Source organism: Cupressus sempervirens, chromosome 11 (assembly GCF_028749045.1).
Source record: "Cupressus sempervirens isolate cs-2001-9-10 chromosome 11, ASM2874904v1, whole genome shotgun sequence".
NCBI classification, from domain to species: Eukaryota; Viridiplantae; Streptophyta; class Pinopsida; order Cupressales; family Cupressaceae; genus Cupressus; species Cupressus sempervirens.
The window spans coordinates 453,518,609-453,662,787 of record NC_143128.1 but is presented as its reverse complement, the minus strand read 5'-3'; positions in this window follow the sequence as shown (position 1 = coordinate 453,662,787).

Here is a 144,179-nt window from a genome sequence, read left to right as displayed (position 1 = left end):
ACCCATTTTTTAGGAGGCTAAGAACTAGTGTTCCCCTTCATTTCTGTATGCAAGCTCTACCCAATTAGGTGGGTATGAGAATATCCCTATTTTTTGGGATGAGGGTTTTGGGTTTTGCAGAATTATGTTGATCATTTTTGCATACAAACTCCATACCTAGATTTTATTTGATATTTTTGGCTTTTGTGTCCTAAGACCAAATGGGTTTTAATTTCAAAGTTTTTGAGTTTTGAGGTTTTTACCTTGATTTGTGATCGACCCAATTTTATTAGCTTTTCTTGGCATGATGTTGGTCATGGACTTGGATTATCGATAGGATGTCAATGAAACCTTTGTTGCATATTTATGTTTGCATTGGGATGTGTGTCACAACCATACTCCTGATCTTGTATTCGGTTGAGTGATTTTACACCTGGTATTATTATTTCTTTTGGACCATTGTTATTATTTCATGAACACTAGGATTCATATAGAATCCATACTCCTAGATTAAGGTCGGCTGAGTGAGATCATGATGTTTGGTCTTGTTGCACAATTTGGATTCATGTAGAATCTATACTCCTAGATTGAGGCCGGTTGAGTGAGTTTATGGTGCATGATTTTATTGTTTCTTGGAATTCATGTAGAATCTTTCCTCCTAAGTTTATTTTAGTTGAGTCATATTTTTCTTGTGTTCCCATCTATTCATTGTGGTATGATCTTTGTGATGGGGTGCACCACACACAATCACATATGTGTGCATTTGTTAGGTGACTTGCGAAGCCTGATCTTCTATGGGTTTTCCTAAAGTTTTGATCATTTCAGGTTGGGTTAGGAATATGCATGTCTATGAGAACTCATCATTTAATGAGAATGGGTAGGGTAGGAAAGCACATGGAGGGGGTTCTAACTCTATAGCCTATTGACTATTTCAAAGGCTTGGAATGTAGAAGCTTTAGTCAAGTGATAACTAAATAAAATATTGGGTTAGAAATGAAATTTAAGATAATAAAAATGTTATGGATTTTCTCCTTCCGTTGGGAAGTGAGAGCTATTGAATATCATGTAACTCTCCATGTTGTTAGCACCTACATAGTTATCCATAGAGTTTCTAACTAGGACTTGTTGTACTTGCATTATCTCATGATCTTGGTTGTAGTCCTCTTACTATTTGGCATGAGTGTTAGCCATTGATGTTTTCTTTATGTGAGTGTGGTTGGATCATTATCTCCATCAACATGATGGGAGTGGACCTATGGGTTTCACATGGTTGGTAGGCATAGCTAGCTTCACCACTATTGGGGATCAGTGTAAAAAGATGGTCTATTGTCCTAGTATGACCATTGCTGAATGTTTTCACTTGGTACTTTGGGTTCTAAAGTATGTTATCTTGTGATTTATGCTTTCATTGGAATGCTTGGATATCATGTTTAGATTATGTTAGTTTATTTAATGCATTCATGTATTATGATTTTTAGTGTATGATTATATAATGAGTTTGATTAGTTGGAATATCTAATACTTTACTTTTCAGCATGTTAGATTTCATTGTTCTTATGATGTTATTACATTTTAGTAGTGACATCCTCATAAGATAGCTCTTATGATCTAGTTAGTAGTTTGGGATGTTATGCATGGGGGATGGCTAGGAACTTCAAAGTTTCATGATGTTATTATGGTTGGGAGGAACCACACACAAGTTTTGGTTGTGTTGGTGCTTTATTGTTTATGTTATCCTTCTTATGATGTTTGGTTTATGAACCATGTTTGTACATTGTGATGTTGCTTTCCACATGTTCCTTCATATGTTGGTATGGATTATATGGATAGTTTTATTCTACTCCCTATTGCATGGTGTTGTGTATTTCTTGTATTTAAGTGTCCAAGCCTTGATTTGTGGATCTAGTACTCCCTAATATCGAAGAATTATCTTTTCTAGCTTTTTATCATTTTTTTATGGTATGTTGTTGTGGTTCCTTGCACGAGATTTTGGAAGTGTCACATAGGGCCTTGCATTTCCTCACATGGATCCTGGCACTTCCTCATGTGAACCTTGGCACTGGTGTAGTGCATTTATCCAATTATCTTCGATGGCATCTTCATGCACAAACTGCTTCCCTGCCAATTGCTGAACTCTACTAATATTGTCAAAATATGGATGAGGGGAGTTGTAATCTTCCAAGGGATATTGATCCCACTTTGAATCAAAATTTATGATATCCTATTTTTTCTTTACCTCAAATGTACCTATAGTAATAGGCCATAACCATTTCTTCTTATGTTTTTTTCTCACTTTATGATATGCAGATGTGAGTTGTCTTAGAATCTCTAATAAAATGAGCTTATCTAATAGATATCTCAAGATTTTCTTTGGATTCACCATTATACCAACTACCCTTAGGTAAGTAAATTTTTTAAATTGGATGTAATAGTTGTCAATCTCTATGATCCTTATTATCACCTCTATTGACATCCTCTTAGCATTATCACCCTCTATGAATCAGATGATTACAAATATGAAAGCATCATTCACTATCCAAAATTCTTTCCTCTAATCTAAGAGCTTCTTTTTTACCAACTAATGATATACCACATAGAGCCAAGCATTGACATCTTGCATACTTCCCTTCTTGAATAGTCTTGGATATTTAATTGTCCTTGCTACCAATATTTACATCAAATATGAAGTCATGTAAAACTTGGGGTCAAATTTAACTCCTACCAATTGTTCATCTAAGTTTTCATTTAGTATTGTGGCCCAATCAATTTGAATTTTCACTTTTCTAATGGTCTCTATGAAATGGACCATCCAAATGTGAAGATTCCTAACTACTGGTAAACCCTTCTTCTCAAAAGTACAATGGCATATTAGATGTCATCTTTCATATATCCCCTAGTCATGTCTACCTTTCCAACTCTTTGTTCCACCAGCATTCTATCAATCAAAAATGATGATTGTATGATCTATGTGGCCTTCTTATCATTCTCCCTATACCATATTTTTGTTTGATGATAGGTTAACTTCACATATTGTTCAGCTCTAGGGAGATAGAAAAATTTCTTAATGTTCCTCAGTCTTAGGTCTAGGACTATCTCCCCTTTGATACTTTTGACAACTCTTTCTTCAAACACATAGTTCTTAGCCAAAGTCATATTGAGCTCAGAAGATTGCACTGATGTGGGATTTGATGCAATATTCATCAACCCTAATTTGATAAGTGTCAACACCATCAAGGACCTCTCTCTAGGTTTACTTTAGAGTATAAGGAATGTGTTCTGGCTTATGCATCCCAAATCCTTTGATCTTCAAATGATTGTCTTGAAAACATGATTTATTTGGTGCACCTTAAAACTTGAAGACAATGAATTTTAGAGAAATCTTTTTAACAAGTAAGGATTATGAGGAAACCATTTTATCTCCACAAAATAGAAAATCATTAGTCTGAAGAGGTGAAATTTAAACCCTACACAAAGCTTGATTGCCAAAAAATCAAAGCCAAAATATCAAAACCTATTAAAACCACTTAAATTCCCCTTAATAGCCCTAATATGAAATTTAGCACACCTCATGCACCTTGATAGTTGCACTAGGTGTGCTTCATAACCTTTAAAAGGTCATTTTGTGTGCAGGTGTGTACCCTGATGGGGTGTGCGCATGTGCATGTGCACTACTGCACACATTGTAGGAGGCATACATAATAAAGGGCTAAGTAGTTTACTTCTTCACTAAGGGGGTGCACATGTGCACCTTGATGGTGTGTGCACCCTTACTTGATCTTAGTGCTAAGGGTAGAACAAATGGTGTACAAATGCACACTTTGACAAGGTGCACATCTATGTACCATTACCTAAGAGTTTTTAGTTAATGGTTTGAAAGGTGTGCACATGCACACCTTGGATAGGTGTACATTTGTACACCATTTTCTTAGTTGTTTTAAAATCTATTTAGGTTTTCAGTTAGGTTTATTAGCACAAAAAACTAAACAAGTGTGCATGTGCAAACCTTTAATGACTTAGTTGTTTGTGTGTGTCTATATAGGTTGGAATAGTGTCACACCTTTGGAGGTGTGGAGGTGTGGTTATCAATAGTGATGGGAATAATGGAGAGAAGAGGATAGGGTCCTAGCTTTTTATAGGCTTGGGATAGTTTTCACCCATTGGAGGTGTGTATATACACATGTGCATAGGTGTGCATCTCCAAAGAGAGATGGAAGGGAACTTGCACATCTAGCACACTTGTTCACCAAGAATAGGTGTGCATGTGTGCTAGGTTCTCTAGTGGGTACTTTACATAAAAACCATGCTTCAATTCAAAATTCTTCAATTCTAACTATTGGGTTTCTAATATAGAGAACTAAGCAAAACCTAGCCTCTAGGGAGATTCCAAAAAAAGACTCAAGCCTTGAACTAGGGGTTTGGGAAAACAAAAAAATTACTAGGGGGTCCCCATTTCTAAGAGAAATAGGGTGTGCATTATGAAATCACAACAAATAGCCCCCAAAAAGAGGGAAGAAATAATAAAGGGATTGCTTCATCAGCAAGCATTCTTCTAACATGTATCAAATACCAATCAAATCTCCAATATTTCAAGCATATTTCAATTTTCTTAATAATCAAACCTTTAGAATCTCAAATCTTTGAGCTCAGTATGTACTAAGTGTATTCATTTTCCTTTGACGTCTTAGATGTAGTCGATCATGAGCTTCTAGCAACTTGGAGAAAATCTTTCATCCCACCAGTCCATTCATCAAGAATCCTCGCAAAATATATTTATCAATCACTTATTTGACCATATGAGAGAATCCATTCTGAGGGCTCTTTACAAGTTATTCATTTTTTAAATTTGAGGTCCTAAATAATCTTCTAAATTTTGCTTCATAGAGTTGCATGTTTTCATTTGATTCTTCAATGAATAAATTTGTATAGATATTAGATAGCCATTTTGGAGTGCATATCCCCACTATCAAATTACCTTTCTTAGACCATTTGGAATCCTTCATTCTTAACAACACCTTTCCTTTTTTATTTTCTTTATGTACCTTGACCATGCTTAGATTGTGTGACCAAGGCATCGATGTCATTTCTCATATTCTTTCTTTAGTTGATAACCTTTGTGTTCCTCTTTTAAGAACTTAATGGAAACTATCATGCCAAATAGTGACCTTAGAAATTCCTTGAAAAATATCTTTTCTTTGAACTGGTAGGGTTTTTTCATGTCCCTTTTCAAATAATTAAAAATAATAATCTTTTCTAAGGCAGGCAGGCCCAAAAAGGTGAAGTTTCAGAAAAAGGAGATAATCTTTGGAAGCTAATGGACTAATAAATGAAAATTATTATTAAAATATATTTTATTAACCCCTCTTGGATGTGAGTTAGGGTTATGCCCTCTTTTAAGGGGTTTGGAGGCATTTTGGGCTCATTTCAGAACTTGATTTTTGGCTCATTTCTTTGTTATTCTTCAGAGGCTGCCAAACCTGTGGAGAAGGAGACCCAAGAACGGGAGTTTGTAGGTTTCCAGGGAGACCCAAGAATGGGAGTTTGTAGGTTTCTAGGAAGGCTAAGGATGGGAGTTTGAATCCATTCCATGTGCATGCTCATGCAGATTTTGCCTTTGTGTTGAACAGTGCAGATTTGTGAGTTTTCGGGTGTATATTTTGTAAGAGTTTGGTGTTTCCAGTTGAGTATTTCATATCAGTTTGGTTTTCTGCTGTATATCAGACTTTTAAATATTAAAATAGAGCTGAATATATTTATTTGGATATGATTATACTTCTTTGATAGATTATTAAGTTTTTGTGGTGATTCTGGGCTATTTTGTGCTATTTTCGAGAGCTCGATGAGCATTGTTTTTGTCCTCTGTTTGGGAGCTATTGTGTTCATGTTATACAGATCTAGAAATATCATTTTATAGGCTTTTATGCTGTTGAAATTTCTATAAAAAATTTCACTTTCAAATTTATTAATAATAGGTGAAGTTGTGAAGCTTTTGGCACTATTTCTGGGATACCCGATTTGGGGTTTCTTGAAAAATTTGGTGGATCTTTGTGATATTAGTTGTTTGATCTTGAAAATCTGATTAGAGGCACGAAATATCATATAAAATCAGTAAAGGGACATTTCAGTGGTATCAAAGTCAGGATATTGCTAGCCTGAGGGTTTGTAGAAGTTTGCATGTCAGTTTTGACAACTACCCAGATCTTGCATGTTAGTTTTGACAACTACCCAGATCTTGCATGTCAGTTTTGACAACTACCCAGACCTCGCATGTCAGTTTTGACAACTACCTAGATCTTGCATGTTAGTTTTGACAACTACCTAGATCTTGCATGTCAGTTTTGACAACTACCTAGACCTCGCATGTCAGTTTTGACAACTACCCAGATCTTGCATGTCATAATTTATGGTTGCATGTTGCTTCCAGTCAGCTGGATGTCAAAATTTATGGTTGCATTCTACTTCTAATCATTTGCATGTTAGTTCTTGGTGAATTTGGTCATTTCATGTTGCTTCTAATCAGCTGCATGTCAAAATTTATGGTTGCATGAAACTAAGTGAAAGAGAAAAGAGATATTTACAGCGAGAAAAGAATAAAAAATATTTGATCAAACCTCCAGTTGAAAGTAAAAGTATAAAATCCAAGGAAGGAAAAAGTATGGCTAATCTAGATGAGATGGCAAAGAAATTCTTCCAAGACATCCAAAATACTCAGAAGCAAACAGTGGATAGTTTGGCAGAAACTAGAGAGGCTTTGCGAATATTGATAGAAAAATTGCAAGAAGTTGCATCTATTAATGAGAAAGGGAGCACTTCAGAGGAGTCAAGAAATCTGAAACTCACACCTTCTCAATCAACAAAAACTATTTTTCTGCATGCAGATGAGCCACCAATGCCAAATCCAGCCCTTAATCCCATGGAAGAGGTTATAGGTAACTTGATTGCATTAAGAGCTACTTACAATGGTTTAGATGATGACTTTCACAGTTTATTTCCTTTTAGAGAATATGTGGATATGATAAACACTTTGATGCCCAAGAAAGAGTACAGAAGGGAGCATGACATAAGTGGAAGAGAGCTCAAAAATAAAATAAGCAAGTTTATAGAACCTACTTTTGATGGAACAAATAAAATTTCAGCTAGAGCATGGCTACAAAAATTATGAACCTTCTTCACACTTAACCCCATGAAGGAGAGTGATGTTGTTCAAATTGCAAGTCTACACTTGGAAGATGCAGCCTATGATTGGTGGTATCATGGAATGACTACTCAAGGTCATGATCAAATAACTACATTTGATGATTTTAGTCAAAGAGTGATAGATAGATTTGACCTCAAGGATGATGATTATGAGGATGTTGTTGTGCATGATGGTGAGATACCTGATAGAGATGAGCAGACATTGAGCATTCATGACTTTTCTAAGAGAGAGTATTAGGCACAGTTAGATGCTTCGTCACATGAGGTTGAGGCTAGTAGTACTTCACATGATTTATCCCGCCAGCTGAAGGTGAGTGAAGACAGTATTGTGACTACATTATCTCATCATGACAGGTATGTGGATTTAGTTGGTATTGGTCATATTACTTAGGTGAGGAGTTTCCTTGAGTTACTAGCTGATTCTAGTTTACGGATATGGACTCGAGATTGTTATATTGGCATTTGGGATTCAGTTGACTGGAAATCTTTAACACTTTTTGGTAGTAGTGATTGTTTGGGTGCTATAATGGATTTGATTAGCAGATTGCATGGTGTTATCTTTTCTTGTGCTAGCAGCTTGACCGATGTTGGTATTAGTTTTTATACACCGGTGTTGGGCTTTGTTCATATATCTAGTCAACCATACTTGTTAGAATGTGTTGATGATATTTCATATTTGGCAGTGTGTATAGATGAGTCCCAGGATCATATTGGCATTAATGACATCCAGGAGGATGTAGTGGGCAATCTTGAAGACTTAGTTTCCTTGGGTACAAAGGAGTTGGATAGCAGTCAAGCCAGTACCATCATGTGTCTAATCAATTGAGAGTTAGTGAATGAGACATTGCTATCGCTTGCCAACATTTTGATGTTGCTTGTCAATTGTTAGCAGTTTATGGATGGGGTTATCCTACTAGTGGTGAGCAAGGAGGCAGTTATCTTTCCTTGATAGAGTTCCACTCTTTATGGGAGGCTATCCAGATTCTGAGACAAGATTATATGTAGTTGGTAGCTGACAGAGATTATCTTATGGAGTGGGGCAGTACAACATATGATGCATTGTTGGCCAAGGAAGATGAGGTGAGTGAGCTTACTGAGAAGCTTGAGGTGACTTTTGAGATTCTTGAGAGTACACAGTTGGCTTTCAAGGAGTCACAGTTTCATTTGGCTAAGGTGACCATGGAGTTAGAGTGACTATAGTCTTTACCTGATTCTATACAGTCACAAGCTATGGTGTTTGGTGATCTGAGGATGTCCATGGCCGAGATTTTCAGCGATAGTGGAGATGGGGATGCATCCATCCTTGATATTAACATTGGCATATCAGGTTCATTCCCACTAGAGTTAGGTTTAGTTGAGTTGGGTGTTGTAGCAAATTGTTGTATGCCTGACATGGTGGTGGCCTCTAGTACTGATGGCACAGAGACTAGAGATGTATCAAAGATCAAGTGTGATGTTGGTGAGTCAGCAATTGGCATAGTTCTTGCTAGTAATACTACTCCCTTGGTGATATCTTCGGAGGTAGTAGTTAGTTCCAACATGGTTAATGATCAATTGCAGTTAGTTTCATCTAGATTATAGTCTGAGCCACTGACTGAGATTGGTGCATTCTATCAGCATTACACTGTGAGGTACGCTCATCAATTCACCTTTGATGACCATGTTGATGAGATGATGATACAGAGATGTACTTTGGTGAATGTACTTTGGTGAATACTTGGTATGGTTTCATTCGGGAGCATTCACCAATGGGATGTGTTGATGGTATTTACTGTGTTGACAGTTTGATTTTTCCACTTTACTTGGGTTATGATGTTCTAAGAGCTTGTGTCTCGTGGGTTTCTAACTATGGTAGTGGTGATTTTGGAGTTTGGTTTAGCTATAATTGTCAGTTTGGTTATGGATTCCTCTTGGTTATATTGCAGAGAATATTGCAGAAGCTTGTGTTAATTGATAGTAGTATAGTTCATGACTACATTTGGGATCTAGGTGGATTGATTGGTTTATTTTTCAGCCATTTCTTGAGTACAAGCAATATTTAGGAGGGGAGGACTTGTCATGTCCCTTTTCAAATAATTAAAAATAATAATCTTTTCTAAGGCAAGCAGGCCAAAAAAGGTGAAGTTTCGGAAAAAGGATATAATCTTTGGAAGCTAATGGACTAATAAATGGAAATTATTATTAAAATATATTTTATTAACCCCTCTTGTACGTGAGCTAGGGTTATGCCCTCTTTTAAGGGGTTTGGAGGCATTCTGGGCTCATTCCAGAACTTGATTTTTGGTTCATTTCTTTGTTATTCTTCAGAGGTTGCCAAACCTGTGGAGAAGGAGACCTAAGAACAGGAGTTTGCAAGTTTCCAGGGAGACCCAAGAATGGGAGTTTTCAGGTTTCCAAGAAGGCTAAGGACAAGAGTTTTAATCCATTCCACGTGCATGCTCATGCAGAGTTTTCCTTTGTGTTGAACAGTGCAAATTTGTGGGTTTTTGGGTGTATATTTTTTGAGAGTTTGGTGTTTCCAGTTGAGTATTTCATATCAGTTTGGATTGCTGCTGTATATCAGACTTTTAAATTGTAAAATAGAGTTTAATATATGTATTTGGATATGATTATACTTCTGTGATAGATTATTAAGTTTTTGTAGTGATTCTGGGCTATTTTGTGCTATTTTCGGGAGCCCGATGAGCATTGTTTTTGTCCTCTGTTTGAGAGCTATTGTGTGCATGTTATACAGATATGAAAATTTCATTTTATAGGCTTTTATGCTGTTGAAATTTCTATAAAAATTTCCACTTTCAGATTTATTAATAATAGGTGAAGCTGTGAAGCTTTTGGCACTATTTCTGGCATACCCGATTTGGGATTTCTTGAGAAATTTGGTAGATCTTTGTGATATTAGTTGTTTGATCTTGAAAATATGATTAGAGGCATGAAATATCATATAAAATCAGTAAAGGAACATTTTAGGTTTGGACTATCCCTTGTTGCCATCAACCTTGATTTGAAAACACCAAGATAGTCAATCTTTTAAATTTGCAAACTGTTGAGAACTATTGATCTACAATTTTGATTTCAAGACTAAAAATTGTCTATTACTACAAGTAACATCCATTCTTTAGTTGGTACAAGAAACAAGATTATCTAAATTCTTTGACAAAGAAATAAACCTTCCCAAAATTTGAACCCAAAAAAAAGCAATTTATGAGGTGTGTCAAGATAGAATCTTGATTGCACCTAACCCCCAAACTGATACAACTTTGAAAGAAAACATACAACTATAATTAAAAAATGAAACTAAAAGTAAACACACTTGTAAAAATTAAATACACTTGTGGAAAATAAACATGCTTGCAAATTTTTATTTTTTTATTTTTTGAAACTTTAGGCTTCAAATTAATGTTTCAGGAATTGTCCATTGACTGGTAATAGAACCAATTCCCCTTGTAAGGAACTTAGCCTAAAAGTATTTTCTCCCACAATTTCTATAATTTGATAAGGTTCAATTCACAAGTATTGAAACTTAGTGTGATTTCCAACTTTTATTTTGCCTTGTCCCACAGAAGAACAAGGTTAGATATTCTAAAAGACTTGATTGTGGCCCCCTTTTTGAACCACATTTTAATGATATCCTAATTTTTTTCCATAGCTCTAAATTAGTTGTCCATTTTTCATCCATTTCTAAGAGATTCATTAATATTATTTGAACCTTGTCAGCATCTTTAGCATACCAACTCATCAATTTCAAAATAGGAATCCTGAGTTTAAGTGGAAACATTGGCTCTTGTCCATAGATGAGAAGATATGGGGATTTTCTCAAAGCATTCTTGACCATCACTTGGTCCATCCATACTGCATATTTGAGCTGACTATACAAATCTCTAGGGTTTTCCATCGATGAATGTCTTATTACCATGAACAAGTTCTTATTTGTATATTCAGTCACACCATTTACTTGTAGATAGTAGTTTGAATAGAAATTGATTATAACATAATTATCCAATGCCCACTGGGTAAGGAATATTGATGCAAAATCCGATCCATTAATGCAAACTAGGAAGAATGACATTTCAAAACTAGTAACAATTTGTTCTTCCAAGAAATTTGTCACCACCTTTTCCATGCAATTTCTAAAGGTTTCAACTTTTATGTAGTGTGTGAAATAGCCTATAGCTAAGAGAATGAGCATATGTCTTGTTGATAATGGTGGGCTTTCTAGACCAATAAAGTCCAACCTCCACTTTGCAAAAAAGTGTACCTCAAACACTAGTTGTAATGGCATCATCGGATGCCTCTCTGTTAGCACTAGTTTAAAAAATGTGGCAAGAATACACATGTTCAAAAGTATGCTTAAAAATTGTAGGCCAAAAATAACCTAATCCTAAAATTATATGGGTCATAGCTTCTGCTAATCCATGTCCTATGTGACACTTATCATGAAACTACTCCAAAACCTCTTTTACTTTTTTGTCCCAAACACTTTAGGTAGATTCCTTCATAGGGGTAGAAGCACAAACCTATGTCACCCTTTTCTAAAGGAAAAGGCTAACAAAAATATACATGTTCACCTTCAATGACATAAAATTGGTATTATTATTTCAAATTTGAAAATGAAGTAAACTAATGAAATATGTAGAAATGGATGAATTTTAGGATTATAATTTTTAATAATTATTTAGAATAAGAATCGATATATTTTCCTAATTTTTTAGTTGCTGAAAAATATTGAAAATTAGGGGTCCAGCTCGCACCACAAAACTCTATGAAAATAAATTTATTTCCCTTTGATCTTAGACTATGTCATAAATAACATGTATAAATAGAACAATAAAAAAAATTAGCTTTAGACCTATATTTTCTCTTTTATAACGATTCAAGCTTCAACTCGCCTAAAATCAATAATTTTCATCTCACACCACATTTTTCAAAGCAAATCTATTCTAAGTGGAGAACAATTATACATTCTAGAAGAGGAATCCCTCTTCTAGAACATCATTTTTTTAAAAAAAATTGATATGATTTAATATTTTTTCTTTCTCAAAATTGAGATATTTTTTAATGTTAAAATACATGCTTCTAGAATTTTTTAATTATAATATGTTGTATCTAGTTGAAACACTATCAAATTTATATGAGAATATTCCTTGACTCTGAGCTCTATAAAATGGTGTTTATATGTTATTAAAAAAAATCATAAAAAATAGTAAGAGTTATTGAAATGCTACTTTTCTAAAATAATTTTATTTTTTTAATAATTGGATACAAACTAGTATAAAGCATGCATTTAAAAGACATTTCCAATTGGAAAAGTGTGAGACCATATATAACTTAGCTAGAATGAATTTATCTAGATCATATGTTTGAAAAAAATTATTTTTTAGATATAAGTACTCAAATTTAGTCATTCTGATAAGTTAGCCTGAAAGGTGACACAACTTTATACTTTTACCCATAGTTCCTTTTATATAGTTTCCTATTTTGTAGCATTTAAGATTCACACTTCATCTTGAGACCTCTACACTGGGAACTATTCATCCAATTGGGGTATCAATTTTCTGAAAGATACTAAATAATATCATGATACCAAACATCTATTATTATACCTTAATCAATATCAACTTGAGATAATATAATCTTCTTTTCTTGATCTTTTGTGTTGATTTCATCATCAAATCTAAATCTATTCTCATTTATGATCTCATTATTGGCTATCATCTTTGTCAATCCTTTTCCTCTCACCAAATTCATTGGTTGAATCTCTAAATCAAAATCTTTTAGTATCACCATCCATTTTCCTTGTCTTTCACCCAATTCATTTTGCATCAATAATGTCTTAACCACAGAATCATATACAATTGCATACACCTTGCTCCTTAGTATATAATGGAAAAATTTCTTGACTATCCTTGTCAAATAAAAATACTATTTTTTGAAATTAGAATAATTCAACTCAACATTCTTCAGAGGAAAACTCATGAAAGCAATGGGTCTTTCATCTTCTTTATCTTTCTCCTATGTAAGAATCCTAGCACATGAATTTTCTGAAGCAAAAGAGTATATTTTAAATGGTAGCTTATAATCTAGATTGAAAAGTACTAGAGCTATAGAAATAACCACTTTTATATCTTCAAATAATTTCTTAATTTCTAGAACCCATTTTATTTTCACTACCTTCTTGATAAAATCATTAAGGGGTGAACTATCTCAAGAAATCCACTTATGAATTTTTACCAAAAATTTATCTTCCCAAAGAAAGATTTGAGCTGTTTACGTCTATGTGGAGGTGACAACTTTAGAATGGCTTCAATTCTCTCTTGATCAATGGACATTTCAGCTTCAGAGATAACGTGACCTAGGAGCTTTCCTTTAGTGACCCCAAATGAATACTTCTTGGGATTAAGTGATGTAGATGACTATTTTTTTATTTATTATCCCCTTGAAATATTTGTACATGTCTCATTGGATTGTAACCCTTTTTTTGATCAACCCAAGGGAATTCTTCTATAGGAAAAGTTCCCTCATTTTGTCATGAAAGCAATCTTCTGTATGTCTTCTTCATCAAACAGTACCTAGTTGTATCTAGAATATCCATCTAGGAAAGAAATCATTTTGGATCCATTGACAATTTGTAATACTTCATCAAATTAAGGTAAATGGTAGTTATCGTTTTGAGATTCTAGGTTTAAATTGTAAAAATCCACACAAAGGAAAATTTCTCTAGTCTTTTTCCTCACCGAGACCAAGTTAGCCACTCATGTAGAATAGTGGATGGGAAAGATAATCTTAATATTGAGAAATTTCTTGACTTCTTTCATTATCAATGGTTCAATAATGGGATTAACAAGTCTTTTCCTTTATTAGAAAGGTTTGGCATCTAGGTTCAACAAAATGTGATGTGTGATGATATCAAGATCATAACTTTTGAGTTCTTCATAACTCCAAGAAATGATATCTTTGTACTCCCTAAGAAATTAGAGCATGTCTTCCCTTTCCTAAATGTTGTGCACCTTTCCAACCCTTATCACTTTAGGATCTTGATCTATACTTAGATTATATGAATCACATTCCTCGATCCTATTTTCTTTGACCATTTTCTTTCTATGTGTTGACTCATCATGATCAAAGATGTGTTCTAACTCAATCATTCCCTTAGGAATAGTGTCGGTTTTCAAATTGAGAATCCCTCTTCAACTTCAAGTTTGTCATACTTAGGTTTTTCATCCAAAGTGTCATCAATCTCTTGTCCCTTAAAATGTTCATTGCACATGATAAAATCAAGTATGTCTTGGTCATCTTGGAAAACTTGGAAGTTTTTAGTGTTGTTAGGGATAGACAAGGTAGCAACCAATTCTACTAAAAATCTTTTCAATTTAGTTCTCTTAATGGGTTGTAATGCACTAGCTAAAATTTCCAGGGCATTTTCTACCATTTATATCCTTCTTCGGATGGACTTTATGTTTAAATATTTAAAGTCATCCATTAGATCCCATACTATCTTTTGGTAAGTGAGTAATCTCCTATCATTGCAAGAATAAATTTATTTCACTTGTCTAGTCACCAACTAGGAGTCTCCTTTGAATATGAGAGCTCTGACTCCCTTCTCTAATGCAAAAATAAGTTCATGAATCAAGGCTTCATACTCTAGAACATTTTTAGTACATCTAAAATATAATCGATATGTCACATAAAAAGACTTACCTTTTGGGTTGATTAATTCAATACCTGCACTGGCTCCTAATTTGCATTTAGAGTCATCAAATTGGATCTTCTTTGGGTTTCCTAGACTTATATTTGTTTGTTCATAGTTTTTCTTTTACTTGAACCTTAAATGATTGTTTATTTGGGATCTATTGTAATCTTTCATGTTTGTACTTGATGATTTTTCATTGTTTATCTTCGATATCAGAAATGTATTTTTCTCTTGTTTATCTTGAATTTCCCCAATCAATTCTATAATTTTGTCAACTTTAGGCTTAGGATAAATGACTACCAAAGTCCAAAATTAGCCTCTTATGAAACATCTCCTTCTTTAGATCTTAATCATTCCTGGTGGAGGAGAAGACGAACCTCCACCATCTAAAGAGGTATCAATACATGATGCATTGAGATCTTCTACCTATTCTCCATCTTTTTCCATGGCTTCAAATATGTATGTGCGACTTGGAATTTTTGTGAGTACTTTTTTTCGAATGTGGTCACTTTTTTATTTCCATTATATGAGTTAATACTCAAGAAACCTCTTTTGGCATTGTGAACACTTAAACTTTGAATGATTAACTTTGTGCAATCTACAAACTCGAGGAAGGAGTAAAACACTTGGGTCTACTTCTTTACATAAGAATTGTAAGTTGGCCACCATGCTATCTATGAACTACATCATAATCTCTTCTTTTAGGGTTGGAATCATGGTCCTTTCATTTTGATCATTTGATTCTTTAGTTGAGTTTGTATCAAAAGCCATCACTCTATAAGAGCAATCAGATTGTAGAAATGCCACCTTGTTTGGTGCATTGTATTCTATAATCTTCATTGTCAATGTTGGCTCAGCATTAATCTTGATCTTATTATTTAATCCTTTCCAAGGTAGCCAAAGTTGAGTAAAATTAGTTGAAAACCATCCTCTTAAGCATTTTTCCCACTCTCTACTTAGTAACAATCCATATGTTTCAATAATTTCAACCTCATATATATATATAATTTCTTGAATTTGAGGGTCAACTATTAAATGTATTTAAACATCTTTCAAAACACCAATAGCCTTCACTTTTGTTTTTTCAAGTTGTATCACTATTCTATTAGATGGTTGAGGAGTGACTTCCAACCTTTGTGCTATCAAAAGTGGCATAACATTACAAGAAGCTCCTGAATCAATTAAGAAATTATGAAGATTCCTCCTATATATTATGATGCTAAGAAAAAAGGGAGTCACCTCAACCTTGTCTTTAAACATAGTTAGCATGGCCTCTAATGCATTAACTTGTTGTGACACCATCTTTTGAGGGATAATATCTACATTAGGGGTTACCTTCATATGATTGAGAGTTTTTATTAGTGCTTCATGTTGATTAGGACAATTTTATAGCATGTCAAACATGGATATGTTGGTCTTTTTTCATTTTAAATCTTTCACTGCGCTATACTTTTCAGTAGACCATGAAGGATTCTTCAATATTATAGGCACATTTCCTTGATTCTAATTTTGTTGTCCTCCATACGGGGGTCTAATAAGTACTGGATCATTACTTTCTCATGAATCTAGAGGAGTTGGTTGTAATACAAGAGGAATACCATCAGTTATGGGTTCCTTCTAACTTCACAAATTATAAGTATTTTGATTATCATTCTAGAAAGAAAAAACTTCTTTAGTTTAAGTATTTGGTTCTTGATTGAATGGAAAATAAAATTCTTTGTTGGCTTGTTGTTCCATTCTTGTGTTTTATGAAGAATCATAAGATTCTATCAGCATGGCATTGAATTGCATAGGGGACTCATTACTATTGCTTGATGAATTTTGATTCACTTGTTAATTCCCATTGTAATATGAACCATCATCATTAGGTATATTCTAGTTACTATCATATTGATTAATGCCCATATATTTTATAGTATTATTGTAATTATCTACAGGAATGCTTCTATTGTTTGGATGAGTGTTCCATTGTTGATTCTAACTTTGGAAACCATTGTTGCAATCAAGAGGATTGGAATTATTTCCTCTATTGTTTTTTCTCAGTTTTTTATTTCATGCATTGTTGTTTCTATTGAAATTCCTAATGTAGTTATGACCATAATTATTGTCGTTGTAGGGACCAACATTTATTCTCTGAAAGTTGTTATTTCCCCCTACAAAAACCTCAAATGGGTCAGCACATTGGTAATTTGAGACATGGTTTTCTTCATTTGACCAAGCTTAGATGCAACATTATTCTCTATTTTAGTAGATGTGTTTCCTTTTTCTCAAAGAAATTAGCTTTTGGAGGTTCATATCCTAGGTATGTTATAGCTAGAACTTGTGGAGTAGGTGCCTATTGTATTGGAGTTGGATTCATTGGTATGAATTATCTAGGTATCACTGGTGCTCCAATAGGATATGTTACTAATGTGGTAATAGCTTGAACTAGGGGCATCAATCCTCATCCATTAGGATTGGCTTGTTTCATGAAGCTAATTTCTTCCAAGAAGACCTTGTCCATTATGTTGATATTTTTAGAAGGAAGTGTTCTTAGGAAAATAGTCATAAGATGGTCCATAGAATTCAGATAAATCTGAATTGTGGCTTAAATTGCTATAGTATGGTGTTTCTAGCTTGTGGTATGCCAAATGAAAGTGATGATTGAACATGAAACCATTTCAGTTGGGTCCCTTTTGATTGATATTAATTGATGATGTATTTTAGCTAGGTTGATGAAAGTTTTGAATTGTTCCAAGAACATTTTTTTAAAATTGTCCAAGTCTCTGATGCATCCTAACAGTAAAGTAACATACCAATTAAAGGAAACTTCTCCTAATGAGTATGGGAATAATCAAAGAATTGCATTATCATTAGAAATTTCGTTTTGATTGAAAATTTATTAGTAAACCTTAATGTGATCTTCAATTGTTATTGTCTCTCCATAGATGAACCTTGGGAAAAATTTCTCAAGATTCTAAGGAAGGTTGTTGAGTACATTTTTCAAGTTGATTGGTGACTCTACAATGTTTGAAAAGATGTCTATAAGTGGAGGATTTGGTGGAATGATGAGTGTTTGGTTTGGAGGCATAACTGAGGAGGATGATGAAATGTTGAATGGAAGTGAGAGAATTCAAGGAAATCCTTTGTCACCATGAGACTTACAAAAATGACTGAGTTCTAAGAACTCTAGCTCACTATCTAAAGATCTTAAAGCTTGCTAAAATGAGTATGTTGGATAGGGACCTTCTAGTTTGCCTCAATTCTCAAAAAAATGCACCTCTACAGAAGCACACTTTCTCAAAAATATGGCACATCTTGCACACCGTGCACACCTTCAAATAGTCATGAATGGAAAATCTTCCAAGCTTGTAAAAAATGCAAAATTTTTAATTTTCAAGTTGTTTTTCTATTCCAAATGGTTCTAGGCCATAGAAATATGTTTCACTTCTCATCGAATCACAAGGCCATAGAGAGTGCACTCATGCAGGACAAAAAGCTATATAGGAACAAAAAGGTGATCTCTCCTACAACTCGATACATCAGTGGAATTTTTAAACATGTGGCAAACAATAGAACTAAAAGATCACACAATCAAATCAACATAAAAAAACCATTAGCTCCATTATTATCATGAATGAGAATTGACAAAAATGACACACTCTAGCAAGAATAACTACACTCGAAATGAGAGAACCAATATCACATATTATTGCATCAAAGTAACAGCGGGAAATACATGTTACATTCCTAAATTTATAAGAAATCATCTCCTTAATTTGTGTTGAGAGTGAGAGATATCTTAATTCAAAAATAGGCTTCTAAACTAATAAAACAAATCTAATTATGTACAAACTGGCTCTCTAAATGTTGCTAAGTGGGACTCCACCCTTGTTTATATCAATTAATGGGTTCATGAGCATTTGCATGTCTTAAAATAAAGAAAGAAGTAGAAGATAAGAAGAAAAAAGTTGTAAGAGAATTTGAGAGTCACTGGAAACTCTAAAAATAGAAGCTTGGCCTTCTTTAGGCATTTTTGGGAGTTGAACTATCATTAGAATGCATTTTTGGTGCATGGAAAGCTCTAAATTTAGAATTGGTAGTTAATTGTTTGTGCACCTCACTTCTTCAAAATTGTCAGTACACCTCTAGAATAGTACACCTTATGCACCTTTTACACCTTGGTGGAAAGCTCAAAAAATCCAAAATTTTCCTAACTATCAAAACAAAATTTATAGCTTCTAGGTTTTCTTCCCCTTTATACCAAAGCTATGTCTAGATGCTTGCTCTTCAATTTTCCTATAATCTTCATCACTTGGGAAGCTTCTAAAGAATACAATTTTTTATACTTATATTTAACTAGCTATATATAGTTACTAATCTCCATATGAATATCTACAAAACCATCTAGTTTAGTGTCTAACTCCAACAGAACTCATTCAGCCTTGAATGATTGTCTAATATCTTCTTCTTACAAACCATCTTCAAAGGTTTTTTGGAACTATTGAACCACTAATTGTACTAGAATGAATTTAGTCCTTGAATCCTCTTTAAAAATATCAAGCCAAGCATCATCATAATACTTCTCAACTTCCAAAATCTGCTCTTGTGTTTGATCTCTCAACTTCTAAATATATTCATGAAATCCTTCAATTACCTTATTCCTAGTAGCTATATTTTCTATCCAATATTCCATTTTATCAATCTCATACATTGTATACACCTTTTTGAGTGTATTATACCTTTGACCCTTTATCATTTAAAGCACTTGAGTATCTTTTCAACAGGTATGTACCTCAACCATCAGCTCAAAATCATGGTCCACTATGGATAGTAGTTTATCCACACTAGTTTAAATATGGTGTAATAAGTTCAAATTTGTGTGTATAATTTGTACACATTTATCCTTAGAATTTTCATGCCATTTCTAACATGTGCCCAAAAATGAATCTATCTATACACTTTCTTTATCTCTCCTCTCTAATGTCACAAGAAGAGTGATCTCTAGATTATTTAGGTCAATGAAGCCCACAATTTCATGCAAATAGCCTCTCAAAAGCTCATTTTTCTTCCCCAACATTACAAATTTTGACTCATACCTATCCACCTACTTAAAAACATCTTTCATGCCTATAGTGATCAAAACTTTAGCAGTGTTTACCGTAGGCTTTCCTAAGAGGACCTTCTTGATCTAGAAATCACTAGGAGTCAAATCCTCAATGTCAGCATGTGGAGGAGGGATGGAAATATGTGTAAAAAAGTTCTAATCTTGGTTCTTCATTATGAAGGCCAACTTTTGTGCATCACCTATAGGTGGCTCAAGCTTCTTGATGGCTTCCACTAGGTTATCCATACTCTCCTCTTCATTCAAGTTCAGCTACCTCTTTTTTCTAACCATAACCTCCCTCTTTAGCTAAGTTGGTGCAGTTCCCATAGGAGACATGTATTTGGTTGAAGAGGGAGTTTTCTTTGGAAGCACTTTTCCCTTATTACTCCTTTCTAGAGTCTTTTCCTTTTGAGAGAGATCTACATTGGAAGTTTTTGTATCTATTGTAGCCACAATTCTTACCTATGTATCCTAAGAAATTTGTTGAGGTTGTTCATGTATCTTCCTCTCCTCTAATACTTCATTGATTGGCCTTCGTTCTAGCTCATCACCATGTATTTATTGTTCTTGTTCTTCACTAATCAGAGGAAGAGGAGTGGATAAACCTTTGTCTAAGAAAGACAAGTCCTAAAATGGTGAGGGTGATGTACCTAGAAACCCTTGTGATTGAGGTGGCATTTGGTTCCAATCCTCTCCCAAATGTTGGCTTGTAGGTGTATCTTATATCTTTTCACCCACCATTTTAGTTGCATGGGCATAAAATCAAAATTTGATATGTTGAAGACATATGTTTCTTGCATCTCCTATTCTTTAATCCACTGCTACTACTCATCTTTAGAAATGGTAACCTAAATAGGTTCCTTAGGAATGGATGGTGGTGTTATGGTAAAGCTCCTTCTTCTTTCTTCTATTGTAGCCCTATTTAATGAGTCCTCTAACTCAAAGGGAGATTATCTTCTTCTTCTTCTTCTTCTTAATTTACCTCAAGGATGGTTTCAAGAACCTAAGGGATGGGAATAACCTTCTTTTGATCTCACCATTTATGTCCTTTTCATAGTAGGTCTAACCTTAGAGCTATTAGCAGCTGAAGGAGTGGCTTCTTCCTCTTGAGCTAGTGGTGTCATGTAATGCCCCACCTGGAGATCCTTGGAAACAAGGATGAAATACAAGCCAAGAATTTATTTTATTTTATTTTTTACAAGTATGAATTCACAAGACATCATACAGGGATCACAAAGATTGCAACAGAAGACTTCACCACAATCCCAACAACCAATGAATCTCTGAATGCCACTACCAAACTGACACACACAAACAAAGCCAACAATGACCACGCACATGATGAGGGCTCAAAGAACACCAAAAAGGGTATCCAAAACAACTCTCAAAAAGTTTGGATCAAATCAAAAAGTGTCTGCTACTGGCCCACATAGGTTTTTACAAAACCTGTGTGATACTTTAATACAACACTAAAAAGTATCGCACAACATTTCTAAAAAAGGAGGGCGACACTTTCAGAGTTTGAGCGATACTTTTCTCAAAGGCATCTGATACTTTTAGGGTATTGTATGACATTTCTCCAAAGGAGGTGCGATACATTTTTATGTCGCACCATGCTGATAAAATGTCACCCATAGAAATACAAAAACACTTAAGGAAAACACAAAAGGGGAAAAATAGAGAAAAATAGAGTTTAGAACCTCCACACCAGGGAGTACCAGATCGACATAGATCGAGGAGCGAATACTCGAGTGAATAATCAACAAGATGCCATGATCAAGAAGGAGATACATCTACCATCTAAAACTATAGTAGAAAAGAATGTACTAAAATAAACATCACAGTGAACAAAATCAACATCACAATGTACAGAAATAATATCACAATAAAAAAAAAACCAAATTAAGTACATGGTTCCTCCCAACCATCAATAGCATCATAAGACCATCATGGGTCCTAGCCATCCCCCATGCATAACATCCCAAGCCATCAATAAAATCATCGATACTATTGTAATAGGGACATCACTACTAAACATGCAAATAACAAAAAGCATAAGGAAATACTAACATGCTAGTAGTAAACCATAAGATAATTCTACAAAGTAGAGAGCATCACTTGATGCATGTTGATCATCATAATAAGGAAATCTAAGATGCTAAGACAAAGAGCAATAGATAATATAATACAACAATTCATATCTTGTAGACATATGCTAAACATCATAATATGAGAAATGCGTCAAATAAACTAACATCATCTAAACATGATATCCAAGCATTCCAATGAAAGCATAAATCACAAGAAAGCATACTTTGAAACTAGAAGCATCAAGTGAAAACATTCAGCAACGGTCGTACTAGGACAAAAGACCATCTTTGTACACTAGTCCCTAGTAGTGGTGAAGGTAGCTACACCTCCCAACCACGTGGAACCTGTAGGTCCACACCCACCGTGTCGATGGAGATAAACATCCAACCACAAACACACATAAAACACAACATCCAAGGCTAACACTTACGACAATGCAAGAAGTACAGGTCCTAGTCAGACACTCAAAAGGCTACTAAGTAGGGGCTAACATCATGGAGAGTTGCTTGGCATCCAAAAGACCAAGCTAGTATAGGCAGCTACTCTTCTCAATAGAATGCACACAACCTAGGGCAGTAACTCTTCACGATGGAAGGCGCACAACCCACACATTTTATTATCATGTATTTATTACCACCTAATGTTTTAATTTAATTATCAGTTATATAAAACTTCCATTGCCAACCAGGGAATAGTCACCAGGTTGTAGGATAGAAGCCCCTTCATATGCTACCCTACCCTACCCATGCTCATCCTATGACAAGTGTCTCTAGGTATGCATACTCCCATCCCAGCCCCAATGATCATAACTCTTGGAAAATCCATGAAAAATTGGGCCTCACAAGTCACCCAACAAATGTACATGCACATACTCATGTGTGGCACACCACCCTCACAAAGATCAAAACTCAAGGATAGGATGAGAACACAATGCAAAGAAAGCAACATGGGAAGGACAGATTCTACATGAATCCTAAAGCCAATGAAACCATACATCATAAGATCACTCATTCAGCCTCAATCCGAGAGTATGAATTCTACATGAATTCCAATGATGTAACAAGACCAAAAGTTATGAACTCACTCCACCAGCCTCAATCTGAGAGTATGGATTCTACACGAATCCTAGTGTCCATGAAAAAAAAAGCAAAGGTCCAAAGAAACCAAAATAATAGGTATGAAAAACACTCAACCAAACAAAAAGTCAGGAGTATAGTTGTGACATGCATCCCAATGCGAAAAAAAGTGCAATAGTGGTCTGACTATTGTCCAAATGGATCATCCAAGTCCACAACCCAGATTGTGCCAAGAAAACCCGAGAAAATAGGGTGGCATGCAAAATGAGGTAAAAACTCCAAAATTTTGGAAAACTTTGAAATTAAAACCCATTTGATCTTTGGGCACAAAAACCCCAAAAATCCAAAAATAAATGGAATCAGACACTGTATGCAAAAATGGCCAGCATAACAGTGCAAAACCTCAAACCCTCATCTCAAAAAATAAGGAAATGTTCATACCCGCCCAATCGGGTAGAACTAACATACAGAAACATAAGGGAACACTAGTTCTCAACCTCCAAACAAATGGCTACCAAAAATAGAAGCAAAAATGGAGCCAAAACAATAAAATGAGAAAGCCCTACCTCAGCTAAAAGGGCAAAATCAGAATCTAAACTAGAAAATAAAACGCCTGCAGAAGTGGTCAAAAATTATGGCAATCCAAGGTTTCCCTAAGCTAGATCCAACGAGCTCAACCTCGCAACGATCCCATGCCCGTAGCTTCCACAACGAACAAAACAATAATTCCTCATGAATAGGATTTTGGATTTTAGTCTCCAACTTTCTAATTCAAAAGTGAGAAGTGAGGAATTAAATTTATTTTTGGATATTTATTCACTTTTCAAGTGAATAATCAATTAGGGCAAATAACCAGCCAACCTAGTTAAACCCTGAATCAACCCAAATGAAAATAGGCTATTCCTATAAATAGGAATTCATCTATGGAAAAGCTACCAAAAATTAAAATAAATCAATTAAAAAGCTCAAAAACTCAACAACACATAAATCAGACACTGTATCAACACATAAAAGCTTAAAAATAAATGGAATCAGACACTGTATGCAAAAATGGCCAGCATAACAGTGCAAAACCTCAAACCCTCATCTCAAAAAATAAGGAAATGTTCATACCCGCCCAACCGGGTAGAACTAACATACAGAAACATAAGGGAACACTAGTTCTCAACCTCCAAACAAATGGCTACCAAAAATAGAAGCAAAAATGGAGCCAAAACAATAAAATGAGAAAGCCCTACCTCAGCTAAAAGGGCAAAATCAGAATCTAAACTAGAAAATAAAACGCCTGCAGAAGTGGTCAAAAATTATGGCAATCCAAGGTTTCCCTAAGCTAGATCCAACGAGCTCAACCTCGCAACGATCCCATGCCCGTAGCTTCCACAACGAACAAAACAATAATTCCTCATGAATAGGATTTTGGATTTTAGTCTCCAACTTTCTAATTCAAAAGTGAGAAGTGAGGAATTAAATTTATTTTTGGATATTTATTCACTTTTCAAGTGAATAATCAATTAGGGCAAATAACCAGCCAACCTAGTTAAACCCTGAATCAACCCAAATGAAAATAGGCTATTCCTATAAACAGGAATTCATCTATGGAAAAGCTACCAAAAATTAAAATAAATCAATTAAAAAGCTCAAAAACTCAACAACACATAAATCTCCTTAATAACTTTTGCAATAATGCGAACCTCTAAATGCATAGACATGCTCACTGGTCAAATCACATAATGCAAATGAGTTTGGATTTAATAATCATCGAAAGTTTTAAATTAAACATTTAATTAAGGATACGTCGATCATACAAGGACAAAATTGGTAAAATATGAATGGTTGAATCACTAACTCCATGTGTCACTGCCAGGGATATAAATCATGCACACTAAACAACATGATCAAGTGCAATTGCATATAATAACATAGACAAAGCAATAAATACATTAAATCACCTCATTTAACCATTTATTTAATTATATTAAAATAATATATTTACATCACTCACATTCGTATAAAGCATAACAACGCAGGAATGAAGTAAATAACCATAGCATTGAATCCATCACCTAACATAATCAGAGGTATATCCAAATACCAAATAACTAGATATCATCATAAAATACACTATCATCTAAAAATGGCATCATCATTCAATATGATCAACTGAACAACATAGTAGTCTAATATCTATGAGACTGAAATCAAAATGAACATCTGACCCTCGGGTCATCTCAAATGTAAAATCACATAAGGAACACATAACTCTCAGATCAAAATATCACAAGGTAAATGACCACAACACATAACCAAATAATCCCACATGAACAATCCATTTCTAATTACTTAATCATTTAATAATGATTGATTAAAGAATCAACAAAAAGGCACTTAAAACACATAAGCAAACATAGTCATAAACACGACTAATCACTGCTACAGGAACCTAGTCCAGTGTAGCATGGTAAAAAGTACATAGTGCAATCTCTGCACACATCTCAAGGTAATCACAAAAAAACCTCATTATACCACATTGATCTTGGTAACCACTGGCACAAACCTCAGTGAACCAAAAATTACATCGTAATCTCATAGATTAGTCAAAAGCATAATCAAAGTAACTGATATAGAAACATAAATCCAAACACCTTGACGGTGTAGACCACTTAGGGTCACAATCATGATCCCATCACAAGAAAATATCAGCAAGGTTGCATCCATAAGAATGACTCATAGAATTCAAATGGGAGAGGCACTACATCATGCCCCCCAAAGACTAGGCTTACTCCTCGAAGCCTGCAATCCAAGAATAGAAACCAAACACACCAAGAAAAAAACAAAATTGAGAAATGGGGATGACTCACTGACTCGTTCAAAAGTCCAGCTTAATCACTCCAACATTCTCAAACTATCTCATTAACCCCCAAATAGGTTAACCACAAGAGAATAGGTGTCACATAGACACAAGTTCCTCCAACAAGGAACCTTCTATGTGCTAGGAAAAACCCATCTAGCCATAAAGTCAATAATACAAGGTAAGGAACAACCCTCTCTACCTCATCAACAGGTGCCCAACTATGACATGTAGCAACCACATGACCACAAATCAAGGTTAAAACATAGCACAATTCCAACAAGAGTTGGAATCATGAGGAAACACCATCCCAAATTCCCAAAAGTACTATCATGTCACACATGATCATTCTAGAATCCACATAAAATCACCCTTAGAACAAAGAGGATGAAAGTTTACCAACAAAATTACACACTCCAAAATATTACTCACCACCAAGCATAGGAGCGGGTCTCACTACAGCACAAAAGCTCAACTACTACTAGAAACTAGGGTAACATAACCCAACCAAACAAGATATCATCTTCTCACAAGGTTCAAAGAATTTTTCTAGTGGACACAATCATGTAATGTCTACATACCAACTCATATGATGGTAACATGTGTCCAAAAATACCATGTCCCTCTAGCACCATGCTAGGAAAACTACACCCAATCTGCTGCTAAACTCAATCTCTAGCCTCAAGTCAACGGTTAAAGAGAAAACTTGATTGAGACAATCCACATGAAGATACAAGCTTAGGGAGAAAGATACTACAAAGTATTAGGACTAAGAGGGAGTAACTCTCAACCTCTACACAAAATCAGCCCAAGACGCATTAGGGAACTCACAATTCTACCAACCATCAACATACTCAATAGAAAACACTAACTGAGCTAGTGGCATAACCACATTAGCCTACACTCACAAGAGAGAAAAGGATACAGAGATGTGCCAAGGCAACATCAAAAAAGGAGAATCTAGACTCATCAAAGAACTCAGTCACCCCCAAATGACAAGGCAACATCCACCACAAAAAAGGAACACTCACAAACTACACTACACCTCACAAGGGTTGGTTGGTGCAATAGGAAACACACAAACCCAAGCACGAACTCCAACAAGTACCTCGTAGATTATGAAGACAAGATAACTCTTCCATTATGAATAACATGAAGAGTTAAACTTCTCCAATGGCCATAAATATGATATGTCATGATTGAATTGGCCTCTACTCAAAAAGGTACTCGAAACATCGATCAACAACTCTGGAAGCTATAGCTTCACATCCAAACTCGGATTGGCTCCATTTGAAAAGTACCAGAAAGATATTGATAAGGACAACAACAAAAAGAAGCTAAGAAAGACCTAAGACCTAAAATCTAAGTCACCACTCAAAACAAACCACAAAGGTAAAAACAACAGTCTTGGCCACCAAGACAAGTGACGGACAAAACGTCCAAATCCACTCAAGAACACACATGCCCAGAACAACATAAGACATGGAATGAAAGGTAATTCACACATTGAAACCATCCTTGCTCCTCTTTCATAATTTTATTAATTAAACATAATATAAGCACTAATGCAAAATGAAACTGAAAGGTTTTCAAAGAAAGGGTTCAAGGGTCACTTACCATAAAACAAATACATATCTTTCAAGAATTAACATTAAGTTTAATCACCATTTAAACCATTTAATTACTTTAACTTTACATTTACTACATGCACACTAGCATGTTCTTTGTGATATTATCCCTTGTACATACTACCAAAGGTTCGAGATGAACATGATAGAGTCACAACACACAATTGGGCAGCAATAAAACACATCTAGAATAGTCATCAAAAAAAAAAAAAAAAAACCCAAATGGGGGAATTATCCATTCCAATAGTAAGTACCAAAAAGAGCTCATTTCAACAATAAGTCAAATGTGACAACTATCACAAAGAGAGCGATAGATAAAATTTGATGACTACTCCAAGAGAGGAAAAATACTAAAAACCAATGCTAGCCCAACAACATGAGGAAAGTACCTCTGGCCAAATAAAATAAGGCATCAAACAAATCACATTACAGGTGATGACTGAGTACAGTCACACAAGAGAGATAAATCACCACACAATGCTAAGGAATACATCATCCTAGCAATGTTAGAGAACACACTCACACACATCAAACAGTATACCATTAGTAACCTCATGCATATGCAAACAACAATAATTTCCATGCAATGCAACATTTAGATATCCATCAAATTAATATAATTTTACATAAGCTTAAGAAGCAATCAAATTGGGGACTTAAGTTATTAACCCAAAGATATAATGCAAACCTATTTATTTGCAATGATTTACCATAATACTTATTTTCAATGAAAAGAACCATTTCATTATTATAACAACAAAATAAAGAATCACAATAAGATTCATATATTTACTTGTAATTAGGAGAAAATAGGGAAACAATGCACCCTTCTCCACGAGGAGAAATGAGAAGAGGCACACAAGGCCAACACATGGACACCAATTAGTGGTTCCATCCAAAAAGGGTCACACAAGAAACCAACCAAACAAGGCACATCGATTCCACTTACCAAACCAGGAAGACTCACTTCCTTCTCCACAAACTACTCTAGTAACATCTACTAGACAAGCAAATCCATCCCAAGTAGATACTGAAGCAACAAAGATCACAAGTTCTCATGAAGACACTCACACTCAACCAAGAGAACATCAACCATATGGGCAACATAAACACAGAGATCCCAATGTTTAAACATGGGCTCTGATACAAAATGTAATGCCCCACCTGGAGATCCTTGGAGACAAGGATGAAATACAAGCCAAGAAATTTTTTTTTTTTTTACAAGTATGAATGCATAAGACATCATACATGGATCACAAAGATCACAACAAAAGATTTCACCACAATCCTGGCAACCAATGAATCTCCGAACACCATTACCAAACTAACACACACAAATAAAGCCAACAATGACCATGCACATGATGAGGGCTCAAAGAACACTAAAAAGGGTATCCAAAACAACTCTCAAAAAGTTCAGATCAAATCAAAAAGTGCCGACTGTTGGCCCATGCAGGTTTTTACAAAACTCGTGCGATACTTTAATACAGCACTAAAAAGTATCATGCGACATTTCTAAAGAAGGAGGGTGACACTTTCAGAGTTTGAGTGATACTTTTCTCAAGGGCGTATGATACTTTTAGGGTATCATACGACATTTCTCCAAAGGACGTGTGATACTTTCCAATATCGCAAGACATTTCTCCAAGAGGTACGCAATACTTTCCAGAATCGTACGACACAATTTCAGTGGGCATTCGATACATTTTTATGTTACACCATGCTGATAAAATATCGCCCATAGAAACACAAAAAAACTTTTTTTTAAAATAAAATAAAATAAATCTTCGCTTGTATTTCATCCTTGTTTCCAAGGATCTCCAAGCAGGGCATTACATGTTGCCTCTTATGCTTCCTGCTCTAGTTTCTATTCATGTTCCTATTTAGGTGGGGGTACTTGTGTAGTATCTTGGGCTTGAGAAGCCTCTTCATCTTGAGGCTCTTTATCTTTAGGCTCATCTTTCTTTGAGGAATCTCTTTTCCTCTTATTCTTTCCTTTATCTACTCTAAAGTAGCCAACATCCCTATCACATTGATATGCCATTTTTTGCTTAAATGAAGATTGAGTAGGGAAAGTTGGTATTATAACTTTTGCACCTTTACCCTTAAATGGGTGTGTTGTGGCTTGAAAGATAACAATTTGTGTAACTATGTCAAGGTTAAAGGCTTCTTGATCTAGTCCTTTTCCAAAGGAATTATGTGCTTAGCCCTATGATTTATATCAGCATTTTCATCCCTATTAAGATCTGCTTTCATAATTGTCCTATCATATATCATGTCTCAATTATACAAGGGATACAAGATATCTTGAGTGTCTTACTAAATAGCCTTGAGTGGGACCTTTATCTTTAAGGAACTCCCTATGAAATATAGAGTTATCCTAGAAATAATCCCTTATCTGGATATCATAGTCAGCTACTGTGTTCATCCAATGATCTTTGATGACATCTTCATGCACAATTTTTTTCCCTATCAAATATTGAAGCCTACCAATATTATCAAAATAGGGATAAGGAGATTTGTAATCTTCCAAGGGAAATTGATCCCACTCTGAATCAAAAGTCATGATATCCTTCTTCTTCTTCTTTACCTCGAATACACCTAGAGTAATAGGCCATACCTATTTCTTCTTATGTTATTTTTTGTCTTGCAATCTCTAATTAAATGAGCCTATTTGATGGATATCTCATGAGTTTCTTTGGATTCATTGTTGTACTAGCTACCCTTAGGTAAGTGAATGTTTTAAACTAGATGTAATAGGCACTAATCTCTGCAATCCTTGTTGCACCTCTACTAACATCCTTCTAGCATAATCACCCTATATTAATTAGATGATTGCAAATATGAAAGCATCATTCACTATCTAGAATTATTTTCTCTAATCTAAGAGCTTCTTTTTTACCAACCAAGGATATACCACATAGGGCCAAGCATTAGCATATTGCATATTTCCTTTGTTTTATAGTCCTGGATAGTCAATTTTCCTTGTTTCCAATAACTAGATCAAATATGATTTCATGTAAAACTTGGGGTCCTCTTTAACTCCTACTAGTTGTTTGTCTAAGTTTTCACTAAGTACTGTGGCCCAATCAATGGGCATTTAGGATTATTTGATGGTCTCAATTAAATGGACTGTCTAGATGTGAAGATTCCCAACTACCATTAGACCCATTATTCTACTCAAAATTACAATGGCATATCCAATGTCATCTTTCATATATCCCCTAGTCATGTCTACCTTTCTGGCTCTACATCCCACCAGTGTTCTATTAATAAAAAATGATGATTGTATGATCTCTGTGGCCTTCTTGTCATTCTTCCTATACCATATTTCTACTTGATAATAGGTTATCTTCACATATTGATCATCTCTAGGAAGATGGAAAACTTTCTCAATGTTCCTCAGTCTTAGTTCCAAGATTATTGACAACTCTTTCTTCAAACACATAGTTCTTGGCCAAAGTCATAATGAGCTCGGAAGGTTGTACTGATGTGGGATGTGATGTGGCATTCACCAACCCTAATTTGATATATGTTGATACCATCAAGGACCCCTCTTTAGTATTATTAGAAAGTACAAAGAATGTGTTCTAGTCTATGTGTCCCAACTCAATATCTCTTCTCTCTAAATGATTATCCTGAAAATGTGATTTCTTTGGTGCGCCTTGAAACTTGAAGACAATGGGATTTGGAGAAATCTTTTCAAGAAGTGAGGATGATGAGGAAGAAATTTTATCTACACAAAATAGAAAATCATTACTCTAGAGAGGTAAAAATTAAACTCTACACAAAGCCTAATTGCCAAAAAAATTAACCCAAAACACCAAAACCTAGTAAAACCACTTAAAACCCACTTAATATCTATGATATGCAATGTATCACAACTTTTTCACCTTGATAGGTGTGCTAGGTGTTCTTAATAACCTTAAAAAGGTCATTTTGTGCATAGTTGTACAACCTCATAGGTGTGCGACCTAATGTGGTGTACACATGCACATGTGCGCTACTTGGCACATTACAAAAGGCATTTGCAATAGTGGGCTAACTAGTTTACTTCTTCACTAAGAGTGCAAATGTATGCACACTTAATTGATCTTAGTGTTAAAGTTAGTATAAATGGTGCTTGGATGTGCACCTTGACAATCTGCACATCTATACACCATTATCTAGGAGGTTTTAGTTAATGGTTTGAAAGGTGCACACATGTGTACTTAGTTATTTTATGATTTGTTTAGGTTTTAAGTTAGTTGTATTAGCACAAATAAAGGTTTGCACATGCACACCCTAAACAAGTGTGCATGTATGCACCTTTGATGAAAAAATTGTTTGTTTGTGTATGTGCAAGTTGGCAGTGTCATACCTTTAGAGGTGAAAAGGTGTGGTTGTCGATGGTGATGGGAGAATAATGGAGAGAAGAGGAAAGGGTCTTGAGCTTTTATAGGCCCATAATAGTGCACACCCTTTGGAGTTGCACATACTGTGCATCTCCAAATAGAGATAGAAGCAGATTTGTGCACCTAGGAGAGTTGTGAATGTGTGCTAGGTGTGCTAGTATGCACCTTTGTATAAAAACCACCCTTTAATTCAAAATTCTTCAATTCTAACTACTGGGTTTCTTAGATAGAGAGCTAGGTAGGACCCAAATTCTAGGTAGAGTCCCAAAAAAGACTCAGGCCTCGAACTAGGGGATTAGGAAAACAAAAAAATTACTACAGGGTCCCCATTTCTAGGAGAAATGGGGTGTGTGTTGTGAAACCACAATATGTGTTTTGATGTTTCTATAGACTCTCATAAATGGTTCATGTCTATAGTTTAATATAATTTCCATACTAACCCATCCCAATTTCTCATTTCACTAATTTTCATCTTTTGGCCAATCTGATTATCACTTGAGCATATTCTGACAATATTCTTGATCACTTACATCCCCTTTCAAATTAATTGCAAATCATTTTAGAATCAGTTCTCATTTTATATAAACTTTCTGGAATTAAATCTAAATCTTCAACATCATCAAAATCTCATCACATCAACCTAAAATCATTTCAATATCATTGGGATCCTTTCTAATCAACTCAAAATTGGCCCAAATCAACCCAAAACCATCCCAAATCAACCTAAATAATCTAAAACATTTCAAATATCTCAAATCTATCATCATCTATCCAACCCTTGGTATTATTGTGTCCCTTAGTTCATTGTCAATCTATCAAACCTATAAATCTTACCTTAGCATTATCATGTCACTTAGTTCTAGGTCAAACTATCAATTTCATAATTTGATCATTGGCATTATCAAGTCCCTCAGTTTCATATTGTGGCATTATCCAATCAATTTAATAACATTGGCAATGCTCACTGATGTTATTATGATCAATATTATCCATCAACATTTACAATGTTCATTAAATGTCACATGTCCTTAATACATGGCATGTATCCTTGACATGTCATCAACCCTAATTACTCAATCAATTTGATCATGGCTTTGATCTACCCACCGTCATCCTAGTTAATTTGCATAATCACTACATTTCATCAAAAGGGTAATCATGCATTTATCTAATCAAATTAGCCAATCATATACTAATTTATTTTATAGGATTAGATAACCCATAATCTATTCCTATGTCACTTCAATCAAGTTCATCTCACATTACTAATTATTCATACTAACCAACATTCTCAACTAATTGATATTTATTAATTAATTGATTCATCTTTGTAAACTAAGGGAATTTCTCAATTTCCTAAGTCCTATTTTCCACTTGTAATTTCCATTTAATTGATTTCCAGTTGTGTGGAATTATGAATTTTTAATTCAAATATTCCACCTAGTCTTCACACATGGACATCATACATCATAGATCTTCTCTTTACACTTGGCTAATATGTGTCATATTTGACATATATTATACCTTACACATGACTATGATAAGCCACATTTATCATAGATTCTTTTCTATAAGTGGCTTTGATGTGTCATAGGCATGTCATAGATTCTCTCCCACTTCTAGCCATGTTGACTATTATGCATCATAGAATCCTATATGTGGAATATTGTTGTTGGGAATTAATAAGTAGAAAGTGTACTTCTGAGAGGGGGGTGAATCAGAAGTATTAAACTTTGACCAATAAAAGTTTTAACTTTAAAAAAAATTTGCGTGCATGAACATATAAAAGTAATATGTAAAGTAAATGTATCCATATAAATAGTTGACACTAGATATGATTACCCAGAAACTCTCCAATGAGAAGGTACAACTAGGGTGGGGATGACACCCATAATAATTCACTATTGCAGCAATAAAGTTCACCTATTAAGGTTACATATTTTGACCATTCTCATGATCTACCCTGTGAAAGGTCAGCTCTTTTAAAAGCTTACAAGGATTTTTTGATCCTACCTTGTTAAAGGATTTTAACACTCTATCAGAAGTGTACCTAGCTAAAGGATTTACAAAACATTCACTTGGAATGTCACACTATTAAGGCTTTATATAATAGCTATTAAACCAACCTATCTCCATAAGATTTCATTCTTCTAATATAATTGTTAAAAATTATAGTAGAATTTTTTACCTGATTACTTGCAATTTGTTGATGCTAATTTCATATCCTTGTTCTGTCCAATTTGATCCTCGTTGATCTAGTATAAAACTACTATGATCTTGATTCATTGTTCTACTAACTGATACTACAATACTATCCTTCTTCTAAGTTAATTCACTCCTTTCACTTCCTTCAAATTTTGCTAGTATTCTCTCCTTGCATGTATTCTTTCCTCACATACTTTCTCATACATTATTGAATTATGGGGTTTTGACATCCTTAAAAAGTATGAATCTATGTTTGAGATTCATCCATCTTTCTTGCTCAAATCTTTCCATTTTTCTGATTGGTTGCATGTTGATTGCATAGAGAATCAAATAGATTCAATCTTATCTTCTAGTCCTTTGAGATTTATCCATATGTTAGCCCAAAAATGGTTTACATCTTAGTTTGTGAGGGCACAAACTCTTATGTTGATTCTGTGTTACTTGGCACTTACTGGTTACTGATGCTCAACACATACTAATTTTTTTCTTGCTCAGCACTTGATGAATTTCTAGCTTAGCACATATTGTGACTCAGCATCTATATTATACTTGGCATCAACTTAGAAAATTTTGTAAATGTGTTGACACTCAATTGTCAAAACTAATCTAAGATCAAAAATCTCCCCCTTTGACATGAGTGTCCAAAACACTTAACTATACATAATGAAACTAATCTCCTTGAGTGTACATATTGTTTGGCATATATACAAAACTTCAAAATTGTTCAAAATTTTGTGAAAGACTATATACCTCAAAATTTTGTATCTCCCCTGAGTTGATGTGCCATATCCTTGTAATCAAAACATCTCTGAATAGATTGATGTGCCTCAGCTAATACTCCTTGTCTTCAATGTTGATACTCTCTCTTTGATGTATCCTTGTTATGCTTTGTTTTGCTCTATTTTTCTCCTTCTCTATTTATTTTATTAGTCCCCCTTTTATTTAAGCTCTTAGCTCCCCCTTTTACATGTTTCCCTTGTAGTTTTAAGTGTCCTGGCTTTTCAATTTCTCCTATTGTGCCTTTAATTTCTCCATTTGTTTAATTTATTCTCCCCCTTATCAACAATATCTCCCCCTTTTTTTACACTTATGTCAAAGGGTCTTAGACACTGACCAAATACTTAGCCAAGAAGTTCTTATTTACTTCCATTACAATTCTTAGAGTAGCATCCCAATTTTGTATTACAACTTCTAGGGATTTATTTTGAATGGATATCTCTGCTACAAGGTGAACTAAGCCATCTAATGTATAAATATTGGGATCTTTCTTTATTAAATTCTTTGCATAGGCTAGTTCCATCTTTAAAAAATCCATTTGATGGGTGAGGGAGTCCTGTATCTGTACCAATTTGGCTCTTGTGTTAGCCTCTTCTACTATTAATATAGCTAATTCATTTTGAGTGTGAAGCATTGTGTTAAATTGCTTCTCACTTTGAGCTAGATCTTTAGGTAGTTGTATACTTGATATGTTCAAGTTTCTCTCCAAGCTCATGATTCTCTAGCTAGCCTCTTATGTGAAGATGGAAGGATCACACAATTTTGAGTACAATGAGAATATGTTCTCAAGTACTTGCTTCACCTTTTCAATTTTCATTACCAATTCTACTTGAGATAATGCAATCTCACTAGATATTCTTTCATTTTCCATTGTTTGAAATTTCTTTTTTGACCATTCCATTAGCTTGGCATTTGTATCATGGTCTTCACTTTGCACTTGGTCCACTATGTTTGAAGGTTGCTCCATTATGGGCTTTGTTTCATCAGGTGTCTAGAAGTTAAAAGCATCTAAAAATATGTCCTTTTATTTCAATAAATGCTTGCCTCTATTTATACTTGCTCCTAAGTATCTCCTGCTTCTTTTTCCTCTCTAGTGTAGGGTCCCCATAGTGAAGTACCCTTATAACCTTTATAGAGCTCAAGCCTAGTGCTGATATTTGAAGTGGTACTACTTCAGTGCTCAACTTTTGTTGTACTATTGTTGGAGTCCCAGAGGTAGGCAAATTAACCAAAAGTTTGAATTGTTGCTTGCTCCTTTTCCTCTGGGGTCTCCTTCTCCTCCTCTAATCTTCCTTGATCAATGATTATTATCTAAGGTGGTGCACCTTGTACTTGTACAATAGGAATAAAGGTATCCATCTATCTTATTTTATCCTTTGTTGGCTCCTCAATAGTTGTAGGGACTATGATTGTGGATTCAACCTTGGCTAATGTATCTTGTACACCTTATTCTTTAAGTAGTCCACTTATAGCTATAGGGATGATTGAAGATGTTTCTTGTGTTCCCATATTATCCCTAGTTAAGTTAGCTACTACTTTTTGCAATTCATCTACACTGACCAACACTGGATTGCTGCATAATTGGGCTTATAGTGTTGTTTGGTCAAGGATCTTTTTGAGATCCTCTATAGTCAATGGATTTATGTTATAACCAGAATTGTTAGGAACATCCTTTACTTTTATGGTTTTTGTAGGTGTAGAAGTGTCATGTAGACAACTTGGAGGTGGCAGTTGTGTGTCTTGCACACTCTGTTCTATTTGTTTCTCTTTAGAGGTTGCCATATCATCATTTTGTGTTTCCTTCTCCACTGTATCTACTTTTTCTTTTTCTCCTTCACCTTCCTTTTCATTTTCATCATCCTATCCATTATTTCTCCCTTCAAAGGGATCTTCTTCTCCTACTATAGTTGCGAGTCCATAGATTAATTTCCACATTTGTGTGGAGTTTTTCACAACATCCTCAACCTTATTCTGGAGAATATTCAATGCTTGATATTTGGGTGCAAATTCTCTCCCATGCTTCTTAATTGCCTTGCTTATTTTCCCTTCACTGAGCTCAGGCATTACTCAAGCCAATGTTGAATCTCTTATTTCTTTCTCCATATTAAGGTAGTAATGCCATTTATTTTCAACAATAGATTATAACTCCTTAGGCATTGAATTGTCAAGCTAAAGTGGAGTGTTCTTGAACTTGGCCATCATAGTGTAGATAGATTCTTCAACTATGTTTTGTTCTTCTCTACTAAATTTATTAAAATCAATGCCTTTTAAGCTAGATAATTCTAAATTATCTCTAATGTTATCACATAAATTTTCTAAATCAGACTTGGTGGTGTGACTTACCACTCTAAATTGGCCATTATCATTAGATTTAGTCCTTTCCTCATCTAATTCAGGAGGTGCAACATACTTTCTTCTTAGCTTCATCTTAGCTTGACCTTCCTACTTGATATCCTTCTTCTTTTCCTATTCCTTAGCCTTCTTTGTTTTAGCTCTTGTACTTTCCCTTGTAGTAGGTTTCTTTGGGCTTGGCTTGGCTATCTTCTTGCCTTTGGGCTGAGCTGTAGGCTATTTTTGAGCTTTCCTTTTCTTTTTCTCTGGCTTGATAGGTGTCTCCTTCACTTCTTCTTCTTCCTCAACACCTTCTTCTTCTTTTGCATCTTCACCCATGCCTTGTGTTAAGGAAAGTGGCCCTTGGCCTTGTTCTTCTTCTTCATCATCATCATCTTCTTCTTCTACTTTAGTAATCCCTTCACCAAATTTGGCCTTTAGTTTCTTGAAAAATTTATCCTTCTTCTCTAGGGTTGAAGTAGTCTTCAACTCCATCTCTACCTTAGATTTCTCAACATCAAAAGTGCCAAAGGCCTTTGCATTTTTATCACAGTCTTCTGCTAGCAATATTGTGATTGCTACTAATGCCTCATCATTGTTAATTTCATAACCAAGTGGCCTTAGCCATCTTACCCTTGGTACTACTGCTTGGATGTATGTATAATCAATGTCAACCAAGAAAAAAATATCATTTATATGTTGATCTACTAGATATTCTAGTATTCTGAGCCTTTCCTTCATAGACTTTTCAAAGTCTTCAAAATAGCTTGTCATTAAGGGTTCAAAATTGGCTCCCATCTGCTCTATATACTCATTAACTTGTACTACTATAGACCTATTTGTTTTCCAACTTCCTTTACCAAAAGAGGGGAATTCATTCGGAACATAGAAAAATATACATATCAAAATTGATCCAAAATTACACTGAGCACTTTTGGATCTCCTTATTGCTCCTAAATTTTCCATAATTTGTTCTAGTTGTAGCTTTGCTAGATCATATGTATGATCCTTCTTGACAAGTTTGTATCCTACATCAACTACGATGCATGGGACACTGATTAGTTGGCTTGATTGGTAGAATTTATGGGATAATATTCTAATAGAAAATTCTACAAGTGGATCTTTAATTGTGTTTATTGTCATGCCTCTTTTGTTCCACTTAGCCCCTGTGTTCTTCTCTATAGTTTCCTTCAAATCACTCCTCAAGGTATTTGGTCATTCTAGGGTTGGTACCCTATTACTCTATGTATGATTCTCTTTGAAAAACTTATAGGTCCACCCTCCAACCATAAGCCTTCATCATGAATTCTGCTCAACACTATCCTTATCCATTCAGTTTTTAAAATTGTAGGGAAGTCTAGGGCACATGTTAAGCCCTTTCTCTCAACAATCTAGAATTTATCCTTTAATACCCCATTTTCATAAAAAAAATTCATAAGCTTTCCTAATATCCATGTCACCTATTGCTCCATCTTTGCAATTGTAACATTTTCTAACATCTTGCACCATAACAACCTATGGTGGGATAATAGATAAAGCATCGATAGGGACATTTTTATAAGTGACTTAAGGAATTGGTCTGAAATCTAGTTGTTTTACTTCATTTCTGACCAACTAAACCTCAAATGGTTTCTTATCCTTGGGGTTTCTAGAGTTGGATTCCATTTCTAAAAACTAGGGTTTCAAAATATAGAAATTCTATAACTATGTAGCTTGGTAAATAAGTAAATACCTTAGATCATCAAAAAAATGTTGAATCTTTGCTAGAATATTTACAAATGCATCAATCTCTACTTTTAAGTTGTTTATATGCTCTTCTTTCTCTCATTTTATGTTCACAATGATGAGAAATGATTGAAAACTCGACCTTATACCCTTTATTTCATAGCATTTTTATGCTTAGTGCATGTATAGTTGTCCACTCGGCTTCTAATGCAATTCTACTTTACTTAGCCTCCATATATTTTCCAACACTCAGCATCAAATGGAGTTTCCCTTACTCAAAAACCACTATACACTTGGCTCATACTGACTTTGGCAGAAAACTCAGCATACACTAGGATTTTAATTAGCATCTGATGGAAACTTTCCTTAATTGACAGAATTGTGAAAACTTTTGAAGTCTTAACCTTGTATCTGTATTCATATTGATCTAACCTTTTTAGTGCTAACTTATTCTAGGAACTAATGTATGATAAAGCATTTAAATATTAGTCACACATACCTTCTTTCTTAGTTTGGTGAAGTATGACCACTTAAGCCTTTAAGTGAAGTGATCCCTTCATTTGATGTGTTGCATCCATCTTTCTTCTTCCATGTTTTATTCATCTCTCCTCTAATATGCTCAACATCTACCTTACCTTTTCCTTTTTTTGAGTCAGATTTAGGTGCCTTTTTCCTTGTTGGGAAGTGCTTGCTGATGTGACCATTCTTCAAAAAAATAAAGCATGTAGTTTGGCTCAACCATCTATTGTAGCTTCCACTAAAATGTGTTCTTACGCAGTTTTCAAGGATGTGTCAATACTCTTGATAGTAGTGATAGCTTTGTCTTGTGTTGTAATCCCAATTATAGGAACTTTCATTTCTTCTTTCCTTGTTTGATGATGATGTGGGCTTTGATCTATATTTAGAAGCTTTATTTCCATACTTCTAATAATTGAAGTAGCATCTTTCAAATTTTGGTGCATGCACTATCCTTGTTCTGCATTCATGTGCCTGATGACTTTGTTTGTTGTACTTGTAACAATGTGTCATATTTTTTTCCTTAGCATTCTAATTGTCATTCTTGTTCTTGTAAAAATTAGTTGTATGTCCTTTCTTCCCACAAAATGATAAGTGGTTTTGGAGTTCTTACCTTTGTCGTTCGTTTGTTCAACAGTTTTGGATGACCTTCCTCAATACTTGTATAGCCAAAACCTAATGTTTCTTTACTAGATCTAGGGATTTTAGTAATTTCTCAAAGTAATTGATGGATTCATTTGGCTTGTTGAAGCTTTCAATGAATTCTTTCTGTCCAATTTGATCCTCATTGATTTGGTATGAAACTATTGTGATCTTGATTCACTATTCTACTAACTGATACTACAATGTTGTCCTTCTTCTAAGTCAATTCACCCCTTTCACTTCCTTCAACCTTTGCTAGTATTCTCTCCTTGCATGCATTCTCTTCTTGCATTCTTTTTCATAAATTACTAAATTATGGGGTTTTGACCTCCTTAAAAAGGTTTTGTGACTTAGAGTTAGGTATGAATCTATGATTGAGATTTATCCATCTTTCCCACTCAAATCTTTCCATTTCTCTAATTGGTTGCATGTTGATTGCAAAGGGAATCAAATAGATTCAATCTTATCTTTTAATCCTTTGAGATTTATCCATATGTCAGCTCAAAAATGGTTTACATCTTAGTTTCTGAGGGAAAAAACTCTTATGCTAATTCTATGTTACTCTGCACTTACTAGTTACTAATGCTCGGTACATACTAAATTTTGTCTTTCTCAGCACTTGAACTTTGCTCAACATCTATTAGTCACTCAGCATCTGAAACTTTCTTGACACTATCTATTTGCTTGGCATCTGAATGACTTAGCACTTGATCAATTTTTCGCTCAGCACATATTGTGACTCGACATCTATATTATACTTGGCATCAACTTATAAAATTTCTTAAGTGTGTTGACACTCAATTGTCAAAACCAATCTAAGATCAACAATTGTGTCATATTTATCATTGATATTCTAAGGAATATCATGCCAAGATGTAAATTATAATTGACAAGTGCCTATCTCCTCATCCATGTCTCACCTCTTGCATTTTGGCTATAAATTGGGTCATCTTACACTCATTTCTGATCCTTAGAACATCCTTACAACGCATTAGGATTGAACCACACTTCTAGAATTCTCAATAGCATCATCATGTCATTAAATTATTTTCCTTCAATTGTGTGCACTATAGGTAATTGGAGCTACATCAAAATGGAGAACAAACAAGGACATGGGAACTACAATTGAAGAGGGGATTTTACTTGTGTTGATTCTCTTTTTTTTAATTGGTTTTAATGGTAGATTAGAAGGATTTTAGTGTGTGTTGATTGATTTTTTGTGGTTTCTCATAGTATGCTAGGTTCTAACCCATTTTCTAGTCCTACAATTAGTGAACCCAATCCTAGGCATTATTGTGTCCTTTATTTCCTTGGCAATCTTGTTGACATTAAGGTCAAGTTTTTTATTAGTGACTCAAACTTAGTTAAATTGTTAATAGCTACTGACCTTATTTGGTAGTTTTCAATGTTAACCGAGTAATATAGTTACTACTAAGTTCTATAGTTGCTATTGAGTTTTAGAATCTACATTTAGTTTATACTAATAGTATCTATCAATTTCATTAGTGATAGTGCAAACTAAGCTTCATAGTATTAATTGAGTTTCACTATGTCAACAATGTTCTTTAGCATCTACTAAGTTCACAATGTTAGTGATGTGAATCTAGTGTTAACCAAACCAAAGAGTGTCAACAAAGTGATCCACTTTATACTGAGCTTACAATGTTAATTTTTACCGAGTCATGCAGTGTCAACCAAGTTATTTAGTTTATGTGTCAAGCTTCATAATGTTCACTAAGTCACAAGTGTTGGCTGAGTATAGAGTACTTGGAAGTGATTAGTATGAACCAAGTTTCTACATATATTGAGAGCATGATGATGCCAAGTGTTAACAATGGTTTTTGAGTATCTAAACCTAATTGATTTTGTCTTCAGAACCTAAGTGCCAGCAATTGAGCCAACTTTGTGGATTTTGGTAAAACTTGTAGTGTAGCCAACTTTGATGAATTGTGTTTTGGATTGGTATATATATAATGTATTGTATCATAGCTGAATATATAGAAGTGTAAGAATATGAAGAGTAGAAGTGTGAATTAAGAAGGCTACAAGAAGTATAAATTATAGTAAATATTTATGTATCATAGCAAGGTGATCTTTACATTTCAAAGGAATCTCAACCAGTAAATCAGAGTTGTAAATCAAAGATTAGCCATTGGTTAATCCTAATAGGTGAATAAGCTAAATACTTTAATAGGCTAGACTTAATAGCCCTTTGAAAATCTCTTTACCAAGTGCATACTTCATTGTATGTTTTTTAAATCCTTTCACAAAGTGGACCTCATAGTCCTTATTGCTTCTAACAAGGAAAATCATCAGAAGTGATCAATTGTAACCCTTAACTAGCCCACTTTATACTACAGTACTAAAGCTTGTGGGTATCATCCCCACCCTAGTTTTAATTTATATTTGGAAGGTTTCTACATCACCATATCTTGTTTCAAAATCTTATGCATGTTTTATTGATTTCATTCTTTCATGGATGTAATTAGATTAGAATATTATATAAAGGATTAATTGGTGAAATAAGTCAAAGTTTTGTTGGTTCCTGATTCACCCCCCATCCCCCTCTTAGTAACCATGACTACCTCATATTTCCAATAATTGGTATTAGATCTTTTTGGTTCTCAAAGACAAAGTTTAAAATCTTGATAAAAGATTAGAAGCAATAGAGGTATATAGGCTAGATAAGGCTATTGACAATGAAAAGTTGGATTTGGAATTAGCCATTGGTCAACTAAAGAAAGTGTTGGTGTTTTTACACTATTAAGAAAAAAAATACTTAATACCAAGAAGAAAAATATCACAACAACCTAAGGATTAGCTAATTCCCATAAATAGTTATATGTGCTTCAGATCTAGACCCAACTTTAACAAAATCAGAGAGATTTTCTACTCTTTAGGCTCTAGAAAACCAAAGCGAGTGCACCTAAGGGATGAAAGATTTATAACATGATAATACACACATGTTTCACTCATTCCATGATATTATATAACAATTCACACCCCTTACAGTAGATTGGTCACCATTCTTCTTAGATCTACAAGTCATTCTGAGAAATAACAGGTAACTAAGACTCAGAGGTTAAATGTAAACAACTGCTAACCAGCTTTGACAATCTTCAAACATGAATGTAAAAATGATTTGATTTGATTTTAATCTTGTTTCTTATTCATGATTTCTCCAACTGTAGACTGAACTAATAGATCAATACCTCATCCACTGGGATTCAGAGTCTATTCAATTTTTAGACCTAATTCACTACATTACAATCAATATTATCAGAAATTCTCACTAAAACTTATTCTTATAAACATCCTTCCTATTACCATGGAAATCCTATCAACTTCATTGAAGTATTTACTTAATTCATTAAACTAAAAGCAATAGTGAAATGACATACAATTTGACTTAATTGCACTCAATTGAACAAGCTTTGCTAATACTATTTCAAGATAACCAGTTATTGATGATGGAGACAAGATTCAAGAAGAAAAGATCTGGGGATAGTTCATCTTTGTATTAATCTCTTTTGAAAATTATATGACAATTCTGACATAACTCAAAAATGACTCAAGATAAGACATTAAATCCTATAACATCAATGTATTCTTAGATATTTGCAGAGAAAACATCATAAAGTTTACATCAAGAAACTATACTAAACAATAATGAATAATACTAAAATTGTAAATGACTCAGACCCTTCCTCTAGCCTTGGAATCTCACTTATATAGTGTAAGATGCAACAAGATTTAGGCATAGAGGAACTGGCAGTTGTCCTTAAGATAGAAAAACATCTATAATTTTACTATCGTAAAAGAAAAATAAATGTGCAACAAGAAAAACTTTACATCATAACATCTTTTGGTGGGACCATTTTCTGTTACACCTTTTGTTGCATTTCATTGTGAGTGAAAAAATTGATGATTGGCTTTATTAGTGTTCTTTCTCCTTTGAGACTATAGCCAATGGGATTATTAGTGACATATCTAGCTTTGCTTGTTGCAAACTGACTTCCACTCAAGACTCTCCATGTATATCATCATGAACTGATAAGACAATAGTTATATGTATTTTCTCTTCTACCAAGTCATTAGTCTAAATTTATGTGCTAGCAACTGCAATTAGTTGCTCACCTTTGTCCTTTTCTTATTTTTGATCTCTTGCTAATGTATCAATTGTATGTACCTCATCTTGTTCCATTTCCTCCTCATCATCAATTTTAACATCTTCTAACTACTCACCATGAGCAATATCTACCATCCACTTGTCAAAAAGTGTGTGTCATCTGGCCAATTAAATTATATAATATTGTGTAGCTACCCAACATGCATTTCCTTTTTCATTTATGACTCTATTCATCCTTAGACAAAATAGGTCATTTAATTCTTGGGCCCATTCCTCCTTATTTTTCAACTTATTCTTTTTATCCATAGCATGTATGAACAAATAAAATTTAACACGCTTGTACTTGTCCAGATAACTAACAATTCTCCTTTTTAGCCTAACTCTTTTAGCATAAAACTCTAAAAGATCATTGGCAACATCATAAGTCTTTTCTATATGATCAAGTGATAAATTGATGATAGAAAAACAAAAAAAGGTGACCTCTTTTCTTCTCTTACTCCACTTGTTGACAATTGGTTTCAAGGCTTCATCATTTGCCTTTATTTCATCCCATATATTTAATGTTTTTACTAGTTTCTCATAAAATGAGGGCCAATCAATTTTATCAACTAAATACATGAGTGCCTTTCTAAGCTTATCTTCATATTGTACATTCAGTTCTACATGTAATACCCACAATTTTCTCTTTTCTTCTTTAAAATCTTCTACAGTATAATATTGTGGCGTTTGTGGTCTATCTAGGATCTCAATGAGGGGAGTGGTTTAAAAGGCTCCACTGGTGGATGAGGGTAGGTTATTCTTGGCCTAGTGGATCATCCCATCAATTTATTTTCAAGTTCAATCCATTTTTGTACTTCTTTATTGTATGCATCCAGAACCTTCTCATACCTATCTTATAATTCCAACATTTTCCTTTCATCTCTTAGAGTTGTGACTAAGGTAAAGTGGACTAATCCAACACCCAGATGTGTAGCTTCTACACTAGTAGTTTCTTCAACTCTTTTCACAATTAGGTTGCCTATCAACCTAGTATCATTAATATGGGAAGAGCCATTCCTAGATCCTTTCTTCACTGACCAAATGACCAATGCAGCCTAGTCCTCACTAAATTTGGCACCTTTCTTCTTTCTTCCCTTGATCCTCTATACTCATTTTATTTGCAATAGAGTTAAAAAACAAAGCATCTGCAATATTCCAATTAGGTAGTAGCAAAACACTAGATTCTTTTATCATCTATCTCCCTTCTTCAAGGGTCAAGCTCTTGAATTCTTGCATCATTTCTTCCTTTATTTTATTTTGAACATCTGCTTCCTCTATTTCTAGGTGCTCTATTTTTAGCTTATTGCATCTTTCTCCAAACATTCCCATGTTTGTTCTCCAAGAAAATTGGTAGGAAGCTCTAGATTTGACAAAATTATCATCAGAGATGAATTCATGGCTGGCCTATTCCATTATAGGGTCCAACTCTCTTCCTCTATATTCTACCACTATTAATTCAAGACTTGGAATTGGAGGTTCCTAAAGATTTCCCTCTTTGAACTCTACTTGAGTAATGAACACTCCCCCCTATGATCCCAATTGTTCAACCTACTCCCTAATGAGTTGTTTATCTCCTATTTGTAGTGGGGATTGAGTAGGTGAATATTCTTCATTTTGAGGTGTTTGTTACTTTATTATTTTCTACCTCTTAGGTAAGGTCTCATCAAGTCTTTCCTCAAGAATAATACTTGTTGATTCCATTACCTATTTCCCTTTATCTATAGTGGCCCTTTTATTTTAAATTATATTGTAGCATTTTCTTCTTTGAACAACTAATCGCCCTAACCCTACTATAGGAGTAAAAGACAACCTCCTCATGACCTCTTTGGCCTTCTCAAGGAAAGAATTAATAAAGAATAGCTTCTTCTCATTCATGACTTTCATGATTTCAGAAAAAGTAGTCATGAGTTTATTTAATCTATCTACCTCTGTTTTGGCATCTTTTAGAGGCTTATAATTACTATCAAAACAATGAATAAATTCTAAAACCTTAGACTACACCCTCCATTTTTCCTTTTTGATCTCCTACTCTTGTAGAGATAACTCATTCCTTATTATGTCTTTAGGGAAATAGAATTGGTGGTCTTTTCTACCCACCTTAGCCCTTTTTCTAAACACATCAAAAAATCCTTCAATATCACGAAAATCAGTATGAGACATAGTCATCTTGTACTAGTCCAAGAATTTATACAAGAACAACCAACCACCCTTTTGATTATGAAATGGTGGGCCATAGTAAAAGTTGGGAAACTTGAGCCTCTATTTCTTCTAGACAATTGTGCTTCCTCCAATCCTCCTAGCTGCCACAACATCTCAGCTATCCCTACCTTCTAAGGCACCTAGTAGGGTAGTACATGGGGAGTCATTTAGAAACCATAAACCCTAAAATAAATTAAAATAGGGAATGGTATGATATCTACATAATTATGTGATACTTTCTAATTAGAAGGATTATCCATGGGTCTAATAAAATCCATCAGTGCCTTGGGGATTCTAGGATTGTCCCTTAATATGAGGCATCTTAACCTAGATGTAAAGTACCTATCAGACCTGAAAAAACTCGCCTCCCATGCATCCTAGGTCATGTTTGTACTCCACAACTGGACTGGTAGATCTTCTTCTTCATACTTTTGATTTAGAACCATCTCCTTTTCAAAATATGTAACCCCTTTAAATAGGAACATGTGCATTAATAGTGAAAAATGGCCAAAAGATTTTTCCACCTTGCTCTTCACAATTCCAACTAACCCTATATAAATTTCCTCTACTATATGGGATGCAAAATCAAAAATAATATCAACAACAAAAGTGAAAATTTGAATCAACATATACATAAATTTTATTGGCACAAAATTTCCCTCATCCTCACCAAAACCCTGCATAGATTCATATATATATTTCTATGGCCCTATAAGTGAAAATTTCCTTTTTAAAGGGCTCTTTAATAGATGCTATGACTACTGAAAAATTTCCAAGTTGAACCTATGTGTGTCCTTAGTGCACCATGCCTAATCTTATCCCTCTTAGATAAGTATTCTTTCTCTAGTCCTGGTAGGTAAATGGTTACATGATAATCTAAAAATGGTCCTAGACCAAAAACTTCTCAAATTTCTTTAGGATTTATTCTTAACAAGCATTCCCCATCCATTCTTCTCACTATCCTCATAGCTGGGTCATAATTTTGGGCAATGGCCATGAGTAGGTCAAAATCCATAAAAACACCAAGGACTACAAGTTTTCCCAAATCAAAATTCTAAATGTTTCCATGGGGAGAAAATAATTTTCTTTCTAAGAACCACTTCTTAAAAAGATGGAGCCCTATTTTAGTAGTGGTAGCATCCCTAACCCAATTCCCTCTATCATATAAGCCATCCACAATCTTGAGCCTAGGGTTTACAAAAATTAGCTTTTTCATCTAGACAGACTCATTTGTAGACTCAAGCAATAATTCAAAAAGGTCATCATGTATATTCCTGCTTGCATAATCTACCTTTCCTAAGAAAACTTTGTTTGGAGGCATGTTTATTAGTGACATAGAAATACCATAACTCTTCATTGTCTAATAGATTCAAATACTTACCTAGCTCTTTAGTTGTCCTTCTTGAAATTTTCCAACAAATGGTGGATACTAAAAATCTTTTGCAATTTCAAATGTGTGAGGAACAATTCTTTAGTTGGCTCTTTTCTTTTTGTAATTCTAAAATTCATTTGCATAGAGAAAAATGGAAAAATCTTGCAATATATCTATGTATCTGGTCCACACAAGGAGCCTTCAATTTTCATAAATGAACTATAAGGAGAAACAAGTTGGCACCACCTTCTAATTTTGAAAACACACTATCGATTCTGAAAAATTCGATCATCTAGGAATAAAAACATGAGTGACTCATTTTTAATTTTCTAGGTTGGTAGTCAACCCAATCAAGTTTCTCCACATAAGATTTTCCTTCCATTGCTAGCAACTTATTCTAGACCCACTGGTGCTTGCAGACATGTGTCATACTCTTGCTATGTTTCTATGCATAAACCTCGAGCATCTTCTACATGCAGCATAGAAACCATCATTGATTCATCTCTTATCTAACAATATATATTTTATGAGGGTTTTAATGCATCTATGGTGGGTCCTTCTATTTTTCCTTTGGTCACCATGTCATGTTCACTAAATATTGAGCAGGTTTCCATAGCGACATGGTGCCTACCATTGATGCATCTTCAATCTCATGACTTTAATCAACATGTATCCTTTTATGAGTTCAGACCTACAAAGCATGTGACATCAAACCACCTTAACAAGCTGGCATAGTCATTTATAATAGTTAACCCTTTTAGCATTGTTTCTTAAAATTATTTCCCACCATGTTTTTTAATTCATGAGAGGTCACCATGTTGCTACCAGTAAAAGTCTTGCAATTTCCAGTGGTGACATAGTGACCACCATATATTTCAACAAAATCCATGTTGCATGAGATAAAATGACCACAGGTTTCCATAGTGACAAGATGACCACCATAGATCTTAAATAGATCTAATGGTTAGGAAACTTTTGGGAAAAAGTGAAACAGAATGAAATTTTTTTAAAAGTCAATTTGGAAATATATAATATTTCAAAAATGTTTTTCCCACTCAATCTCCAAAGTAAAGGCATACAACATAAAGGGCTTACTTAGGGCACAACATGCAAGATACCAGTTAGGATTTTTCTTAGGGTTAACAATTTTAAAAGGAATCAAACCCTAATTTTCTCATAAAAACTAGGAAAAATCAAAGAATGACACTCATAAAAACATGAGGCAAAAACAAGACCAACAAAAAGAAAAGGAGTAACTCTCTCAATCATTAAAAAAGAAGAAAATATATTGCAATACAAATGAATGATAATCTCTACATAGAAGAAAGAATTGAAGATATCTATCTAGAAAGAAATCTAGATGAAGCTGATGAAGCAATCAAAGACCAATTAGAAAATATTTGCAATCTTCAAAAAGAAGTTAGAAAGCTGAAAAGAGAACAAGAAATTCATTCAGTAAGATTGTAAAGTCATGGAAGAAAAAGACAAAACCAAAGAAGAAATAGAAGGAAAGAACAATGAAATTTAGCATCTATCCCTTCAACAAGCATACTTCATTGATCAACTTACTAGTACAAACAAAGAAATCATGAATCTAAGATCAGATAATGAAAGACTGTAGAATGATCTAAATACTAAAAAGAAAACCAATGAAAGAATGTTGAAATCTCAAGTAAACATGAATCAATTGAATTAGAAAAGTTAGTATAGACACAAAATAAAAGCTAAAATAGTATACATAGAAGAAGGTGAATCATCTAAGCAAGGTGCTCAAAAGAATCAAAGGCCTACTTGCAATCATTGTGGTAAGTTAGGTCATACATCAAACAATGTTTGAGTAATGGTAAAGAAAAAATCAATGGGAAGTGTTATAACTACAATACGCATGGTCATAGAGCAAATGAATGCAAGGAGAAACTTAATTTTAAAGGTAAATGTCACAATTGCAAGAAATAAGGACATAAATCTTCTGAATGCAAAACCAAGATATTGAATCTAGCAAAGAAAATTTTAAAAGCAATATTTGGATGGGACTACAACACATGGTGTAGTTGCCACTACTATGGAGAATTCGGACACATTGGAGAAAATTGTGTGAAAAATCACCTAAGGAAAAGAGACACCACTAGAAGATGTTTCATTTGTACAAAACTTGGACACCTTGCCAAGAACTATATAAACACTGGAAGAATTGAGGATGAAAAGAAAGCCAAAGATGATAATATCAGAAAACATATGAGGTAGAAATGGATTCTAAAATATTTTGAGGATGCAAGTCTAAGTCATGAAGTAGATGTCATTCAAGAGTTAGGTGACTCAAGCATCTCAACATGAATTCCCATAGAAAAAACTTGAACTAAGATTTTGAAGAAGACATCTCACATCAATTCTAGCATGTAAGATGAAGAGATCCATATTATCATTCAAGATGCAAAGGGATCACTGAGTGATTGTGGAAATTTGGACCCTACCGAGCAAGGTTGGGATACATTGAAACATTATGTGGAGACTAAGCTACAAATGACTCTACCAAGCATTAAAGTTGAACCAAGTGGAAGATAGTCTTTCACCAAATGAGTAAATTTACCAAGAATTTATGGCACTTGAAAAGTATAATTTTATTAAAGGAAGGAAATCAAATTCATTTTTTACCATGAATTTTAGAAGATCTATTTGCAAAGAGCAATTTTTGTGCTTCCAAGTGATCTATGTGTTTGTTGTTGCTGAGATGTTGGTTTGAGTAATCAAATGGAAGGCACTAGACTTCAAGTTAAGTCTAACAATTTCAAAAGTCCCAACTAGAGCTCAATCATAGGTTCCACCCAAGGTATTACTTGTTAATGATATTGGTTCACATTTTTATTGTTCAATATAAGAACTTGGAACCCTAGAGATGGATGATTCTTCAAAGAAGTTATGTATGAATGGTGTGTTGTAACTTGAGCATCAATATTTTGAGACCAAGGACTTAACTCATATTCCACATATGCTTCAAGATTTTTTTTTAAAATGGATTAGTTCTATCCTCAGTTATGTACACAATGAGTAGTTTTTGATGAAGTAGATTATTAAAATCACAAATAAAATGACTCATAGAATAACAGGGCTCCCAATGTTGAATAAATCCAAGACTAGCAAAACCCTAAGTTGGGTAGAATAAAAAAACAAGACTCTTACTGAATGGGATGGAAGAGGAATGAAGATTAGCAATATAACTAACATGGAGCTGAAATTTGGAATTCATGTGATCATTCATAACATCTATAGCTCTAGTCATCTCAATAGTGGGTCATGTGAGCTAGTTGATCTAGATCTCAAGGTAGTGAAGAAAAACATGTCCTTCAACCTTGCCAAGTTAATGTTCAATTAGTTCAATGAGAACACAGAGAGCATCAATACTTCAAAGAACAATTTTTGTAAGTTTGGTTCACTCCTGACTTGTTTATTGTTCTAGGTGAAAAAAAAATTTCCCTCTAAAGTTTTAGTTGTATGGAGAATGTTAGGATTAAATCACAGACAGAAATAACAATTACATGCAAATATAATCAATAACAAAAAATAATAGATCACACAGAAAAGAACACAAGGCACCAAGATTTAACATGGTTCACCCAAACATTGGGCTACATCCACCAAAAAACAAGTCCAATATTTTTATGATCTAGTGATTACAACCTAATTACAATTCATAATCCCTTACAGCTCAATACTGCCACAAGAACCAATTTCACATCACAACTATGAAACAATCCCTAAACCTAAGCCCTTTATACAAGTATTAAACTGCTTTAGGGTTACTACATGTCAATCATAAATTAGCCATTACTTTAGTGGTGAATCTATGAATAAGTTTATGAAGTATGTACAGTACTTTCCTAATCAGTCACCACAAACTAACAATCTCCCACTTGAGGACTGATCAAGCTCCACACTATACAACAATCTCCCACCTGGAGACTAATCTTGTAGCTATGTTGCTACTCCATGAGGCTCCCACTAGATCAAACCACCCTAGACTTTACTATTATTTTATTCATGTTCATTCTAGAAGATCAACCGAAGCTAAAAAGGAGTTCAGTTCCTCCCTTGTTACTACCTTTGTCAACATATTTTTTGAATTGTCATTGGTATGTATCATCTCCAAATTTAACTATCTATCCTCCAAAATTGACCTAATGAAATGGTACCCCAACTGTATGTGTTTGGTCTTTGAATGTAGAGTTGAATTCTTTGCAAGATGAATGGCACTCTGACTATCTATGAACAAATAATTATCCTTTTGAGGATGTCCCAATTCTTGCAAGAAGAACTGAAGCCATATCATCTCTGTGGCTACCTCTATAGTAGCTACATACTCTACCTCTATAGTGGATAAAGCATTAATCTTTTGTAATCTAGAAACCTAGCACACGGCTGCCCCACCAACAGTAAAGACGTAACCTGTAGTACTCTACCTAGTATCAATATCCCCTACCAAATCTAAGTCAACATAGCCCTCTAAATTAGTAGTAGAGCCCCCAAAGTGTAAAAACTTATTGGATGTTCCTCTCAAATATCTAAGAATCCATTTGATTGCATTCCAATGCTCAATTCCTAGATGACGCATATACCTACTAACAACTCCCATGGCATGTGCAATATCTAGCCTAGTAAATACCATAACATACATCAAGCTTCCTATAGCTAAAGCATGGGGTACCTTGGACATCTTATCCTCCTCTTCTTGTGTCTTGGGACACATCTTCTTAGTCAATTTCAAATGACCAAGTAAAAGTGTGCTGATAGCTTTAGCATTCTCCATAGAGAAACGTTGCAACACTTTCTCAACATAATCAGCCTGAGATAGCATCAAGGTTATAATTTTCCTATCTCTACTTATCTTCATACCAAGGATTTGTTTTTTTGCCCACAAATCCTTCATAGAAAATGCATGTTCTAATTGGCTTTTTAGCCCCTTAATGTGATCCATGTTAGACCCAGCTACAAACATATCATCAACATATAGACCTAAAATAATGTAGCTATCATCATCCAACCTCTTAACGTAGACAAAATGATCTAAATAACACCTACTGTAACCATGCTCATGCATAAAACTATCAAATTTTAGATACCATTGCTGAGGTGCTTACTTCAAGCCATATAAACTTTTCTTCAATTAGCACATTAAGTTCTCCTTACCTTTGACCACAAATCCCTGTGGCTGAGCCATATATATCTCTTCGTCCAAATCACCATGAAGGAAGGATATTTTAACATCTAGCAACTCTAAATGAAAATCTTCAGTAGCCACTAGACTTAAAATAATGCAGATAGAATTCATTTTAACAATAGGAGAAAATATCTGATCAAAATCAATTCCCTTTTTCTATGCAAATCCTTTTACAACTAACCTGGCTTTAAATATTTTCTTACCTCCATCCTGTTGTTTTAACCTATAAACCCACTTATTCTATAAAGCCTTTTTACCTGCAAGCAACTTGCACAAATTTGATGTCTTATTCTTCAGGAAAGAGTCCATTTCATCTCTCATTGCAAACTCCCACTGAATCTTACTATCCACCTGTATAGCTTCATCATAACTTTCAGGTTCACTAGCATCAGTAAGTAAAATAGAATACAAAAGAGGGAGAAAACTTTTGTGGATGTCTAATTTTCCTTGTTGACCATCTAACATTTAGTGGTGTGCATGGTATTTTTTGTTGCGATTGTTACATATCATGAGGAATGGTTGGAACATCAGCTTTTGGAGTATCATCTAGCACTACATAATCATCTTCTTTCTTCTCATGTTATTGCAACAGATCTTTGTACAACACTTTCTCATTAAATATGACATCCTTACTTCTTACAATTTTATGATTTTCAAAATCCCAAAGCCTATAACCAAACTCATTAATTCCATATCCAAAAAATACACATTTCTTTGACTTAGCTTCTAGCTTGGTTCTACTTTTAGAATCTATGTGATAAAATGCTTCACAACTGAAGGTTTTGAGAAAATAATAACTTACCTTCTTACCAGTCCATGCCTCATCTAGAATACCACAACCCAAAGGAGTAGAGGGACCTCTATTAATCAAATATGTAGTAGTATTGACAACCTCCACCCACATGTGTAAGGGCAACCCAGCATGCAACCTCATGCTCATTGCACGTTCTATTATAGTCCTGTTCATGCATTTAGCCACTCCATTTTCCTATGGAGTCCTTGGAATAATTTTCTATCTATGAATACCATTAGTGGAGCATTAATCTTCAAATTCATAACTACAATACTTACCACCATTATCAGATCTGAGACATTTTAATTTTTTACCAGTCTCATTTTCAACCAAGCATTTCCATTTCTTAAAAGTTTGAAATACATCAAATTTCTATCTAAGGAAATAAACAAATACTTTTCTAGTTGTGTCATCAATAAATGTAACATAGTAATGAGAGCCACCAATGGAAGATACCTGAGCCAGTCCCCATACATCAGTATGCACGAGCTCTAATTTCTCCCTTTTATATTCCTTCCCAGTCTTTTCAAAACTCACTCTCTCTTTTTTTCCATACACACAACTTTCACAGAAATCCATACTAACACATTTTAAACCTAGTAAAACTTTCTTTGAATGAAGTAATTTCATACCTTTCTCACTCATGTGCCCAAGTCTATTGTGTCCTAGTGTTGTATCAGAATCTACAGTAGCTATTTGTTCTCCCTACTCAACTGTACCAATTGTTCTTGAACATTCATTTTTCTCTAAAACAATTAAAGTAGAAGGAACAATATGACTTGTATAAAGATATAAGGTGCCTACTTTCACAACTTTTGCTACTACAAGGGAACCTTTTGAAACCTTCCCATTTTTATCATTAAAAGTAACTACACAACCCTCATCACCGAGGTGCCCTGCTGAAATTAAATTTCTACTCAGCCTTGGAACATGTCTTACCTCATGTAGTAGCCAATGATTCCCATTCTACAACTTAATCTTAATTTTTCCCTTTCCAACAATCTAACAGGGTTCATTATCCCCCAAATAAAAAAGACCAAAATCCTCTTGGACATAATCAATGAAATAACCTCTATGAGGTGTAGAATGAAATAAAGCACTTGAATCTAAAATCCATGAATTATCAACACTTTCTAAAGATATAAGCAAAGCATCCTCTTCAAATTTTCTACTTACCACATTTTCCTCCTTGTCTCCATCCGATTTATCTCCTTCATTTTTCTTTCGATTCTAGCAATCTTTCTTTTTGTGCCCTAGTTTCCCATAGTACTAGTAGTCATTTGGTCCTCTCAATTGAGACCTCCTCCCCTTTGACTTTCCTCTTGATTTTCCACAATTTCTAGAATTACTTCCTCTATCAGTCGTTTTGCCCCTGCTTTGTGCATTCAAAGAACTTCCTGATGTAGATCCACCTAAGATTTTCCTACGAGTTTCCTCAATCAAAATAACACCAATCACATCATCATATTTTAGGTTACTAGATCCAGGAATAGAATTACTCACAGTCATTACCAAGCCATTCCAGCTTTCAGGTAAAGAACACAAAATGTAGAGAGCCCTAATTTATTCTTCAAAATTGATACCCACAGAAGATAGTTTACTAGTAATAGCATTAAACTCATTTAAATGATCTGTAATAAATCCACCTTCTGCCATTTTCATATTAAATAAACACTTCATGAGAAATACCTTGTTTGAAGTGGAGGGCTTTTCATATAGTGTTGCTAGGGTTGTCATCAATTCTTCTATCATCTTTGCTTTTGTAATATTAAATGTCATTGATGGTGTCAAGCATAATTGAATGCTTCCAAGTGCCTTTCTATCCAAAAGATCCCATTCATCATTTGACATAGATCTCTGATTCTTGGCTTTACCTTCCAACACCTTCCATAAGTCCTTATAATAAAAATAGTATTCCATTTGCATCTTCCATAACTAGAAGTTTTTCCCATTAAACCTATCAACCCTCAGCTACCCTCATCTGCCATTGCTCCCACTCAATCGTGAGACTCCCACTCAACTGTGAAACTTTCCTGCAGAGGATAACTGAAAAACAACTTGTCTCTAATACCACTTATTAGGATTAAATCACAAACAGAAATAAAAATTACAAGAAAATATAACCAATAAAAAAAAATTAGATCACATAGAAAAGAACACAAGGCACCAAGATTTAATGTGGTTCACCCAAACCCTAGGCTACATCCACCAAATAGCAAGTCCAATATTTTTATGATCCAGTGATTACAACCTAATTACAATCCATAATCCCTTACAACTCAATATCACCACAAGAACCAATTTCACATCACAACTATGAAACAATCCCTAACCCTAAGCTCTTTTATACAAATTTTAAACCACTTTAGGTTTACTACATGTCATCCATAAATTAGCCATTACTTTAGTGGTGAGTCTATGAATAGTACCCAAAAAAAATCAGGGTGATGCCATGAGCCCCAAAGAATTTATGAAGTATGTACAGTACTTTCCTGATCAGTCACCACAAACTAACAGAGAAAAGATGTACTAGTGTTATATCAGATTAATGAATATATAGCAAAGATGGGTGAAAACTTTGTTAGTGTCATGGACAACTATTTTGATTCATTCAAGGAAAAGATGAATAATAGATATAGAATACCTAAGAAACTTGTAGAAGACTACAAGGATGAAATTTGTTTCATGGTGGACTATGACAAGTGTACATTCAAGTAGTCTAACCTAGAGTGGTGTGGGTTAAGCCTCTAAACTATGAGGTTAACATTGATGACACCAAGGACATCATTGAGGTACTACTAAATGAACTTGTGGATCCCAAGGCCACATATTTTGGTATTTATGATGAAGCTAAGGTAAGAATAGAACTTGAAATCAAAATTTTCAAGCAATTAGCAAAGGAAAGAAGAGGATAGCAAAACTAAGGCAAGCAAGTTCTACTATCCTCTTGACTAAAGGAAAAGGAGATGATGTGGAAGAACATGATGTAGAAGATGAAGCAGATGATGAAGCAAAAGAAAAAAAGTCTAAGGAAAAAGAGCTAATAAGGAAAAAAGGTAAGATTATCATAACCAAACCTACCATGTCATCTGCTATAGTATTCACAAGAAGAGCATCAAAATCAAGAAAGAAATTGAAGATAAGTGAGGAGGATTTCGAGAAAAATATTTTCAAAAAGCCTCCACCTACATTTCAAGAAAAGTAAAATGAAATAGAAAGAGGAGCTAGAAAGGAAACCTTCAAAGCACTCACATATGAAACCAAGACTAAAAATGAGAAAAAGAAAGTAGAAGACATGATGATGTCAAAATTGGGTAAATGGAAATACTCTCCTGATCAACTTGTATAGCAAATTCCAGTTGAGTTTATGCAAGAAATGGAGCCAAGTGGGGAAAATGCTTAGAAAACTGAAATAGATATATATATATATATGAATAGACTATGAGGCAACTAATTTCAAGTCTCAATGATAAAGAGGTAAAATTTTCCATAAATAAAAATGAGGAAAATCTCACTATGAAGTTCAATACATTTCTTGTGTTGATGAAAGACATAGAATTTGTGGTGAAGATAGCTACTACCACATGGAAAAATAGTTACAACCTTCATCACCTAAGTGACTTTGTTGTTCATGTTAGTGATAAAGAACATGAAGATGATAAGGAAGATGATGAAGAAGATATGGAAACTAAAGATGATGTAAATCGGGATGATGAGGAGGAAGAATAGGAAGCTATCAAGGAGAATCTCCTTAAAATTTAGAGTATTAAGGAAATTGACTCAGAGAAGATAGCAATAGTAAGAATGGCCTCATTTCCTCATTCTCTAAGAAAAGATTCAATGTCATAAAGCTGAGAGAAAGATTCTATCAAGTTGGTTGTGGTAACCACTACAACACCAAGCACCCAACAAATCTTTTCACTTTTTTCATCTAAGTACCATATTAACTGAAGTGATCAGCACTTCATCTACCAAGTAGAAAGGGACACCATCATCAAATTTGGCCATACATCAACAAGGTATTTCTAATTTTAGTGCAATATCTACTTTTTTGGTTGGCTCCTCTATTTCTACTATTATTACTATTCCAAGTACGGATATAGCAAGTACAAGAATAGTTGAGAACAAGTCTCAACTGAGTACTAAAGTTTCTAGTAAGGATAAAGGTAAAGAAGAAGATATTGATCTAGATGAGGATATAGTTATCCCAAATTGGGATATTTCTATTCTGAATCTTGATCAAATCAACATCATGGGTGAATTATTGCAAAAGAAAGCTAAGAAATAAAAGCTTAGAGAAAAGAAGAGTAGACTAAACCAAGTGCTTGAAGATATGAAGAAAATACTTGTAGATGCACTAAGTATTAAGGTTGATAGTAGACAACCTATTTTGGTTCAGTTAGTAGAAGTTTTCTAGAAATTCAATGAAGATCTAAATAGGCAAGAAAAGTTGCTACAAAGAGAAAAGAGGAAATTTGAGAACAAGGTATTGGAGAAAGTAGCATAGAAATTTGCAACAAATCAATTAGAATTGTCTACTATTATTAGTTCATTGGAAACCTCTGCAAATAATGTTACTTCATTATTCAAAAATTTGTGTGATACATCTATCTTCACTCAGGAAATCTAAGATAGATGAAGATTTGAAGGCAAGTGCATACCAGTTGTCACTTGAACGAAGCTATAGTTCTACTCACTGCTCAAAGATTAGATATCTAATAAATTTGCAAGTAGAATTTCTAAGGGAAGAAGCCAGGATAACAACCACACTTGTAGACATCCAAGGCTTTATTCTCCTAAACATGGATGCATTATAGAAGCGCATTGCACATGTAATACTCTCATCCATGACAATAACTTCTCCATAGATGATCACATGATGCAGTTATTAGAAAAAGTACAGATTGCATTTCATGCAAGCAAGGTGTTACATGAAAATTATGATAAGGAAATGGAACTGATTTTGAAGGTACATTCTAACTTCTTGTCACATTTTGGCATCAATATGCAGTATACGCCTTTGGCATTTATGTCAAAAAGGGGGAGAAGATGAGATATATATATAAAAAGAGGAGAAGTATGTATATTTATTGAGGAAGTATAATGTGTATACATGTGATATATGTATGGGGGAGTAGAATAATATTATACAAATACATATATAGGTAATTAGAAAACATCTTTTACAAAAGCAATTTTGAAAGATCTCAAAAATATGTTACCGAGTTAAAGACACGGGATGGAGATAAAAAGAATGTTTTGACCTAAAAATTTTAAGTATTCATTTTTTGGATTGATAAGTGTTTTTGACACTAATGCCAAAGGGGGAGATTATTGACATTAAGGTCAAGTTTTTTTATTAGTGACTCACACTTAGTCAATTAGTTACCAGCTACCAAGCTTATCTAGCAGTTTGTGTTAACTGAGCAATATAGTTACTACCAAGTTCTATAGTTGCTAAAAAGTTTTAGAATCTAAATTTAGTTCATACTAAGCAGTATCTACTAAGTTCATCATTGATAGTGTAAACTAAGCTTCACTGCATTAACCAAGTTATACAGTGTCAACTATGCTCTCTAGTGTCTACCAAGTTTGCATTGTCAATGATATGAATCTAGTGTTGATTGAGCCAAAGAGTGTCAACCAAGGGATTTAGTTTATATTGAGCTCATAGTATTATTTTTTACTGAGCCATATAGTATCAACCAAGTGATTCAGTTTATATGTCAATTTTTGTAGTGCTCACTAAGTCACAAGTGTTGATTGACTTCAGACTACTTAGAATTGATTAGTACAAATTGAGATTATACATCTATTGAGAGCGTGATAATGTCAAGTGTTGAAAATGGTTATCGAGTATTAGAACCTCACTAAGTTTATCTTCAAAACCTGAGTGCCAGAAGTTGAGCTAACTTTGTGGATTTTGGTGAAACTTGTAGTGTAGCTGACTTTGATGAATTCTATTTTGGATTGGCATATATGTAATGTATTTTATCATATCCAAATATGTAGAAGTGTAAGCATATGAAGAGAGGAAGTGTGAATTAAGAAGGCTACAAGCAGTATAAGGGATAGCGAAGATTTCTCTATCATAGCAAGGTGATTTTTACATTTCAAAGGAATCTCAACAAGCAAATTAGAGTTGTAGATCAAAGATTAGCCATTGGTTCATCCTAATAGGTGTATTAGCTAAATCCTTTAATAGGATAGACTTAACATTCTTTTGCAAATCTCTTTACTGAATGCATACTTCATTGTATGTTTTGTAAATCCTTTCACAAGGTGGACCTAGTAGTTCTTATTGCTCCTAATCGGATAGATCATCACAAGTGATCAATTATAAGCCTTAATTAGGCAACTTTATACTACAATACTAAAGCTTGTGGGTATCATCCCCACCCCAATTTTACTTTCTATTTGGAAGGTATTTGGGTCACCATATCTTGTGTCAAATTATTATGAATGTTTTAATACTTTCATTCTTTCATGCATGCAATTAGATTAGAATATTATATGAAGGATTAATTGGTAAAATAAACTGATGTTTTATTGGTTCCTAATTCACCCCCCCTGACCCCCCTCTCAATAGCCTTGCCTACCTTATATTTCCAACTAATCTATCAAACCTATCAAATATGACCTTGGCACTATCATTTTCATCATCCAATCATTGACATTGTCAATTCCCTTAGTATCAAATTGTGGCATTATCCAATCAATTTAATAACATTAACAATGTTCTTCGATGTTATTATGATCAATATTATTAATCAACTTTGATCCTGTGATATTTAAAATGTCACATGCCCTAAATCCAAGGCATGTATCATTAGCATGCCATCAATCATAATCAAACAATTATCATGGCTTTTTATCTACCCACCATCATCCTAGTCAATTTGCATAATCAACACATTTCATCAAAAGCATAATCTTGTATTCATCTAATCAAAATGGCCAATCATTTACTAGTTTGTCTTATAGAATTAGATAACCCATAATCTATTCCTATGTCATTTAAATCATGCTCATCTCACATTACTAATTATTATTACTAACCAACATTATCAATTAATTAATATTTATTAATTAATTAATTCATCTTTGTTAACTATGTGAATTCTCAATTTCCTAAGTCCTATTTTCCTCTTCTAGTTTCTATTTTAGTAATTTATATATGTGTGGAATTATGAATTTTTAATTCAAATATTCTACCTAGTCTTGACAGATAGACATCATTCATAATAGATCCTCTCTTTATAGTTGGCTAATATGTATCATATTTGATATATATTATTCCTCACATATAACGTAACAAGCCACATTCATCGTAGATTCTTGTCTACAAGTGGCTTTGAGGTGTCATAGGCATGTCATAGATTCTCTCCCACTTTTGGCAATGTTCAATTTTATGCATCATAGAATCCTATATGTGGCATATTGTGTCATATTTTTCATTGGTATTCTAATTAATATCATGCCAAGTTGCACATTTGAATTGAAAAGTGTCCATCTCCTCATTCATCTCTCATTTCAATATAAATTAAGTCATCTTGCACTCATCTTTTATCCTTATAATACCCATATCCTTAGAACCCGTTAGGCTTGAAGCACACTTATAGTATTCTCAATAGTATCATCATATCATTATATTTTTCCTTTCAATTGTGTGCACTATAGGAAATTGTAGCTACAAAAAAATGGAGAAGAAAGAAGGACATGAGAGATACAATTGAAGAGGGGGTTTTACTTGTATTGATTCTCTTTATTTTAATAAGTTTTCATGGTAGATTAGAAGGGTTTTAGTTTATGTTGATTGTTTTTTTTTGGTTTCTTAGTATGTTAGGTTCTAATCCATTTCTAGTCCAATGAACCCGACCCTAGGCATTGTTGTATCCCTCAATGTCTTGGCAATCCATCAAACCTATCAAATCTGACATTAGCATTGTTATATCCCTCAACACTAAGTTAAATTGTCATTTTCATTATCTGATCATTCTAAGTCCTTTAGTGTTAGATCATGGCATTATCCAATAAATTTAATAACATTGACATTATTTGTTGATGTTATTATGATCAATATTATCAATCAACTTCAATCTTGATGGGGACACAACCCAAGAATACAATGGACACAACAGAAAAGGGAAAATTATATTAACTAAGAAAATAAGCTAGTACAAACAGTACAGGGAAATAAACTTCAAACATGCCCTAAGGGCTTACAATAGCATAAATCTGGAGATAATTTCTCCTTTCAGTACCTCCTCTCAAACTCCACTCTGAACTGCCTTTTACAATGCTAGAAATCTCCTTAAATAGACCCCAAAGGGTTAAGGACTAGGAGTACATTCTAGAAAGTGCTAGTAGGGATCCATCGACCAAATAGAAGGTTCCAGAAGCTACATTAGAAGTCGACGCAAATCTAGAAGAATCCAAAAATGGTAACCAAACTTCCGGGAGGCATAACTTTTGAACCGTAGCTCTAATTGACAAACTGTTTACATTTCCAGAAAGCTCTCAAAGCGCTCTATAGCTGTATGGACTAGCTTTGCTCGTCCCCCATTTTTTGGCCCTTTTTGAGGTCATTTAATGCCCCTAACCTGACTTTGAAGCATTCTTAGGAGGTCTCCAAAACCCAAAAAACTGTAATAACTTTCAAACCGTGGGGCCTTTTGACCTGATTCTTTTTTTAGAATGCTCTAAATCACAATTACATTCATCTAGCCAATTCACACCTTCTAGGTTACCAAAATGATGGCCCAATTGCATGCTCCTATTTTTTTGAGATTTTCTAGCACACTGATAGTTGAACTGTGAGAGTTGGAACCTTTATTTGACCCAAATGGGTATCCAAAAATGAAAACACATGAAACAGAAACTAAGTATAAGTATATTTTTTTGGGTGACACAGGATTGCCCTTATACCTCTGGATGCTCCTGCATCAAATCTTGTGACATTTACAATGTCTATTAAATCTCACATGTCCTTAGTCCATGCCATGTATCCTTGGCATGTCATCAATCTTAATCACTCAATCAATTTGATCATGGCTTTGATCTACCCACCATCGTCCTAGTTGATCTGTATAATCACCATATTTCATCAAATGGATAATCTTGCATTTATCTAATCAAATTGGCCAATCATTTACTAATTTATCTTATAGGATTAGATAACCCGTAATTTGTTCCTATGTCATTTCAATCATGTTCATCTAGCATTACTAATTATTCTTGTAAACCAATATTCTTAATTAATTAATATTTATTAATTAATTGATTCATCTTTGCAAACTATGAGAATTCTTAATTTCCTAAGTCATATTTTCCACTTCTAATTTCTATTTGTGTGGAATTACAAATTTTTAATTCAAATATTCCATCTAGTCTTGATACATGGAAATCATGTTAGAATCTGAAAAGATTAATAACCCAGAAAACTAGTGCAAAGAGTAAATATCTAAACTATGAATGCAAATGATACAAAATCAAAATAGCATCATAGAGTTAGTCTCCAAGAGAGTAATGAAAATGCTGGAAGCGAAATAGCATTAAGAGGATGCAGAAATAAGAGATGCAAATACAAGCCAGGTAGCATGCTTATATAGGCTAGGAAGAGGGAGGAGGTGTCAACACCAACCAATGAGGAGCAACCATCTATCGGACTAAAGATAGCAAAGTATCTTCCCAAGATAGCTAATGGATGCTCACATGTAGGAAGGTGACACCTCACAACCATTCACCTAATAAGACATGCTTTATTAACCTAAGCGAGATTATTAAAAAGTGTAGGAAAAACCTAGCAAAAAAGGAAAAATAAAAAACTACACTAACACCCCCCCATAAGCGAAGCTTAGGTGGATGTAGAAATGGGTCCCGGCAAGTCGGCAAGTCAAGCCTGATGAGGTACCCATGTACATAAGATTTCTCAAAAGAGAGAGAGAAAAGAAACCCCCCCACAAAAAAGTCAGGACTCCGAGTGAGAGGAAGAGGCCCCCCCAAAAGATGAAGTATCCCGCACCCCCAGTAAAGCTCGCAAATGAAGGAACTTGCTCTCAGTGAAGGGTTTGGTGAAGATATCAGCAACTTGCTCGGAAGTCGGACAATAGCGAAGGTCAATGACATGACCATGGATGAGCTCCCGGATATAGTGCATGTGGACCTCTATGTGTTTGGTTCGTTGATGATGAACTGGATTCCGTGAGATCTGAATGGCACTCTGGTTGTCACAAAATATGACTGATGGCCGTCTGATCTGGATACCAAACTCAGTGAGAAGATGTTGAATCCAAATGGCCTCAGTGGCAGCATTTACAGCCCCCTAATACTCAGCCTCAGTAGAAGACAAAGCAATAGCAGACTGCTTTTTACTCGACCAACAAACAGGACCTGACCCAAGTGAGAAGCTATACCCTGAAGTAGACTTGTGATCCTCAGAATCACCTGCCCAATCTGAATCTGTGTAGCCCACTAAATCAAGCTCAATACCTGCTGCATAGTGAATCCCACAACTATGAGAACCCTGAATGTAGTGAAGGATCTGCTTGGCTGCTTTCCAGTGTAACTCATGGGGCTCCTACATGAATCGAGAGACCATGCCTACAGCATAGGAGATGTCAGGTCTCGTATGAGTCAGATAAATGAGACTCCCAACAAGTTGGCGGTACAAAGTGCCATCAACAAGTGGAGAAGAACATTGAGCCTCAAGTTTGACTCCAGAAAGGAAGGGAGTCAGAGCAGGCTTACAGTCAGCCATATGAAACCTCGAGAGTAAATCTAGAGCATACTTGGATTGTGTGATGGTGATCCCAGAAGGAGACTGAAGGATCTCAATCCCGAGAAAGTAATGCAACAAGCCCAAGTCAGTCATCAAAAAACTATCCTGAAAGGCCACTTTGACAGCCTTAATGGTGGGTGAAGAACTTCCTGTGATCAGCAAGTCATCAACATACAAAACCAAAAATAGAAGTGAATCACCCTGTTGCAAAATGTACACATTAGGATCAGAATGGCACCGAGTGAACCCAACTAATAGAAGGAAGGAGTCCATCTTGGCATACCAGGCTCGAGGAGCCTGTTTGAGGCCATAGAGAGACTTTCGAAGACGACACACAAGTGAAGAATCCTGAAGGAAGCCCTGTGGCTGCTCCATGTAGATCTCCTCATGAAGGTCACCATGAAGAAAAGCACTCTTCACATCCATCTGATGTACTTCCCAACGAATAGCTGCAGCAATGGCAAGAACAATTCGAATGGAATTCATTCGGGCAACTGGCGCAAAAGTCTCAGAGTAGTCAATCCCCGGAACCTGGGAGAATCCTTTGGCAACCAAGCGAGCCTTGTGTTTGTCAACTGACCCATCTGCTGCAAATTTTGTCTGATAGATCCACTTACATCGAACAAGTTTTCTTCCTTTAGGAAGAGGGACAAGATCCCAAGTGTGGTTCCTCATCAAGGAACTATACTCTTCCTGCATAGCTGTATCCCACTCAGAAATACCAGAAGCCTCATGAAAGGACTGTGGATCTGAGGCAGTAGCAATGAAGACATGTGGAGCATCCTGGAATTGTGAACGAGTTCGCCTGGTGTCTGATGGATCCCCAACCCAATCACCTGCAGACTGCAAGGTCTGTCTAGCCCAAAGTGGGCAAGAAGATGGAGAATCTGGAGGGGAATCATTAACCTCTGAATGATGACTAGGAGAGGAAGGAGGTGAGTTCTCTGAATCACTTTCTGCATCAGAAGTAGAGGTAGAAGACTGTTCAGGTGAATCTGACTCATCAGAAGATCTGTCATGTATTCCAAGTGACTCTAATGTCAAGGTAGAAGTTGGAGAAGTGATAGAAAGTGAGCTTGAAGATCCCTCCTCAAACTGAACACTCCTCTCAATGAATAACTCATGTGTAGTAGGGTGGAGCAACCGATAACCCTTCACACCATCAGGATAACCTACAAATATGCAAGGTCTACTTTGCGGATCCAAGGCCTTACGTTTCTCTGTAGGAATGTGGGCCCATGCAGGGGAGCCAAAAACTCGAAAGTGCTTAACTGATGGTTTTCGACCGCTCCAAGCTTCAAAAGGAGTAACTCCCTTCAAGGCTCGGTGAGGAACACGGTTCTGGATATAAAAAGCACAATTAATGGCTTCTGCCCAATACTGTGGTGCAAGAGATCTAGAGTGAATCATACAGTTTGCCATTTCCTTCAAGGATCTATTCTTCCGTTCTGCAACACCATTTTGCTGAGGATTGTATGGAACTGAATGTTGTAAATCAATCCCCTCTGAAGTGCAAAATCTTTCAAACCGATGGTTGACATACTCACCACCATTGTCTGTGCGCAAAATCTTGATGGCTTTCTCAGATTGCTTTTCTACAAAATTTTTGAAGTCTTGAAAATGGTCAAATACCTCTGACTTCTGTTTGAGAAAGTACACCCATGTATATTGAGAAAGGTCATCAATGAATGTGAGGACATATTGGGCCCTGCTGAAAGAAGGATGTTGAAATGGACCAGCCAAATCACTGTGAACTAACTCTAGTATCTGTGAAGCTCTCCATGCCTTACTTTTGTCAAACTTTTCCTTAGGATGCTTACCAAGAATGAAACCTTGGCAAACACCTCCTGAGAATTGAACCGAAGGCAACCCTGTGACCATGCTCTGCTGGTTGAGCTGATGCAAATAGCGAAAGTTAAGATGGCCAAACCGCTCATGCCATAATTTACTCACATCATTAGAGTGAGTGAGCAAAATAGATGAAGGAGGATCAGGAACAAAGTGAGAAAACATATAGAGCTGTGATTGATGATCTGCTCTCCCAACTGCAACTACAGAATCACTATGCAACTCACGTATCTCCACTGAATCAGGAGTGAACTCAACCCACTTGCCTAAACCTGTGTGAGTGATTTGGTATATTGATAGGAGATTAGTTGATAATGAGGGTACACAAAGAACATCATGGAATGTGCCATCCCCCACATCAACAGACCCTCTCCCACACACCTCAATAGGAGTGTCATCACCCATCAAAATAGAAGGCATAGTACATGGCTCTAAGGATGCAAGTTCTTCCTTAGATGAAGCCATGTGGTGTGAAGCACCCGAATCAAGAACCCAAGTGGATGGTGAGGAAGCAACTGCAACAAGAGCTTTGCCCTTTCCTTTCCCCTTGTTTTTTTCTTTTGCCTTGTTAGACTCTTCATTAGAACTTTGTTTGATAGACTCAGGAACACTAATATTATTCTTCTCAAGAATGTATGTCAAGTGATCAATTTGTTTCTTCAAACATTTATGTTCATCATGACCGGGTCTTCTACAATAGGCACATTTAACCTTTTCTTTCTTAGGCTTATCGCCCTTGGAGGATGAGGTATCAATAGTTACTTTTGAAGCAATTGGTATCTGATCCTTCTTTTCCTCACTATTATTTTGTTTCTCATCCTTACTATTGTTGTTACTACTTTGTTCTTTTTGTTCTTTTGTGCCTTGGTTGGTTGCTAAGGCATGTGACTTAGAGGACTTAAGAGTGCCCATCTGGATTAGCTTGTCCTATTCTCGAGTAAGATTGACAGCAAAATCATCTAGAGATGGCATGGTGAATTGAGTACCAAGTGCACCCTTAGTAGCATAGAAGGTAGAGACAAACACAGAATATTCTGAACTTAGCTTAGAGAGAATACTGAGAATCAGTTGTTCATCTTTCTTTTCAATTCCACATTGTTTTAACTGCAGCCTTAGTGATTTCAATTTGGTGAAGAAATCTTGGATTGTGTTGAAATTGCCTGGACTCAAACTAATTAATTCATTTTCCAACATATGACCCCTCATTGAATCTTGTGTGCCAAATAATGTTTCTAGCTTTGTCCATACTTCATTTGGTGTATCCAAAGACTCAATGTGAAATAGCAAGTCAGGAGAAATAGACAAACACAATGTTCCATATGCCTCATCACATTTGTTAAACCACTTAGGCTTGTCTTCATCTTTAGCAGGTTCAGTTTCAAGTCCCATAGTTATCCTATTTAATCCAGCTTTCCTTAAGTGAATTATCATGCATGATTTCCACTCAAAGTAATTGTATGGAGTTAGGATGGGCATATTTGTTTGATCCATGATGAAGGAATGCAAAGAAATGCTAAAAGGAAGAGAATCCAACCACGACAATGCCCCCCCCTTTCTACTCAATCAAAGAAACCCCCCCAAAGAAATATGATTTGGCACTTTATTTTAGTGCATTTACAATTACCACTAGAAAGAGATGTTTAGTGGTCTTGATTTCAATGCATTACAAACCCTCATGAAGAGCATATGCTAAAAGTGAAACTTGGGCACAATAATCAAGGAAACAAATAGCACCACTATGATCTACTCGAAAAATCATGCACTTTCAAAAAAAGAATCGCCTCGATACGAGGTCGTATGAGAAAGTTATGATCCTCCGAAGTTTCCAAAACAAGAACTGTGCACAGTCACGGCTGAGAATCTGCAATTTCTAAAGAATTCATGCATGAAAATCAAAAACTAACTCCATTAGTGGATAGAGCACAAAAAAATAGCCAAGTTCATAACAAGAATCATCAAAATTAGAGTCCGTATGAGCAAGAACGAGACATTTGAAAACTGCATTCAGATCTGCAGCTGCCAACGGAGAGGGGTATGGTTGTAGCTTTGCATGCTCGATTCTGAAAAATATACAACTTGCATGCAAAATCTAAAAGATACCCAGATGGTTTTTCGGGGCTGCGAACAAAACCCAGAAAGAGTTTATCTTGCTGATCAACAAAAGATGTTGCTGTAGTGTAAATCAGACGCTTTTAACAATAAAAATCAGCTCCAAAAATCAGAAAACGACCCCAGCAACCAAAATATGACATGCAAATGCTGGATCAGCTTCTTAAGTCCATCAATGGCATGCTGGAACCTGCAAAACTGATTGAAAACTCCAAATATGCAAGTTGGTTGTCAAATTTGAGATTGAAACCCTAGAGAAAAACTGTTTTTGTCAAAACTTTTCTGATTCTCAGGATCATCCAAAGATGCAAGAGAAGAGCATACTTCGTTTTTCAAAAAACTACAATAAAGTTTATTTTCCCCCCCCGAATCTCTCAAATAAGGAAACTAAAATCTACTCTTGCACATAGAAAAGCTCTGATACCATGTTAGAATCTGAAAAGATTAATAACCCAGAAAACTAGTGCAAAGAGTAAATATCTAAACTATGAATGCAAATGATACAAAATCAAAATAGCATCATAGAGTTAGTCTCCAAGAGAGTAATGCAAATGCTGGAAGCGAAATAGCATTAAGAGAATGCAAAAATAAGAGATGCAAATACAAGCCAGGTAGCATGCTTATATAGGCTAGGAAGAGGGAGGAGGTGTCAACACCAACCAATGAGGAGCAACCATCTATCGGACTAAAGATAGCAAAGTATCTTCCCAAGATAGCTAATGGATGCTCACATGTAGGAAGGTGACACCTCACAACCATTCACCTAGTAAGACATGCTTTATTAACCTAAGCGAGATTATTAAAAAGTGTAGGAAAAACCTAGCAAAAAAGGAAAAATAAAAAACTACACTAACAAATCATATGTCATAGATCCTCTCTTTACACTTGGCTGATATATATCATATTTGACATATATTACTCCTTACATGTGACTATAGTAAGCCACATTCATCATAGATTCTAGTCTACAATTGGCTTCAATGTGTCATAGGTAGGTCTAGATTTTCTCCCACTTTTATCCATGTTGACTTCTATGCATCATAGAATCCTATACGTGGCATATTAAGTCATATTTTTCATAGATATTATAGCTGATATCATTCGAAGTTGCATATTAAAATTAACAGGTATCCATCTCCTCATTCATGTCTCACCTCTTACTTTTTGGCTATAAATCAAGCCATCTCGCACTCATTTTTGGTCCTTGGCACATCCTTAGAACCCAGTAGACCTAAACCACACTTGAACTGGGGGTTTTACTTGTGTTGATTCTCTTTGTTTTAATTGGTTTTCATTGTAGATTAGAAGGGTTTTAGTATATGTTGATTAAGTTTTTTTGGTTTCTCATAGTATCTTAGGTTCGAACCCATTTTATAGTCCTACAATTGGTGAACTTGATGTGAATATGATACTTTTTAACTTGGGTTTTCCTTGTTTTGTGATTGTAGGTGCAAGGAAAGATCTCATTTGAAGGAGTCTAATGCTTGTCTGATTATTTTTATAACACCTAGTCTAATTAGGAGGCCTAGTAACAATTTTTTATCTTTTTAATGTATTTATGTAGCTCTCTATCCTAAGTGTGCACTTGGTACTATCAAGGCACACATGGGGGAAATTAGGAAGCTATTTTAAGAGCTTAACATTCAGTATAAACTCGGTCTATTATTCTCACTTGACCAACTACACTCCAAAACTACCAATCTCCCCCTTCTAGGCCCTAACTGCACTAGGGGCACACTTGGCACTATTAGAGTGCACTTAGTAGTCTATCTTTCAGTTTTGCATGTTGTGGGTGTCATTTTGACCCTATTTCCCCTAGTTTTCCCCTAGCTTCCCAACTATACTATAAAACTACCAATTGTGCTCTAACTAGCCCCAACTATGCCATGGGCATAGGTGGAATTCTTTGGGTGCATTTAGGAATCCCTTGAGTGTTTATAGCCTTATATAGCATAGTTTGCACTACTAGGGTGTAGTTGGTTGATTGAAAGGTCAAGTTTTAGTCATAATATATATCTAGGGTTTCATTTTGATTCTAGGACCTAGAGTAGAGGTTTTTTTGTTATTGATGATCTATTTTTAGCATGTAGCATTTTTTGGGAGAAGACTTGTTCATTGAAAACTATTAATTTTTTGGTGCATGATATTGACAAAGACTTATGTTGTTGAAATCTGATTGAAAATATCATTGAAAAAGATATTGTTAAGAAGGATATTGTTGAAGAAGATTATGTGTTTTAATCATTGTTTTATCACTAATGTCAAACTTGCTATTTTTTGGTAAGAAAATTGCTTATAGATTCAAGTACTATCACTTAGTTGATTGATGAGGAAGATTTGATCAATAAGATGTAACAAAAGAACCTAGAGGAAAGGTTGAGTTATGATTATGTAATGAAGTACGAGAATCAATTAAGATAGACAACAAATGAGTTTGAGATGTTCTATAATGATAAAGGAATCAAAAGATAGACATCTGCACCCAAGACCCCTCCACAAAATGGAATTGTTGAAAGGAGAAATAGGTCTATAATGGACTGTGCTAGAACACTTATGATGGAGAAGAATGTTGCTCTAAAATACTAGAGAGAAGTTATAAGTACTACTATATATACCTTGAACCATGTGCAAGTCAAGAAAGGTACTCATTCAACATATTTTGAACTATGGTATGGATATCTACCTAATGTAAAATACTTTAAGGTATTTAGAAGTAAGTGTTATGTTCTTAAAGATGTCAGGAATGGAAGTTTTGATGCAAAAAGTGAAGAAGTTATATTCCTTGGATACTCCACAAAAAGAAAAGCTTATAAGTGTTTAAATGCTAACACTAACCAAATTGTGGAAAGTACAAATGTGAACTTTGATGAATTTACAAAAGTAAATGTGGCTAAGCCTATGAAAGAACCAGAAGAATACAAATTATTTGTATACTTTTATGAATGAGAATGCCTATTGAAGAAGATGTTGCAAATCAAGTTACAAATCAATAGCAAGTTTTAGTAACTGTTGAGTCACATCTTGTGAATACCAAGTTGCATTCAAGAACCAAGCTACATTTAGATGCTAAGTTACAAAATGAAGAAGATGCACATTCTGATTCTAAGATTAGTACACATGAAAGAGATGATGAGATACTTGATAGAGATGTACACATTGAATCTAAAGCTGAAAGACAAAGTGTCATAACAAGATTTGAGCCAAGATAGTCTATGTATGTCAAAAGACATCTTTCTACTAATCAAATCATTGGAAACAAAGATGTTAGGCCAATGAAAAGAAATAGACCGAGAAGTGAATCATTTTTGTTAAGGATAAAGGAGCCCAAAATAGTAAAAGATGAATTAAAAGATGATGATTGGTACAAAGCCATGGAAGAAGAGATTCAACAGATAGAGAAGAACAAAACATGGAGCCTAGTTCCTATATGAGAAGATAAGAATGTGATTGGTACCAAGTGGGTATTTAGAAACAAGCTAGATGAGAATGGTGAAGTGACAAGAAATAAAGAAAGATTAGTTTGTAAGGGATATGAACAAGAAGAAGGAATTGACTATGGGGAGACATTTGTTCTTGTTGGAAGAATGGAAGGACTAAGAACTCTACTTGCTTATGTTTTTTATTACGTAAAATAGGTTTTACAGGCATGCTGAAACCCAAAAGTTTTTACAACATATCTAAAATGGAAATATTAAATAAAATCTAGCTACAATGCACCTTCTTATCAAAAGCCAAACCCAAATGATAGGCCTATGGCCAAGACACAAAAATCAGCTACACTAGAAATTGACGAGACTGAAAGAAAGCACTAACTATTAGTTTCCCCTATCAAGAACCTATAGGGTCTCTGCAACTTCATTGGTCTTCTAGTTGTCTGCGTCCTCCTAGTCCTAGTTCTGAGTATCTGCCAAATCCCTAGTTTCTTTTAGATCATCCTCAGCCTAGCTAATATCCAAACTGGCCTTCTCCATCTTTTCCCTACCAAATCTAGTACTCATCAGTGATTTACCCAGGCTATAAATATTAACCTTGGTGATTCTATCCTCCTAGTCAGTCTTGTGTCCCTGGACATTGTAGTATCATTGACTTCCATCCTAGCTTCTCTTCTCATCATTATGCCCCTAGTCTTTGTTGATTCTCTGGCTTCCTTCCTCACTTCTTTTCCCCTTAAGGTCTTCAATTTCATGGAACAACCATTTGATAGACCAAAAATTGTCTATCATGTTGTTTAGAAGATTAAGCCCAGTTTCCCTCATATTATCTGAGATAACAACCAAAGCAGGGTTAATGAGCTCATCAAAGTGGGCTTTGCCATCATTGTCTTCCATCACTTGGAGATTCATCGGCACCCTAACTATCCCCAATTTTGCAATTTTTGTGTTAAAATTCCTCCAAGACCTCCTCCTATTTTTCATTATCACCTCCCCTCTCCCTTTCACTATAATTTCTATCTTCCCCTCATATGGAAAAATATAGGGGCTAGGGCCTAGAGTCTCAGGAATCTAGCCATTGGTTTTTTCTAGTAGCAAAGCCTCATCTACTTTCATTTCTTGGGATTCCCTGACATGTCAGCTAAATCCTCCTCCTTTTCACTTTCCCTCCCCTTCTTCTCCTCCTTCTTATCATCCTCCCCCTTCTTCTCTTCCTCTGATTCTATATCCTCTTCTTCATCATTATCCTTCTCCTCCTGAAGCTCAAACTTAGGGGGATTTGAGGGTAATCCTCTAGGGCTTTTTCTATAGGTAATGTAGGAAGGAGTGACTTTCCTTTCTCCCTTAGGGGTTTTACCTTTAAAGGAAGTATTATCCTCTTCTTTAAATTTTATGCTATGCATATCCTTAGAATTTGACTCCTAGTTTCCTCAAATGCCCACCCAGTATCATCAAGGGATTTTCCCCTAGTTTGAGTCTTCAAATACTCATAGACTAGGAGGAGTAATCCCTCATGAAGGGTTGGGATGGTAGTAGGTTTCCTCTTAAAACCCTTGATGCCCTTGGTCATGGAGGTTAAAAGATAAAAAGGAAAAGAAATTTTGATTCCATGCCTAAAATGATTAAGTAGAATGAAATGATGTGTTATGATCTTATCAAATCTAGGATCTAGAGATATATATATTGAATGATAACCTTTCAGATGTACCTCTAAATATTTTTAATTGACTCCATCTCATAATGTATCATTGTCTTGAGGAGTTTCTTCCTCTCATCTTTGTCCTTCACAAAATTTTTGATAGCATTAGTCAACATTTTCTTATCTCTAAAGAAGTTAATCCCTTCCACAGGGATCTTCGTAACTTGGGCTATCAATTTCGCATTGACTTGGTGGGTGACCATAATCTTGGTGATCTCCACATTAAATCCATGGAGTTTCTCTAGGAATCTAGTGATACCTCCCTTTTACAACTTATGCCAAACCTTTCGTTTCTTCTTCTAGTTCTTTGCCTCCCTCGACGGCTCCCTTCTACTTCTCTCCCCTACCATGATTTCCTCAAGTTCAATTAACCCCCACCTGCTCATAGTTCTCTTATAGACTTCGGCCTCTTATAAAATGTGAAACTTGAAAACATTTTTTTGTTTATCAATTATAATGGTTGTATACAAACAACCAATAAAGTGTGCCATATGTACACACTATGATAGTTTGAAAAGAGCTTCACATAATTTTCATTAACTCCTAGTCCAGTGTGCAATCTAGAAAATATTCCCATTATTAATTTTGGATTGTTTTAGTACTTCCCTAGATGTGGTCCAGTAGAATTAAATCATTTATTGCCACCAAAAAGTTGTTGTTGACATTCCACATCATCACTAAATTTTTGGCAACCGCTTCATTTGCAAACTAGTCAGGTACTAAATTGGCCTCCCTATACATGTGGTTGATATAGGTCTTGTTGAATTTACCCAGGTAAGAGTTTAACTCCTTGATCACATTTGCTATGGCCCAAGAAGGTGCAAAGTGACTATTTAGACAATTTATGATATTTAAAGAGTCCCCCTCCAACCAAAGGTTTTTAATCCTAGAACCAAGGCCAATTTAACAATGTAACTAGCCACACTGGCTTCTATGAAATGATTTTTTTGATGTCAAAGAGGGTAGGAGAAAGCTACAACACCTCCTCCAAAGCTATCTCTGATAATGCCTCCATTGCTAGCAAGGCCATGGTTCCCTTTGGCAGCTCTATCAAAATTGGCTTTGTACCAATTTTTAGGGGGGGAAAACCACTTGGCCTCCTATCTTTTCTTGTCCATGTCCTTTTTCCTTTCTTTGTTGTTCCCACCTTCTTCAATGTTTCCTTCCTTTGTGATGGAAAAGTTCTTTTTCATTAATCCTTCAATTTTCTCAGCAATAAAAAACTCAGGGGATTCCCTGTCTTTGAAAAATTGGTTATTCAATTCTTTCCAAATTCCCCAATAGAAGTGTGGAAGGGACCAAGAGCAAATTAATTAGGTTATCATACCAAAGTGTGAGCTCTTCCATTGGCTCAAGAATTCTTGGATGTTAGTTGGGGGACAGCAGCTGATCCCAAAGTCCCTAGTCAGAAGGTGCCAAACCTTGGAAGAATAGGGGCAATGAATAAAAAAGTGATTGACTGTCTCCATGCCATGCTTACATAAACAACACCTATTGAGGATAATCTAACCTCTCTTAGCTAAATTATCCAAAGTAGGGATTTTTTCTTGGAGTAGAAGCTAGAAGAAGATGTTAATTTTTGGCATAAGGCCAGGAGTCTAAGCCTTAGCCCAAATGGGTTTCTCCATTCTATCCCACAATGAAAAATACCCAGAGGTGACAAAGTATTGCCCATTTGAGTTATCTCCCCAAATGCATTCATCCCTCTTGTTATTAATGATTATAGCATTCAAGCTAATCATCAAAGAATTAAGGTTTGGGGATATCATAGACAAGTATTGCCATCAATGTCCAATTCTATAATCACTGACTTTTACACCATATCTTCTTATGCATGGCTCTGCCCATTTTCCATAATTAGGGTGATCAATAAGAGGTCCCTAGCTTGTCCAATTGTCCTACCAAAATAAGATATTTTCACCTTTTCCAACTTTCCATTTAGCCTTGGACTTAGTCAAGAATTTTTCCTTTAGGATCCCATTCCATATGTAAGATCCTTGAGGAATCTCAGTCTCATGAAGCAAGAAGTTGAGAGACTACCTTCACAGGTATTTCTCAATCATGATTTCTCTCCATTCTCTAGTGCTCTTAAAAATGTGCCAGATCTGTTTGGCTAAAAGGGCATTACTGAGGTGTCTAATTTTTCTCTCTACTTCCTTATGTTGCATACAAAGGTTTCAGATTTTATCAAATGGATGTTAAATCTACCTTTCTAAATGGCATACTAGAAGAAGAAGTTTATATAGAATAGCCAAAAGGATTTTTTGATGATAACAATAAGAACATAGTATGTAGATTGCACAAAGCCCTATATGGATTGAAGCAAGCACCAAGAGCATGGTATGAAAGACTTCATACTTATCTTATGAAGATTGGATTTTAAAGGACTGATGATAATAGCAATCTATACATAAAGATAGAAAAAGGGAAAGGTATTTTGCTATCTAAAATATTTATTGATGATATCATATTTGGAGGACAAGATGCTTTATGTAAAGACTTTGCAAATTAGATTAAGCAAGAATTTGAAATATCTATATTTGGAGAAATCATTTTTTTTGTGGGATTGCAAGTATATTAGATGAAGTATGGTATGTACATCACTCAATCAAAGTATGTCAAAGAGGTATTGAAGACATTTGGACTAGAGGATTCCAAAACAATAAGTACACCTATGGTGACAGGACACAACTTGTCAAAGAATGATGATTCAACTAAGGTGAATCAAATATTGTACAGGTCTATGATTGGCAAATTGCAATATGTAGTACATATAGACCTAATATTGCATTATCTATAGAGATAGTTACAAGATTCTCTACTAATCCTAGGGAGAATCACTTAATGGTTGTGAAGAGGATAATGAGATACTTGAAAGGAACAAAAGAGTTTGGTCTATACTTCAAGAAGAATGAAAGGTTTGACTTAAGAGCCTACACTAATGCTAACTGGGCTGAAAACATTGATGATAGAAAGAGCACCAGTGGTGGAGAATTTTTCTTAGGAAAAAGAATAATTACATGGACAAGCAAGAAATATAATTGTACTTCCCAATCTATTGCTAAAGTAGAATATGTTGTTCATGCTATAAACTGCACAACATTATATGGATCAAATAGCTACTCAAAGGAATGAAGGAAAAAATCACAGAACCAGTGATAATACAAGTGTTATCAATATATTGAAGAATCTAGTGTTGTAGACAAAGACAAAGCAATTTGCAATCAACTAACATTATGTAAGAGAATTAGTTCAAGACAAAGAGGAGAAGATAGAATATGTTAACTCAAAGGATAAAATTGTTGATATCTTCACAAAAAAGGATGCTCATGAGTATCTAAGAGGTAAAGTAGGGGTGGTACTCCTATCAAAGGGTAAGTAAGAAATAAAAGGAGTGCCCTGCATCAAACAAGCTGGTATTCATAAAATACAAATTGATGCAGTGGATCTTACTTTAGGAACTGCCTAAAGTAATCATAGAGCTGAAAATTCAAATTAGTCACAAGCAAGGTGACAGAGGGAGAAACTAAGGAATCTGCAAATCTTATATCTACATATTTTAAGGATGACAAGTTTTTGATATAGGTCTTCGGTATTGCTGTCAAAGAGAGAGAAAGTACATTAGAAGAAGAAGAGTTTTACAAGTCAAGTGCAAGAGATAAGTGGGATAAAGTCTTAAACTAATCTACTAATTAGAGAGGGAGAAAGATATCAAGAATCAATTTAGAACAAGTAAGGGAGATATTGATTAGAAATCTAGAAAGATCACATCAGAGGGAGATACTCTGTTGATCGATCTAGTATAAAAGAAAGAGGGAGAAATCGTAATCTACCTAGTAAGAGGAAGATACAAGAAGGAACTTAGAGGAAGTTTTAAGAAAGAGTTTTGTAACCTAATTAGAAGATGGAACTTGTTGATAGAGGCAGGAATTCAAGTTTTTCTTTGGTATTTCCTTACTATTTTAACCTAGTCAGATTGGTTAAACAAGATGTTCATCATTTGATTGACTTAGTTGATCAATTTAGTTTCCCATTAATGCCAAAGAGGGAAATTACTGAAATTGGACTGAAAAGATCATTGAAAAAGAGATTGTTAAGAAGAATATTGTTGAAGAATATTATGTGTTTCAATCATTTTTTTGTCACTAATGTCAAACCTATTATTTTGTGGTAAGATAATTGCTTATAAGATTCAAGTACTATCACTTAGTTGATTGATATGGAGGATTTGATCAATAAGATGTAACAAAAGCACCTAAAGGAAAGGTTGAGTTATGATTGTGTAATGAAGTACAAGAATTAGTTAAGACAGTGATGACATAATGTATTAATGATCTACTTAAGGTCACAAAATGGTTGGCTACACTTAGAATGTTTAGAAGAATAAGTTTAACAAAGTTTGTCTGCCAAGCTTGACTAGGCGGATAGTAGGTGTCGAGCAAAGTTAGTGCAAGCCAAGCAAGACAATCAATGCTGAGTAAATTTTAGTTGATACTAAGCATCAATAAATTTTAGTTGATTTCAAGTGATTTTATAGTTGATTTCAAGTAACACATTATGTGACGAGCATCAGAGGTTGATAATGTCAAGTTGTTGCATTATGATAAAGATCAAAGATTTGCTGAATCTAAGCCAACAAGTTTGTTTTCTTGAAACTTGTGAACCAGGAGGAAGATAAGATTGATGATCTGGTGGCATAGAATTTGATGTAAACTATTTTTAGGTGAATTCAAATGGATTCTAGGAGAAGTTTCTAGAAAAGACAAGGTATGGGCTAGATAAAGTGTATCCTACCTAATCCATCCAAAACCCTAATTTGGGCAATGGATAATGAGTAGGAAATATTCTTATTTCCTATTTATAGGAATTTCTAGTCATGAAGCCATAGAGGTTGGTGTCATGTGTGAGAACCTAAGGAGGAGAAGGAATTAAGGGCTTTGCTTCATCAAGTGACCTAGAAGAAGAGTCTGCAATGGCATGTTAAGAAAGAAGGCTTAAGGAGATGAATGCTTGAAGGGTGAATAAGTTATCAAAGTTGCAAAGTATAAAAGCCAAGTAGAACTAAGGACTGAACAAAGATCTATAATCTATAAGTGAAGTTGTAAGTTGTATCAGATCAAAGCTCTACTATTGCTTTGTAAAAATTGTATTAGTCTAGGGTAAATCCCTTGGATTAAGGTTGACCTAATAATTATTGGAAAATCCTTTAATAGGGTGTTATTCCAAGTGAATGGCCTAAAGTCCTCAAAAAAAGCTCACTTTTAACAGGGTGATTAAAATCCCTTAACCGGGTCACATTAAATAGAGTGCATTGTAACCTTTGACAGAGTTGGTCTTTCACAGGGCATCACTTTAGAAGAGTGAAAAAGGAGTAGCATGTTACTAGTGGTTTTTTCTAAATTGGGTTTCCACATAAATCATTGTGTCAAGGGTGTTGATGAATTTGTTATGTTTCATGCTTTACATTTTTGCAAATTGATTTGATAGTAACATACAAGTTTTAGTAAATACACAATGGATGCATGCATGGGTATGAATGTTTTACGGGTTCACTGAATTGTGAAAAGTTTTATTTATACATCTAGACTTTGAATAACTAATTCACCACCGCCCCCCACCACCAAATTATTCTAAATTAATTCCAACATATGTTTTTTTTCAAACTATGTATGTGGTTTTCTTTAGATTAGCTAACACTTAATTTGGTGCTATAAAATGAAATTTGTTTTCTATTTGGTGTCTCTAAATTGTTTATAGCCCTAAGAATTGCATGGGCATATCCTCTCCCCTCACCATTCATGGATCTTTGGTGGAAGAGAAATGCATAGAGTTTCTTTTAGAGAGGCATGCCTCAGAACCAAGACTTGCCACTTAGTAAGTCTCAGGGATCGACCTCCAAGCGATAATTGGCCAATTCTAGATCTACAGTCCAGCTGCTAGATATGATTAATTCCCTATTGGTGTTATTCTTGTGTGATAGCTCTCCTCTAGTACCCTTTTGGTGTGTCAAACCCCATTTCTCAGGTCTGGGGTACCTTTTAAAGAAGTTTATCATTCACTTACTAAATTGACTACTCAAAATAAACACCATGTCATAGTGGATAATATCCTTTCTATCTACTAGGTTAGGGGGTCACCCAAGCCTGTGAAGACATCCCACATTCTTGCAATCCCTAGTAGAGGCAATAGTCCTTTGGGAAGTGATGACCCTTTGGAATTAGATCTTGGTAGCCCCAAAAAGTGAGTGCATTTTAGGGGAGAGCCTATGATGCTAAGATCCTATGTTGTATACTCTTGATAAGCATGATTGAACTTTGGTTCAAGTGGGAATTCATTGGATATAGTCTTAAAGCCTAAGTTGTGATGTGTCTTTTAAGTTTAACAACAACTATTCTTGTATATTGTGTCTTGTATGTGTGAATAACCTTAATCAAGATAAATGCCAAATTTTCAAACTCATACCAAACACATTTGAACCTTGGACACTTTAAACATTGTCAAAAAATTACAACTCATGTCAAAAAATTGCAAACCTTTTTTCAAACACTTGAAACCATTGAGAACTTTGTAAACATTGAGACTTGTAGCCTTAGGAGTCCTTGGCATGATTTATACTTCATCTTTGCATAGGATACTCTTGTATTTTCCATCTTTTGATTCTCATACTTGCATCCTTTAGTCATCATTTTGCATCTTTTAGTACACATAGAGCATCCCTTAGCTTTCATAGTGCATCCCTTAGGCTTTAATTTCATCTCCTAGTCTTTACCTTTCAGGACTTAATCTTCATCTTGCATCCCCCAAGTTGAATTCTTCCATGCCCTAACCCTAACTTTTGTTGAAGTTGATGAAAGATCAACCCCACAACTCAAAATAATTACTTGCATGCAAACACCTATCACAGAAAGAGAGAAGAAAAAACTATGGAGGCTAGAATTCCTAGATCCATATATGAGACATTCTTGATGATAAAAAAGAGATTTCTATCATCAAAAGTGAATTAATCTCAATTGATGTTTAAAATGAGAGATCATCCTTATAAAGGAGATTAAAACCCTAAAAAGGTCTAACCTAGGTTGCATCATAATAATTAATAAAATAATGAATTATTGGATGCATAAAGTTTATCTTTTGGAACTAGATTTAATTAGGAAATATCTAATTACTCTAACACCCCCCCCCCGCCTTTAAGATAAAATTAGGGAGCAGGTAAAAACCTAGAAACAACTACTGATAGTAGATTTGTGTCTTGGCAAACAAAGCTTGATGAGGTACCCAAGCACAAACTATACACTGAAAAGGTGTCACACTCTAAACCTTTCTATCCAAGTGATTCCATGAGTTCAAAATGCTTAAATGTTGGCTTAGATCTCCCTATCCATGGAGTGCAAGAAAGTATATTTGAATGTGTAAGGTATCTTAGTTGAGCCTTAGAGATACATTTCTTGCTAGTAAACCATGAAATGGGAGGTCCTTTGAGACAAGATAAAGAATGCAAGTATCTAGAATGAGAAATCTCAAAATATAATACAAATGTGAAGTAATCTAACATGAAATGCAAAATGCAGCTATGTTAAAAAGAATGAGAGTGTTATCAATCCAACTATTAAGCTATGTGAGCTAGATTATAGTAAAGGAAACTAAGCTATCATGAAAGTATCCTAAAATTCTATGATATGAAAGAATGTAGACAAGAAAATGGAAGTTCTCCACAAAGCTCTCAAGAATTTCAATAATAAACCTACAACATAACAGTACTCAAGAATGTGGATCCTTTGAGGGGGAAAGGTCTCTATCTCTTTTAAATTCATATAGATGGTGGATATCAAGATCAAGATGATGGAAAATCAAAGTTAGAGTTTGAAAATGAGATTGATCCATGTGCACACACAAGTCAACCAATAAACAAAGAGTTGACTTTACCAATGAGACAAAATGAGTCTTTTCTTTTAATTTACAAAATAGAAATAATGTTTTATGTGTGCACATTAAGTGTGTTAGAAGAAAGGAAGATTTTATTTAATTAAAAGGGGACATGTTCTTTTAATTAAATAATGAACTTAGGATACTATAGTCAAACTATAGGTTATAATCAAATTAATTGATTTTTAGTAATTTGGCCTGGGAAAATTATTAATTGGTTTAGCCAAAATGCTAAGAAGGGGGCTAATAGTCTAGATGAACGTTTTTGGGTGATTAAATTTACCCTTTTTTGATTATTGTGTGATTTTTTTTTGAAACACATTACGTCAAAGAAAACAAAAGCCAAGTAGGTAGTAATAGAGATATCTGATTTTAAAGAATGAAATGTAGAAAAAGATGGCAAATCTTGAATGTATAGCCTAATAGTGGTAGTACTAAACACTAGAAAAGATTTGATGTCATAACTCAAGAAGAATACTAACGCCAAGCAAAGCAAATAGATCTAGAGCAATTGAAAAGATCAAACATATGCTCCTAAGAAATAGATAGTTATAGCAAGTGATGATAGAGTATTTCTACCCCCTTAGGATCAAAATTGAAATGAGGTAAGGGAGATGTATGGTGGGAACCAAAAATGTACACTCAAAAGGTGTCACACTCTAAACCCTTCTATCCAAGTGATTCTATGAGTTTAGAATGCTTTGATGTTAGCTTAGATTTCCCTATCCATGGAGTGCAAGAAAGTATATTTGAACATGTGAGGGCTCTCAACTGAGCCTCAGAGATACATTTCTTGCTAGTAAACCATGCAATGGGAGGTTCTTTGAGAAAAGAGTAATAATGTGCAAGTGTCTATAATGAGAACTCTTAAAATGTAATGCAAGTGTGAAGTAATCTAATTAGAAATGCAAAATGGAGCTATGCTAACAATAATGAGAGTGTTAGCTATGTGAGCTAGATTATAGTAAAGGAAACTAAGCTATCATGCAACTATGCTAAAATTCCATGATATGAAAGAATGTAGGCAAGAAAATGGAAGCTCTCTACAAAGATCTCAAGAACTCAAATGGTAAACCTACAACATAACAGTACTCAAGAGTCTAGATCCTTAAAGGGGGAAAGCTCTCTCTCTCTCTTTTAAAGTTGTATAGATGGTGGAGATCAAGATCAAGATGATGACAGATCAAGGGTGGAGTTTGAAAATGAGATTGATCCATGTGAACACACAAGTCAACTAATAAACAAAGAGTTGACATTGCATATGAGACAAAAAGAGTCTTTTCTTTCAATTTGTAAAATAGAAATAATGCTTTATGTGTACACATTAAGTAGGTTAAAAGAAAGGGGGATTTTATTTAATTAAAAGGGTACATGTTTTAGATTAAAGAAAAAAACAAGTTTTGAAGGGGTCTTGAAACCCTTAATAGGAAATTAAAAGATAAACCATTAAACCCCACTAGGTTTTACAAGGACCTAAAACTTGCTTTTTTAAAAGATTCAAATTTAGGTTTTATAAGGACCTAAAACCATGGAATAAAACCAAAAATGAGACTAGGTTTTACAAGGACCTGGAACCTAGTTTTAAACAATAAAACTAGATTAAAAACCTAGACAATTGACCAGAAACTAGGACAACTATCAAAACAAAGACCAAAAACCAAAAACACAAATAACTACTACAGCAGTTCTTTGATCATTTGGACCATCTCTTTTCCAGCCTCCATGATACTTTGGATGGTATTAACAGTAGCTTCCATAGTGACCTTAGCTACTTTTTTCCTGGAGTTATGTCTGGTTCTTTTACTTGGACCACTTGGAGATATGATTTCTTCATTAATTCTCTTCCCTAAGCTGATAGTTGTTGCATAAATGTTGGGAGTAACCTGCTCCATCTTATTTCCACTTTCTTTGATCAATAATTGAAGCTTTTTTTCACTTTTAGTTTGTCTGGTATATTACCAACCTGAATTTCTATCTGGGTGGTCTTTCCACAATCAGTTTCTTTGTTCTGCTCCATTTTTGTAACTTTTCTTTTCAAAATCATTAATTCATTATACACCCAGGAGTCAGCTTGAAGGGAAGAATCCACTTTGAGCTTTGTAATATGCAAGCAAGAAAGCCTAGTATCTCTACTACCAAATTCATCATTCTCCTTCCTCATGTCTTCCTTACCCATAGACTCATTCTTCTCTTTCCTTGTATTTTCCTTTAGATTCTTAGCATCTGTATTAGTGATGTCCTCTTTTTCCTTCATCATTACTTATTTTTCATCCCTCACTCCTAGGGATTGCTCACTTTGATTGGTATCCTCTTCACCATCATTACTCGACACAGTATTTTTATCATTTCTTTCACCCATCTCCTGATTGGTATCCTCTTCACCAACATTGCCCGACCCAATATTTTAATCATTGCTTTCATTCATCTCCTCCTTACTAGTTTCATCCTTACTACCAGGGTAACCTCTGAAATTAGAATTGAAATATCCCACATCTATATTCTCCTCCTCTTCGACATTTTTTTCTTCATTATTATCTGAGTTATCAAACTCAATAATCTCTTCCACATTTTTCTAAGGGGTTTCTTTCTTTAGACTCCAGCTTTTCCCACTAACCCCTTCCTTACCTTTACTCTTCTAAGAGTAGGTTTCACTCATGGAGCCCTTCTTTTTCTCAAAGGGAGGGGAAGACACAATAGCCTTATTCTTACAATAATTCTCAATCAATAAAATTAACTCTTCATGAAGAATCAAGCGGTATTATTTTTTTCTATGAGCTTGGAGATTTGGAGTAAAGAAAATCTTAGATAAAAAGGAAATGAGATTCTAACTTTATGCCTAAAGTGATTCAAGAATATAAAATGAAATTTATGAACACGCTTAGCTCTACCATCTAAGATAAAGTACTCACAGATGCATGAAAGCATGTCTTGCTAGATAACCTTGATTTGGTCCAGTTCGTAAAAGTCATGTTATTCTAATTAAATAATGAACTTAGGATAGTATAGTCAAACTATATCTTATAATCAAATTAATTATTTTTTAGCAAGTTGGCCTAGTTAAACTATTAATTGGTTTAGCCAAAATGCTAAGAAGGGGGCTAATAGTGTAGATGGCCATTTTTGGGTGTTACACAATCAAATCTCTCAAAAGAGGAGAAATAGAGAAAACCACATGGGAAAAATTTGACTCCAAAAATAGATGGAAAATAGGCTAAAAGAAACTAGCGAAGGACTAAAGAAGCCTCGAAACTAGGGTCCCAAAAGATAGGAACAAAAGATGATCATGATAGGAACAAAAGATGATCATGAAGAACACCACTAAAGCATGTAGAAGCCATAAAGATCTGTCAAAAGTAACTACTAATCTAAAGAATCTTTACTAAAATAGAACCTAGCCAGGTAGAGAAGATTATAATTTGCATTAAATCAGGAGGCACACAAAGGCAAACAACTAAACTCAAAGATACAAATGACATGAAACACCAAAGCTTGAAGAGTTAATCAATCAAACCAAGGAAGCATGAGAAACAAAAAAAGAACCCCCCTAATGTAGACAAAGGTGAGATGATATACAACTAAAAAAGTGGGCCAAAAGAACTACAAGTCAAGGAACCATGATCAAGATGCACAAAAGAGTACATATGTGTGTACTAAGGTGATCAATCCTAGACACAACATGAGGCTAATTTCATGGAAGGGACACTCACTAGACAAAGGAAGATGGAAAAAAAGGTCAAAACATCAACCCCCCATGGCACTTTAATTAGAGTAGTGCATGTACAATAAGGTACAAGATATGGTGAATCCTAAGAATACAATAATCTACATGAGTGTCCTGAGATGACACCACTTCAATCAAAAGGAAAAATAAGGAAAAAAACTAAAATAAAAATACAGATTTCAATAAAGAAATGTATCTTAATTTGTTTGCAAGAATGCATATAAATAATGTATAAATAAAACAAAAGAGATATAAGAGTGATACAATAGATAGTACAAGTCATGATGAATCATATAAATTAGTAAAATCAATCTTCAAACCTACAATAACTAGGATATCCACCAAAATGCAAAAATGCAAAAGAGTAAATGGGATGTGCCTAGAGAAGAACCTAGAAAAACAACTAGCATCACTGGAAAGATCTCAAAAAGATCTTTCCAATGATATAAATAATTCCCAAATCAGACATCAGATGCTCAAGATATGTCCCCCAAAGTGAAAAATTGAACTTCTAACTTTGATAGAAGAAAAATCTATCAAAAGAAAACGTAAAAATTAAAAATAACCTATACTATTGTGATGGCCTCGAAACCATCTTTCTAGTGATATCTTGTTTTTAGAAAATAAAGTCTATATGCCTGATATATGAGCAAAAATGTGAAGGTAGTTCCAAACAAAGCTTGAGGAGGTGACAAGAAAGCTAATGCAATACTGATATGGCACTAATGTCAACAAGTGAGGAGACCAAATTTGATGGCCAAATGGCCATTGAAGAAAAAAAATGCCAAAAAAGTGACTCTTTCCAAATAAAAAATATTGATCAATAGAAACAAGACAATGTAAAAAAATAATGTCATCAGTAAAAGAGTCAATGCTAAAAAAAATCGGTGGCCAAAAGACAATGATGCCAGAGAAAAACAAGATTGCTAGAAAAAAATCATATTAGTAGCAAAAAGCTGAAGCCAGTAAACAATAACCTATAGCCTTGATGATGCCACATGTTTAAAGCCAAATTGCATCAAGAGAGAGGGAAGAAAACTCAAGGCCTATGTTCATGATATCCAAAAAACCAAAGTCATTGGCAGTTGCACAAAAATACTAGTCACAAACTATTAAATAAGTCTAAAATTGCCAAGAAGAAAGGCAGCCAACATGGAGGTTGACAAGGCATGGCCAACAGCAAAATTCACCAATTTTTACATGATCATCACAACATAAAATTGCAACATATGCATGTATATATCCCAAATTAGTTGTAAGAAAAACTATGGAAAGTCTTAGTCTTAAGTTGTTGGTGAGATGCATGATGGTCAAATAAATCATCCTCACATAACCATTGATCACATGAAAAATGTCAGAACATTCTTCCATCATGCTCCCAAATAGTCCTTTCACATTCAATGCATGTTGCATTAGTTAGTGGGCATGCATAGCAATGAGTTGTGAGGCAACATTTTGAATGGGAAATGAATGCATTGACATGGAACAAAGGAGCCAATTTGGACATGTCATTCAACCTCCAAAAAATCATGACTACAAATATAGAGATGCCAGTAGTTTGAATCCAAAAACTAGGCCAAAGAACTCACAACGTAGAGAAATCATTGTCCATCTACCCAGACTGCCAATCATGAAAACCATTTAAGGGGCCATTATACAATCAAATAGAAAAGTCCATGCCATGATGTAATAAACTATCATTGTTGACAAAGGAAGGGCCCGTGATTGGTGCCAAAAATGTGCATAGATGGTGCCAAAAAGAAGGGTTGGCTCCTAATCAAATCTACTCCCAAAAAAAGAGTTATTCCTCTATAGAGCTACACAACTCATGCTCCCATAAAGACCATTTTTCTCCTGCTAACTAGTTAGGTGCCAAGCAAATAAGTCACCACCATTGGTACTCTATGTCAACCTTCTAACCCTCCAATGTGAAAGCAAGCCTAATTATTAGAGATGAATCTACAGGTGTCAAGGTCATTTGCATTGGCATCAAAGGCAACTGGGTTTATTATAGCTAAGATGGAAGATAAATAAAGAGGCACAAGTTTTAACTACCAATAACACATTCCCACTTAAACATAATCCCCAAAGAAGTTAGAGGTCCCCAAAAAAAATGGGTGGTGGTGTGATTGGTGGATGCCCAAAAATAAATCATAGGCAATAAAATCAAGATTAGCCAGTAAAAAATGGAGCCTCCAATAAAGAACCTTGACAAGTAGAGATAACTAGAGGTTTATAGAAAAGGCTAGAAGCCTGTACCCAATCAAAGCTCAGGCTAAGGTAGCAAAAAAAAGGCTAGTGAGTCAAATGTATGCACTCAACACAAAGTAGTCTTTATTTTTTTAATTTTTAAGACCTCATCCAAGCATGATTACCACAAGTGATCAATAGGGCCTATACATAGAAAAATATTGTACATGCATGCTTTGTCCTTAGGGGTTTCCTCAAAAAAAAAAATTGACACTTTTAAATTTATCCTGTAAAAAAACCACCTATTTCTCGATTTTCATGCCTAGGTCAAAATGGCCTGGGTGCAAAAAAAAATTACTTAGATTTCAACATCATCCAAACTGGAAGTATTTTATATGAAAATGGGGATTTTTGAGTGCTTTTAGCTCAAGGGTGATGTCAATATTTTCTCAGAGTGCCTCGAAAATCAATGACCCCCCAGATCTAATAAAAAATCCTCTAAAGGCTACAAATCTAAAAATTGATGCCAAATCTCCCAGGAAGAGAATAGGTGCATGAAGATATGGAGCTCTAGTACCATGTTGAAGTTGATGAAATATCAACACCAGAGCTCCCAAGAATCACCTACATGCAAACTTCTATCACAGAAAGAGAGAAGCAAAAGCTATGAAGGCTAGAATTCCCAAATCCATAGATGAGACATTATTGCTGAGCAAAAACAGAGATTGTTATTATCAAAAGTGAATTAATCTCAATTACTATTTACAATGAAAGATCATCCTTATAAAGTAGATTGAAACCCTTAAAAGGTCTAACCTAGGTTGCATCAAAATAATTAATAAAAGAATTAATTATTAGATGCCTAAAGTTTAGCTTTAGCAACTAGAGTTAATTTAAGAAATATCTAATTACTTTAACAATTTTTCACATCTTAGTCCTCATTTATCATGTCCTAACCCTAATTTTTCATCTCCATTCTAATCATTACATCATCCTCATTCAACTAGCTCTCTAGCATAATAGTCTAAAAGTCACCAAGTCAATGATCAGATAACTTTTAGGCTACTTTACCAATTGCACTATGAAACTACCAATTGCACTCTAAATAGCCCCAACTACACCCTAGGCATAGTTGGCACTACTATAGCACACTTGATGCTTTTTGAGAACACTTGGTTGCTAGAACAACCAATTTTGGCTTCTAGACTACATTTTGAGACCCTAGAATTGCCCCCAAATGCCTATATAGGTCCTCACTCTAATCATAACACTGAACATCAATTTTCACCCTAGATCCTTACATATTGCATATCCAATTCACATAGCCCTCATTTTTATCCTCTCTAAACCTCTTTTTGAATGTAAAAACCCCTTTGAACTTAGTCAAAAATTTGAACAAAGTATGAGTCCTAGTTTATATCATTATTTCGATGGGTGATGGACTTGGCCTTAGTCCTTTTTTCATCTTCTTGGGTCCAACTCTCTATATGTCTTGATGGATTTGACCTTGTCCTTTTTATCAACTTGACCTTTTTTATTTTTTGTCTCTTTTGTTCAAGATCCAAAGTCTATCTTCATAAGGTTAAACTCTTAGATTAAAACTTTCCAAATATTTTCTCCTAAGTTCAAACCTTGCATACACTTGTCATAGCATTAACACATCTTTAGTCTCCCTAAACATCATTTTTCTTAACCTTAGTTGCATAATCACTTCACCTTGAACTATCCAAAACCCTAGCATCCCTTCCAAATATCAAACTCCCACAAACATCTCCAACAATCAACTTCTCCAAATCATTTGTCAAACCCAACAATTTACTTGATCTCATGCCCCTATCTTGCATATCCTAAATGTTAGTATCAACCTTAGCATACCGCTTTCCACAATCCAATCTAAGTTGCATACATCAAACTTTAACATCATTTCCAAGTTTAAGGTCCAACAAAATATACATTTTCCATACCTTAGAATCATATTCATATCCCTTAGTTAAAGTCCAAAACATCTCTTACATTTGCATTAGTGTACCATTCCCTTTAGGTCATATGCATCTTGCATATCATAACCCTTGGTCATTTTGCACTTCCTTAGGTTGCATAACATGCCTAAACCTGTAAAAATCCAAAGAAAAATCATATTTGGCATACCCACTTCCAAATTATCAAGTTTCAACCTATTTTACCAACTACAACCTTTTTACCAACTACACACCTTAGGTGTGCACTTAGTAGTTTCAAAGTGCAGTTGGTTGTTTTAGAGTGCACTTGATAACTAGGAAATTCACCTCAACTTCTATAACCCTAAAGTGCATTCCCAAGCTTGCATTCCCAAGCTTTCATTACATCCCTAAACCCTAAAAATAAACCTAATAACACTTAGATCATTCATACTATGTATTTTGTCACCCTAATTTCTCATTTACCTACTGCACCCTTCAGTTACCAAGTGCACACCTTAGAGTTGCACTTGGTACTATCAAAGTGTAGTAGGTAGTTTATAGTCACACTTAGAAGGCAGAAAGTCCATTTTAAGGTTTTCCCATTGCATCTACATCTTTAGGTATCCTATCAGTGCTCACAAGGACACAACCATCTTAGAGACTAGAAGACTTACATCAACCCTAGTTTTCTAAAGTACAAACACAACCAAAAGCTCATCCAAGATAAAAGAAGCCTAAGAAACCTCAACAAACATTTGACATGAATGAAACTGAAGTATCACAACCCTTACCTATGGACCCACTAAGCATGTATCCACCAAACACTAACCCTCAAGAAATGAGACAACCAACCCTCAACAAATATCTACCATGAGGTTCCCTCTTAACGCTTCCCCTATACATGAAATGGTTCAATGGAGTCCTAATTTTGAACCCATATTTGTAATTATACCACTTGGATGTGGAAGTGTACCTATAATACCAAAGGATGAACAAACTTTCTCATTTGAATTCAATAAACCTAACACAATTACCTTCAATCCTTTCAACATTCAACAAGGTGCTTTGCACCTAAGTGATGATTCTAACATAAGCTATGGTATCATTGACAAAAAAATGGTTGGGCATGTCAAGACAAAAAAATTTGACAAAACTTTAAACTCTTGGTGGCCCAAGAGATAGTAAATTTTAATCCCAATTTAGAAGGATCTAAGTCTAAACATCAAGAAAACCTCATGTTTGAAAACATACAACCTATGATTAATTTAGACTTGGAAAAGGGGAAACAACCTTTGGAATTTTTAATTACAAAGGTAACACCTATGAGATCTCACCAATAATCAACCATTGAGATTTTCCAAGGTACCTTTGAAAACTTAAATATCAATCCTCTATTTGATGGACATCCATCAATCAATGGAAATAAGACTCTTCCAAAGTATCCCAAAGGACATTAAGGATTGACTTCAATCAAATGATGCAACAAAAAGAAGTGCCTAAAGGGACTTTCACCATAGAGATTTCTAACATACCTACTTGGAGGAAAATCAACAAAGTTCACCCTTTCTCCTAACTCTACCAACTACTATGACATCAAATACTATGGAGCCCCCTATGAGTACACCATGTGAAGCATCAACACTTATTGCAAAAACACCTATCAAATCACAAAGAAAAAGTCTTATCACCATTTCACCAATTCCCCAAAGGAATATGGCCCATTTTCAAATCAATATGATATTCCAAGGCAAAGCATCCAACCCCCAAATGTATCAAAACAAGGATCTTAACATGATGCTCACCTCTAAAGGAAATAATCAACTTCCAAGGCAACAACAACATCAAGTGGTGCAAGGACCCAACATTCCTAACACCCAACCAAGTCAAAATCTACCTAATATACATGATACATATCAACATCAACAACAAAAACAACCTCAAGTTGTACAAGGACCCAACATCCCAAACATACAACCTAGTCTAAATCCACTTGGTTTACACACAACATATCAACAACGAACAATGTTTTCTAAACAACAAGAGCAACTAAAACAACAGTTGGAATATAAAAAATGATTAGAACAATAAATTGTCTATCAATAATAATTGTTGCAACAACAACATGTTCTGTAAAAAACTCGATAGATACCTCTATAAAAATAGTTGCATACATGGCCTTACATTCAACCAATAGAGGTATCACAACAACAACCATAACAAATGACACAACAAGAACCAAAACCCATGATACAAAAACCACAATCAATGTCACAATAAGTAACATAAGGACCTTTCCATCTCTAAGGTGCCAACATACCTCCACCTCCTAGGGATACATCACTGGAGTCTTTAGATATAGAAATTTTAGAATCGATTAGACATATTTCTTGTCATAAAAAAATATTTAATCAAAGACATAAAAGACTCAAAGAAAGACATAACATTCAACACCCTAACAAGGGTTTTCTACACTAGTTCAAGAAATTTTCCAAACAAGATAAGGCACTAGGAGTCCAGAAGAAATAATTTCTATACATAGAAATGAATTTAGGTCCTAATCCTTTTGACAAAAGTCTATATATGCCTCCATTTCCAAGACATTTTGAGGTACCAAGATTTGAAAAATATCTAGGAAAAGGCAACCCAATTGACCATATCAAGAAATTTTGTGCCTCTTGTACTGAACTTAGTGATGAACTCACATATCTTATGAGACTCATTCTCTTGGTGCATTAGCACTTAAATTGAACTAAAACCACTAGGTAATATAAAATCCTTGTCAAAATTAGTAGACAATTTCATATCCCACTTTTCCTTCAACATAACAAATGAGGTAACACTATCTAATTTATGCTCAATAAAGAAAAAGATAGGATAACCATTCATAACATTCCTATTACATTGGAGAAACATTTTCACTCAATGATCACTGAATATTGCCAAAGAAGAACAAGTCAATTTATGCATTAAAAACCTAGTCCCTAATCTAATGTATGAAATTAAGATCAAAAGTTTGAGAACCATTGCTAAGTTAATGAAAAAGGGAGCTAGCATTGAATATGACCTCATTCATAAAGGAATACTAAAAGAAAATAAGGAAAATACCAATGCAAACTCATCTAAAGACAAGGGGGAAAAAAAATTCCAAGAGTAAGAATGTAACTAATGATTGTATTGTGGAAGCATGAATGATCAGCATAACATAACCTTAGATGACTCTTAAAGGTACAAACCCTACAAAATCACACACTCCTAAACAAATGTCACCTCAATAGAAAAATGATACCACTAAGAAGGAAAGACTGTGAAGATGCCCCAAAAATAAAGATAGAAAATTCACATCCCTAGGAATACCACTCAAGACTACACTTCAATAATTTCTTAGCAATAATTTCTTATAGTTACCTTCAGTCAATGATGAACTAGCAACTAAATCCTCTTAGTAGGATGAAAAAAAATTATGTGACTACCATCATACCAAAGGACACAAGACTACTTCATGCTTCAAAATTAATCATGAAATCCAAGACCTTATCAATGACAATGTGATTACTGTAGACCCTTCACTACTATCATCTAATTTTGATCATAGTATTTTCAAAGATCCTTTGGGAAATCATGACAAAGGGAAATCCTTTACTCAAACTCAAACTCATAGGCTACTGTAAATTACACATGCACTCAATATGACTACACCATCAATTACTTCAATGTGTCTTACTCATGCATATCAACATTCACCTTAAAGGTTGAAGATCCTTATTGTATTGTCACCACACGTCACACTAGGATACTTTACCTAGAGCCCCAACTAGAACCACAACCTCTGCTAGACCTATGGCCCTTAGTAGACCTATTGATCCTACATCTTCTAATTACAACCTTGTTGACCAACTTGGCAAAACCCTGCACAAATATCTATCCTGGATTTACTACATGGATCCCCCTAACATCAGAAGATCCTTGACAAAGCCCTAAAAGTGTCAGTAGTGCCTGATAACATTGATGTTTCCTAGTTATGGGCCATGGTTGGGAACTTATCTACATCTTAGAATATCACTTTTTCACCTCAATATATCCTTATAAATAGACCTAACCATAATGATCCCCTTCATCTTGAAGTCTTTATCCATAATGCTAAGGTCAGACGTGTCTTGGTAGATGGCAGACCAAGACTAAACATATGTACTCTTAAAGTTTCCAAGGGTCTTAGTTACTCTAAAGAAGATGTGGATCTCTCTTACATAATCACAATAAAGGCCTATGACAATCGTGAACACTTCTCTTATTATCATATTAATTGTTAGAGTTTGTCTGGCCATTAAGAACATAATATTCTAGGTCCTAGATATCAAAATAATTTACAACATGATACTAGGATGTCCATGGATTCATGCTATTAAATCAATGCCTTCTACATATCATTAGTTTCTAAAGTTTTCCTACAACAATGTGGAGGTTACCATCCCTAGTGATCCAGATCCTTTCTAGTTTTGTGCTAATCTTAGAGATGCTACTGCATACCAAGTCCTAAAAAATAATGAACCACAACCCATAAATTCCTCTAAATATATGGACCCTAATATACCCCTTAGTAAGACCAAGGAAAATTTGATGATTGAAGAAAAAGGGTGTGGAGAATAATTTGTGTCTCAAATATTCCACATTAGTGAGTCACCACTTTCTCCCCAATCTTGTGGTAAATAACAACCATTACAAGTAAAATAGCCTAAGATTAGTACACAAAATTTTTCTTCTATCAATTTCATAAGCAAAAGTGGCCTACTTGAAGAACATGTCTATGAGAATACATCTTCTTATATTGAGAAAGCTAAGGAAGAACAAGAACCCACTTTGATGTCTCCTAGCAAGTATGGACCTAGGTTTACTATCATGTGAAAACAAGCCTATGATGGATGTAGTGGTATTGGATCTTAGAAACAAGGAATAATTGAACCCATCATTGCAAAGGATGACCTCTTTGTTTGGGGCTTGGATTTAGGCCATTACAAATAGGTCGTCCTAGTACTAAGGTACCCTCATGTGAGACTATGAATGTTTTGAATGATGAAAAAGCATCTAATGATACCCAAATTTCAACTAATGATCCTCCTAGTCCTTATGCACCTGACTATATCTCTGTCAAACCTAATAACCCACATGTGGAGGATAACCATGTTACTACAACTCCACCTATCACTCAAACTAATTCTACACCTTGGATCAAAACATTCTAGTATCCAAGTCCTCCAGCCTCTAAATATGGAGTCCATGATTCCATTGAATCTAATACCTATATATATACCTTCAACTAGAGACCATTCAATACTAATCATGAGATCCTCTCAAATTATCTTGAACTATTGAATTGGAACCAGCATAGACCATCAATCTTTGATCAATTTGACAATGATGGTGCTCTTATAAACATCTTAGAACTCAATGAAGGCATTATAATTGATGACCATAAAGAGGAAATTTCTCATGAATTGAACAAATTTGCATATTTTGGGGATTCAACTCAATCTTCTAGTTGCAAAATTGAAAAGAAGGGAAAAAATGACAAGAATAGGTCTCTTGGTGAAACTAAAAGGTGTCATTAGACCATGAAAAAGAAAATGGTAAGAAACTCCCAAGGATACAAAATGATCAAGTTGATGCCATGAACATAGGTGTTTTATCTCTCAACATGCGACAAATTTTTTCACTCTCTGTACTTGAGCTCTCTCAAGTGACTTTCATGTGGGAAGTTGTTGCTCTCAATTCTCCCAATTCTTCCTTATATCCAATTATTTATACCCAAATCCTATCACCTAACTTATCCAACATCCACAATCAAAACTTTATCCAACAAGCCTTTGAGTACATCATCATCAGTAACATCCCATTTAAAAGAAAACTTTGACCCAACTATTCTTAGATTCTTTCATTTGTGAGAGGTAGATATTGTCTTGCATATGGTACATGATGGTATATCCCATGGTTATTCCAGTGGTTTGATTTTTGCTACAAACTTAGAAAAAATCCAGCATAGTTATAGTCACTTGTGCATCCAAAGGTTATTAGCTAGCAATATCGAAAAAAGATTCATTTCTAGCATCTGTCACCAGAATTCATGACTCTATCTAAAATTCTTGAAGAAATTTTTTTAAATGGCAAAAAGTCTTGAAAAATATCAAAAAATAGCAAAAACACATGAAAAAAAGAATCAAAAAATGAGAAAAAGTCATTAAAAAATGGATGCCTTGATGAAAACTAGGCAAAAAGGCATCTTGGGTATGAAACATTGAGACAAGAGAAAAATTATGTCCATAAGTGAAAACTTGGCAATCAAATACTGTGGGCAAGTACCATGGTGAAAATTTGGCAAACAAGTGTCATGTGTAATTAGTTGTTGCTCCTCCATTTATCAAGATTTTATCTGGTCCCCCCCCATCATTCCTTGATCACATCCTTCATACCATGAGAAATCCTTAGTCCTTGATCCTAGCTTACAAACTAGTTTATATATATTGCTATCTTACCAAGCATCACTAGTCTATACATACTCATTCCTTGGGCCTTTGTACATAGTTTGTGACTTCTCTAATGGCCTATTACCTACATAGTGTGAGAGTTCAAAATTGAACTAGGGACATGTCCATAATCACACATTATCCATTAGACTTCAACACTTGTGAATCCTTTATGATCTTGAGAAAATCATAAAAATTCAAATACGATCCTAACAAAAACCCTTAAAATTCAAATACAATCTTGAAAAAAGACCTAAAAATCTTAAAATGTCCAAAAAAATCCATTAAAATTGCAAAATATCATGAAAAAATCCATAAAAATATTAAAACATCTTGAAAAATCCATAAAAACCATAAAAAGTCCTAAAAAAATTGCTAAAAAACACAAAATGTCTTGAAAAAATATCCCTAAAAATCATTAAATGTTCTAAAGAAACAAGCGACACAAAAAACATCAAATATCCCCAAAACCCTAAAAATCACAAAAGCCACCAAAAAATTGCAATAAATCTTGTAAATAGTCACTATGGATAATCAACCCTCTACTTAAACACTTGTACTTTTATATACTAAAACTCAAAGTGTTGTGCTTTAATGACAGTCACACCTTAACCTACTATCTAAGAAATGTGAACCAACAATCAATTTGGCTTGTCATTATGACCCTATCAACCAAACCAACACACAAAATTATCATATAATCAATCAAACAATAACCAAATACATAAGTAATAATGGATGAGAATAGTTGTTTTCTCACATTTTTTAGTGGGTGGTTTGGTTTTTTTTTGTTTTTCTTTGATCGTGTTCCTATGGCCACAATGTGTTGCATTCTATTTTCCATATCAAACTAAAGCTCCTTTGACATATACTACACTTTATGAAAGCAAAAAGTCATCACCTAATACTAATTGGTCATCATCTCATTGACTCTATCATCTAGCATCCATATCATTCACCACCACCATATTCAAGTACTCTAATACACCAAACACATCTTCATCCTCCATTCCTACATTCATAAATCATCATACACTATTTTTCAAATTTTAGTGGCTCTCTACCAAGTTTAACCTAAATCTAACATAAGTTTGGCCAAGTTTGACCAAATTGACCATGTTTGACTAGGTTCACTTATGTTTTGACCTATTTCTATGGTTTTGAACATGCACACCAAATTTTGGTCATTCTGAGTTCATTTGCATTGTATTTTACCCCGTGCCTAACCACTTGTCAACTTTCTACCAAGTTTGATCTTAGTTTGACCAAATTTGGAAATGTTTGACCATATTTGATTGATTTGACCTATTTTTTGATATCTTTCTATGGTTTTTGGCATGCACACAAAGTTTTTGGCCATTCTAAGTACAGTCAAAGTGATTTCAGCCCCTAGAGCATCTTGGGCACAGTTAGGCTTCCCAAGTATGCCCAAGGCACACTAGGTCATCCTAGGGCACATTTGGTCATTTCAAGTGTACCGTATGCAAAATTGGGTGCATTTTGTGCTCACTTGGGGTAGTCGAGTGCCTGGAACTACCCCCAAGGCCCCAATTGACCCTTGTTTTGCACTCCAGGCCCCATAACTTTTACATTTGAGTTGCGATTTGTGATATGTTAGTTGTTATGGATTCATCTTATTGTTTCCAAAAATTAAACTATCATATTCATTTTTCATTCAATTTATGAAGGGGAAAACCATATATACTACCCCTGCTGAGTCATGCTTTTATGGCATTTTCATCAGTATACTTTGACAAAATGCTCTAAATCACATTTTATCAAAGAGGGGAAAATGTAGATGCTCAAAAATGGGTTGCATTTATGGTTTAATCATATTTCCATACTAACCCATCCCATTTTCTCATTTCACTAATTCTAAACTTTTGGCCAATCAAATTATCACTCGAACATACTACAATAATATTCTTCACCACTCACATCCCCTTTCAAATCAATTGCAGATCATTTCAAAATCGGTTCCTATTTTATCTAAACTTTTTGGAATCAAATCTAAATCATTTCAACATTATCAAAATCTCATCTAATTAAACTAAAATCATTTCAATATCATCAAAATCCTTTCTAATCAACCCAAAATTATCCCAAAGTAACCTAAATGATTTGAAACATGTCAAATATCTTGAATCTATCATCATTTGTCCAACCCTAGGCATTGTTGTGTCCCTCAGTGCCTTGGAAATATATCAAACTTATCAAACCTATAAAATCTAACCTTAGCATTGTCATGTCCCTAAACACTAGGTCAAACTATCATTTAACATCTAATCATTGACATTTTCAAGTCCCTCAATGTTGAATTGTGGCATTCTCTAGTCAATTTAATAACACTGACAATGTTTGTGGATGTTATTATGATCAATATTCTCAATCAACTTTTATCCTATGATATTTACAATGTCCATTATTTGTCACATGTCCTTAATCCATGTAATACATCCTTAGCATGCCATCAATCCTAATTACTAAATCAATTTGATCATGGCTTTGTTCTACCACCATCATCCTAGCCAATATATTCCTATGTGATTTCAATCATGGTCATCTCACATTACTAGTTATTCTTACTAACCAATATTCTTAATTAATTAATATTAATTAATTGATTGATTCATCTTTGCAAACTATGGGAATTCTCAATTTACTAAGTCCTATTTTCCACTTTTAATTTCTATTTGTGTAGAATTATGAATTTTTAATTCAAATATTCCACCTAGTCTTGACACATGGATATCATACGTCATATACTCTCTCCTTACACTTGGATAATATGTGTCATATATGACATATATTATTCCTTACACTTGACTATAATAAGCTACATTTGTCATAGATTCTTGTCTATAAGTGGCTTCGATGTGTCATAGGCATGTCATAGATTCTCTCCCACTTTTAGCCTTGGTTACTTTTATGCATCATAGAATCCTATATGTGGCATATTCTGTCAAATTTTTCATAAATATTCTTGTTAAGAAGGAGATTGTTGAAAACATATTGTTACAAGTATGATAAATGTGTTTCAATCATTGTTTGGTCACTGATGTCAAACCTATTTTTTTTGGTAAGATAATTACTTATATGATTTAAGTATTATCACCCGTTTGATTGATGAAGAGGATTTGATCAAAAGATGTAGCAATAGAACCTACAAAAAAGGTTGAGTTATGGTATAAAAAAGAGTACAAGAATCAGCTAAGACAATTATATCATAGTGCATTGATAATCTACTTAAGGTTACAAAGGTTGGTTACACGAAGAAATTTTAGAAGAATAAGTTAAACAAAGTTTTTTGCCAAGCTTGACTAAATGGATAGTAGGTATTGAGCAAAGTTAGTGCAAGCTGAGTAGAAAATCAATTGGATCTTAGTAAAACTCTATTTTAGTGTATGCCAAGAAAAATAGTCGATGCCAAGTAAATTTTAGTTGATGTCGAGCACTAGTAAACTTTAGTTCATGTCGAGTAATTTTACAAAGGATGACAAGAAACACAGTATGTGCCAAGCATCAGAAGCAAGTTAATGACAAGTGCCAACATTATTAGAAAAATCATGAATTCAATGGATCTATGCTAACAAGTTTGTTTTATTAGATTTTGTGAATGAGGTGGAAGATAGATTAATGAGCTAGTGGCACAGAATTCATCGTAAACTATTTTGAGAAAAATTCAAAGAGGATTGAAGGAGAATTTTCTAGAAGTGATATAAAATGAGGGTTAGATTCATTGACTCCTACCTAATCTATCCTAACCTTAAATTGGATGATGGAAAATGAATGGAAAAAGATCTTAATTCTCTATTTAAAGGGATGGCTAGTCAGAAGAAAGGGTTGTCATGAGTGAGAACCTAAGGAAGATAAGGAGTCAAGGGTATTGCTTCATTTAGTGACCTAATTGAGAGTCTACATTGGCATTAAGTAAGAAGGCCTAAGGGTATGGATGCTTGAAGGTTGAACAAGCTATCAAAGATAAAATGTGTGAAAGCCAAGTAGAATTGAGGACTAAAATAGAGATCTATAATCTACAAATGGATTTTTAAGTTAGTATCAGATCAAGCCTTATTGTTACTCTCTAATAATTGAATCAGTCTAGGGTAAATCCTTTGGACTAAGATTGACCTAATAGTCATTTGTAAATCCTTTTACTAGGTGACATTCCAAGTGAATGGTCTAAAGTCCTCTAAAAAGTCTCACTCCTAATAGGGTGATTGAAATCCTTTAGCATGGTCATATTTATCAGTGTGTATTGTAACCTTTAATAGGGTTCACCTTTTACAAGGCATCACTTTAGAAGAGTGGAAAAAAGTAGCATGTTACTGGTGGTTTTGTTGGATAAAATTGATTAATTGTGTATTTTCTTTGATGTTAAAAAAATTTCATATCATTATCAATCAGTATATGCCAAGCTCACTCAGGCAATGAAGATAGTTTTTTGTGTTTATCAAGTGTTCATGTGATTGCCTAGTTTAGAAGGCAGTGTCTACCAAGTTCACTTAGGCATCAAAGGAAAGTATTTAGAAGATGAGTGTTAACCAAGCTCACTTGGTCAATGAAGGAAAGTTGGATGGAACCAATGCTAACCAAGCTCACTTAATTGCCAAAGGATTTTCACAATTTTGTAGTGTTAATCAAGCTTCTATTGGTTAACACAAGAAATTGCTTCAGAGTTAGTCTCTTCTAAGTTGGGTTAGCTACCGAAAGATTTTCTTATTTTTGCATATTAAGTTTAATTTATTTATCTATTGATTCTAGCCAACTAAGATGATGAATAGTAATTATTCTAAGTTGTATTTGAGCCAACCTGAAAAAGTGAAAGATATAAGATGAAGTTGTGATTTCAAAGTGTGAGTGGATGTGAAAGTATGAAGATTTTAATGAAGATTTAATGATGAGAAGAGGAAGTGAATTTAAAGGATAAGAAGAATATCCTTGTGGAACAAAAAAGCTATATTTGATTAGGAAGGATCAAGTACAAGCTAGAACAAAGATCTATAATTAGCAATTAAGTTGCATTCAAATTAGATCATCTCATTATTACTCTCTAACCATTGTAGCAATGATCTAAATCTCCTAACAAAGCTAGCTTAATAGCTATTTTCAAATACTCTAACAAGGTGGCAGTTCTATTGAATTATCTAAAGACCTCTAACAAGGCCACTCGTAATAGGGTGATTAAATCCTCTAACAAGGTCACATATAATAGTGTGTTTTGTAACCTTTTAATAGGGTTGGCTTCCAATAGGGCTCAATTCAAAAGAGTGAAAATAGTAACTAGTTGTAATTGGTGGTTTTTCCCAAATTGAGTTTTCACATTAAATCCGAATGTCAAATGTGTTCATGCTATTTTATTTTATGTGTTTGCAATTAAGTTAAAGTAAATATAATCACATATAACATCTATATTTTATACTTTAAGAATTTATTGAGCTCATTCGGTTATTACTAAGTTATAGCATTATGTATGTATTTATCGAGCTTTAGCAATATTCAATTTTCAGTTTGCATGTTTGTACTAACATCTAAGGAATCTGAGATTTATTTTAGTAGTAACTGATTCACCCCTTCCCTCTTAGTTACTCCTCTTATATTTCCAATAGGTTTTTCCCAAATTGGATTTCCACGTAAATCATTGTGTCAAATGTATTGTTGAATCTATTATGTGTCATGTTTACGTTTATACAAATTCATTTGATAGTAACCTACAAGTTTTAAGTGATTCATAATCTTATGGATGCATGCATGAAGATAAATGTTTTATGGGTAAAATAAGTTGTTAAATTTTTATGTATACATGTGGACCTTAGATAACTAATTCACCCCTCCTCTTAGTTATTCTTAAGAATTTCAAAAATTCTAAGGAATATCATGCCAAGGTGCTTTCAAATAGACAAGTGTCCATCTCCTCATTGATGTTTCACCTGTTGTATTTTGGCTATAAATTGAGTCATCTTGCACTCATTTTTTATCCTTAGAACATCTTTAGAACTCATTAGGCTTGAACCACACTTCTAATATTCTCAATAGAATCATCATATCGTTAGTATTTTTATTTTAATTGTGTGCACTATAGGAAATTGGAGCTACATCAAAATAGAGAAGAAAGAATAGCATTAGAACTACAATTGAAGAGTAGGTTTTACTTGTTTTAATTGGTTTCCATGGTAGTTTAGAAGGATTTTAGTGTATGATGATTAATTTATTGTAGTTTGTCATAGTATGCTAGGTTATAACGCATTTTCTAGTGCTATAGGTGCTAGTTCTAAAGAGGGAGCTAGAGCTAGAGTGGTACTCATTATAGAAGTTGATGAAAGCCAACTTCACAGCTCACCAAGATTATCTACATGAAAATAGCTTACTAAAGAGAAACCAAAGAAGAAGGAACAAGATCTTGGAGCAATTTAACAAAGCAAGAAAAGATATTTCACATTAAGAAAAATGGAATTGCTATGTGAATGACATGAGAAAATACAATGAGAGAGCCCGAATATAAAGGCCTCAAGGAAGCTAGTAGAACAAGCTAGAAAGTGGTAGAAGATAAGGTTGACAACTAAGAATACATCCACAAAAAGGTGTATTATCCTAGAAGGGTAACAAACTCTTCTGTTGTCAACAACTCATCAACTACAACTATTAACTAAACACATTAATCTAAGTAAGCTTAAGTAAAAGAATAAATAATTATTTACTCTAACACCCCCCTTAAGTGAAACTTAGGGGAATGCCTTAAGCTCACAAAAACTAAGATGAAATTTAGAATGGGTCTTGGCAACAAGGCCATGTTAGGTACCCATGTACAATGCAAATAAATGCAACCTCTAAAAATGGGGAAAGAGGGAAATCCTCATGGGAAAAACCCTCTCCCAAAAAGAGGTAAGCACAAACATGTAGGGAAAATGAAGGAAGGAAGGCCTGAACAAGACCCCCCAAGGACAACTTCCACCAAAAATGTTTCAAGAGACTCTCTCAAAACCATAAGTACAACTAGCCCCCTCATGAGAGATAGAAAAGATGCCAAAGCCCCCCCCCAAAATAATGGAGCCCCTAGAGAAAGAATCAAACCAATGAAACTCCAATGCAAAGTAAACAAGGGAACCCCTGAATGAGAGGGAAAATTGGAAGGCCTAGTTTATGCTCAAAGGAGAAAATATGAGCATCCTAAAAGGGAATCTCCAAGGTAGGTGTGATGATACTGTCATGAATGTCCACTTTAGAATCCGCAACAGGTGCACCTAGAGGCTCAATGAATGGAGGTAGAGTAGAAGAAGAATATTGCTAAAGAGAAAAGATCTCAACTAGAAGTGGTGTGGAAGCCAAAATATGGATCTCAGGAACAATACAAAGGTTCAAGTATCCTGACCGCACCACATGATGCTCATGTGAAAGAGAAGTGTGCTCTAACAATGGAGATGGTAGACCAAAGTGTGAGAAGGTGTAGAGACAAGTGGAAGAATCAACTACCTTTGTAGCAATAAGACCTCCTATTGCATGATCCCAAATAAAGACTAAATCTACAGTGAACTCAACTGTCTTCCCTGATCCACTGCATGTAATCCGAGAAATTAAGAGAAGGTTGGCAGACAAAGATGGAAAATATAATAAATCATTGAATATACCATCTTAGAGGTGAACTAAACCTTTCTTGTAGACTGGTAGGGAATTATTATTCCCCATGAGAATAAGAGAAATGGGAGAAGCCTCAATAGTGGAGAAGACACCTTGAGAAGATGTCATAGAAGAACTTGAATCTAGTATCCAAGGGACCTATAAAGAGAATGCAATGGAAGCCCATAATGCATGACCCTTTCCAAGATCCATTGTAGATGTCAAAGAGGTGGAAGAAGCCTAAAAAGAAGACCCTTGTGAGGTAGAAGAGGATGGAGAGGAAATAGTTCTCTTCTAAAGGAGAGCTTGCAAATCAGCAATCTATTTCTTTTAGCCATCAAATCTCTTCTGAAAAAACATGACTCATCATGAGATCCTTTCTGACAATAGGAATAGGTAGGAGTCTCTGTCTTCTTTTTATCCTTCTTCTTAGAAGAAGAGGATGTACTAGCCATGTGTTGAGAGGAGAAATTAGATATCTGCTTCGGCTTCTGCTCCTGTGTATCCTTGGCAAGTAATTCTTGTGACTATGAACCTATAAGTGAATCCATTTGAGTGATCTTGGATTGTTCCTATGTCAACTTATCACAATATGTCTCAAAAAAAGGCATCTAATGTCTAGTAACCAAGGCATCCATAGTGGAGTAGAAAGTGGAAGAAAATATCCGATATTGTCCTCGCAAGTTTGAGAGTATCAAAAATATACACTCATCATCTATTTTATTTTTCCACATCCCTACAAAATTCTACACATAGATTTGAACTTCATCAAGAATTCCTCAATGGTGGGAAAGTTAGTAGGTGTCAAAGAAGTCAACACTGCATCAAGTTGTAGTGCCCAGAACTCATTCACTATGCCAAACAAGTTGTGAAACTTGGTCCAAATAGCTTGAGGAGTGGTCAAACCATCCAAGTGAAATAGTAGACTATCTAAAATGTTCAATGCAATCAATCTCATGGCCTCATCCATTTTTTTTATGTGTTGAAGAACCTCAAAGGGGGACTATAGAATAGGTTGGTTCTCATCTTAAAATGACCATAGGTCTCATAACATGAGAAGCCTAGTCATTTGGGCTTTTTAGGTGTGATAGTTGTGTAGTGTGAGTTGGGTCATAGAAGGATCTGACATTAAGAGAAGAAGTTAGAAGTAGAAGGGTCTTATTCTAAAGTAAATTACAGAAAAGAAAATGCCCTCACACAACTAATAAAGATATCCCTCAAATACCAAAGAAACAACTATAGAGAGCACAAAAACTAAGAAAAGAACCTGGATTTTGGATGCAAAGAGAGAGGAAATTGAAGCCTCTACTTCAACGCCAAAAATAGGAGCTCAATATTACTCCAAACTAATTCCAAATTTTGAAAGTAGACAATAAATCATGCACTTTGTAAAATAATAGCATTTAAATATGTGTCCACATGAACCCGAATGAAGCCTTTGAACATGCAAAAAAGGGGATTTTCAAGTTGTAGAAAAATTTAGAAATAAAGATGTCAAACTTCCTACACCAATGTGTAGATCATGAAATTCTACCCCAAAACAATAAAAAATTGCTTGGAAAAATGAGTTTGTATGAGGGAGATATCGTTGTTTAAAAATCACCTCTGTAGTTATTTTTTCTAAATCATCACAATCACACCTCCAAAAAATAAAGAAAAAATTCCAAAAAATGTTAGATCTGTTATGTCAAACCCTCTCCTTTTTCTCCTTTTTCTCCAAATACTGAAGAAATGCTCTTCCTCCCAATTGAAGAAAAAATTACAAACAAACTAGGGTTTGTGTCTCTGAATCATGGCTTCAAAAATCCTTCAACCAAGAAGTAGTAGGGAGGCTTTGATACCATGTAGAAGTTCATGAAAGCCAACTTCATAGCTTGCCAAGATCACCTGCATGCAAATAGCTTGCTAAAGAGAAACCAAAGAAGAAGGAACAAGAGCTTGGAGCAATTCAACAAAGCAAGAAAAGATATTTCACAATAAGAAAAATAAAATTGCTATGTGAATGATGTGAGAAAATACAATGAGAGAGCCTAAATATAAAGGCCTCCAGAAAGCTTGTAGAACAAGCTAGAAAGTGGTAGAAGATAAGGTTAACAACTAAGCATACGTCCACAAAAAGGTGGAATATCCTAGAAGGGAACAAACTCCTTTGTTGTCAAAAACTCATCAACTACAACTATTAACTAAATGCATTAACCTAAGTAAACTTAAGTAAAAGGATAAATGATTAATAAATAATTATTTACTCTAACACTCATTTCACCAAAAAATAAAACTTTTACATACTCTTTTACTTCAGATTTTACATGGACTAACAATTGTAGAGTATGAAGTTGTTGGAAGTCTTAATTGGACACCAAGATACTAAGAGGGGGATGAATTAGGATCTATAATACTTTAACATTTTCAACGATTCTATAATGCACTCCACATTTACCTTCTCATATCCAATTTGTATGCATACATAAAGTATAAACTAAAACTATAAAAGGATATAAATCTAATCTATTATTCACATGCATGAATAGTAATGACATGAAAACAAACAAAAAAAAGATTTTGGCTACCAAGAAATACTTCAGAATGAAGGTAAAATAGGGGTGGGGATGACACCCACAAATCTTCAGTATTATAGTAATAAAGTTAACTTGTTGGGGTTATAATGTTTGACCATATCCAATGATCTATCATACAAGAGGTCTTCCCTAATAAAATATTTTGAGACTATTTGGTCTCACTCTATTAGATAATTTCACACTTACAACAAAGTAAGGGCTTTGTTAGGAGATTTACAAAGATTTGTTAAGACCACTATGTTAAGAGATTTATCCTTACTCAATCTGTTAAAACTAATTCAATACCTAATCCTCAGTTTTCTCTGATAAGATAATATTGGATCTCCTCTTTCCAATATAATCTTATATGATCTCTAATCTGATATGACTCTTCCATCCTTTACTGCTTGACTAGGTCACTTGCTCTATTCTATAATAATAGAACTTTCTTCCTTTTCTGCAATGTTCACATATTCACACTTGAATTGCATGAATATCTTGTTCAATCCTCCATATCATACTCTTCACCACCATCTAACTATATCAAAATAGATCAAGTTCTTCCCTATTCAAATATTTCATAAATATTTTTCTAGATTCTTCTGTGTTTTGCCTCTCCATCTTGTTCATTCATCACAAAATAGAGGGTTCTATGATCCACGTCATAAAATGCATAAAAGTATTTGTAACAATTGTAAAAATATTAAATATTACATCCATGTCAGCCTAAAATGGTTTACCTCAAAGTTTATATCATTCCTAACTTGAATTTAAATTCATTGTTACTCCACACTTACTGTTTCTAACACTTGACACTCATTAAATATGATGTTGATGCTCAATCCCTACTATGCTCGGTATCTTTTGTGTAGCCCAACTTGTATATGCCTAAGCTGCTTAACCAACATAATCCCCCTTTGACATTAGTGGGAAAAAAACTTTGTTGTAATTATATCATTACAAATATGAGTACTCTTCCTAAGCCTATCACTTAGTTCAAAATAGAATGACGAAAATGACTTATGTCAAATAAATAAAAAATGAACAATGTATACACATGACTCTAAGTAGTCTAATTGATTTAGTGTTATACCTTGTTTACCTTCTACATTTTTATTTCCTTTTGAACTCTAACCTTCTAAACTATAATTATCATCATTACATTCCTATTATTCTTTACATATTTTCTCCATTCAATGTATGTAATCATCATTATAATTCTATGTGCTAGAAAATGTGACCTGTTGGGAGCATGAATCAACAAACAAACATTAGTTTAAAATCTCAAATATGCATCAAAGACTCAATAAAATGAAGAAACATTAAGTAACTAATTCTTTCTTGAGTTTTGCAACTCTAAGCAGCCAACAAAACCAATCTTCTAGCCACCTTTACAACTCAACAAAGGCACCCATAAGAGGCCTTGTTGGTGTGTTAAGATGGGGGGTATGTTTGGTGTGCTCTCCCAAACACAAAAAAATGATGAGTCTCTTGAGTGAATGTGAAAATGTGAGTGAGGATGCATTATGATCCTGAACTACATGAAATGAAGAATACTTCAAGAAATGGCTATGGAGAAAGCCATACTTCAAAGCATTCAATGGTGAAAATATGAAATGCAACAAAGAAACTAACTAGATATGCAAGCTAAACTAAGATGTAAATGAAATAGAGATGAGAAAATGTATGTAAACTAGATTAATAATGAAAATGCAAAGCTAAACCAGCTACCAAATGGTTAGTATTCACCTAGAAATCTTTATGAAAATTCAAACTATAATGAAAACCCTAGCATGAAAACTCAAGACTCAAAATGGCATGTTAACAATGCAATAATGGGAGATGCAAATGCTTGAGATAAGGCCTATATTTATAAGCTTGAGGGAGGGCTTGGTGAGGTGGCATCCATGTAGATGCCACATAAGGTGACATGCAAGCCATGCAAATAGTCAAAAATTAAAAGTTTTCTCACACATGTGTGACAAAACTTGAGAAGAAGAGTGGGAGACAAGAGTGTAAAGGGGAGTGTGTAGGCATGCCATCTCACACATGTGTGAGAACACTCTTGGGCTAATGAGAGGGATTAAGAAGGAGATTAAGAATGAATAAGTGGGATTAGAGCAGAAGTAGACTTAAGAGGATGACAATGATGGTTATAGGCTAGTCTCTAAGTTAGGCTTAAAATTAAATTAAATGAAATTTAATTTAATCATGGGTTTAGAGGAATTAATAGAATGTGAAGATTAAATAAACAAAATTTATTTAAAAAGGGGAGATGATGGGGGATTATGTGTTAAATTAATTTAACACACTAAGGCTATGAGTATTTAAATTAAATTTAAATACTTAGGAGAATGAACTTATTTAATTAAAATAATTTAATTAAATAAGTAGAAGAATATGAGAAATATAATTAATTAATTAATAATAAATTACAATGTCACGGGCAATATTAATAAATTAATATAGTTTCTAAGGATGATTTTAAGAATCTACATTTTGCCCCTCTTTGATGTGATGTTGGAATGGTATCATATCAAAGAAAAGAAAATATAGGTTGCCCCAAAGAAGGTGGGAGTCCTATGGCAATGACAGAGGAGGAGGGTGCCCCCTCGCAAAAATTGCGCAAAAAAAAATAAAATAAATAAATAAATTTTGGCAATTTTTGCGAAAAGGTCTTGAGAAAGAAGAAAAAGGAGAAAAATGGGAATAAAGTATATCATTTGATTGACTTACAGATAAACAGGAATGGACATGGCTTAGGGAAGACATGGGCTCAAATAGGGTCCACAGGGGACCTATATAAGCCTTCGAGGGGCCCAAAGAAGGTCATTGTCACACCACAAGCAGAGCATCTAGAGAAAACATGGACCCCATTGATCGATTGTAGCTTGGTGAGCACATTCAGGAGTACCACCAAGTAGCAGAGATGGGCCCACCAGTAAGTCATCTAATCCTCTTCATGTTTTGGTAGACTAAGCTAGGTTAGGTGCATTTATTATGCCATAAATGCATCAAAAATGAGGTCCAAGTGGAGACGACAGTCTCCACCCTGTCATCTGCACAGATAAAAAAGTAGTGACCTTGACATCTGCAAAGATAATAGGATCTTCCTTGTCATCTGTGCAGATGCCAAAAAGGGGAAAATGGGACACGGTGAAAACAGGTTTCATTCTGACATCTCAACGGATAGAGGGTCAGTAGAGATGATGGACAAGAGGTCATCATCTTCAAAAATGACAAAAGTGTTTATTATCTACACTAATTAGCGTCTACGCAGATCAGTGTCTATGCATATCAACATCTATGCCGATTAGCAACTCTACTAAGATTAGAAAGTGGTAAGGAAAATGCCCCATTCAAGGGATTTCATAGGCAAGAAATACTGACACTCTACATGTCTATGTTGTAGGACACAGTGGTGTTTAGGTCGAGGGAACACTACCCTCCAACCATGGCGATGCAGGAGACACTTAGAGACATAGATTGGGGACACATGCAACTATGTAGCCTAGAGCACGTTTATGAGTAGCTAGACCTGAGGGCCTATTTAGCACATCTATCAACGTTCATAGAGTGATGATATATGCCTACAGGGAGCTTCTATCTGCCGATGGGGGAGGCTACAGTCACACTCCTAGATGTGTGGTGGATCCTATGAGTACTGATCACAAGTGCATACCTAGAGTATGTACTAGAGGGTTTTGATCTATTCTTGAGGGAGTGCTTTAGTAGATGATGATAGCAATTACCTATCCAACGATCATGGTTGTCATGGAGGAGTGCACTAGAGCAGAGGCTATCAAGGCTAGCAGTATACCTAGCCTCACTGATATGGTGGATGTTGCTAGATCATGCAGGCCATGGGTGGCCAATCGGTTGGGTGCCAGTACTGAGCTATAGGAGGAGAGGAGGGAGCGGTCTACTGCTGGGGATAGATGATCCTGGCCGATTTATATCATGATTTGCACATGTGTGCATATCGGACCTAGCACACTGTAGGACTAGGACTAACGGTACTGATGGTCTGGTCATGGGAGCACATTAGGGTCACACAACCTATCACTCAACAGTAGACCAAGTAGCCTAAGGATCCATTTTCCTATAGATATCGACCTCTCATCTAGTATACATCGATAGAGTCTATGGGGTTTTAGTGTTGGTGCATAGATTAGATCATCATGTTTAAGTGGACTCCCTATGATGGGGTAGAACAATGGGGGCAGACACTAGTAGCAAGTGGTAAGGATGACACAGAGGATTAGATGTACCTCCCATACACATAAACAAACTATTGGATCATTGGTTGATCCATGCACGTGATCATGCACTACATGTCCTCTCGAGTGCGATGATAGTTCGGTAAGATACAAGATGTAGTTCCAAATAGATTTTTATATCCTGTGGTGTTGCGAGAGTATGGATGGCTATGGGGACACGGGACTACCTTATGATTGGCTCAAGCTTCTTGGTTGGGGATGGTAGCAATGCCATGGGTGCATGGTCAAGATAGGGAGATGCAGGTATGACACCTGTATATGCACAGTGGTGGGTAGCCCACTAGACAGTCAGGCTTATAGTGCCACGGGCACCTCTGCTAGCAGAGTAGGCACAGGGGGATGTGGATGGTGTAGGAGATGGGGGATAGGTAGCGATGATGCCACCTCCAACGTAGGGTGCACAGTAGGGGCCTCATGGGTGCAGAGCTAGTTTGAGGCAGGGTCGAGGGCTAGCACCAGTACAGGGACCACCATAGATAGGGCCCTAGGTAGAGGTATAGGCACCACCGTAGCCACATGTATAGGTACAGGTGCTAGTAGGGAGACAGAGACAAGGGCCAAGAAAGGACCCATATATGGTGAGGGTGGAGCAAGATAGCCTTCGTGCAGAGGTAGCCCATCTACAGGGGATAGCATAGGTGCAGCAGGCACGAGTAGAGAGCTTAGAGTAGGCCATGGGGGCCATAAAAGTATAGTTGTAGGTGCAGAGGGCTAAGGGGGCCAACGCACAAGAGGCCTTAGTGGCCCTGTAGGCATGAGTGGATGCAGGGGAATTTGTAGAGATGGCCACCCATATAGGGGCAGAGGAGCGGGCAGAAGTGGAGAGGCTCTAAGTAGAGGTAGCTGCATTATAGGCTGAGTGGGCCACCCATCAAGCGTAGCTGGATGGATACCATAGGTAGAGGGACATAGCTAGATAGATGCTACAACCTGGGGTAGCTATCTTAGTGATGCAAGAGGCTATCACAACTAGCTGAGCAGAGGCATGGGCCATACGAGAGGTATCCTATTATAGGTCACTTTATATTGAGGTCATGCTTACTGATTGAAGACAGACAGATTTTGAGAGGGGAGCCAGCTCATGGATCTCAGGTAGCAAAGCCAAATCAAAGTAGTCTATAGGACAGTAGAGACCTCCTCGAGGGAAGGATTTAGGGGGTGCTGGGCCCTCATAGCCAACAACTTGATTTAATATAGTGATCAATTTTTTTGACAGATATGTGCAGATGCAGCGAGTTTTATGATGATGCATTTGTACTATATGATTCTACATGATTTTTATATGGGCTATATAGATATATTTTTTTGAGATATATACATTGCATGATTCAATGACTCTATATGTGTATGGATTTATGTGATGTGTATGATGTTTATGATGTGGATACTGACACTTGTGATGCAAGATGTGATGCTAAGTGATGTTTCCTAGGATGTATGTATATGATGCCTAACATGTGGATGATGTAGGTTTATGGGAAATTATGAAATGTATGCTTTACTTTATATGTATGGATGCACTATATATATGCGAGATGATGTATATGCCCCTAGATGTGATGACTAAAATGAATGTATGCAACTAATGGAATGAACGAATGCAATCTACTAAAATGAACTAAAAAAAATGCCTAAGGAACACTAAATGAGATGAATCAAATGAACACTAATGTAATGGAAAATGAATGAATGCAATAATGACAACCTTATGGAAATGAACTAATAAATGAATATCTATCAAAACTGTCACTCATAGAAACCCAACAACATAGTGTAGTAGGGGGGAAATAAATAGAACCTTGTCTCAAGCACAACTCAAATGAAACCCTATGCTACATGCATCCTAACTCCATGATATCAAGAAATTTTGTTCTGTTCATATAGAGAGCACACCTTAAGTTGATTTGGAAAATGAGTTTATGCATTATATGCTATAGAAGCATAAATGTCATGACTCTTTTGTGTGGACTAGACAAACCATAGAGACTTTAGAATGATAGTTGTAGTTTGTATAGTTATGATGGATCAGATGTCATATACACAACAGAGAGGTATGGGCACACCCAAAGTCTTTTAGGGGTCTTTGGTGATACGTGTGCTAACCCGTTGCCCCCATTATACAATGCATTAACATCACTTGAAACTGACACATATGAAATAAATCCTCGAAAAAAAAAAAAACAAAAAAAACATAGATCATACCACAAAATAAATGTGTAGTCAATGAGAGCCATTCAGGTATGACCAAAATATGGAAGATCAAGGCGCATCCTAAAAAGGCTTCCATTTACACACAAAAATAAAATTTACCAATAAGAGACGTCATGACCAAGTAGTCATTTAGTCCACAGTTCCTTCCAAGAAACTTAGGTTTAGAAGTGAATGTCGCAATGTCGCCTATAGGAAGGATCCATCTGATACTAATGTGTCAAATCGAATGTCAATAATAATAAAATCATGTGATTTCTGGCAAGGGTTGTGAAGTAAACAAGTGTCTTGAGTCATTAAGTCTCAGGTGGTGATTTTGTGTAAGTCCAAGTGTGGTCACTGTTGTGAAAAATCTCAGCGTAATGGGATTGACAATCACTCAATAGAAAAAAAATGCCTCACAGACTAGAGGTCTTTCAAAATATGGATTTGAAGCAAACCTCATGGACAAGAGGTCTTTTATTGGATTCATTCACAAGAAAAAAAAGCTAGATACAACTTTACACAAATGGAAATGGAAGGGAGGAATGAAGTGAGGTGAAATGATCCTTATAGACAATAGATCAACCATACTTTTTTCAGGAACATTTTTTTCTTTTTAGGCTTTTTTCAGGAACATTTTATGAATTTTTTTGGATTTTATAGGACTATAAATATTGTACAGGAACTACAAAGGCTCAAGCATAGAACAACTTGAGATGCTAGATATTTATAGGCTCAGGGAGCAGATCTCCCTCTGGAGTAGCAATCTGATATGCCCTAGAACCATACTTGGCTATAATAATAAATGGACCTAGCCAATTTGCTTCAAATTTTCCTTTCTTTTCATAGTTCTAGAGATTCTTCATATTATGTTGCAAAACTAAGTCACCCACTACAAACTCTCATGGCTTGACTTTCTTGTGATATTGAAGCTAAAGGTGATTTTGATACATGCGGAGGTGGTTTAGGGCATTGAGTCATCTCTCATCAAGGAGTGCCAGCTCTTGCAAGCGAGAAACTTGATATTCTTCTTCGGATATCATATTCTTGAGAGAGAGTCTAAGGGAAGGGAGCTCAATTTTGATGGGCAAGATGAATTTGGAACCATAAACAAGGGAAAATGAGGTGGCTCCTATGGGGGTGTGGATGGAGGTATGGTAGGCCCAAAGGGTGGGAGCAATTTGGATGTGCCAATCATGGCCAGCTGCATCAACGGTTTTCTTTAGGATTTTCAAAATGGTTTTATTGGTAGCTTCAACTTGGCCATTGCCTCGGGGGTAGTATCTGGTGGAAAAATGTTGGGTGATTCTGAATTTCCTACACAATGTGGTAACCTCTTGATTTTTAAAGGGGGTTACATTATCAATCATAATATCTTGAGGTATATGGAAATGACAAATAATGTAGTTCAAGATGAACTTTGAGATCTATTTTTTGGTTATGTAGGTTAATGGAATGGCTTTGACCCACTTTGTAAAATACTCAGTGGTAACAATAATGTACTTGTGGCCATTTGAGAAATTTGGGTATACTTGACCAACAAGATCGAATCCCCAATAGGAAAAGGGCCATGGGGTGATGGTGGGCTGAAGGTCTTGGGTGGGAGTGTATATCAAATTGCCATGTTGTTGACAAGGAACACATCTCTTCACAAAATGATATGCATTTGCTTCCATAGTGGGCCAATAGTAACCTGTCCTAAGAAGCTTTTTTGCCAACATAAGCCCACTAGAGTGGGCACCACAAATCCCTTGGTGAACCTCTTCTAACATCATCCTGGCTTCATTTGAATTGAGACATCAAAGGAGGGTTCCATCAAAGTGTTTCTGAAAAAGTGTGTCACCTAGGATGGTATATCGGGTGGTTCGACGGATGAAATTTTTACTTTGGTTTGGGGTGAGGGTCATGGGAATGGTTTTGTGATGTAAATAGGCAAAAAAATTGGCGTACCATGGAGACTCAGGACCAACAATCTCACACAGCAACTTTGAATTAGTTTTCTCATAGGCAAGAGTGAAAAGATTCTTAATAAGAAACTGACATTTAGGACTATATTCTGGCATGGAAATCATGGAGGCAATAATAGCCATGGCATCTGCTACTTTCTTATTAGCCCTTAAGATTTGCTAAAAAATAATTTCTGTAAAGTGCTACTTAAGATCTTCAACTATGCGGCATTAGGGCAACAATTTCTCATCCTTGGTGTGATATTCATCTATGACTTGTTTGATAACCAATTGTGAGTCCCCAAAAACAAGAAGGCTTTTAATGTTCCATCTAATAGCTTGACATAATCCTATGGCTAAGCCTTCATACTCAGCTATATTATTTTTGCAGGGGAATAAGATTTTATATGACTTAGGAATGAGATCCCCTTGTGGTGTTACAAATAGAATTCTTGCCCCTGATCCCTTTTGTGTAAAGGATCCATCAAAAAAGAGTTTCCATGGTGTAGTAGGGGCTACTATCATGATGTTGTCATCTGGAAAAACCACTATAATGGGATGGTCACTTTGAAGGGGAGCTTCAACAAGCTGATATGCAATTACTTGTCCCTTGATGGCTTTATGATCCTTATAAACAATGTTGAACTCACTCAAAATCAAGACCCATTTTGCTGTATGACCTATGAGGGTGGCTTTTGATAGAAAATATTTGAGTGGATCTATTTTGGAAATGAGGTATGAAGTATGATTAAGCATATAATGGTGTAACTTCTGTGTGCAAAAGACTACAGCCAAACATGCTCATTCAATAGCAGTATAGTTCAACTTATAACCAACTAGTTTTCGACTAAGGTAATATATAGCTTTCTCATTCCCATTATCATCTAATTGTGCCAAAAGTGCTCCTAGGGAAACTAAAGTAGATGAAATTTATAAAATCAATGGTCATCCTACAACTAGAGGAACTAGAACTGGAGGATTAGCCAAATATGTCTTAATTTTTTCAAATGCTTTTTGGCATAAACAATCCCATTGAAACTTGTTTCCCTTGCAAAGAAAATGTTGAAGTGGATGAACCTTATCTACCAATTGTGACACAAATCTCCTAATGGATTATAACTTTCATTAAAAACTACGAAGTTGTTTCAATGTTGTAGGTGGAGGCATATTCACTGTGGCTTTTACTTTTGCAAGATCTACCTCAATACCTCTTCTTGACATAATGTAGCCTAACAATTTGCTTGATTTGACCCCAAATACACATTTCTTTGGATTAAGGCGCACTTTATATTTCTCCAACCTGTCAAAAATAGTGGTAAGGACATAAATGTGGGATTCTCTTGTCTTGGATTTTCCTAAGATATCATCAACATAGTCCTCCATTATGACATGTAGAAGATCATGGAATATGGTAGTCATTGCGCGTTGATAAATGGTGATGGAATTTTTCAAGCCAAAAGGCATGACTTGATAACAAAAGGTTCCCCATGGGGTGGTAAATGTCATTTTATGTTTATCCTCTTCTACAATTCTGATCTGGTTATAACCAAAAAATCCATCCATCAAAGACAACATTTCATGTCTAGCAATCAAATCCACTATGATGTCTATATTTGGGAGTGGAAAATCATCCTTAGGACATGCAAGATTTAAATCTTGAAAATTTGAACAAACACGGATGCCCCTAGATGCTTTACCTATAGGTACAATGCTGGAGACCCATTCAAGATAATCAATAGGATGGATGAACTTTACCTCTAACATTTTTTATAACTCTGCTTTGACTAAAAGTGTTACTTTAGGATGCATCTTGCGCAATTTTTGCTTCACTAGTTTAACCTTGGGGTCTAATATAAAATGATGCACAATCAAATCAGTATCTAAACCAGGCATGTCTTTATATGTGCATGCAAAATTGATTTAGCCTTTTTTCAAGAATTCAATCATTGCCTTTTCCTCTTCAAGATTTAAGGTAGCGGCAATGTATGTGATTTGTGGATTATCCTTTGTACCCAAGTTGACTAGAATTGTGTCTTCATTTAGAATGGATGATTTTTCTAGTGGCAAAGATCTAAATGCCAATTCAAGCTCTCCCTCTTCTGGTGCCTCTAAGAGGTTTTCACCAAAAGATGCATCCTTTATTTTATCTTTTTCTTCATCCAAAAGTGCTCTAGAAAGATTTTCACTAGAGGATGTTTCTTTTTCATTTTTTATTTTCTTTTTCACTTTTGCGATTAAGAGAGTTGACTTGGCTACCAAATTAGGCTTCCTCATTATATTGGATCTCATGTTCATAATCTTGGAGATTCTTAAGGCCAAAGAGTGACATCACTACTTCATCAGACTTACAAATGTCGAGAGCTGGTGGTGTATCTTGAAGGTCCCAGTCTATCATGTCAGGGTTAGTGAGAGGTAAGTTGATAGATGAAAGGTCATCTATGGTAATGGCATGAACATAGTTATCTAGGTCATCCTCAATGTATTGGAAAGGCACTTGAAAGAATTCCTCATCTTCAATCTCAAGATTAGGTTCTACCATACAATAGTTGTCAACAAAGGATACCTTAGGTTTAATGGAGCCCAAACCACATCCTTTAGGATAGCTATTAGCTTCTAAGGGTTGTCTTATTCCATCTTCTTTAGTTCCAAGGCTGGTACCATGATATCCCATGTTTTTGATAATGGGAGGGGCCTTAACATACTTATCCTTCGGGAACTCCATGGGTTCATCTTTTCCATCATAGTATAGCCAATATAGAATATTAGATTCCATATGTTCATCACTAAGTGAACCCCAATGTTCAAATGTTGTCTTGTTAATATGCACAATCTCTTTGTTCATAGGAGGTGGAAATTGTGAAGGTTTTCCAAAGGAATGAGGGGAGAGTGGTAGTTGTCCAACACACAAGGCATTTTCAAACTTATACTCTCTCATTCTTAATTTAGTAAAAGTAACCTTCTTCCCTATAGTATTGACCTTAGTATCTCCCACCTTCTCTTTTCCTTTGTTGGAATTGGAATCATCATTGGCTAATTTTGGCATTGTTGTGGAAGGGTTATGGTGAGAGACTTAGGTATGACTTTGGAAAACTCACTGATTGGACAAAAATTTGTTGGTGCACCTTCCAATCTTTTATAAAATTCAAAAGGAGTGGGATCCCCTAGGATTGTGACATCTCTTCCTTGGTGGGGGAATTTCAAGCATTAGTGATAGGTAGATGGGACTGCCTTTAGTGTATGTATCCAGGGTCAACCAAGCAAAATGTTATAGGGAAAATCCAAGTCTAGGAGGTGGCATTCAATATTTATGATGGCCAGTCCAACTCTTAGTGGTAACATGATAATTCCTTTTGATTCTCTTTCTCTTTCATCATAGGCTTTGATTTTTATCCTCTTATTAACATCTAGAAGATCTTATGGAAGTCCCAAGAAGTGAATCATTTTCAATGTACAAAGGTTCAAACCAGATCCATTGTCTATAAGGACTCTTTTTACCTTATGTCTCTATATAAGGACTTCAATGTGGAGCAACAAATTATGGTGGGGATCGGGACCTTGGAAATATTTATCTATGAAGAAAAGGTGTTGTTGGTTGGCAAGGTTTCTAATCATAGCGGTAAACTAGGATGCATTAATATTTTCAGGAACATGAGATTCTAAAAGAGCCTTTTCCAAGATCTCTTTATGGATGGGTGAGGTGGTAAGAAACTCAAGAATGGATATTTGTGTAGGAGTTTTACCTAGCTAGAATAACACATCATAGTGAGAAGCTAGCCTTTGTGAAGTGGATGGTGTAGTAGGCACATGTGGAATTGATGGATTAGTGTTGTTGGGAGTGGCAGCTTGCAAAGTGAGTCTTCCCCGTCGAGTGGTTGCATCACAATCAGCTACTTGTAAGACAAGGGTATTCACATGAGTGTCTACTTCTTCAATGTGACCACATGAATCAAATCCACATATATCATTAGCTTCTATCTTACCACACAAGGAATCAAATCCTGATATGTGGTTAGCAGAATAATCATGAGGTAATGCATTTGATGTGGAAGCTTGATTTGCATTGTTGCTATTGTTGTTATCATTGTTGTGATTGGGGAATGGCTTTTAAAAAAAATTCAATTTAGCATTTTTAGAAGTTGGACCTCCTTCTACTTTGATTTCCCCATCATCAACAAGATTTTGGATAAAAACTTTGAGCTTGATACATTTGTTGGTGTCATGTCCTTTGATGCGATGATATTTACAATATTCATTTTCCCTATACCACTTGGACTTGGGTTGATTCTCATCAAAAGGACAGGTGTTAGGAAATACCATCAAGTTGTGATCCACTAATTTTTGAAAGATGGTCTCCAAAGGTTCACAAAATTTAGTGAACTTCCTATTTCAATCATAGTCACAATTGTAATTGTTGTTGCATGAAAAGAATTGTGTTTGATTACAAGATTGTTGATTGCCCTAATTGTCATGATTTGAATTGTTCTTATTTTGATTATGGTAGTTTTTGTTACCTCCATGAAGATTTTTGACATCATTAACACCATCATGTGTAACACACTTATTCTTGGACCAGAATTTGGGTTTTTTATTGTTGTTTGACTCAATGTGCGAGGATGATGAATTATAATGCTTAATTGTACCTTTCTCCAAAAGTCCATTTTCAATGTTTTTACCCTTCATGACTAAAGTGGAAAAGTCTTCAAGGCTAGCCATCTTCATGTGGAAGGACATTTCAAGTATCAAATTCTTGATGAATATATCCATAAGGTAGGAATCCTCAATTTTATAGGGCATACGATTAGCAAGATGTCTCCACCTTTGTAGGAAGTTGGCAAAAGTTTCACCGTTTCATTGCTTTGTGTTGCACAAATCACTCAATGAGGCATGATGTTCAATTTTGTAAGAATATTGTGCTATAAACTTGCTTGTCAAATCATTGAAGGAGGTAAAGGAGTCCTTAGGTAAATTCAATAACCATTCTAGTGTGGGGCCTCCAAGACTTCATGCAAAGAGTCTCTTAAGATAATCATCACTATAGGCTACTTCTTGGCACATAATAGAAAATTCCTTGAGATGTGTGATGGGGCATGTCTCTCCCATATACTTGTCAAATTTAGGAATTTGAAAACTGCATGGAAATGGTACCATATTGATGGATTTATCGAATAGAAAAGGACAAATTTCCTCAAAAGAGACATCCTTAACCCCTTTGTTGCTCATGTTAAGGACCAAATTTCACAATTCTTGGAATTGTTGAGCCAAATATTGATTAGGTTGCACTGTGATTGTTGGGAATTTACAAATCCACCTCCTAAATTGTAGTGAGTCCCAAATATAGTGTGAGGGGGTGGAAGTATTCCACTTTGGCCAATGTATTGATATCCAGTTGTAGAAATTTGCACTGATGTCTTTACCATACTGGTTAGCACTTGTAAATAAGAGGAGTATATTGGTTGTGTCAGAATGTCCATTGGTTGAGTAGGTACTTGCTCAATGCCTAAGCATCCCATAGTTGAAGTTGTCAAGGTAGATTGTGGAATACTAGCATGTGTGGTAACATTAGGCATGGCACTAATGATTTGTTGAATATGTTCTGCACTCAATTGGAATGTGGATTGTGTGGAAGTGCTAGATGTAGGCATAGCACTATTTGTCACCGTAGTTTCTTTCCCTTTGCTAGAAGTTGGAGCTGTGTTTGAAGTGTGCAATATGGGTGCACCACCCTTTGTAATTTTTCTAAACAAAGTGCTCTCGTCAAAGCTTGGGGGAAAATTAACACCATCTTTGATCAAATTTAGGAATATATCAGTTTTGTTTGCCCTAATGGATTTTTCCATCATTTCTTCATTGTAGGGGTCTGCAATGAATGTCCTGACATCACTAGGTACATCGTTGGGGTCAATAGGATCTTCATCTTGGTATACTTCTTCATCATTACCCCCAAAAGTTGTGTTACAAAAGGTATCTTATAGCTCTTATGTGGATGTTGAGTTAGGCATACCAAGGTTCGAACTAGAGGGAATTGTGTTTCCTAATGAAGTCATGAGTGGAGGAAATGGATTCTCCATCTTTGATTGCCTTAATGATTCCCACAAACGTGGCATGGGATTAAATGTGAACCTTCCTGATCATGTGTGTACTATGCAATAGTGACCAAATGATGGGTGGAATATTATGGAAGAAGAAGAAAAATGAGGATGAGAGCTATTAGCCTTATGTGATTAAAGAGGTCAACTACCCAAGTGTGGACAAAAGACCTTGGTTTATCAAACAAAGTTTTATTGGAGGATAACAATACCTTTCTCCTACCAAAGATATTCAAGTGATCTTTAGGCAAGATAGGACACCAAATTTATTACTCACTATTTGGAGATGGACTTGTGATCCCAAATAAGTAAGCGTAATTAGGATAAATTTTTTGCTTATAGCTAAAAGGTCTAGTGTCACAACTTCAAAAGATGTTTTAAAGGTTCAAGCTCCCGAGGAGAAGATTTGAAAGTGGAAGACTAGGAGTTTTGAAAATTGAGGTTTATATGGAAAATGGAGGATATTATGGTCACTTATGTGGTTAACTCAATCTTCATTCACTAGGAATAAAAATTTGGGGTTCACTCCTAGGAAGGTAGACCAATTTTGAAGTTTTCCATTGTATTCAATCCTATCATAACGGTCTTGTCTAGCTTCTTCCTTTTGAATGTCTTTGATAGCATATCATAATTGTTTGTCATCATGTGCTAAGTTCTTCCTTTCCTTGTAGATGGGTGGTTTGGACAATTTCACTTTCTTGTGCTTGACTTGGTTGACTTTATCGATCATGGCAGGAATAAACAAGACCCAAAAACTTTGACACAAGACTCAACTAAACTCAACCACTACCAATATAAAACCTACTAAAAAATAACTATGAGTCAAGAATACTTCACTTACCATTGTTTCACTTTATGAAAGGTTACCTCACAATTTCACTCATCGTAGAATTGGTTTGACATGTGGCTTAGGTTTTGAATGTTTGAACAAGCACGTTGAACATGCCAACAATCCTAATAAGGTTGCTACTAGGATGAACAAGGCTTATGTAAGGTGTGTCCTTGATATACACAAGGTACATGAGGCCCAAATCTATAGATGAAAGAAAATACTACCACACAACCAGGGGGAGACGGTAACCCAAATCTCCTCCTTTACTTCTCAAAAGTATAAAGTTCTTTGGGGCTTAGCCAAGAGTGACAATATTATGTTTCCAAGAGAGGTGTCTTTCAATTCACCTCTAGTTATTTATACTCTACCAGAACACTGGAGTTGACGTCATCCCAAAGGGTGATGATATCCCCAAGCAAGCCTCCTAGGAAAAGAAAAATAAAATCACTTATTTCTTGTGCACCCAAGATCACCCAAAGGTGCGAGAGGAGAGAATATGTAAGTGGTCTTGGAGTTTAAAAGACACTTTTTCTTTGAAATGTCCCTTCCTCTAATTTTATATGCTATTTCAAGCCTCTAATCATATCTTTAAGATCAAACAACCAATATTTCAAAGATCTACCAATTTTTCAATAAACCCCAAATCGGGTATGTCGAAAATAGTGCCAAAATTTTCACAGCTTCACATATTATAAATAAATATAAAAGTGGACATTCTTATAGAAATTTCAGCATCATAACAGCCTAAAAAATGAAATTTCCAGATCTGTATAACGTTTACACAACAGCTCCCAAATGGAGGATAAAAACAATGCTCATCGGGCTCTCGAAAACAACATAGAATAGCTCGAAAACACCACAAAAACACTAATAATCTATCACATAAGTATAATCACAACCAAATAAATATATTTAGCTCTATTTTAACATCTAAAAGTCTGACATACAGCAGCAACCCAAACTGATATGAAATACTCAACTGGAAACACCAAACTCTTACAAAAAACACACCCAAAAATCCACAAATATGCATTGTTCAGCACAAAGGAAAACTCTGCATGAGAATGCAAATGGAATGGATTCAAAATCCCATCCTTACTCTTCTTAGAAACCTAAAAAATTCTGTTCTTTCGTCTCCTTCTCCACAAGTTTGGCAGCCTCTGAAGAATAACAAAGAAATGAGAAAAAATCAAGTTCTGGAATGAGCCCAAAATGCCTCCAAACCCCTTAAAAGAGGGCATAAACCTAACTCACATCCAAGAGGGGTTAATAAAACATATTTTAATAATAATTTTCATTTATTAGTTCATTAGCTTCCAAAGATTATCCCCTTTTTTTGAAACTTCACCTTTTTGGGCCTGCCTACCTTAGCAAAGATTATTATTTTTAATTATTTGAAAAGGGGACATGACAAGTCCTCCCCTTCCAAATATTGCTTGTCCTCAAGAAATGGCTAAACAATAGACCAATCAATCCACCTGGATCCCAAATGTAGTCATGAACTATACTATTGTCAATTAACACAGGCTCCTGCAATATCCTCTGCAATATAACCAAGAGGAATCCATAATCAAACTGACAATTACTACTCAACCAAACTCTAAAGTCACAACTTCCACAGTCAAAAACCCATGAGACACAAACTCTTAGAATATCAAAACTCAAGTAAAGTGGACAAATCAAATAGCCAACATAGTGAATACCATCAAGGTATCCCATTGGCCTATACGGAATGTACAATCCAACTCTGCAACAATGGTGAATGCTCTCGAATGAAATTGTACCAAGTATGGAGAATTCACACACTGTACAACTCCTACAGTGAACACAACTCTGCAGATCACTAGCCACTGTCTCATAACCATAACTCCCATGCACCCTTGATGGTGAAAAGCCATCACAAGATAAACAGCAAGAAATGGAACCCAAACCAAGTTTGTCTACCATCAACTCCTCAACACAAGGATCAAATGCTAACTGATGTACATACCCTGCAATATAATGTTGATAAAAAAAACCAACGTTAATCAACAGCTCACCATGAACAAGTGATACAACCCACTGTGACTAATCTCCAACTAAGTCAGGAGATGTCATAGCCAAAGGAGTAGAATCAATAACAACACCCGCTGAAGCATCACTCCAAAACTCCTACTCTAAGTCATGTATTATCAAGCTGTCAACTGTAGGACCTATCACCATGTCATGCCCATCACAACTCTCATCCTGAGGCATCAAACTATCCCATAACTGATGATAAGCACTAGGAACCAAAGTACATCTCTGTATCATCATCTCATCAAAATGGTCATCATATTATCCCCTTTTTCTGAAACTTAACCTTTTTGGGCCTGTCTGCCTTAGTAAAGATTATTATTTTTAATTATTTGAAAAGGGGACTTGGCATTCTTTACTAATGAAGCTTTAAATTTTCTATCTACTTGAAGACACTCATGATTAAAGCATGCAAGGTTGTTTTCAACTTGAAATAGCGCCAACGTAAATGAAAATGTAGATTCATCAAAAAGAAAGTAAAGCGAGTGCGTGAAAATAAAATGCTGAAAATAAAAATGCAAAAAATAAATTCAATTTACCTTAGGGCATTCAAGAGTGTATGACTTCATTTTAAGCACCAAATCCAAATGTGATCTAGCCTGGGCATACATGTCCATTTTAAGCACCAATTCCAAATGTGATCTAGCCTAGGCATACATGTCCATTATCCCTTAATGCATTCAAAATGGTGTGAATTCATTTTAAACACCAAAACCAAATGTTGTTTCTATCATAAACATTCATGTCAATTTTATGCACTAAATCCAAATGTTGTCTAACCTAAACATTCATGTCAATTTTAAGCACCAAGTCTAAATGTTGGCTAACCTAAACATTCATGTCAACTTTAAGCACCAAGTCCAAATGTTGGCTAACCTAAATATTTATGCATTCAAAAGAAAGTTTTTAATCCATACAAGTTCATTAACTCTTAAGTTTAAGTGATAAGAATCACTACAAATCTCCTTTAGTGATAAAAATCACTATTAGTTTTACTTTTTAAGTTTTTAGGGTCAATTATCTACATCAAAACCATCAATAAGAACCTACAAATCAATCTGTTAGCAAAAATAATCGTTCAAAATTGCACAATTCTATCATAGAACATGGATGCCAAAATGCAGGTAGAGATGCCAAAACACACAACCGTTAAAAGATGCAGACACCGAACTATGCAGATGGTAAAAAATATAGATGACAGAATACACTTGGCATGGGTTCCAGCAGAATAAATGGTTTGTCAGACGTAGATGACGATATAACAGGCAAAGATGCTAAAATTTGCAAATGACACAATAGAATGTCTACAACATAGACGACAAACTATTGCTTAGAGATGATAGACTATTTCTTGCAGATGACAAATATATAGAGACACCAAAAATTAGAGACAATGAAATAGGACCGCCCATAACGCATACAAAAAATAAATGCTCACAGATGATAGTATAAAGTACTTAGATGACACAAAGTATTTCTTACATAGACACTAAAATAGGAATGCCAATGAAAATTTTTTAAAGTGCAGTAGAGACGCTGGTCTATGAAGACGCTGTATAGATGAAGATGACAAACGTAGATGAGGCTACAACCTTTAGAGATGACAATGTGATGTTTTACAACTTAACTATGTCTTTTTGCAAATTTTTGAAATGAAACCAAGGACGTGGGTCCCATTGGGCGTGCCAAAATGTGTGCTTAAAAATGTGACCTGTTGGGAGCACGAATCAACAAACAAACATTAGTTTAAAACCTCAAATATGCATCAAAGACTCAATAAAATGAAGTAACATTAACTAACTAATGCTTTCTTGAGTTTTACAACTCTAAGAAGCCAACAAATCCAATCTTCTAGCCACCTCTATAGCTTAACAAAGGTGCCCATAAGAGGCCTTGTTGGTGTGTTAAGATGGGGGGTATGTTTAGTGTGCTCTCCCAAACACAACAAAATGATGAGTCTCTTGAGTGAATGTGAAAATGTAAGTGAGGATGCAATATGATCCTAAAATACATGAAATGAAGAATACTTCAAGAAATGGCTATAGAGAAAGCCATACTTGAAGGCATTCAATAGTAAAAATATGAAATGCAACAAAGAAATTAACTAGTTATGCAAGCTAAACTAGGATGTAAATGAAATGGAGATGAAAAAATGCATGTAAACTAGACTAATAATGCAAATGCAAAGTTAAATCAGCTACCAAATGGTTAGTATTCACCTAAAAATCTCTATGAAAATTCAAACTACAATGAAAACCCTAGCATGAAAACTCAAGACTCAAAATGGCATGGTAACAATGCAATAATGGGAGATGCATATGCTTGAGACAAGGCCTCTATTTATAGGCTTGAGGGAGGGCTTGGTGAGGTGGCATCCATGTAGATGTCACATAAGGTGACATTCAAGCCATGCAAATAGTCAAAAATTAAAATTTTGTTCACACATGTGTGACAAAACTTGAGAAGAAGAGTGGGAGACAAGAGTGTAAACAGGAGTGTGTAGGAATGCCATCTCACACATGTGTGAGCACACTCTTGGGCTAATGAGAGGGATTAGGAAGGAGATTAAGAATGATTAAGTGGGATTAGAGAAGAAGTAGGGTTAAGAGGATGACAATGATGGTTATAAGCTAGGCTATAAGTTAGGCTTAAAATTAAATTTAATTTAATTTAATTTAATCATGGGTTTAGAGGAATTAATAGGATGTGAAGATTAAATAAACCAAATTTATTTTAAAAGGGGAGATGATGGGGGATTATGTGTCAAATTAATTTAACACACTAAGGCTAGGAGTATTTAAACTAAACTAAAATACTTAGGAGAATGAATTTATTTAATTAAAATAATTAAATTAAATAAGTAGAAGAATGTGAGCAATATAATTAATTAATTAATAATAAATTACAATGTCATGGGCAATATTAATAAATTAATATAGTTTCTAGAGACAATTTTAAGCATCTACAGATTTTGTTTTCCCCTTGTGTTTGTCACTTATGGTTGTTGTTGGGGTTGAATGAGTGGAATCAAACCATATTTTTCAATAAAAGGTTTGTGTACTTGGGTGATCATAGAAAGTGAATGATCCAAAGTGGATCTTTCTGATTCCAGAGTGTGATTTTGCAACTATAGCCTAGCTACCAAACCAATTAAATTGTCAAGAAATGAAAGATTATGATCTTTATTGATAAGATCTTGGGCTAATTTGATTACTTACTACATAACCTCCATATGAGGTATGAACTTTTATTAAATAGAGATCAATTGTAATATCATGTCATTGTCAACTACATGAAGCTCAATTCACCATTATGGTTGATTGCTTGGGAAGGTATATTGGAAAAGGTTCTAGATGGTTATTTTAAAGGCTTGCAATCCTCTTCTTAGCCCCTTATCTGCTCAGATGATCAGTTCATTCATGACACTATTTTTATGGGCAAAGCTGATGTAAGGGAAGCTAGAAATAAAAAAAAATCTTTAAGCCTCTACTCCTCAGCTTCTGGATAGCTGATTAACTGGAATAAAAGTTCTTTGTTCTTTATGAACACACCAATGGCTCGACAAACCAAAATTGCTAAAATTATTTGATGTTCCATACGATCTTTTCCTTGTTCTTACCTGGGCCTTTCTGTGGGGCTTAATACCCCTGATTCCTTCTCGAAAGACATTATCAAAAAGTTTTCCAAGAAACTTGTTGGATGGAAGGGAAACCTGTTGAGCCAAGCTGGTAAAGTTACTCTTCTGAAAGCTTGCCTCCAAAGTATACCTACTTATTCTTTGAGCCTATTCAAAATTCTTACTAAATATGTTGATTCACTTGACAAAATCCAAAGGAACTTTATTTGGTCTGGATCTAAGGAGAAGAAGAGAATAGCTCTAATTGCTTGGGACCATATTTGTAAATTGATCAGAGATTGGGGCTTGGGAATAAGGACTATTTGAGGTATGAACAAGGTTCTTCTTTCTAAGCAAGGATGGAGAGTGTACCATGGAAATAAGGAATGAAGCTCCTTTTGGAAACATAAATATCTGTATAGTGCCCCCTCTCTTTCTGATTTCTTCTTGTATCCTAATGTTATTTCCCCTTCTGCTATATGGGGGGTTGGTCAAGGTGCTAAGAACATTTTAAGTGAAGCATGCTCATGGAAAGATGGAAATGGGCAAAAGATTAGGTTCTGGGAACATTCCTAGATTATGGATCATCCACTGATAGATAATTTTGAGGATGAGACCTGCATTGAAAAATGCAAGCAGTTATATGGTATTCATGTGGGAAATTACTAGATTAATAATAGTTGGGTTAGTCTTACTAACATTAGCTAGGACTTCAATAGCATCTAGATTATGTTGAATGGTTATTGTTTGTATCCCTATAAGGAGGACAGAATGTTATGGAGGTATGATGCTAATGGGGATTTCAAAGTCTCTTCTATACTCAAATCTAAAGAAAAAGGACCTGGTGCATTATGGTCCAAAGCTTGGATAAAAGGTCTAACTCCAAAAATCAATATTTTTTTGGATCCTATTGAAAAATAAAATTATGACCCAAGACAATTTCCAAAAAAGAGGGATAAATGTGGTTAGTTGTTGCTATCTATGCAAGAAAGACTTAGAGGACAGGGATCACTTGTTTCTAAACTATAATTATAGCCAAAATGTGTGGAGCTACATCCTCATTTTTTGGAATATTGATTGGGTCCATCATAATAAAATTGAGTATTATTTCTAGAGTTGGACCTTCCTGACTAAGGACAATAATGTGGAATACCTATGGAAAATCACACTTCCTCATTTGTGGTGGGGAATCTAGAAAGAAAGAAATAATAGAATTTTTAGAGAGAAAGAAATGCTTGATTAGGTTCTTGGTCAAAACATCATTAGAGAAATAAAGGAAAATTTTAAATCTCAGAAAAAGATTCCTGATGGATTCTTGATTGACAATCCTATGCATAATACAGGTCCTAAAAAGAAGGTGGGGGATCAAAGATCAAATGTAAAATGGAAGGCTCCTCTGAGGGGCTGGATTATGGGGAATTTTGATGGGGCTACTAAGGGCAACCCTATAAAATTAGGGTGTGGAGGAATTATAAGGGATCATATAGGTAACACTATTGATGCTATAGCTATTCCTATCGGCATCTCAACCAACCACAGAGTTAAAGCCATAGCTGCCCTTTACACTATGAGACTAGCTGTGGAAACTAGAAATAGGTACCTTTGGATGGAAGGTGATTCCTTGAACATTATTAATATGCTCAATGACAAAACCCCAAGTACTTGGACTATAGAGGATAGCATAATGGAAATTAAAGCCCTAATGGCTAATTTTGAAAAAGTCATTTTTTCACATTCTTACCGTGAAGGTAACACCATTGCTGATTGGATTGCTAGTAGGGTTGTGCAAGGGGATAGTAAGTTGAGGTGGCACAATGACCTCAGAAAATATGTGGATTTAAAATCATTCATTAAGTATGATGGTACATATGCGATGGAAGGAAAGATCCTCCAAGATTAGTAATTTAATGATAATTGAAAGCGAGTCTACAAAGGGGTGTGTTACAATCTCAAGGATGTAAAATGTTATTATTATCCAGGCATAGCATGAAGGAAGATTAATGAATTCCTGGTTAACTTTTGCGAGTATTTTGGTTTGCTTCAATTTATCTTTTTTTCTTGGATTTGCTACTCTATTCATTCTTAGAGAAACACATTGTTTGAAAATGGGGGGGGAGCTGAGGAAACAAAAGCCCAAAAATTGCAAATACTAGAAGGATAAAACCTTTGTTTGGCCAATTCTTGAGAAAGAAAATTTGACTCCTTACCTAGAGCATTTGCATGGTTTCAAACCAGATGTTATTGATGTTTTCTTTAAGAACTAGTTTGAGGATAGGGTTACCTTGCATGGCATCATGGTTCATCTCACAAAGGACTTCATTGCTGAAGTGGTTGGTATCTTGAAGGATGTAATGAAATATAGCAAGGAAATGAGCATCTCTAATGCCACCTTCAAAAAGTTCCAAAAAGCAAGAAGGAAGAGCAAAGCTAGAGAAGAATGGGGACTTTTACAAGCTTAACCAAATTAAGGTAATATGGAGGGATGTTTTATCATGTATTCATGAATATTTTATCTTAGACGGAAGATCCAAAAGAGTCCACAAGTTTCATTTTGTTTTTCTGAACCATTTTAGGTATGAAGATAGGATTTCTTTTCCTTTCTACCCAAGGTTTTTGTTATTACAAAGCCTCCACACCCATAAGAAGAAAGAAACTTGTCTTGTCCTTCATGAAGGCCTTATTCTCTTAATTGAGAATGATTGCAAGACAAAGGCGATGATTGCTTCCCCAATTTGGGAGAGGAAAAGGTAGTCAGTGAGTGAATCTCAATCTAAAAAGAGCATCAGGGATGCAGGACAAAGTGTGAAGAAGAAATTAATGATTAAGGATACTCCCCAAAAAAATGTAGAGGAAATTATTGAATCTTTTGATAAAAATGATGATAAAAATGTGGAGACAAAAGAAGACACAGAGATGGGGGATATTAGCTCAAATCTAGAGGGTATCTTGGAAGTAAAGATGATACCAGGAAGAATGATGAGGAGGAAAGTTTGAATAAAAATAAAGGGTCAGATAACATTGGTAATAAGGAAATTAACCAGGGTGGTGAAACCTAGAGATTTGGAGAGGAAAATGTGGAGGAGGAGTTGGGAAAGGAGAAATATTTAGGAAAAGAAGAAGCTAAAGGTATGGAGTACCCAAGGGAGAAGGAGATGTATGATCCAAGCATGGGTGTCTCACTCTCCTTCCTTGATACTACAAAGATTAAAGTTGCCTCCTCCCTTCATGGAGATTCTTGGATTTACAATGAGATTATAAAATTAAAGAAAAAACTAGGTAAAGTGCAAAAGGACTAGGAGAATGACTAGGCCAAACTTGTACTACTGGATACCCAGGTAGGGAAAATACCTAAAAAATTGAAGGAATATGAACAAGACCTCCAGCTTTTGATCAAGGAAAGTAGCAACAAAATGGAACAAGTGACTTCTAGTTTGTGTGTGGCTTTGGAAATTTTGGGGAAGAAGACTAATGAAGAAATTGTGTCTCCTGGAGGACCAAGTAAAAGGACCAGATTGAGCTCGTGGAAGAAGGCTGCAAAGTTGTTTTTAGTACTGGCTTTACCCTTGTTGATACCATTCTTAGTATAGATAATGTGGGTAAGGAGGATGTAAAGATGATCAAGGAGCTACAGTAGCAGTCTTCTTTCTTTATGTTCCTATTTTTTGTTTTCATTTTGAAATGCTTTATTAACTTGTAGGTTACAGGTCCTTGTAAAACCTAGTCATGTTTTATGGTTACATTTTGTGGTTTTAGGTCCTTGTAAAACCTGATTTTGTGTCTATTTTTTGGTCTCAAGAGCTTGTTTTCCTGGTATACTTTTTTGAATATCTTCTTTTTTTATTTAAAGGGTTTTGAATCCCTTCAAAAGCTATTTTTACCTTAATCTAAAACTACATGAAGCTCAACCAATTTTTCTTGAGCATTCAATAACTTATTATAGTTTGTAGGACTAGAAAATAGGTTAAATGCATAACATACTATGAGAAAATCACAAAACTCAATAATCATATATTAGCACCCACTAGTCTACCATGAAAGCCAAACTAATAAAGAAAGCAATAGTAACTCCCTTTTTCATTTGTAGCTCCCATGTCCTTCTTTCTTCTCCAAAGGATTGTAGCTCCAATTTTCCTATAGTGCACACAAGATTGAAGCCAAAGCCTATGATATGGATAATGCCATGAGAATACTAGAAGTGTGATTTTAGTGTGAGAGCAAGAAGTGTAGATGCAAAGAAGTGGGGACTCAAAGACTCAAGGATTTGGATTTTCAAGACTTAAGCATTCAAGGATTCAAGGACCCAAGGACTGAAAATGAGAGGAAGAGTGTCCAATTTATAATTGACATGGATGATGAGAGCATTGGATTTTTCATCCATAGATATGTGATGTGGCAAGAGATTCCTGTGAGAATCCATGATGCATATGACAGAATATGCCAATTGTAAGATTCTATGACACATGAAAGTCAAACTTGGCTAAATGTGGAAGAGAATCTATGACACATCATAAGACACCTCAACCCACTTAAAGCCAAGAATCTATGACAAAAAAGCTAAATAGGGATGTGCATAAGAGGTAAGAATATTTGATTATGACAAATCTTAGCCAAGTGTCAAAAGAGAATCCATGAGGTGTCATATCCAAGTGTCATGATGATGCAATATTTTATGGAATATTTGAATTAAAAATCTTCTTATTCTACAAAATAAGAATTAGTAGAAAATGGAATTAATTTAGAAAATTGTAAATTTCCATGATTTGTAGATGATGAACCAATTAATTAATAAAATTAATTAATTGAGGATGATAATTAGGAAGAATAATCAGAAAGAATAATAGGATTAAATTATGGGTTATTTAATCCTATAGAGAAAGTTAGTAAATGATTGGCCAAATTGATTAAATGAATGCGATTGTACCCTTTGATAAAAAAAGTAATGATGATGGATATGGAATAAGATGATGAAAAGGTAGACCAAAGCCATGGTCAAATTTATTGATAGATCAAAATTGATAACATGCCAAGAACACATGACATGAATTGGTTGATATGTAACATTTAATCAACATCATAAATGCTACAGAATTGAAATTGATTGATAAGGTTTGATCATAATAACATTGACAGAAACTATCAATATTATTAAAATGGTTGATGATGTCATGATTTGACATTGAAAGCCTCAACAATGTCAAATATTGGATAACATGAATGATAGTTTGACCTAGCACTGAGAGCCACAACAGTACTAAGGTCAAATTGATAAGATTGATAGGTTGATAGGTTTCCAAGGCACTGAAAGCCACAACAATACCTAGGATAAGATAAATGATGATTGATTTGGGATGTTTGATATGTTTTGGGTCGATTAGGATTGATTTTGAATGATTTTGAGTTGATTTGGGGTGATTCTAAATTGATTTGAAATGGTTTTGAGTTGATATGAAATTGATGTGAAGAAGGATACAAATGATAAAGTATGATCAATCTGGCCAAAAGATCAAAGTTTGTAGAATGAGAAAATGGGACAAATTATTATGAAGAAGTAATGAATTCGTAGATGCGAACCATTTTTGAGCATCTACATTTTTCCCCTCTTTGATACAGTGTGATTTAGAGCGTTGTATCAAAGAATAACTAATGAGAAAGCCACAACATGCCCCAGTAGGGATGATATATATGGGTGCCCCCTCAAGAAATTGACTAAGATAAGCATATGATTGTAATCACCTAAAAATGGTCATCTAGACTATTAGCCCCCTTTTCGACATTTTGGCTAAATTAATTTAATCACTTACCTAAGCCAAATTGCTAATAATCAATTTATTTGATTATAACCTATAGTTTGACTATGCTATCCTAAGTTCATTATTTGATTGAAAGAACATGTCTCCTTTTAATTAAATAAAAGACCCCATTCTTCTAACCCACTTAAAGTGCACACATAAAGTCCTTTTTCTATTTTGCAATTAAAAGAAAAGGTTTTGTGACTTTTGTCTTATATGACAAGTCAACTTATATTCTATTAGTTGACTTGTGTGTGCACATGGATCACTCCTCTTTTTGAATTCCACCGTTGATCATCCACCATCTTCATCTTGATCTCTACTGTCCATACATATTTAAAAGGGAGAGAGCTTTCCCCCTCAATCCATCCATCTTTTGAACATTGTTATCCTGCAGGTTTTCTAACAGGTTTCTTTGGAGCTTTGTGGAGAACTTCTATTTCTTGTCTACATTCTCTCATCCATGGCATCATGGCATTCTAGCTTAGCTTAGCTTTCATTTTTACATGTAGCTTAAATCATATAGTCTAATAGTTGGATTGCAACACTCTCATACATGCTTAGCATAGCTACACTTTACATTTCATTCTAGCTTAATCTTCATTTACATTGCATTCTTGAGGAACTCCTTGGGACCTCCCATTGCATGGTTTACTAGTAAGAAGAGTATCTCTAAGGCTCATCTGAGAGCCCTTGAATTTGAAATATACTCTCTTGCACTCCATGGATAGGGAGCTCTAAGCCGGCATCCAAGCATTCCTAACTCATGGAATCGTTTGGATAGAAGGGTTTAGAGTGGGACACTTTCGAGTGTACATTTTTGGCACCCACCGTGGGGCTTGAATCAAGTTTCTAGCTCCATTTGCTTTTATTTTTCATCTCTGATTTTTTACAGCAGCATATTTGATCTAATCAAATGCTTTTGTAGAATTATCACTTTAGTTTTAAGGCCAACCCATAAGTAAATTGGTTTGAAGGCCAAAAACTTAGTTGGTTTAAAGATTTGATCATATCTTTTAAACTGCTAATATTTTGGTTCTGAAATTTTTTTTATAGGTTGGGTATATTCTCAAAATGTCTCAATCCAATTTGCAGAGCATTTTGATGTGATTTTTGGGAGCTATGATTTTTTCTTTATTTTTCATAAAAGGTCATTTTTGATCACAAATCAGAGAATTTTTTAAAAAAACTTACATTTTCAGAAATGGTCTTCAATTCTAATAGGGGTTCTTTCTTTTTATTTTGAATTTTGAGATCGTATTAAAGATAAAAAACTCGATTTGATAAATTTGGCCTATTTTGACAAAATTGATCTCTAGAGCGCAAATGAAGAGATTTTTTTAAAAAATTTGCATTTTTGGAAAGCTCTCTAATTTTTAATAGGTGTCTCTTCTTTTCATTTTCATTTTTGGATACAAAATCATAATAAACAAGTCCAATCTTTTTGACTAGGTCAAAATCAAAGAGTAAAAATGAGAGCATTTGTGATTAACTTGCACTTTCTTTGCATGCATTTGGTTGGAAGATAAATTAGATTTTTGAGGCAACTCACCACTTTTTATTGCATATTTTTATGTTATTTCATACTAACTTTTGGTGCTAACAAGTTTTGATTATAGGTTGCCATCCTTATGAAAAAAAAATTAAAACATTGCATAAAAAGAACGCATGTCAAAGCTTCAAATGCGCAAGGGCTACTAACATTGTTTGTAGGGCTGCCCAAAGCATAAAAACCCAAAATTTCTTGATTTTTTGTTTTCATGTGTGGCATTGACTAATTTTTAATTTTTAATAGGCACATAAAACTTGTGATTGGAGTCTTTCGGTAATAGGAGAGTATGCTCTTCACCCTTGTGGTGAATCAGAAATCTTGACTTGCCATTTGGTTTCAAAAGCAAGGGGTAACTGAATCTTCTTAGCGTGTTTGAGAGAAAATTATTGTAATAGGAGAGTATGCTCTTCACACTTGTGGTGAACCAGAAATCTTGACTACCAAAATTTGATCCACTTTGTGTAGTTAGAATCTTTTAGAGGGCCTGCTCTCACCTGCTCTCAGACAACCTGAGAGGAACGACCCAAGTGGGGACAAGCCAATTACCTGGCTCTTCCAACCCACTATAAACTCAAGGCTACCAAGGACACAAAACTTTGGTAGATGTAGTGTTTGTCTTTGCCTAGTGTGATTTTTTATGAGATTTCGACCATAGGGAGATAACTAGGCAAGAATGCTTAAGGTACTCTTGTGATTGCGAGATCGGTTACTCATCGCAAGGTGAGGTGTCCCGTAATTGGGAGAAAGAGGAACACTATGACCGGAAGCCCAATCTAAAAACTCTAAGTTAGTAACTACCTTTTTTTTTAGCCGCTCAACTTCTTGGTGCAAGGATCGATCCTAGTGGACTACTCGGATCACTCCAAGATTTACACTCACTATATGTGTTCCCTTGGTTGTGCTTATGGAACTTCCATGAAAAAGCCAATATCTCTTGTGGGAAACCACTTGGTGTGAGGCAAAGGAGCATCAAGCATGGGCCAAGTTGTTGAGTAATGAACCGTGACTCTAAGGTAGATTGCTTGGCTATTTTTTTTGATGTTTTGACCAATGTTAATGTTCTTGCAACATAAACATTTCGATAAAGAGTTGTTAGGAAGGTCGTCTTGATATCCCAAATGCGTATTGACAAGGTTGTTTTTACCCTTGATCAATTTTTTTGAGACATTTTACAACACTTACTATTTGGAAACCTTGTTGTTTACTGATACAAACTGAAATGAAATGCTGTCTGATTGAAACAAACTTCAAACCAAAAATTGACTTTTTTTTGCACAAAACTGGCACTCTGTCGCACACTTTCACAAGAAATATTGCACGATAATTTTTTCAAAAATTATGTCACATGTCAGTAGTAAGTTTCTATCACACTCAGTTCAAATATCTATCGCTTAGACAAAAAGTGTCGTACCCTTGTTGAAATTCTCTCACGCGACACTATTTTTTGAACTTATGTCGCCCTCCTTTTGAGAAAGTATCGCCTAGAGTTATTTTGGGTCAAAACAGAGTTTGCAGTTGGATTTATTTGGTCTAAGGAGCATCACATTGGTCACCCTTGATCTTGGTTACATATTAGTGTGTGAAGAATTCGTCCTAGGTTGAAAAGATGGGTTTAGTCTGTTGAATGTAAGTCTTGAAACGTCTTGATGAATCACTTGTCAAAATTCAGCTATTATTTTATTCTAGCTATCTGCTATTGAGCTTCTTGCTCGTCCGCTCGGCTCAAGTCATCTGTACTGTAAGATCTTGAGCACTGTTTGACAAGCCATCTATCACATTTTGACAAGTGACTAGTCTTGGTCGTAAAAGCTTCAAATTCGGCTCGCTTTTCTTGTCCTACTAAACAAAGACAACTCTTTACATGCCGGTCACAACTAGATATCAAGTTGGTAATGGTAGCCACACGCCTTTCATTTTCCAGCAATTAGAAACACCACCCAAACGTCCTCACAAACAACCTTGTGATAAGAATCTCAAATTTGCTCAAACACAAACGGCCAACGTTCGGCACAACCCACTTTATAGTTTTGAAAATCCATTTGGTACACCCTTTGAGACACCCCAAGATATGAGTGGTATAGTCACTATGGTGCACCCTGATGAAATTAAATGTTGCTTAGAAGAACAAGCATGTGAAACCCAAAAGACTTTGGAGGCTATATACGCTAGGGAGAGAGAAAATCAACAAGTTGAAACTGACAATCAGGCATGCTATGAAGGATACAAAGGAACTTGTCCTCAAAATCCTTTTGAGAACAATGATGGTAATCACATGCCTCCAAGGACTCCTAGAGCTGCCGCTGGCGCATGTCTTTCACCTAAACCATCTCATCATGATAGTGATGAAGAAGTAACTATCGAAGACGTGATCAAATTTCAACAAGATGGCTTCGCCCAAAAACTAATGCTCAGAGCTTAGAGGAAAATGGATACCAATACTTTCGATACATGGCAGCTAGGGGATGGAAACTCCCTCAAGGTTTTAATGTTGAACATATTATTCCAAGACGAGAGCCCACTGAGGCTGAAATCTTAAGGGAAGAAATACAGGAACTAAGGAAACAATTTGCACAACTACAAACTTCAAAAGAGCCTCCTAAGACATCATTTGTTGAATCGATTTGTGCTCTTCCATTTGATAGCAGTCTATACATGCTGCCATTTCCTAAGGATATAGAGGTTCCTAAGTATGACAAATATGATGGAAATGGTGACCCTCACGACCATGTGAGACATTTCTATGCTATTAGCATGGACTTTATGCATGAAGACACCTTTCTTATGCATTTTTTTCCTAGAAGTCTAAGAGGACAAGCTATGGAATGGTTCACAAAATTAAATCCTCCTCTTAAAACATTTGATGAACTTATGCAATGCTTCATCCAGCAATATTCATACAACATTCAACATCCTATGACTGTGCTAGACTTATGCAACATCAAACAAAAACCAGGAGAATCTTTTGCAATATAACTTCAACGATGGAGATCTTTATACTCTCAGTATCCTCAGCAAGTGCCTGAGGCTGAAAAATTGACATTTTTGTCAATACGCTTGTACCCAAATTATACTTTGATTTAAGAAAATAGTTATTCACATCCTTCAATGCCATGGTAGAAAGTGCATATCGCATTGAGGATGTTGCTATGAAAAGAGGTGACATTGCCATAAACAAGGATAGAGTTAACAATGGAAACGGTAAAGACAAAGGCAAACCTTGGAACAAAAATAAGTATGTTGTCAATGATGGAGTAGTAGACACTCCTAAGACTAAGGAGCCTGTGTTTAACCTTTCCAATGCCATCTATGCAGCAAAGCAACAAGAAGGTTCAAAACCACAACCCTTTGACAAAGGCTCTAAATTTGCGAAGAAGCGACGTGTTTACACACCTATGGTCGAACCTTATGAAGTGGTTTTAAAAACATTAATTGGAATCAAATTGGTTACCTTACTAGACAACTCACGTCCTTACGATCCACATGTTAGACCTCCATGGTGGAGAGAAGATCATACTTGTAGCTATCACCAAAGTAAAGGACATAACACAGAGAATTGCTTCAAACTCAAAGATGTAATTGAAAACCTCATCGAAGCTAGAAAAGTTATTACAGATGGCCTTGTTAAGAATACTGATCATAAGGCTTTCCAAAAACCATTACCTGAATACGAAAAGGGTGAGACCTCAAGGGTAGCTTCCAAAAAGAATCATGACGCCAAAATCAGTTATGCTTACGCTAACACTGATAATGTTATAAGCATGCTTGAGACCATTGAATACATATGTATGGCAAGCTCCAACAATGACAACTGGCCAAATTATGATGCTAAAGATGAACAACCAAGATTGGTCTTAAGGACACGATCCACTCCTCAAGATCATACTGATACTAGACCCAAGGTGGTACTCTGAGTGGCTAAGTCTTCATCTTCTCAGGGTGAACCACTTAACGCTGTCACTAGGGGGCAATCTAAGGTTGTCCTAAAAGTTGCTAATGATCCTAAAAATGCTTCATCATCTAAGCAACCAATTACTTCCAAGATCTCCAACTATGATCTTGTTAGCCAACTGCAATGCACACAAGCACAAATCTCCATTTTTGAATTGCTAGAGTTATCTCCTTTGCATAGGGATTTCCTTGAGAAAGCTTTACGTTCTGCCAATGTTCCCACAGATACTAATGCGGAACAATTCCAAGCTATGGTGAACCACATCTCCTCGCCCCACTATCTCACCTTTTTTGAAGAAGATGACCGAGCTCTTAGTCATCCCCATAACCTTGCTCTTCATGTCGAAGTTCAAATCTTTCGTACCCATGTTCGTCGAGTCTTGATAGACAATGGTGCAGGGTTAAATATCATTTTGTTCAATGTAATCCAACAATTGGGCATGTCTGAATTTGCCATCAATCCTAAGCGCAAGATCACTATAAAGGCCTATGATGAGGTTGAAAGGCCTTCTAAAGGTCTAATTGTACTTCCAATTAGAGTTGGTCCAGTTGAGAAGAATGTCATTTTCCAAGTCTTAGACATACCACTTGCATACAACTTGTTGTTGGGATGACCATGGATTCACGATATGCAAGCAGTACCCTCTACATACCATCAGTGCATTAAGTTCCCTTTTAATGGTACTGAAGTGGTTGTCCCCGGCGATAACTCCATGTCTATTAACACATTATCTGCTGCCGAAATGCTAGTCCCACACAATCGCTCTTCTCATGAGCTAGCACCATCTTTCATAGAATGTGAACAAAAACTAAAAATGATGAGCCTTGGTATGGGCGAGTACACTTTGGACTCTATTGCTGCCTTACCAATTTCCCCTCGATCTTATGGGAAACCAACTATTGCAAAGAAGTCTTCTGCTTCTGCTATGACACTTTTTGGCAATTTTGTGCAATCTTCCATACCACTGGAAGCAGAGAAGGAAGAACAAGCCATTAGGGACTGGATCTACAGAGAAGAGGAAGCCGAGGAGGTTACAATGACTACCCCTATTTCTCCCAAAAAATATGGAAAAGGCTATAAATTTCTAACAAAAATGGGCTACCAGGGCCACGGGTCCTTAACTGGTTGTAATAACTCTCTAGTTGAACCTTTAAGTCACACTCAAGGTCATGATGCTCGAGACACCGCTGGTCTAGGCTTTGGGCTAGACAATAATACACCAAACTGTGATCGAAGATTACTCATGTCTAGTGAATCAGAAGATGATGACTCTCCCATAATTGCTACTACTGCACAAGACGAAGACTTTTTTCCTCTCACTTCCCTCCTTTGGGGAGAAGAAATAGTTACTACTAATAATGAAGAAGCTTCTACCTCCCAACAATAGGAACAAGAAGGGTCTACTTCTGAGGACATAAATAGAGGACGAATTAGGCAGAATATTGCTCATCTCATAGATAGGGGTCAAAGTACAGATTCTCATGAGTATGAGTAGGAAAGCCTCTCTGATGCATCTTGCGAGCTACGAGTGGATGTCATTCATGCCTATGCAACCCAACCCGATGTCGTCAAACAGTCTAGTATAGGGTCGGATGAGTTTGACTCACAACATGTCTCAATGGATCACGCTAGTTCCTCTAGGACTATTCCTGAGCTGGACTCTTTTGCAACATTTTCTATAGGCTCAACTTTACAGGTCACCAGAGATGACTCCTTCCATATCAATCACATTGAAACTTCTCCCTCACTCTCGCTAATTTACCTAGATCTCATAGATTGGTCTATCCAAAATCAAAAACCTGAAATATGGTCTTTCCAAACTGACTATGAGATCGCTTGTTATCTAAACGCACTTGAACCTATCATTTCTTCCACCAGTGAACCCACGCTTAACATGACAGAATCGGATATCAAGTATCTCAGTCAAAAAATTAAAAGAAAAAATAAGCGATTGGACGGCAAAAACCACATTGTGGCAGTGTCTGACCCTCAAAAAAGTAAAAATAAAGATGTATCTAATGGTGAAAACCTCTCTGAGGCACCTACAGATGAGGTACTTGGTAGTCTGCCAAGCTATTTCCAGGATAGATCTTCGGTTCTAGTCGAACCTACACAGCCTATCAACTTGGGAACAGAAGAATGTCCTCAGATTATCCATGTAGCTCAATCTTTGTCAGACAAAGAAAAGGCACAGTTTTCTCAGTTCTTTCAAGACAAGAACGTCAACTTCACATGGACATACTCTGACATGCCAGGGCTTGATACAGATCTCATCATGCATCACTTATCAATCTCACCAGATGTCAAGCCTATCAAATAGAAGTTAAGAAAAATGCATCCACATGTGGCTCTACTGGTCAAGACAGAGTTAGAAAAACTATTGAATGCAAACTTCATTAGGGCCATTGATTATGCTGAGTGGATTTCCAACATTGTACTTGTCTCCAAGCATGACAAATCCATATGAGTCTATACTAATTTTAGAGATCTCAATAAAGCGTGCCCCAAGGATGACTTTCCACTACCAAAAATTGATATGATAGTGGACATGACTGCGAGTTATGAGATGTACTTGCTCATGGATGGATTTTCTGGGTACAACCAAATAAAGATAGCTCCAGCAAACCAAGAAAAGACAGCCTTTAAATGTGCATGGGGTACCTTTTGCTGGAATGTCATGCCTTTTGGGCTCAAGAATGCTGGCACTACATACAACCATCTTTCATGATATGATGCATAAAAACATGGAAGACTATGTTGATGACACATTGGTGAAATCAAAGAAACGAGACACACATCTCAAAGACCTTAGTTTGATATTGGACCGTATAGAACAATTCCAACTTAGGTTGAATCCAAAAAAATGTGCCTTTGGTGTCACTTCTAGAAAATTGCTAGGTTATATCATTTCAGCAAAAGGCATTGAGGTTGACCCTGAAAAGGTCCAAGCTATCATGGATATGCCTCCACCAAAGACTATCAATCAGCTTAGAAGTTTGCAAGGACAGCTACAATCCATAAGAAGATTTATCTCTCAATTAGCTGATAAGGCTCAACCTTTCAATAAAAATCTGCATAAAGGATCTACCCATATTTGGAACAGTGACTGTCAACAAATCTTAGACCAAATCAAAGGCTACTTGGCAAAACCGCTAGTTTTGATGCCACCCATTCTAGGAAAACCTTTGATTCTGTACATTTCAGCTATGGATTCTTCTCTAGGAGCACTCTTAGCCCAAAGTGATGAGATGGGTAAAGAAAGAGCCATATACTATATCAGTCAAACTTTGGTGTCTTATGAAATAAATTATACAAGGAGAGAGAAGGTATGTGTTGTTGTAGTTTTGCCTCCCAAAAACTTTGGCATTATATGTTGGCCCATACAGTTCACTTGATTGCCAAGATAGACCCTTTAAAATATTTATTAAGTAGAGCTGCACTTACTGGTCACCTTGCTAAATGGATGATGATTCTTTCTGAATTTGACATTCAGTAGGTTGAACGTAAGGCAATCAAAGGATAGGCCATAGCTGACCAGTTGGCTGACTTCCCACTTGAAGATGTAGCACCTATGCAAATTGAGTTTCTAGATGCCTCGATCATGAACATTACTGATAGAACATGGAAAATTTTTTTTGATGGATCCCATACATAGAATGGAGCAGGAGCAAGGGTGTTGTTTGTTTCCCCTCATGGTTATATGATCCCAAAGTCCTACAAATTATTGTTCCCATTTACAAAAAATATTGCAGAGTATAAAGCATTAACAAATGGGATCAAAATGGCCCTTGAATGGCAAATAACTAAGCTACACATCTATGGGGATTCTCAACTGGTTGTGAACCAAGTGAATAATGAATATCAAACAAAGGATGATAAGTTGATCCCTTATAAAAAGTTGATAGATGCTCTAAGGAATTATTTTACCTTTGTAACATTCCAACAAATTCCTAGAGCAGAAAAAACAAGGCTGTTGATGCTATGGCCACCTTAGCATCTATCCTCCAATTACAAGAACATGAATCATGATTTGAGTTCCTGGTGGAAGAATTGCATCATCCAGCCTATCATTCTTCAGATAACCAAGTGATCTACACTATTTTGGATCACGATTCCTCCCGCTATGCGGCTATTTTCTCCTACCTACGTGATCAAGTTATTCCCGAAACCCTTACACGCAACCAAAAATGCCAACTCCTTCGTAATGCCTCACACTACACTTTGGTCTCTGGTGACTTGTATAGGAGGGGTCTAGACGGAATGTTGCTTAGGTTTTTAGAGCTAGAAGAGTCCGAGAAGGCACTTGTCGAAGTCCACGATGGCATTTGTGGGGCGCATTCTAATGGCCTTGCACTTGCTTGAAAACTGCTTAAGACAGGTTATTACTGGCCCACCATGCAAGCTGATGCTATGAGCTATGCAAAGTCCTATCAGAAATGTCAGCTCCATGGTAACTTGATATATGCTCCTGGGTGAGAATTAATCCCTTCTGTGACATACTGGCCATTTCAGCAATGGTCCTTTGACTTGGTAGGAAAGATTCATCCAAGCTCATCCAACGGTCATAAATTCATCATCACAGCAATGGAGTATTTCACTAAATGGGTTGAAGTTGTACCATTATCTGCTGCTACAGGAAAACATGTTGCCCTGTTTATACTGAATCACATCATTTGTTGATATGGTATCCCATCCTCTATTGTTACAGATAATGGAGGGCAGTTCAAGAATAAGGACTTAAAGCAGCTATGCAAAAAGTTTCGAATTAAACAACACTGGTCCTCCATTTACTATCCCCAAGGGAATGGCCAAGCTGAGGCCTCTAATAAAACACTGCTAAAAATCCTACACCGCACAGTTCACAAGTCTGGGAAAGATTGGCACTTGCAAATAAATTCGGCACTTTGGGCCTATAGAACCTTTATTTGTACTCCTACAGGGGCTACACCCTTTTCTCTAGTCTATGGCTCTGAGGCTATTCTCCCATTAGAAGTTGAGATACCTTCTTTGCGTGTCTCCTTACATGGGTTAATAACCGATGAAGATCATAGAGCTATGTGAGTACAGGAATTAGAGACTCTAGATGAATGGCGCAAGGCTGCTTTTGATCACATGAGAGCTTATCAGAAGTGCATGTCTACACAATATAACAAAAAGGTTCACCCCCGTGAGTTCCAAGTTGGTGAACTCGTGCTTAGAGAGAATCCCAAAAATTAGCAAAATCAAGAACAGAAAAGGAAATTTGAACCTAACAAGTTAGGTCCTTACATTATCACAGCAGTATTTGGGTCTGTTGCTTACCAGTTGTCTACTTCAGAGGGTGAAGAACTTGCAGAACCTATCAACATCCTACACTTGAAGAAGTTCTATACTTAGAGGATTGTTGCTTAGCTATCTTGTATATATCTATGAGCCTAAAAAAATCCTAAAAATTACAAAATGTCCTGAAAAAATGATCATCTTAGTGAAAACCTCACTTTGATGTATCACCCAAAAAAAAAAAAAAAAAAAATCTATCAAAGTGGTGAAAACCTAGAAACAGGCACTACTTGAAACCCTTGCACCTATGTCTATCAATCTCAATCATCCACTTCGCTACACATTTCCTAGCTTAGAATTGTTTCTTGTCCTCATCT